The 137,948-nt window shown below is 42.0% G+C and overlaps 5 protein-coding genes across 9 annotated transcripts; 1 reads left to right on the plus strand and 4 right to left on the minus strand.

The window, feature by feature from the left end:
* Positions 1-284: 284 nt before the first annotated feature.
* On the minus strand, positions 285-20,302 carry wapla (WAPL cohesin release factor a). 2 transcript variants are annotated; one of them, XM_071896012.2, is made up of 20 exons: positions 20,030-20,302; positions 18,868-19,281; positions 17,476-18,220; positions 16,760-17,061; positions 16,206-16,336; positions 15,244-15,339; positions 14,390-14,551; positions 13,523-13,659; positions 12,243-12,354; positions 11,140-11,370; positions 9,471-9,582; positions 9,193-9,290; positions 8,814-8,890; positions 7,675-7,850; positions 7,118-7,233; positions 6,707-6,937; positions 5,718-5,931; positions 4,963-5,051; positions 4,562-4,657; positions 285-2,490 (listed from the first exon to the last, which is right to left on the minus strand). In XM_071896012.2, the coding sequence occupies exons 2-20, from the start codon at positions 19,253-19,255 to the stop codon at positions 2,425-2,427; spliced, it is 3,579 nt and encodes a 1,192-aa protein (XP_071752113.1). In that variant the 5' UTR covers positions 19,256-19,281; positions 20,030-20,302; the 3' UTR covers positions 285-2,424. The 2 variants fall into 2 exon arrangements, with proteins under 2 accessions (XP_071752113.1, XP_071752114.1); XM_071896013.2 differs by having other exon boundaries at positions 18,868-19,301.
* A 2,695-nt stretch (positions 20,303-22,997) lies between these two features.
* LOC139909073 (serine protease HTRA1A-like) lies at positions 22,998-47,421 on the minus strand. Its single transcript, XM_071896007.2, has 9 exons — positions 46,839-47,421; positions 39,133-39,232; positions 38,063-38,267; positions 27,132-27,326; positions 26,882-26,914; positions 26,668-26,782; positions 25,839-25,896; positions 25,422-25,517; positions 22,998-23,653 (listed from the first exon to the last, which is right to left on the minus strand). The coding sequence occupies exons 1-9, from the start codon at positions 47,296-47,298 to the stop codon at positions 23,485-23,487; spliced, it is 1,431 nt and encodes a 476-aa protein (XP_071752108.1). The 5' UTR covers positions 47,299-47,421; the 3' UTR covers positions 22,998-23,484.
* A 3,248-nt stretch (positions 47,422-50,669) lies between these two features.
* Positions 50,670-69,486, minus strand: LOC139909074 (pleckstrin homology domain-containing family A member 1-like). 3 transcript variants are annotated; one of them, XM_071896011.2, is made up of 13 exons: positions 69,359-69,486; positions 64,559-64,806; positions 63,597-63,653; positions 63,425-63,470; positions 60,064-60,161; positions 59,436-59,567; positions 58,531-58,671; positions 57,870-57,938; positions 57,120-57,184; positions 56,889-56,952; positions 56,565-56,654; positions 54,845-54,918; positions 52,652-53,018 (listed from the first exon to the last, which is right to left on the minus strand). In XM_071896011.2, the coding sequence occupies exons 2-13, from the start codon at positions 64,697-64,699 to the stop codon at positions 52,778-52,780; spliced, it is 1,218 nt and encodes a 405-aa protein (XP_071752112.1). In that variant the 5' UTR covers positions 64,700-64,806; positions 69,359-69,486; the 3' UTR covers positions 52,652-52,777. The 3 variants fall into 3 exon arrangements, with proteins under 3 accessions (XP_071752109.1, XP_071752112.1, XP_078144870.1); XM_078288744.1 differs by lacking the exon at positions 52,652-53,018 and adding an exon at positions 53,285-53,452; XM_071896008.2 differs by lacking the exon at positions 54,845-54,918 and having other exon boundaries at positions 50,670-53,018.
* Positions 69,487-71,695: 2,209 nt separating this feature from the next.
* On the plus strand, positions 71,696-116,588 carry phactr2 (phosphatase and actin regulator 2). 2 transcript variants are annotated; one of them, XM_078288792.1, is made up of 12 exons: positions 71,696-71,831; positions 98,542-98,727; positions 99,901-99,975; positions 102,176-102,304; positions 105,386-105,938; positions 106,575-106,756; positions 107,517-107,673; positions 108,207-108,262; positions 110,281-110,342; positions 110,813-110,950; positions 111,479-111,555; positions 111,974-116,588. In XM_078288792.1, the coding sequence occupies exons 1-12, from the start codon at positions 71,696-71,698 to the stop codon at positions 111,987-111,989; spliced, it is 1,767 nt and encodes a 588-aa protein (XP_078144918.1). In that variant the 3' UTR covers positions 111,990-116,588. The 2 variants fall into 2 exon arrangements, with proteins under 2 accessions (XP_078144918.1, XP_078144919.1); XM_078288793.1 differs by lacking the exon at positions 71,696-71,831 and adding an exon at positions 89,806-89,995.
* Positions 116,589-124,689: 8,101 nt separating this feature from the next.
* On the minus strand, positions 124,690-125,661 carry sf3b5 (splicing factor 3b, subunit 5). The gene is made up of 2 exons (XM_071896015.2): positions 125,565-125,661; positions 124,690-125,132 (listed from the first exon to the last, which is right to left on the minus strand). Exon 2 carries the CDS (start codon positions 125,102-125,104, stop codon positions 124,844-124,846), a length of 261 nt encoding a protein of 86 aa, XP_071752116.1. The 5' UTR covers positions 125,105-125,132; positions 125,565-125,661; the 3' UTR covers positions 124,690-124,843.
* Positions 125,662-137,948: the final 12,287 nt, after the last annotated feature.

A 137,948-nucleotide genomic window follows, 5' to 3' on the forward strand; every position in this document is an offset into this window, starting at 1 on the left:
CTCTCTCACTCACGTACAGACACACTATCTCTCTGAGAAAGCGTTCACTTGTAGCCTTATAGGGCTACGGAAACAAAGAGAAACACACGGTACAATACACAGTCAAGCATTCAGTGGTTGCTATACGCATGACTACCAATACCAAACTAAACATTACTTCTGTTTGGTAAAGTGTTTACCTCCCATAGCACTGAATATATAAAAGCCCAAGTTACAAGTCTGGAAATGAAAGACTGGATGCATTCCCGCTGTTCAAACAATGGAAGAAGCAGACACATGGGGAGTGTACTGAAAGTAGCAACTTTTTTTTCTTTTTGAGATACAACTATTTACATGTAACCAAAGACAATGTCCTTGAAACTGGTACAAACATTTTTTTTTTCTCTTCCTGCGGGGATTTTTTTTTTTCTTTTTCCAAATAACAACTCAGAAATATTGTATAAAATAAAAATATCAGCTTCGGGAAAAAAGTAGTCTAAGCATTTTAAATGTCCATTAACCACTATGTACAGGAGTATTTACATTCTAAAATTCCATTCAAGACCAGATTTTGCAAAGTAATTCATTTACAGTAAACACGTTAGTTATGTTCACTGCAGCCCTACAAACCAGATAAAACTAAAGTAATCTGCTTATATAGGTATGGCTGTCATTCAATCAGTGATCGTACATGAGCAGTACAAGACATTGCTGCTTTAACAGACAGATGTGTTCAAAAGGTTCAGGTGCATCAGTATCGGTAAAATGACACCACAACAGGATAAATAAATGGGAGCTTAATGAGGGTTGTCCAACACTGACACATCATGATGCAACGATAGTAAAGACGTACAGCTGCAAGTGGCTGGACATACAGAAACATGAAGCCATCAGAAAAAAACGCTCATGTCTATTAACATGAACATAAAAATTACATTTCCTATTTTTTTTTATATATGTAGCAACGGTTTGGATTAAATTTTGAGACATCACACATGGGTTTCAGCCCAAACCACAATACAGCAGGTTCTGTAATACACTATGCCCAGCCACTGAGCTGTGTCACATGGGATATATCATAATGAAACGTGATGCGAAATCTCCAGACAGAAGTGGCATGTCACATGTCGTCAGGTCAAGACATTGCATTTACAAAGGAAGCGAAAGCATTAAATTAAATACGTTAAAATCAAAATTAACTTCATTGCTAATTCAAAAGGAAACTCAATCCTCAATTTCTTGAGTAATCCATCACATCTGTTATACCAATAAGTTTAAATGCATAATTACATAATGCTGAATTAATTGAAATTTAAATACTCTAAATATACCAATATATTTCCAAATTGATAATGGGCGAGGAGAAAAAAAAAAAAAAAAAAAAAAAGCATCCAAAAATTCATATTAGCATTTCATTTCCAAGTGCCATTATCAGTCCAATAAAAAAAAAAAAAACTTGACATGTCACGCAGACCCGCTGATTTCTTTTAAACTAATTAATTAAAAGACAAACAGAAAAACTACAAAAAAAAAAACATGCCCTCAAAGGAAAACAAAAAATCTAAAAACAGACGTTGCCCATCTTGTGACTTGCTACCTTGCACACCTTACAAAGATAACGGGCACGATCAGTACAGATAAATCAAAGCTTAAACATATTCTCTTTCCCTTAATATCCATCGCAAGCCAATTGCAAACATGTAGGTAAATGGATTTATGCATTCAAATCATTCCACACAAGTTTACATAGAGACATCATTCTGACATCCATGAAAATGATTCATGTTTTTCATGTTAATCAATGATTTCACCCTTGGCTTCAATGTGGACAAGGAGAGATTAAAATGTAATGATCCATAAAATTTGATTTAGAAGTTCACACTCCCGCTAAGCATTACTGTTGCGACCATGAATCTGAACCTCGCAGTGGAGAGAAGACTCCACTTCAGAGACCAGATGTCTGTTAGGGCTCTCACCCCTCTGGGACATTAAAGAAGAGGTGCGCATTGAGTCCATCTTCAAATTTGACATTCCACAGATAGATATTTAGAGACTTGCAAGATTTGGTCTCTCATCTCGCCTCGCCTCTGCCTGATTCCCAGTTACCTGAGGATGAATCTAGTACTTATCTGACTCTGTATGTGGCATTAGTTTAACGGAACTGACTGAAGGGATCTGCATCTGTTAGCTAGCAGGGCTTTGGTTCAGGCTGTGCTCCAGAAGCTGCTGAGACTTTTTGTATTTGAGTGTGTGTGTATGTGTGTACACGCACATCAGTGTATGCCTTTATAGGTGACTAAAAATTCAGAGTGATAAGACGAAGTCAAGGGGACACTGGTGAGCCTCCAATGACCCTTTGTGGCTTCTGTCGGGATACGGGCGCCGGAATAGTCTGGAGTCCCTCTGATGTGCAGTCAGAATGTGAATTAGCTGTCTGGCTGTCTGTTAACAGTGCTCCAGGTAGTCGATGACCCGCGAGATGGACTTCTGTCCTGTGGTGCCCATTGCACACTGTGTGTGGAGAGAGAAAACAAAAACAAGAGGGTGAGTGTCCATGCTTGTATCACTACAGTTGTGAGGACCAGCTAGAGGCCCAGACCGTGAGGATTTTTGAGGACATTTTGGCTCCTGTTCACTTGACAAGGCGCCATTTATAAAACAGATTTCAGTTCCAGTCCTCAGTTCTGACAGGGTGAGTCACATTCCAAGCCGTTGTAAAATATCTGATAAATGCAAACCTGCGACCATGTAACAGCTAATTTTAATATTAATGCATGAACTACAAACAACAACTCATATCGGTACTAGACCTACACTGCTTGGCGAAAGAATAACATTTAATTATTCCTGATTAAAAACAAAGTATTTATTGAACATTTGCATTACAATGGTTATATAAAAGCAATCTGCCACAACAGACTGTGCTTTACAGTGATTTCAGAACAGCCAAGAGGTGTTGTTACCTCTTTTGGGTTAGGCTTAGGTTTGTGTTGTTGTATTGATATGTAGGTGAGTTGGAGGTTAAGGAATGGATTTAGTCTGTGGAAAGCTCTCACTAGGACAGAGGACAGTCTTCTCTTGAAGCACTTTAAAGCATTTTTTTATGTGACTTTCCGTCACGCCCTGTATACGCATTCAACGGCTGGAGAGACAGTTTAGAAGAGCAATAGTCAGACAGCCTTATCATATATATTGCTCTTTAAAGCTGCTTCAGACATTACGCACTGCTCCATCCTTTCATAACTGAAATAAACAGAAATAAAAGCTTCCATTTACTTTCACATTCCAACATTTCTTCAGTGGGGAGCTGAATGTGCATTTGAAGGGAAGGGCTGTAATTTTAAGGAAAAAATGCATTTGCAATTTTCAGACTGCAATTATATTTTAAACAAAAGGGAAAAGTGCTCTGGTGCCATCACTGTTCCTCAAAACATGTACAAAGTTTGTTCACGCTGTTGCACAAATGACCCCCTTAAATATAACGTCTCTCTGGTCAGTGCGTCCAATTAAACTCAAATATTGGCCGATGGAAACTTCGATACAATTTGCACTAAGCATTGCCTGAGCTAGGGATGGGTACTGAAATGTGTTAAGTGTTTACAAAATGTTAGGCCCTCCAGCGCCACATTTCAATACTTGTATTTTTAGTTCAATAAATATAGCACAGGAAAAATCCCTTTTATCGTTGCTCTTATCTCAGCCTATCGCTATCAGCGTTCTTGTATTCAGCTTTACTTGAGACTGGCAAAGCGACGCGCTACCTCTACACGCATGGCTATTGGCTGCATGCCAGACACACGACGCAACTGAACCCCAGTCAAAACAAGCTCTTCAGTGCGCATTTCCTGATGATATTTCCACAATGCTAGAAGAGAAGACGATAAAGATGACATATTTGATATTGTAGCAAAGCGAAATGCAACCAAATGCGACGCAATATCGAGTCCAACTCAAACACTGCCATTAATGGCAGCGCTACCTCTTTTCTATTAGCTTGCTTCAGACGTTAACAGTAGCCCGACCCTTTTCCACGTTTTGTTTTTCTTTATTTTACCCCTGTGCCATCCAAGAAAGAGCTAACCTAGAGAACATGATTGTTATTTTTCAATTAGCCACCAGCCATAAAAGCCATCCAGATCCTTTTAGGATCAGTCAGTCTAGCCTCCTGCTGTACACTGTTGGAGGGAGACTTTTCCACCTTCGTTTGACCCCGTCTCCCCAAGCATCCTTAACTCCATCATTATGCGTATTCTCAACAACAGTTTGATTCATTAGATGGTATTCTCTATTTAATTCAATAATTTACAAAGATGATACATTTACATCTTAGTAGTATTGAAAAAGTATTGTCTGGTACTGGTATTGAATTCAAGGTACCAATACAGGATTCCAATTTTTTCATGTGTCACCCTGCCCTAGCCAGAGCCGACTTGCTTTTTTTTCCCTCCCAAAAGGAAAATATAATTTCACACTCCAAAATCATTCTGGCTCAAATTCAACATTTTTTTTAATCATCTTTTATCACAGGCATGACATCATCAACATACACGCTGATGACAGAGGGAAAAACAGATATACTCACAGTGAGGTTCATGAAGTTCAAGAACTTCTTCAGCATTTCTGTCATGATGGAGAAATCCCCTTTAGGCAGGTTCTCCCTCACAGTAGTCACATTGATCTGGGGGGGGCAGAGTGGAAGGAGTAGAAACATATGAATATCCTCAAGAAGAGAAAAAACACTTGCTGGAAATTATTAGCTTTTAATTGTTTGAGTTAGGGTGGTCACACATCATAATTTTATGCCTCAAAACTATACCAGACTAACTATACACAATACAAAGGAGCAACATGATCGAGAGTAAAGAAAGCTACTATTTATGGTACTCTAGAATCAATCATGTATCGTAAGGGTCTGGTACATTTTGGTAGTATTTAACTATTTTGGTGTGTGTAGGTGTGTGTGTGTGTGTGTGTTAGTCTCACCTGGCTGCCCTGGCAGAGGCAGCCCAGCAGCAGAGCGGTGTAGGAAGCTACAATGCTGTCCTCCATATGCTTGCCTGCGTGCTGCAGAGCTACAACATACACACACAGGGGAGAAACAGAGATTCAAAATTAGTCATACTGCTTCTTTTGGAGGGGAAGGTTTCAAACTTTGGTGTTGAGAACTGCCGAACAGATACAAATTTGGTTGGAAAATTTCCCTATGAGAAGGACTTTGCCCTAGCACACCCCATCAGAAAGGCACTTTTCTTTGTAGCTATGATTTACTGCAGAATTACATAACAGTCTGTAATGTGGGTGACAAATTCAGTGAGAATTCTTACAAAAAAATCATATTGTTGCTATTTGATTGTGACACAAGGATACAGTTTTATGTAACTTTTGAGTTTTGATGCTAATGCTTAGAATTTGCCCTGCTTCAATATAATCAAAGATTTTCTCCACAGTGTGTATTGTTGTAGGCCAGAGAGTCTGCACAGCACCATTAGACTAGATCGATTACATAAATAAGATAGATAAAACAGATTAGATAGATATATCGCATGCCATTTAGAAAATAGATGTCTTAAACAGAGGGTAAAAAGGTAATAAACTTGTTCCACATATTAGACAAATAACTGTATCAATAATTTAATAATAATTTAATCAAAATTACTCGGATTATCATTTTAGCCACAACCAAACAGCTCTTACATGCACACAACACACAATTCACACACACTCACAAACTGCTTTACCTTTATTTAGGTCCAACTCCTCATCCTCCTCCTCTTTCTTCTCGTTCTTCTCGTTCTGGCTGTCGTTGTTGTTTTCGGATGCCACCCACTGGATCTCTCCCGACGTCTCCTGCCACTCTCCGCTCTGGTCCAGCGCCGGCTTGGGCGCCTCGCTGATGAGGTCGTCAGTCTTGGCCTCAGCCAGGATGGCAGCCCGCTCTCTCTCCAGGAAGAACTGGGATGTGGAGAGACACAGACAGATGTCACATCCATTCACAAACTTATCTGGAGCAGAGGAACGCAGCAGCTTTTTAATAATTCAAAGGGAGTAAAGGGATGGAGTCAACAAACAAGGTAGCCGAGGTATCCCTTCTGGCGAGGTCAGAAACCGGGCGGGTATGACAACACAGTAGAGCTGGAAACAAGACCTTTAAACCCTGACAGGCAAAGGTCATTTCAAACTTAATCACTAATGTATTCTCAACAGTTATAATCATGTTGTCAGAAAGGTGCATGCACCATCTATTGAGTCAGTTGGACAAGGAGCTGGCTTGATTATAGCAATATCAATAACAAAGTTAAAACTAGTCACAACAAGATATCATTGTCATCATCGAATTCAAGTCAGTGTTCAACTTGTAACTGTAAATGTAAAGTCTGTGCATTTATTCCAAAAGCAGAAACAGATGGATACAGCCAATGGCTGTGCAGTAGGCTATGGAGAACAGAGGATAATTTTAAATTATAGTAATGTTATTATCCATATTCATTAATTTGCCAGGGTGACAGTCAAACTTTTAATACACTGGTTCACCTGTTCAGACAGGGCCATATGTTTGAAAATTAACTTTTGCAAGCACTTATCCTTATGACTGCTCATCACTAACTGCCTCTGTTCACATTCTAACTTCAAAGGAAATAATGAAAAGCTCCCTTGCAGTCAAGAAAAAAAAAAATCTCAGTCAATCTCTGTTAAAATATTCATTAATGAGTCCTGGCACAACTCCTACCTTCACCAGGGCAGCCAGGGCACCAGAGGACTTGGGCTTATCAGCCCCGTCTCCCTGGGTCTCGGCTGGGCATGGCGGCGCCGACTCCCCCTCTGTCCCCGGTTGTGTTGGGTCAGCAGGTTGGAGCAGGCTGTCTTCCAGGCAGCTGTCGGTGACATTGTACTCCATGTCCACCAGATAGTGGCGGTTCCTGGCACTGTACTCCACAAGGTTAATTAGTAGGCCCAGGCCCTGGTGCAAAGAACAGGAGACACACACGCAAGAACACACGTACACGCACATACGGAGGCAGGCAGGCACACATACACACACAGAGCAAAGAGACATGCTGTTAGGATATCCTTTTAACTTAAGTCCCTATCACACAGCTCCCCCTAGCTGTTCCTTCTTTTTTTTTTTTGAGGTCCTTACCAGTACTCGCACGTCAAAGCGCTGCTCCTGGGGGATGTAGCGTGGCACCCGAAGGACACAGTTCAGAGCTGTTACTATCAGCTGTTCCTGCTCTCCTGTCTTGGTGCTTCCCCACTCTGCAGACAAAAAAAATGATGTTATTCACCTCTTCTCCTAGTCAACACACCTGCTTAACACCCAAGGATTTCATTGCATAGAGATACAAGGCATGGCAGGATCTTAAAAGACCCCATAAAATGGCATCTTTACTTCCTGAATTTGATTTGATTTCCAGTTAAAACAGGATGTTGGGGCGGGGCATAATGCAGTGAGGGATCATTCAAAAGTCTAAACCAACAGAATATGAGTCAGGGAGAGAAAGGCTATTTTATTTGATGGGAGGGGTGTGTGGGGGCGGGATTGCTAAAAAATCTGATGGTTTTATTGGTTAGAAACTTACATTTACGCAAACTAGTGCAGCATGAGGTCACCACCAAAGATACTGTGTTCTCCAGGAAGTAAAAGTAACGGGAGTTCATTTCATGGGGACTTTAAAGTAATCATTAATAATGACGTACCGTTGTCATGGGTAAGGTTGAGCAGCACTCCTATAATAGCCCTCATGCAGTCCTCCACAGCCTTGCCCACATTACTGAAGCTGCAGTGGGGCAGCGCCGCGCCTGTCGATGACAGGGAGCTGTTGTTCAACGCCCTGCTGTATCGCTGGATCATATCCTCACAGTACCGCAAGCCACTGGAGAAACCAAGAAAAAGAGATGGAGGAAGAGAGAAGGTAAAGAGCAAAGTGAAAGAAAAATGGGAGAAGAGGGACAGAGAGAACAAGGGTGACAGAGAGACCAGGAAGAGAAGTAGAGGAGATTGAATGATGAAGGGTAGATTGAGAGAGATAAGACAAAAAGACCAAGGGAGATTGAGATGGAGCATGAAGAGAGACAGAGAAGATTGACGAAGACAGAACAGAGATTAGATTATCATAGTAATCAGATGAGGTTTTGTTTACAGGAGGCGACATAAGGTCACTGAGCTTTATTTGACACAATCCTGACACCCAGTCAGTGCCCACCAATACAGGAATATAAACCGAGGGCTGCATACTGGCAGAAGAGACCCAGACATTGGAACATGGTGACTGCAAGGCAGCATTTCTTAGCCAGATAAACAGATTCATTACATTTTGCCACAGTAGTAACATTCTACAAACATGTCTAGGAGAAATGCTGTATATTACGTGTTTTATTCCTTTGTTAATGGTTGTATTGTTCCACCAAAGGAGAGCAGACAGCCTGTTGTTCTTGTATATTTTTACTCGTATTCAACAGCCAAGCAATATGAGTGGTCAAAGACACGTTCCAACTGTGCTGGTAATTCCCATTAAGTACAGCTTACCATTCTTTATTGGCTGCTATGCCAACTCTTGCAGTACCCAGGGAGCTAGTTACGATGTTATTTTCTACTGTTTATTCCTATGTGTGCTATACTAATTTGAAGATTTTTTTTCAATAAATAGACATGTTGGTAATTGTTTTATAAAAGCCATAATACCCCTAAGGACATTGTTTAATGTGATGGGTACAATGATGATATAATAGGTATGGGGGTAAGCTGTATAAAGAACTATTACTGCTATATTAATCTATGGCTCTGTACATTGCAGTGTCCAGTCAACGGTTATAGCTCCAAGCTGTCTGGTTCTCACCTAGCAGAGGAGACAATGAGTTGTGAGTCTTTGTAGGCGATCAGGTAACCCTGGTTCTCTGGGTTCTGTACTGTCACCTGTTGGCAGAAGAAGAGAAAGATTGACGATAAAGGAATAAAAGTCAAAGAAAGTAAGTGAAAGGAGAAAAAAGGGGGTGAAGAAAAAGAAAATGAGGAGTTCAAATACATTTGATCAAGGACACTTCAAGACAGAAAGTAACAGGACATATTGAACATTTTAAACAAAGTGTTTCATCAGATAAGGGTAAAATCCACCATCCAATTCAGTTTGCTCGGTGCTCAATTACTCTTGTCCTTGAGTGGCACTCTTGTATGACTTTGGAGAGAGAGTAAACCCAACTTGACAGCGCAGTACTTACACTCTCAAGCACTCTCAGACATCTCTCAGCCCCCCATAAGGAGGCCACCAGGTTCTCCTTGTCATCCTCTTGGCTCAGGTTCTGCACACACTCTTTCACTGTGACAACACACACACATAGGCACCTGGTTACTATGCAGCCTGACAGTTACTTAAAGGTCAATACTGTGACACACAACACTGGAAAATGATATCACTGCCCACACACACATGCAGACACTTGCAGAACTCCCACTTGTGCACTGTAACATGAGCAAGATGGCCTTCCCACACACCTACCTTTGTCTACAATATGGTCCAGGCCTCCCAGCAGCCGTAGTTCTTCTTTGAACCAGTCCCCGGCTCTCTTGGAGGTCAGAGAGAGCAGCGTCTCCATAGCCAGGTGGCCCGTCTGCAACAGAAACAACACCGTCATCATCATCATCATCATCATCAACCCCTTACAAAGACAACATGATGTACATCTGCTAATGCCCGAGGGCTCACAATAAATCAAATTGGAACTGATTTGAACATGTGCTTGAGACTGTGATTTTTTTTTAAGTCATTAATCTCTTTCACACACTACCAATTGAACAAATTTGTTAGAAAGCCATATCCACAGCTGATGTTGACTTAATAGCCAATCAGTTGTTAACCAGTCAGAAGCTAGAGAGGCAGCATGGAATAGTCAGAGTGAGAGGATAGAAGAGCACAGGAGATGCAGGCCAACAATGGGGAGGCGGTTGTTGGTAACAAATACAATGATTTGGTACAGAGAAAGAATTCAACATCAGTTGTTGGACGGTATTTTGGATTCAGGAGAATGGACGGACCACAAACTCAGCTTCTTGGCAAAAAATGTCAAGACAGTTGTAGTAACAACAGTAAGCAACACAACCAACCTGTTCCAACAACTCACACTACGCCATATAGAATTTTGAGAAGAACGCATAGTGTCCAAGTACCAAGTAAAGGTACAACACGGGTCATAATAGAATATGGTTTATGTCTAATACGGGCTGTGAGCACTCAATATTGACATGTTGCACATTTCTGCAATGTTAGGCCAAGGGCCGTGACAATATAAATGATATGAATCACATTTTGCTTTTAGAGCTTTTTCCTATTTGGCATACATACTCTGACACCCTTTCGTTTCAGAGATATCTGACATTCTAGTGTTAATGAAGCAATGCATCCGATTGTGGATGTTCAGTAGGAATATATGTTGCTGGGTTATGTGCAGTAGTGTGCTGTATTTGTGATAGATAATATTGGCCTGGTTGAGTGTGAATGGGAGCAGTGAAAACTGATCTTCTTTGTTCAATAACAAATATTGACACTGAAACTATAATTGACTACACTCTGGCCTCTTTGTAACCGAGCTATGGCTGATAACAAGTACAAGGCAACAAGTGCGGGTATGGTGCCATCTCTTCAACATGCTGAGGGAACACAAACAAACTAATGCCTTTATTGGATCAATTCATTTGAGTCCCACTAAATTGTGTCTGAAACACATAAGTGCAATTAAACAGCATGATCTCCATGGCTACAACTGTCATTATCTTCACAACAATGACCGCTCAAGGCATCATTTTTCCTGACACTGTGATGCTTTCCAGATACAAAGATAAGTATATCTGCATGCAACCATTGTATTTTTTAAAGATAACAACATGATCTCCTCTAGGTCCAGGTGCTTGTTACACTCTCCCACACAGCTTAGTAACAGGGAGAGGGGAATAGGGAGAGTGGTGCCTATGCAAGGCCAAATTAGGTTGATGTTGAATGTTTCTTTCAGTAAGATAACATATATTATAAAGCTACCTTAATGTTTATCAGGTCCGCTTGTTTAAGACAACCACTCAGAGTAGGAGTAGCACTGTAGTTTAATCTAAGATATATCCAGAGGCAGAAGCCTTTTGATTTAATATGTTAATTTTATTGTTAGAGGATAACCCACCGTGATGTTTTCCAGGTCAAGGTGCTTGTTGTGCACCGTCTCACACAGCTTCCTAATCTTCTCCTTGACCTTTGCCACCTCCTTAGCGGTGAGCTGGTCCGGTTGGGCCGAGTGGTCCTGCTCCAGCTCCAGCAGCCGGATCATTAGCTCCAGGCAGGCCCTGTCCAGGTCCATGTTAAGGCGATCCCGGCTCAGAATGTACATCAGGGCAGCCGTGCACAGAGCGAGGTTCTGAAAGAACAAGAGAGAGACTAATGGCTTTTACAAAGGGATGGAGGTACCCTAGAACTTCCATAGGTCAACGGTGTGATTCCCCCAGACTAGTAGGGAACACCTGGATGGGTAAAGTGTATCCAGGGTGACTACAGGCTTTTCACACAGCACAGGCTTAGCCTAGGGTTATCTTAACCCTGGGCTAACAGTTGGCCCAGGGTTAGCTTAACCCTTTTTCACACAAACATTTCACCCATGGCTAAATCTTAGCCTAGGGCTAATGATTCACACGTCTGAATATTATATGGTAATAAAAAACACTTTAGCCTAGGAATGCCACGCATCGTTGCTTAGCAACGTTGTGAAGGAGAAGTTTGATTTGATTGGACAACACACAAGTGACTCAAAAGTCTGGGGATAACCCGAAAGAGTCGGGGATAACCCTGCTCAGGAGCAGGGCCAGCTATCCCTGGGCTAAAGTCGAGGTTCTGCCACTTTGGAAGACCTGTGTGAAACCTTTGTTAGCCCAGGGTAAAACACAACTTAGCTCAGGGCTAAGGAAGCATTTAGCCCTGGGCTAAGTGCTGTGTGAAAAGCCCTTTTTTAAGGCCATCGCAAACAGTTGCACAACCAAGGAAATCTCTCACTAGAAATGTAGTGCACCAAGAAAAAGCTAAGACTTGTGAAACTGTATTCAAGACCTTTCAAGGCTTTTAAGACTAGAAAGAAAGAAACAAAGAAAACAACAATTAGTTAAAACTGGCAAACATTTCTACCATCTGTCCATTTTCTCTAAATTTCTAAATGTCCATTTGGTAATATTACTCAATGTTGAGGGAGATGATCTAAAGTGAGTCCAGAGAGGTACGTGACAGAAGAGTTTTACTGACCGGGTGCTGTGGAGCATCACTGAGCATCTTGAAGACCTGTGCCACCTTCCCTCTGGCCCGCAGGTGCATCCTGAAACTGGGCATGGCACACCGTGTGGCCAGGCTGATTATACTGGAGCAGTGAGGGAGGGAGGGGCAGAGAGGAAGAGGAGGGAAGGAAATAGTGTTTCAAAGTAAATACAGAAATCTTTGTCAGGTATTTTTCAGTCTCACTCCAAAAGCCAAGATGAATGAGACTATGGGGCACAGCCCTCTCTAAAATCCGTATCACCATTTGTAGATTGAGATTTTGATTCTTTACACTTTGTTCTCCCTGTCTAAAGACTGAACAATATCCTCAAGGAGGCTGGATTCCCCACTCTCCTTGCTATTAAACATTGCTACAGCTTCAGATCAAGTACTGAAACAAAGGTTGCCTCTCCTGAGCGGATCTCTTTTTTAAAGTAGGATGGCAGTATTTTTTAAACAGTCTTTCTGTTTTATTGTAGAGTAGAGAAAAACCACAGTATCTTACCACATTACCACAAAAGACAAGAGGGAAATGTACAAAAAGAAAAGGACAGAGAGGAGTAGATAGCAAAAAATAGAGGTGCACCGATAGTATCTGTAGTATCAGAATTTGTGTCAATCCAGCTCCCATGTACTGTCCCGACGCCGATACTTTAATGAGCTGCGCTTTGGCACAATAAAACACTTTTCTGGCAGGAGGAAAAATGTCTGCAGTGTAGTGATTCTTTGATCTCTGAAGCAAAGTGCCAGCTGAGTCAAATGAGGTGACTGGCACTGCTGAGAGTGGAGAGGCGAAGCACCTCCCTCCCCTTAAATGTATTCACTTAAGTACTTTGCATTACTCAAATCAATATAGGGGTTTATTCTGTACTTTTGTTTTTTTTGACTGGCTTGACACTGGAAGGCAAACCAACATGAAAACACTGAATTGTTGCAATTTGTGAAAAAGAATATTCTGCTAATTTTCTATTTTATTATTATCATCATCATCTTTTATTTGATTGCGGACTGTTACACAATTTTCCATGCATATTCTGATGAAGTGAAGCAATTGCTCCTGTAATTGTTTTATAATAGGCCAATACTAGGCGACATAAACGAATGTTAATTGAGTGGCATGTATCGGCCCATCTACTTAATGAAGTACTCATATCGGGTATGAAAAATTTGTATCGTGCACTTGTAGCAAAAAACCCTAAGTCAGAGCAGACTTGGCAAGCACCTTACAGCCTGCCACCAGGAGGCCAGCACTAAGTGGTTTGTCCTCTTACCTAAGGCATCTTGTGTTGAGTGGCTGGCTGCTCTTCAGCCCTGTTTCCAGGTATTCAAAGTCATCTGTGAACTCTTGGTTCTCTCCAAACTCCACCACGTCATTGAAGTGCTTCACATGCTGCACCACCGTGTATAGCTGGTGGAAGGGGATTGGGGTTAATCACATTTAATTGCAATGCTGTGCAATGGATCCAGAGACCCATGGACGCAGCACACGCACACAAGCACACACAGTGAGAAATGCTTTGATTGTAAAGTTCTGGTCTATTGGTTCCATTAGCAGCATTAGCTGACTGTGCCAATACCCTTCATCAATAACAGCTCAGTCTAGGGAGTCAGGGCCTGATCAGCGGTGACACTGTATGTGTGTGTGCGTGTCAACATTCCTGCTGTGTGGACTCAGCATGCCATAGGACAGGACCTGAGGTTAAGACAACACCAGTGTATGTAGCGACAGCTTAGCTGCAGCCATATTACTTTAGGGGATCTATGGCTAACTGCCTGATCTGGAGCCAAAAGGACCATCTGCAAATGACACAAGCTGTAGGAGGGCTTAAATGAAAAGCAACACTCATCATTGCTACCCCCAACCCATACTGGGATTCAAATAAACAATGGCAAGCTTAACGGCATGCTCCAATGAACACTAACCCTTTAAAACCTGTATGAAATGAATAACAGCAGCTTTGCTGGGCAGGAGAAAAGAGATTAATTCATAACAGCATGCAAACAAATGCAGTGAAAACTACACACAGATAAGCATTTAGTTGCAAAAGATTGAATGCCCCCCTCCCCTCATCGCCTGGTAGTGGTGGCTTAATCGAGTGTCTGAAAACACCACATCTCGCAGCATGCCCCGGACTCACCTCCTTGTGCTCCTTCCTGCATTTGAGTGCCGTGACGATATCCTGGTTGGGTCGCGTGGGGATGGTCTCTGACTTAATTACTTTGGGCGGCGGTGGGGGGGCTTTGAACAGGCCATCGTCTTTGTGGGAGTTGCTGTCCTTACTGCCGCTTGATAAACTGGCCTGAGGAGGAAGAGGCGGAGGAATGAGGTTCATAGAGAAGTAACAAAATCTGTTTAATGACATGTCTGGAAGATTTGCCACAGCTGAACAGTCTCTTAGGCACACAAGTCTTTAATATAGGTTGTTAACATGGATGTCAGATGAGGTAGTGTAAAGTTAACAACAACTTTTAAATCCTAGTTGCCAGACACTGATCAGCTTAGTCTTTGCGCAAACATTTCTTTCCATGCAGGAATTCTACACGGACTGTTAGCCCAGCTTAATCCTTGTCTAGGAAAATGGCTCCATGTAGACAAAAAGAAAGAAGTACAGAGTAATTAACACAGAATGGAGCACTAAGAGAGCAACAAACAATATACTGGATTGCGGACAGCAGGGAACTGGTATCTGAATGTGAATGGATAGGACTGGTAGGTTATTAGCTTTCCTATAACACCCTGTGCATAGTGCTGTTACATTTATTGGTAAAATAAATGCAAACATGTTTCACTGTCCAGAGTGTGTTGGAAAATTGTTGAAAACACCGAAAATCCATGGACATCAATTGGAACCTGACATGGTGCCCTTTTGTAGAGGTTTCTGCATAACACTGAAGGCATGTTATAAGTCTTCCATCACAACATGACCAAAAACTGAAGTGAGGTAACTTTTTCAGTATGTAATTTCTAACCACTAAGACAGCCATATCTTACCGGAGCAGTTTGAGATCGAGACAGAGGAGGCGGAGGCATCTCTTCTGGCTCGGGTTGGTTCCAGTGGCGAGCGTTATACACAGCTTTAGCAGGGGACTGGAACACAGCAAGAATTTTAAAAGAGTCAGTTTGGTAAAGCTAAACAGAAGCAACACATAGCACCAGATTCAAAGCCTTTTGGATTCAGCAGCCTTTCCCAGACTGACATGACCTCAGTGTATCCTTTACATTCATTTAGCTGCAGTGGCCCAACCATGGAAAACTAAAAATCTTGTAAACACAATAATAAACAAACAAACAACCAATCCTTGGGTGCAGAACCAAAATTCTCACCACCCCCCACCTCAACAAAAAAAAAAAAATCTAAAAAGGAAACACTGGACTTTCAGCAAGATCTCGTACATGGATCTCAATAAAACAGTCTAGCACAAAGCTAAAGCTAATGCTGTGAATAAGCACTACAAAACAAACATAAATATTGCAGAGTGCAACGATGGGAGACTGAGACAACAGCAGCCTCAGTGTGGAGCACAATAGTCCCATAGCAGTAAAAAACAAAACATTCCTTGAGAATGAAACATTGTGTGACTTATTTATATAACATGAAGACAATGTATGTAATTCTGTCAGTTGAAAACAGTAAACGCAGGGAATTAGAGGGACAGATCACAAACAACCCAAAGCCATTGCACAAGACTATCCAGCTAAAGCAGAGCACTGCAAATGAAGACGATCCACGCAAACACCACAAATCAAGGCTGAGTCATACAGATGAATATCAGCCTGACCAAGAGGTAATAATTAGAGATTACTGCTTGCTCAACACCATAGTCTGTGTAATTACAAAACAGTCTAACTGGCAATTACTCAAAGAAATTGCTAATGCCAAATAAAGGAGAAAAATGGCTTGCGGTGAATTCAGGCAGAGAAACGCACAGACAAATGCTAGATAGGTTCCCAACCTTTTTGGGTCCACTGAAGATCTTTTTGGCTCCGGTGCCAAAGTCCTTGGATTTGTCGCTTGACTTCCCTGAGCGTCCCTTCTGTCCCTCAGTGGCCCCTGGGCTGGAGTCATCAGAGAAGTCAAAAGCATCTGTTGGAGAGACCAGATTGTGGACAGCAAGGAATTAGCATCAGTATGTGAATGGACAGGACTAATTTTTAGAGTTAGCTTTTATATAACAGCCTGAGTATGGTGCTTTGACATTTGTCTGCAAAATAAAATGCATGCCGTATACTTCAAATGAGAATTATAAATGTTTCTACACTGTAACTGACCATCGGCACAATCCAGAATGTGTAGAAAATGTCCCATGAACATGGTATAATATAAAAACAAAACACTGACTTCAATTAGAATGTCATCCAATTTTTCCCAATTTCTGAAAAGATGCCAGTGTGTAGAGGTTTCTGCAGTAGACTGAAGGCATGCTACAACTCTAGATAACAATATGACCAAAAACTGAATTGAGGTAACTTAGTTTACCATGGCTCCATGGCACAGTGGCCAGCCCACCTGTATTGCTGCTGGCCTGGCTGTCCTGCGAGTCACTGGTATGAGGGCTGTCCACACCGGAGCTCAGAGCGGCTAAGGCTGCTGCCGCCTTCTTGGCCTTCTTCTTCTCTTTGGCCTGGGAGCTCTCCTCATCACTGTCACTCTCGCTCAGGTCGTCAAAGCCAAAGTACTTGATCTTGTAGCTGCTGCTGCCCGCCATGGCGCCCTCTGACCCCTCCTCGCCCCCGTGGTCCTCTTTGTCTTCAAAGCCAAAGAACTCCAGCTTGGTCTCCTTCTTGGTCTTTGTCTGGGTGGGTCTGAACCTGGGGAGACACAGAGAAGAATGTTTTTTTTTTTACCAAGTCTTAACTGAGACTGTAGGAAGGCTGCAGGAAAACCGAAACAAGGAAAACTGAAGAAATGACACATGACAGAAAACAACTGGATTTAGAAGTAGGGATCGAAACTATTGCACAACTCAGGGTACAGAGAACAGTTTGAAAGTCACAGCTGATGGAGGAAGCACAACACCAAAAAACTGATTAAGAAATAGTAACAGTTTCCTCAAAGATGATACAAAGAAAAGGACTCTGTGATGAAAATGTGAGGCACATCAGTCAATTAAGACAAGACCGAATGACTACCATCTTTTATATTTCAATTTGCATGACAATGACCTGTATGTACTGACTGTACTGTATTGAACAAGGGAAAGAGAAAACAACACTGCATCTTACCGAGTGGGTTTGGGTGGCGGAACGTCTGACTTCTTCTTCATCTGGCCTGCCTCTCCCAGGTCGGTAGGGGCAGCTGGGGTAACCAGCTCGTCCATGCTGCGATCCATGGAGTCCTGGATGGTGACGTTGCACACTGACAGACAAGAGGGGTGCAGCACTGTGTAGTCCCGTACTCTCCCCCTGCCCCTGCCCGCCGCCGGCTTGGCTGCCGGCTTGGCTGCCGGCTTGGCTGCTGTGTTAGCATTGGCAGCAGTATTACTTGCACTCGCGGCAAAGACACTGTTGGGTTTCACTTCGGCACACACTGTTTCAGGGGGCTTGCTGCTGCTATTGTCGTTTTCTGCAGATTCAGAGGAGGTTTTGTTAAACCGACCGGGCCGCCGGTATATCTTACAGTTGGAGGCCCTGAGGGTGAATGGAGAAGGGGGAATGTTATCCACTGGTTCTGCTGGAGGCTCCTGCTCTGCACTTTTCATCCCTTCAGAGGGGAGTCCATCATGGGAGTAAGAGGACTGGGAGTCTCTGCTACCTCCTGGTGCATCAGTAGAATCTTTACCATGAAGGGAGGCGTCTATACTGGGGAAAGAGGATACGGACCGCTGGGTCCCTACGGAGTTCCTATCATCAGAGGGGATTGTCTTTGAAAAGGAGGACACGGCTGCAGATTTCGGCTGGTTGCTATCTGATGTGCTTCTGTACCAGGACTGACTATTCTTTACAGCTTTGTCTTCAGATGTTTGCTTGCCTGTGAAAGGAGAAAATTTGCTGTGGTCACATCAAACAGTTGACATTGTACCTGCATGGATGCAGACAGGAACTCTACTATCAATAAAACTAATAGGCAGAGATAAAATACAAAATGACAGCTAAGCTACAGAAAGTAAATTAACTGTTGTCCCATGAAACCAGGAGAGGGCTCCTTAAAAATACTGCAGCTACATCTGATGCTGTGGTGCCTTTGAAAGTGAAAATTCAGGTTTCAACAAGTTACTCTTATCACTGAACGTACATGATCTTGTGTAATGCACATGACTTTTTAACAGAGAGAAAACAAATAGCCTAATGCAGCAACTGTAAACACTGATTTATATTTAGTCTGTCAGGAACAATCAGAAATGACATCAGTTGAAAGTGAGGCTTCTTCCATCCTCTAGTGCCAAGCACACAAGGCAGCTGGACAGGCTTAACTATTCCAGGTAAGAGTATCATTTGTTTCAACAACAAAAAACTTTGCCAGTGGTGCAAGAGACCAAATACATAACAGTATAACAGAGGCCATTTCTATGAGCAATGCTCATATCATAAGTATAGCACAGTAAGGCACAGGGAGTAGGCTATCTCATTCAAGATTTTGTAACATTATAATTATTAGTTTTGGTATTGATTACTTACTTGTGAATTTGACTGTTGAGCCTGCAGCGCCCTGTGCAGAGGCCACAACGGTGGTGGTCCCACTGCACTGGACTGAGGCTGTCTTCGTCACATCCCCCTCATCTGCTTTAGACTGGGACGCACTATGAGAGGTTACAGTCTTGGACTCATCATCACTGTCAAACCCAAATGGGTCTTCATCACTATCACTGTCCTCAAGCCTGGGCCTCTTGGGGAGCTCAGGAACTTCAGGTTTTAAGAGAGGCCTTTTGGCTCCCAATTGAGCCTTGTAGGTGGTCTCGCCCCATTTGGTGGTCAGAGTGGGCTTTTTATTGGAAAACACCTCTTCAAATTTAGAATTAGCTTCTCCTCCCTTGCGGTTGTATGTTTTACCGAATCTGGATGTCATGTTGGTTGCTTTATGTTACATATTCCCTGTGGACAGAGGAAGACAACTGTAAAAAAATAAGTTACATATTATTACTCGGAGAAGACAAACGTACCTAACTAGCGTCGTTATAATAACTACATTAACGTTACAAGTGTTAAGTTACTCAAAGCACAACTTCATCAGGATCTCTGTCTGAAGGGGAAATGCACCAACAATCTATCATTTACCACCAGATGTTATAACAACGAGGGAAGCGGTTAGTTCTTTGCGATCATGTTATCTAAATCAGATAGATTAACTCTGTTAATTAACTGTTGTTAGCTTACATTAGCTCACCAAATTAGCATAGCTATCTTGCTAGTCCCAATAGCATGGATCAGATAACATTATCAGTCATATTGGAACAACAACTTAGAAAGCTAATGTTACCTAGCTAAACTTAAATAAGACTAGAACTTCTTTTTACTAGTTAGCTAACATTGGAGGATTTCACAGTCAACGTTAGCTAACGTCGTATACGACTAGCTCCTACGCCCGTTAACTCCAGCTAGGCCTGCTCCTGCTTGTAAAGTTACTGTAAAGTTAGCCGTTAGCTACGACAATGCTAAGCTATAGCTAACGTTAGTCTTCTGTTTACATTCCACATTTGATTATATCAAATACCGGAAATCAGCTTGTGTGTATAAAATATGACGAACTCAATGTACATATAACAAGTTATAGCACTACGCAGAGATAAACTGAAAAATCTAAATACGACGCGAGTGCGAAAGAACAGCAACATACTCTTACCTTCAACTCCGATGAACAACCGCTTGTTCTAGCCAACCGGCTAGGCCTGATCTTCCACTCGCGCACAAACCAAGCGGGTAAAGTCCGTTCAATGCTGCAAAAAACAACACTAAAAACACATCACTAAGCCGAATTTGTTCTAAATACAACGCCTGGAAATAAAGAAAAGTGGTCTAAACGCATCCGCGGGTAGTATAGCCTAAATATTGTGGATAATCCGGACTTTTTTGCATTTTGTAGTGCCACTGACGGCCATTAAAATTTCCCCTCCCTCTTCGTTCCCTGCCAAGACCTTTGAGTGTCGTTCGCCGCAAGACGAGAACTGGCCAATCAGCGGCAGGGAGGCTTTCCGGTGCTGAGAGATTTCGACTGGTTGTGCCAGCAAACGTGACTATGATTGGGTAAAAAATTGAAACCAAAATAGACGATAGGGGGCACTAGAGGACCGCAATAGTTGTGAACTTGAAGTTGAGCCAAAGAGACTGATGCGTTCGAGAATGTAGTGCCATCTTCCTTCTCTCGGTCTCTCTCGTGTGTAGGTTAATTTATCGACTAATTGATTTTCAAATGAGCTTCCTTTCATAGCCTAGTAGCAATGAAATTAACCTTGAGAGCTGCAAATCTGCAAATCTCTAAATCGGTATCCTGTTAGATTGCAATTGGGCAGCTCCAGAATAACATCACAAGTTACTGTCCTGTTGTTCTGTCAGAAACATATAACAGAAAAATGTGTGTCCCATTTTAGAGTGTATTGTTTGTTGCTTCAATATGACCACTCCCTCTGCCTTCTACCCATAGGTCATAAGCCACAGTAGAACCTACTAGTGATTACTGTGGACTAAATGTTCAAACACCTGCAGCATGTCGGAAACAGTTGCATTTTAGATCACCAGTGAGTCTTGGCACTGGTCTCGGGCGCAGATGGTGTCAAATGAGTGAATACTGCATTATAAACAGCAGGGCAAAGTAGTCCCAACTGTATCAACACTGAAATGGCCATTACTCAGCCTGGACACACATCACAACCTCTCCTTCAAAGCCTGAAAGTCCTCATAAAGCTGGACGTGGGCATGGGGGACAGCTTTTTGGTAATGACTGGTGTCCAATCAGAAACAGAGGGCTGGTAATTTCCCATGGGAGCCATGTGAAAACCCGAGGGTCATAACCTTACCATGCACTGTTAATTGAGCTATTTCTGAGTGAGGCCTATTCCCCATCTTACCCAAAGAAAAGCAAATAAATCCTACTGTATAGCCATATATTTTTTAAGTATGGCCTAAGGTTGCTGTCAAGACAAGTCATACAAAGCTTCTGTTTATTTTCTGTATAATGCCATGGTGCCAACATTGATGTGTGAAACCTGTTGAAAAAAACATATTTCTATGTTTTTTAGACTATAGGATTAGTCCTACCTTGTGCTAGATCATAATAAAACATGGCCAAAGGTTTATTCTAAGGGGTCAGTTCCTTCCATAATTATGCAGCATTTCTACTAAGAGAAGCGAGAAGCAAATGCAATCCATCTTCAGCCAGTGTACAGAGTAAACATATTTTGGCATCTGCATGTAATTGGGCCAGCAAAGAGATGGTCAGTCCACTCCAAGGCGTAGGGGTGATGAGGTAATGCTGTCATGCCCTGGATGACTGATGGTTTGAGCTCAGGCACTTGGCAGCCTGGCAGTCGTGACTTCATTAACGGGCAGACCTTGGCCCTCACAGCTGAATCCAGCGCTACATACATATAAACTCCCTCCCAGAAGCTTGTGTGTGATGTTTTGTTTTGGAGGAAATTAGTCATCAAGCTGTGTCAATGTTTAGTGAAATAAAAACTTAAAATTTAGAGACTGTGAAAAACATCTTTACAACTCGAGTCAAAATTCTGTATAGGAGTTTAGTGTGAAATTATACTTAACAGGAGTTTATATGTATGGGTAAATAGAGTTGACTGCAACATTGATAGAGAGCCATAAGATGGCAGCAACACTTAGGTAGCACTTACACTGTCACCTCTGCCTCAATATGAGCTGGAAGTTGGGAGTGAACGTACACACATTTGTCAGTTAAGTACTGTATATAGTACTTAAGTGCTCACATTATATCAAAAGAAGACTAAACTAGTTTTCTGGTCCGGTAAATTCATATATAATCATGTGTGATGATACATGCCTGTGAGAGATATTTAGCATGATGGCAACATGCTTTGCTGTAATACGGCTGCCATGTGATATATGAGAATGAGAAAGAGAAGGAGATTCAAATATAAAGGATAACATATGAAAACATAGGATTGGAGACATTTATTTCCTGTGACCTTTAAACATGAATACATGATTTATTGTAAAGCTGTTAATCCTCTGTTTGCACTTGCTTGGAGTAACTGAGTTATGATGGGTTTAAAAAGTTGAGAACCTTTTGGAGAAGCTTCCTCTTTTTCATCTAAAAGTCTTCATCCAATTCATCCGAAATTTATGTACTTAATGTACTGAGACTCTGAGTGTGTTCCTGCGAGCCCCTCATCTGTGGCCACTCCATCCTGCATCAGATCCCCATTTGGCCCGCTCTCCTGTCTCTGAGGTCAGCCTGCAGGGCCCCCGGCCCAACAATCACACCAGACCACTATCAAACCCGTATGAAGGCAATAAAATCAAATCTAAACCAGATCCCAACTGGCTTTATGTCCCCCTTGTGTGTGTGCATGTATGAGAAATGGTTAAGCAAACACTGCACACGCACAAAGAAAATATTGTAATGTCAGCCTGGGTGCAGACCATCTCAGTGTGTGTGTGTGTGTGTGTGTGTGTGTATATGTGGGCGAGTGCACATGTGTGTGTGGGTGCATGTGTTTGTGTGTGGCGTGTGTGTGTAGGTCTGTGTGTGTGAGAGAGTGATAGAGACAGAAAGAAAATGAGAAAGCAAGCAAAGATAGTGTCAAAACAAAAGAATGTAAACCCTTTATTTTCTTCTCAGTACAGAACACATAATCAACAGAAACATTAAAACTACAGTACTTAAAAAAAGAAATTTAGAAAACAACAATTATACAAATCAGGTTTGCCCATAGAGTCTCTAAATTGTTTAACATCGCCATGGAAGGCCTGCTGAGCAAAAGTCTGTACTGAAAAAAAAAGACACTAAAGTAAACAAAGTAGGTAAGAACAATATGCCAATAAGCGTCTTTAATGTTCATGAGCAAACAGTAGTAGCATTGATCAAAGCGTACAAGAATAAAAGTGTAAATACACATGAATGAGAAAGTACAACTCTGCTTTAGAGTATCTGTACAGTCGTTCCTTTCAAGGCAAAGCCAGAGTTTTCCTGGATGCGTGGCGCTACTGGCCATTGGCCACAGATCCTGGGGGAGGGCGTGACATTTGAACCCCCTCCGATACCCATATAAGGTCCATTGGTGCTAAGGAAAAGTGAGCTCCAGCTCGTGTGTTGAGTTTGAGGGAGGGTCAAGGGTCGATCTCCATGGGAACGATGTTGACGATAGCGTCCTCATTTCCACGGCGCACCACTACTCTGAGTGTGGCATCCTTCTTGATGGCGGCGCTGACGTCAGTCGCCGATGAGATCCTGTGGCCGTTGATGGAGATGATGACATCATGCTCTTTCAGACCGCCACTGGAGGGGAGAAGAAGAAGAGATGATTGAACAAGGGCTTCATAAATGGCAAGGACATAAGTACATCAACAAAGGGTTTATGGGTGTTTCGTATCCCGAGTCTTATATCTTAGTAGGTTGAAATGGTATTCTGGCACGATTTCACCCACTAACACGACTTGGGCAGATAACACTGGAAAACAGGAAATCTCAAGAGGGGGACTGACGCTTTCCAGCATGTGGCCTTTGTCACTGTTTGTGACAAAGTATGTTTTACAAACCCAGATGAAGACCACATGCCGATACGTGTCGGTTTTTACTAATAAATCTTTGTTCTCAGTACAGCGAGCTGGAATTTCCTCTTTCCTTTGTGTCTTAGTGAAAAGAATAAAAAACAGCAGGTTGATTTAAAGATTGGTGCTGGGCCTATAGATGTATTATACATTAGCAATATTAAATGGCTCACAAAAGACACATTACTTACATGATAAAACAAATCAAGTGTCCCTCATGCGTTTTTAGTGTTCAATATTTAATGTCACATATTTAACTATTATTTTGCACAGGTCTGTTTACAGGTCTGTATTGTACTGATTAATAGAATTACAAACTGGAAAAGAAAAACAACATATTTATACTTTATAGAACCATCATTGGAAATTGACCACAATCATGACTGTGAATGGGAGCAGAGAGAGGGGAGAGTGGTTAGCACATAAAACACGTTGAGCAAACACACACCTACAATAAAAGACGAGTAAACCCTAAATCACACCAAGACGGAGGCGGTTACCAGAAGTGATATCAAAGTGTGACTCTCAACACAACAACTTCTTAATCACAGCCACATGCAGACACAGACCACCACACCTTCGCTTGCACCAGCCTCTTTTAACACAACTGCAGTTCCACATTCCTCTAACAGTGCTTAGCTACTGTATGCCATTTAACAGACAAACGTGACTAACGCTGACTCCTCCAATGGAGCAAAGGAGCCATCTTTCTACAGCAGGGCCAAGCAGGATTTCCCAAGACCATGGACCAACACAAAATACTAACATAAGATCAAAAGTGCAGCCCAGAAAAAAACATCTCCGTACGCAACAAAATGTAACCGGAACCACAGAAATGTCATTATGCAGAAAACGGAGTGATTTAACCAATGAGTAAGCCCCGACAAGGCCTTGTAGTAGAGACCACTCTGGGGAGAGCTGAGTGAGTAGGCGCAGGAAAACCACAGAGCAGCTAGCAACCTCCCTGCATGAGGGTTGAAGGAAATAGCTGACCTCAGCGTCTCCCAAGCCCCACTCTGCTAGAGTTGTGGTAGTGGCTGATTGGAATGGGCTGGGATTGTGGGAGGAGGGGGATATTTTAGAGGGCCAGACACTCTAGGCACGCTGGAGCGAGCCATGAATTTATGTTTTACTAAGGCAGTTGTGTAAGAGGCTTTGTGTGTGTGTGTGTGTGTGTGTGTGTGTGTGTGTGTGTGTGTGTGTGTGTATATGTGTGTAAGTGCACACATGAGAGTAAGAGGAGAGAAATAAATGAAAGAAAGAAAATGAAATGTCTATTTGCTATGTGAGTTCGCGCAGGAGAGGAGAGCCGGGCCAGTATTGTATAAATTCAATGCATGTGTATAGCGTAAAGTGCCAAAGACAATATCCCGTTGCTGAGAAAGAGTCAGAGGCAACTCGCCCTTGCGCTTCATTGAAAACCATATTGTTCCAACCAAGTTAGTTTGTACTGAGCCCACGCCTCTGGAGCCATATGAGCAGAATATTGTCCTTACGCTGCAGCTGGCGTCTTCGCGATGACTTCCATAACGTAGGCTCCAGAGGTGATGTCGGGGAAGTCACGGTGCCGAGTCTTCAGCTCTTTGGCTAGCCTAGAGGTAGAGAAGGGGGATGTAACCGATAGAAGTGCTTTGCAGGGTTGAGAATTTAGTAATCAATCAATAATTGTACCTATAAACAAGCAATTGAAGTGCTTGTTGCCATATCATATCCTAGAGAGCAGCAGTTAAGGGAACCAATCAATACTTTTTGTGATTTAGCAATAGCTTTGTATGGCACCATATAATGTTAATAATCAAGTTGTGCATGAAGTTAGTAATCAGAACTTTTGACTTCAACTTGTAATTTATCAATAAATGTAATGCTGCCATGACAATGGTGATGTACATCTTCTATGATAGTGTGTAACTTACCCTGGAGTGAGCGTCATCATCCTCACACCAATATACTTCTTCTTAGCTGCTGTCCTCCCTACAGATGGACAACAACAGAATACAAATAGAATCAGTCATTCTCTCATGTGCCAGTCCTGATTTAGATTTAAACAAGGCTATTCTGTTGGATTCAAACACATCATTCAGGGGTTACAACTGCTGTCAAAACACATAGGAATAGAGATGTCAAGTCAGTGGTAGGGTCTGTGTGTGTGTGTGTGTGTGTGTGTGTGTGTGTGTGTGTGTGCGTGCATATGTGTAGGCTACATACTCCAGAAAATGCCTTTTGTGTTTCATCATACATTTTGTGAGTCTTGTTTTCCAGCTATTTTATCATATAGACAAGTCAAATCAAGAAAGCCCCTGAAAAATAATCTCCCAGCATTTTATGACATCAAATTGGCAGCTCCAGATAAAATAGATGTGTGTGATGTTCCAAAAGACTGGGCCAGGTACAGGGGGAAAAGGCAATAAAAACACAACTAAAAAGAATAACCAGACATATTCTGGGATCTGCTCCTTTTGTAGCTTATTTGCAATGTTTAAATCCTGTTGGGTCATGCAGGGCAAAGATCCATATGGGTAGAAATGTAGGAAATACATCTCAAGAGAGCATGCAAAGATGAAGAACACATGCTCTAAAGATGGTGTCATGAATTAGATACTCTGAACTCATATATGTGATCATGGGCTCTGGGTCCAACTCTCGCAGCCCTTTTCCAGACTTTGCCTCCTACGCTTTGTCTTGATTCTGAATGAAAGCAATAAAATGAAAAAGATAATAAGCCGCGTCAGCAACAGCTCATACCTCTGGACTGCCGGTCGTAGGACTCCGCCAGGAACTGTCGGATCTTGTCTGAGGGTATGGCGAAGGAGATGCCGGCCGTCACTTTCAGCGTGTTGATCCCAATTACCTCGCCATCCTAAAACAGCAAACCGCAGCTTAGTCGAGTTCAGAATTTTAACATGTCATAGAAATGAAAAATGGCTTCTGTGTGCCAGTGAAATAAAACAATTCTTACCAGATTTACCAGAGGCCCTCCAGAGTTGCCGTACTGTGAACCAAGAACGATAAATTACTTTGTTTGTGTTTATAAGAGAGAGGTGGATAGCAAGAGAGAGGAAAAGAGAATGCAAGTGTAAGTGTAACGTGCTGATTATGCATGCATGCACATACTGTATGTATTTGAGAGTGTGTATTATGTATGTGACTGACAGACAGCACTTGTGCAGTCGTCTATGAATGTGCAATGAATTCTCACATTCACTTACATTGATGATGGCATCAGTCTGAATGTAGTCCATGTCGGAGTTGCGCAGGCCCAGCTCCTTGCCTCCTCGCTGGGTGGTGCTGACGATTCCCGTGGTAACTGTGTTCTGGAGGGAAAACGGGCTGCCGATAGCAACCACAAACTCCCCCGGCCTCAGGTCTGCCGAGTGGCCCAGCAGCAGCACGGGAAGCTTGGTCTGGACAGGTGGGAAACACAAGGGGGCCAAATTTAGGTGGAACACATCCATGAGAGGCGTTGATATTACTAGCAGAAGCCAAGTTTTATAAAAACTCTCAGCAGAGAGTGAGTCATTTTTGATTTAATGCTCTAATATTTCAACTTTCCTGGCAAACATTTTCCCAAATATGACATTTATCAGGGAGGACACCTCTTTAAGTCAGGGTTCAGGAAACAGAAGATAATACATTGTTACTACACACCATATGTTAGAGAAGGTGCCAAAATCACTGAATCATATTTAAATGGTGGACTATTCAGTCTTAAAGAAACTGATAAGCTCAATGTTGCAAAAAGTGCAATTATTCTACTAAGCCTCAAAAACTCCTCATGATGTTTTAAGAGTGGACAGTAGGAAAGTAATCGCTCCAGAACCACAACTCTTCTAAACACAACCCACTCCATGCTGCATGGCAAAGCTCCCACAGAAACACAATTACCACTTTTCCACAGCAGGGCAAAGTGAGATTTGTGCCAGCGTCAAATCAAAATGCTAATAACCGAGATCAAAAGCTTATTTGTTTGATTGAAACTGTAGCCCAGCTGACAACTCATCCCTGTTGGCAAGTGCATGCAAAAAACAACCACAGATGCTGGAAAACTGACTGGTACATGGTAAATAGTGACTAAGCTCTGGCTGGCCCCGTCAGACCGTGTAGTGGAAACCAGGCTACAGACAGAGAAAGGATATATTTATCCATCCGCAGTGACGGTTTCCGTTTCTGAGTGAAATCATCTCTGTTGGGCAGCCCGCAGCCGAAGCCCACGCACCGCCACATCACGTTGGGTCTGCGCACGGACTGCACCCGATGCCCCGACACACACCAGGCCAGCACTATCTCAGAAGAAGGACCTGTCCCGTCCACTCCTTCTGTGTATCCATTTTGTTTACTCAAGGTTATAAATAGGAGTCGGTGGAGGCTGCAAGGTAACTGAGACAGCAAGACAAGCTGCCACAGATACACACAGACAAAAGGATCTATGTGAAATATGCATACTCCCTCAAACACACACCATTCAAGTAACCTATCGTCGTATTCTCAGTCGTAAAACATGACACTTCGCTATCCATGGAAACACTGTCTGCATACACCATCTTGCTCGATGTTTATGTATTCTGCAGACGTGGACAAAATAAGCTGATATCATCTGTTCCCTAAACTACATACAGCCAAAATGGAATTTGAAAAATGAATTGTGGAAATAAATTTACGGAGCGATTTTGATTGAACAGTCTGTGGTTTAGACCTTGTTGTACACAGAGGCAATCTCAACCCTTGAGGTGAAGTTATTATTAGAAGACGACAAAGATAGTGATAGCCAGTAACTGAGGAGGGGAACCTTTTCACCCCACTTCCCACCTCACCTCACACACACGTAAAAGTACACACACACACACACACACACACACACACACACACACACACACACTCTCACTCACAAACACACACACACACACACACACACACACACACACACACACACACGTGCACATAATGGTTCAAGTCCAGGTTCTTGATTCCTGTGGGGACATTTGCACATTGTGGGAATGTTAAAAGCAAAGATGGAAAACACACAGATACACACTCACACACACTCACACACACACACACACACACACACACACACACCTGACACAGGAGTAGCAGTCTGCATAATCACCCCCCCCCCCCCCCCAACCTCACCCCCCCTCTCCCTTCACACTCCATGTGAGATAAGAGCATAACCAGATGGAGAGAGGAAGCAAGAGAAACACACAGCTGAGAGAGGACATCAGGTGGATGTGAGTCACTGCCAAGACATTCAGGACTAGGCTACTGCCAGTTATGATGGTAACAGTTAGAGATACTGGCGGTGTCATGGTTACTGCCGCTGTCGGGTAAAAACCTTGTATCTCCAAAATGTCAGCTTTTCAGGAACTAAGAAAAACATCCTTGTTTTTAGCTTGAGTGCAGTGTATTTTTGATTTTAGGGGGTTTTGAAAGGGTTTCATGAAACCCATGAATTTATGACACTTTCATAAATGTAGCGTTGTTGATCTATCTATCTATCTATCTATCTATCTATCTATCTATCTATCTATCTATCTATCTATCTATCTATCTATTTATCTATCTATCTATCTATCTAACTATCTATCTATCTATCTATCTATCTACTGTATCTATCTATCTATCTATCTACATAGTATGTGTGGTTGTGAACATGTTCTGCATACACAACATGTTCAGTGTATATTGATATATACAGTTACACATATAAACAAAAACATACGCATACTCACACACTCCCATGCACACACACGCCTACTCTTACACTCTCACACTCCCACAGACAAACACACGATCCTAGGAATGCATCAGTTCGCTGACAATCGAGGAGCGCCTAGGTGAGAAGGCAAAACAAACAGGGAACATGCCGACGGCTGTCCTTTTTAAAGACCGCTGCTCCAGATATCACTTACTAATCACGACTAGTCAGCAATCTGGAATGACTTGTGAGCCATGTGAGTCCGGCCGCTCCTCCTGACCACCCAAGTGACTCACCCTGCTATTTCAGATGAAGGTCCGGACGCACCAGAACTTCACCCAACAACACTAGCCACACTTAAGGGAAGAGGGCAAGGTGAGAGACAAACACCGCAAACCGCAGACAGAGAGCTTGAGAACGTGAGACGAATGAGTTGAACGCAGGGTTTGATATTACACTGATGCAGCAGGTCGGCCCTGATGGCTGCAGAAACCAGCCAAAGTCTCTGGTTTTCAGCATCAATTTGAACATACCTGCTCCAGTTCTGAAAATGGCTGACCCATGCATTTCTATGTGTCACAGTGGGTCATTCAAATAATCAAATTTGCATGCTTGGGTAGCCATCTACTGTCTCTACTAGTAAAATGAATCCCTCTAGAAACGGGTGCTTTTCATTCTCAGGCATTTTCTACTTTATCGTGGGAGTAATGACCTAAACTACCTCCAGTAGGAACACACATTTTAGATTTCTCTGTCCCGTTACAGAGAAACCACGTTTTCCAAGTTCTCAAGTGTTTAGATAAGAGAGAGAATTGGAGCATCAGATTTAAGGAGGGAGGAGTAAACAACTTTGTTTGCTCTCATCGCTTCAGAGACAGCATCGCTTGGCACGAGTTCAGAAACATTCCAGACTTTTTTTTTTAAATCCTTTATCACCGAGCTGATTTATGATTCAGCCTACTGTACATAGATAGATTTTGTCACAGTTAGGTCAACGGGGACAAACACGGAGCGGGAGGAAGAGGGGCCGAGAGATAGATGGACAGATAAGCAGGCGGGCGAGCAGACGGTAAGAGAGACAGATAGACTTGGAAATAGCCCCCGAGTTGCAGTAGAGATCTGCCATTGTTTAATGTTACAGCCTCGGTCGTTTGGAGGGTCGTTTAAAAGCCATTACACTAACTACCGTTTTATGACCTGAAGTCCAGGTGCAAACTCGACTGCAGTGAAGCTGTGATGGACTGTGGCTAATAGTTTCTGCGGCAGGCGCGTACATGTGCACACACACACACACACACACTCTCACATGAGAAGAGGTTGCCTTGGCATGAACCCTTAAAAACTCAAGTCTGTAAATTGAAACCCACACACCTGGCAGTCGTTGGATATACAGACAGACCATTTTAAAATACACACACACACATACATACACACCGGCTGCTTAGGTTGAGGGAACGCGTGACCTGTTCTGTATACTTACTGTAGTCACTTGAGCTCCCCTGTTTCTTTCTTACAGGGGACTTCAAAGCCGGGAACATAATTTTATAAGGTCTAAAATTCATAGGTGCAGTAAGGTATAGGGTTTTACCCGTGACGCCTGAACTTTTGCCCTTGGGGTTGTGCTAAGGCAGATAAAATAGGGCAGGATTCAGCATGCACATACTTAACATCAAGTCAGGGGATCAGAAGATCAGGCTGAGGGGTGGGAGAGATAGGACAGAATGTGTGTGTGTGTGTGTGTGTGTGTGAGTGTGGGTGTGTATATGGTGTGTAAGTGAGCCAATGACGTATTTGTGTGCGTGAGTGTGTGCGCGCGCAAACGCTTGCACATTTGGTGGACTGAAAAAACGGAGATATAGGTGGATAACAAAGATTTCACAGCGCTACACACAGTAAAAGAAATACACATGGAAAACTATATCACAGGAGCTGGTGCTAATCAAAGCCATAGTCAATAAACGTAATAGATGTTTGCTCCACTAAGCAATTCTTAGAAGTATAGGTAACATCAACATATTCCAACCACATTGGGTAAACCATATCCTTACTGACATCGGTACGGAAACCAATATGGCTTCCATATGTTGTTATGAAGGTCTTAGTCCGTCTAAGAGCAAACACATGTGTGAGTTCCGTCTGTGCGCTCCGCTCAGTGTAGTTTTACTTGGTTTGAGTCTGGAAGACTTGAGGGCATCTCAGCTCTGGCTAGACGTCGCACGGCTTTGAACAGCACAAATCACACTGATCAGAGGAGATGCGGTCTTATATGCGGGCATTTGGGCATTTGCCTCTTCCTTCCGTCTGTGTTTTCGCATGCCGAGCACAGGGAGCCTGCGCTGTAGCCTGAAGCACTGACTGTGAATTTTGTAGTTTACTTAGTATTGAACTGCATAACTGTCTACACTGTACATGCAGGGATGATAGTGTGGAGAGTAAAACCTATGATCATAATAGAAGGTCTTATACATTTCATTTATTATATGTACATTCTATATTTTATACATTTTATGTTTTATATATACATTCTTATCATTATACATTGGGGTAATTTCTACTGAATTAAATTATATTGAAATCAAACTGCTCCTCATTTTGCTGGGAACCCACTGGAACCTCCTCAAGGACCTCCGGGAGTCCCTTGATCCCAGTTTGAGAACCACTGGTTTTATCCACGGCCCTGTCTGTTTGTGCCGCACTTCACTGTAGCCTACACTTAAACGGTGGAGCGTGACACTTGCAAAATTGAGGCAGTAGATGCTAAAAAAAGGTACAAATGGCAGATGGCAAACAGGATATACTGTTAAATCAGGGGCAAGTGATGTAATCTGGAAACTGCGCAATGTGTATGTAGCCACTGATGCATTATAGCCTTGTCTATTTTTAGAGCAAAAACAATATTATCTGACCGTCAATGAATGTTTCAAATCATTTTTTTGGTTATCATGAAGCTGATCATGGCCTGGTTCATTTGAAACCTTTCAACCTCTCAAAACATGCGTCTAAGTCACGTCAGCTGACTAGCAAGCCCAAACAGTTTGGGGTTAGGCTACTGGCTGTCCAGCTGGCTTGGAAAACAACTACGTAGCTACAAACCAGGCCAAGACAAAGCGCAACAGGACCCAGCAGGGCCAAAGTGGGGAGGACGCTGAGCAGGCTTTCTTTGGCTCCGTTCCCACCACACTGCATCCTCGAGCATGGGAACCATTTTGGTTACATGAACATGGGAAGATGGAGAGAGGATGGGACAGGAGGGGAGGATGTGATTCATTTCCCCTCTGCCTGTCTCTGAAGGACGCCATGCAGCGTCTTTCCATTGGCAGTGGAGTGTGTCCTCCGTGTCGCCTGGTAGGGACCAATAAGAGGTCTTACACACACACACATACACACACACACACACACGCACACACACATACACAAACATGCATGCTTTGATTCATTTTACTATTAATTTGAATAATTGCTTGCAGTTTTGCTTCATGTCTGTCAGTGCTCCCTCTTCATCTATCAAGGGACTACAAATGAAAATAATCAATCTCTTAATTCTGAGGGAGTTTTTGCCCACTGTGCTAAAGAAATAAATAAATAAATACAGGCACGCATCGATACGTGCATGCACTCTTTCTCTCTCTCTCTCTCTCCCCCTCTCTTTCACTCACACACACACACACACACACACACAGATGCACAGACACAAACACACACACACACACACATTCCAATAATAGCCCTGTCCAAACCAGCATCAGGCAAGCTGCCCAGAGAGAATGGTCTGTCCGGCCGCATAGAGACTCTTAATACTGGGTGATGGGTAATACAGAGACAAACAGTGCCATTGTTACATGGGACCATATGGGAAACATGAGGCCTGTATTCACTGCCACATTGCAACTTGTAAAGTTGATTTCAGCATGAGGATTAAGTTAATGGTTCGTTTATTGGAGTTACATCCAACAGTTTCAGTGTGTTAGACCTCTTGGCTAATTTAATATGCTACCACTAGTTTTGAAAATATCAATTCTCCCACAATTGATGCAGTGGAATTGTTTTAAAAGCTGCAGTGTAAACAAGTTTCAGTGCATTTGAGATGAAATCCCCCTAAGAGTTGTTGCATTTATGAACCCAAGGTTACTGCACTGCGCATGACATGCAATAAAATGATCTGGAATGATTTGAACAAAATTTTGCATAGTACATCTGAGTGTTTTCAAGTCATTCCAACACATTGTGATTGCTTCCAAGACTGTGCAGGTCAATATAAGTTAATATGGGTAATTCAAAGTCATTCCAACTCAATGAGATGGCTCCCAAGTAAAAGTAAGCGCTTTCAAGTCAAGAGTGAGTCCTTCCAAGTAAAAGTGGATGCTTCCAATTCAGCGTGAGTGCTTCCAAGTGAATGTGATTGTTTCCAAGTTCGGAGTGAGAGGATGGGGTTAATGAGAGGGCTTTCAAACCTGAAGCATGATTAGTTCTATCTTTATCGTCCCACTGCCACATCACACAGCGCACTCATTAGCCTATTAGCTCACTTAGTCTTCCAGACATATGGATCCATTTTCCAGGCCTTGACCACATCTCTCTCTCTCTCTTTCTCTCTCACACACACAAACACACACATGCACACACTTTCTCCCTCTCCCTTCTCTCTGTGTCTCTCTCTCTCTCTCTTTCCCCCCATACTCTCTCTCAGGAACAAGTGAGTGCAGCACTTTTTCCCCTTCCCTTTCCCTCTGAAGTTCCAGCTGCTGCAGACAGACTAATGCCTTCCCCAGAGATGAGGGGCAGACCGCAGCCCCGGGAATCGTCTGGGCCCTGCCACCAATAAACTCCAATTTCTCATAGAGAGGAAAGAGAAAGCAGAGAGGGGAATGGGTATGCAGAGGGAAAAGTCAACTTTAAAGTCCCTCGCTCAAACACATGTGCAATTGATTATTGATTATCCCGGGCCGAGTGCTGACTTTGACAGCAGTGACCTAGTTTCTAACGCACTGTATGCTGTGAGGCATGCATTGAGACAAATAAGGAGCAGAGAGACAAATGTGGGAAATAGGGACAGAAGAAGGGCGAGGAGGGAGGGGAGGTGGGAGAGGAATACAACATTCAGGTTATGAATTTATGAATTCACATGTGGTATTCTTCTGCCATAATGTAGCCCAATCAGTGCTTGTGTACATGAAAATCTCTCTCTCACAAATCTGTCAACTAGAAAAATAAGTCTCTAATCTGAGATGCTGTAGTCAAGAATCTAAATTTGTGGACTCATATAATATTTAACTTTTAAATCCATTTGAGCTTTATATTGTAGGAGTGCTATCAATTCTAAAACTATCTTTTCTTGTCCATTTCATTCTCTATGGAGCTGTACATCAGTGCAAAAACAGATTAGGAGGCAGGAGACACTTCTTTCTTCTTCACTTCTCTTTCTGTGGTACATTAACTTCAGTGAGCTGTTTATTGAATATTTCAAAGCTGAAATTCAGAGTTATTTTTCTTTAAGTACGCAGACCAGATACCCTGTAGCTATAGGTTTTGATGACTGTATTTTCCTTCTATACTTCAAATAAAAAATGCTTACATTCGCTCTCCATGCTGCCCTTTCATTATCTCCCTAACTCACACATCCTCTAATTTCCTCTGCAATGACTCTCACTAGCCCCAATTATTACACACACACACACACACACACACACACACAAGTGCGCAGACACACAACCCAACCTTCCCTCATTAGCAGAGATGCCAGTTCCATCTGAATCATGAGGCCCTTCCCATGTGAACAGAGCTTTTCTCGGCGTTTGTCATTTAGTCATGGGATGGGAGGGCTGCTGCGACTTTGCACGATGACTTCTCTTATGCTCATTTTCAAAACAAGCAAACATGGACAAAGGTCAACCACATCTAACCACAAGGGCTACGTCAAAACTATAACCACAAAACCCCCTTCTAGCTATTCTTAGGATTCTCATGAAGTTGAATGTGTTTTCTACCAAAATGACACATGGCTATAAATCATTCTCGTCATTTGATAACAATTACTTATTTTATTGCAATCACCTGTTGTTTGCCTACCAGGATAAACACACTGGCATGCAGTGGAATGCTGTGAATAAATTTGTGGGGGAAAATCAACAAAATATGACACATTTCCTTTTCATTGCCCATATCAAATTTGGAGAAACAACGCAAAAGCGAGGACTTCTGCCATGATGCAGCATGGAGCGTGGTTGACCAGGGTGAGCAGAGATTTATAACACATGCCTCTGCTACATAAAGCGCCACACATTTCCAAATCCGCAACAGCACAAGAATCTGTCAGCGATTCAGTGAGCCTGATTTTGAGTCACACAGCACAGGCTGTCCACACTGAGCATGTCTGATGCAAACAAACACAAGGAAGACCCCCTCAAATGAAGACCGGCCTGTCATCAAGGCATGGGACGCCTTTTATTCTGGGCTGAACAAAAACAAAGCATCTCTCAATGCTCTTTTCAGCCCTTGGAGGCTCACACTGTAGGCTGAACAAAAACTGAGTGTCCCAACCTCTTTTCAGAATTGGGGTCTTTGTAGTACACCTTGTGCTGCTGTCATGAACGTCTATTCAGCCGCCCAGCCATGAGAATAAGCACCATGATGCATTCTGCACTGCTCTGACTCCTATAGTCCATAGCCCCCGGCTTTCTGCCAGGCATTCCTTCATATGACTGTTGGCTGTGATTAACGTGTAATGTGGATCGCTCCAGTCCACTAGACAGAGAAATAAAGACAGGCACACAGGGAAATGAAGAGAACAAGGGAGAAAAAGAAAAATTGCAGCAAAAATGTATGCCTTGTGCAAATTTAAAAAAAAAAGAAGTAAAATACACATTTTTGAGCTTACCTCTTTGCCATTAATGATCAGTAATGGCCTCTTTCTTGTAAATTGAGCATGGCACAGGTTTTCACCTGTCGGTAATGAGTAACTGTGAGTGTTTCTAAGAAGAATTGTGTAATGACTGACTGTTGTTGTTTCTGCAGCCTGTTGTGTCTGCCAACAGGATCTGCTGACTGCCAGACAACTGTCTTTACAAGGACCATTTGGCTCCAATTGCATTCTCACTTCACTCGCACATTGAAGAATACGTCTCTAAGTTCTAGAATCCTTTCATGCCAAAACATGTTAACTTCAACTTCTAATTTCTATTCCCCAGCTGTTTTATTGGAGAATTACACAACAGCAAGTTAATGTTGCTGTTTTGTTGCCCTGCTCCACAGTGCAGAGGGCTGGGTTTGTCGACAGTACCTTGACAAGATCATCTCATCCCCACTGAATCACAATGAAGTGAAATTGCATCTCAGTGTTGACTAGAACCACATCTGTGGTTCTCAACCTGGAGGTTGGGACGACCCAGTGAGTCGTGAGATGAATTTAGAGAGTCATTAGCTAATTTATAGAAGGTGACACACATATTTATTTCTACCAAGTTAATTTTTGAAATGATTGCTTCTCTTGCAAAGTGATTAGTGTTTGCAGTGTCTGTGACACTTCCTATAATAAACGAAGTGAAATTGCCTGAAAAGGGAAAATTAATATCATCCATTGGGGTGAAAGTTTACTATTCTGTCTGTGCCTGCATTGGTTGTGAATAGACATCCCTTCATTTTTTGGGGTCAAGATCCAAAAAGCCTGAGAGCCAGTTGGGAGAGAAAGAAGAAAGAAAGAGTTCAGTAGGAGAGAAAAGGAAATTTCTCCTCTAATATGTTTCTCTGGCCTGGAAACCAGTGTTTAAAATTCAATCTGTCTTCTGGGTGTTCAAGCACTCAGTGTCATTCTCACAAACGCTTGCATGCATGGAATCAGATATTGCTCTCTAGAGCAGGTAGAGCTACTGTGCATTAAGCCACAAACTCCTGCGAACGTAGTATTAATGCCTCGTAAAATATTCCAATCCATACAGTTTCCATTTGAAATGAATAGGCAGAATATTTATAGAAGACTCAGCAAACCCATGAAAAGTGAAAAAGAGTCAATTGCTGCATTGGCACATTATAGTTATTTTCCTTCTACTAAAAATATTTTCACTCAAAAGGGACGTCTCTAATTTTTAACTTGGGTCAAAGACATCAGCTGATTCTGGGTTGAATTCGTAGAAATTCATCTTCCATTTGACAATATGAAAACCCAAACCAACCACGATACCAAAAGTAATTTGGAGATGTGCTTTCAATCAGCAGGATGCATGAGCACGTTTCACTCCATTCTCACTAATGGATAAATCATTATATCATTATATTATACTGTATATATATTAATTATACAGTTTGTCATAGCTTGCACGACTGTGAAATATGTGTGGCTCAAGGCAATAAAACAAGGGTGTGTGATTTATTTTATGTCAAGGCACATTTAGCTAATTGACCCAAGTTTTTTCAGTTTGCTGGCCTCGCTGACTGCCTAGTGCTTTGACTGACCGGTGACTCAATCTTGATGAGGGCGATGTCCGATTTCTCGTCCACGTCTTTGATTTTGGCGTCGTAGGAGGCGCCGCTCTTTAGCTCCACCTTCACCCGGTGCTTGTTGGCCACGACGTGAGCGTTGGTCACAATCTGGCCGTCCTCCGACACCACGAAGCCCGAGCCGCTGGCCACAGCCACCTCCCGCTTAGAGTAGGTCATCCTGCAGGGGGGGAGAGGGAGGGAGGGAGGGAGGGAGGAGGAAAGAGGGGATTAGAGCACTGTTACTCACTTCACTCTTTCAACGTGTCTTTTCTGTTTCATTATCCCTGTCAGAAGACTCAAAACAAACTGAAAACACACCAAAATACTGCATGAGGTAACGGCAGTGTGAGAGTAGAAAGGCAGCGAAGAAAGGTTAGAGCATGCGAGCGGGTGAGTCCCACAGGTGAGTCGGCTTAGCATTTAAGTAGGTTCTGCGCAGGTAATGTTTTGGGAATAGGAGGAATATGTATAAAAGTTAAGTCAATTTGGCAGACAGGTATTCAAAGATGAGCCAGAAAGAGAAAGAACACAGAAATCCAGAGAGGAAGAGAAAGAAAGTAAGAGAGAGAGTGCAGCATTACCGTACACCCTAATGAAAACCCCTTTTCAAGCCAAGCTGAGACAGAAACAGGGAGAAACGGTAAGAAGCGACAGAGAGAGGATAAGAGAGCCAGTTTTGAGTGCGGGTGGTCAGGAGAGTAGAGTGAGAGAGAGAGCCATGGAAATGAAACAACTGAAGACTTTCAAAAAGGGGGTTTGCAGGCCATGATGACAGACAGGACAGAGAGGACACACGAGAAACATGAGGTATGAAAGAAGGAGGAGAATTAGACATAAAAGAGGATAAGAGACGGTGTGATGATGAAAAAGAAGAGGCACGTTGAAAGATTGAAGTGGAGAGCAAGGTGCCTGTCCGACTAGTGTGGTCTGGGTATTGCACACAGGTGGGCTGTAAATTCTGGTATGTCGCAAAGTTTGACACACACACACACACACACACACACACACACACACACACACACACACAGGTGCATGGCTCTTACTTGCGGTAGAGTTCAATGTGAACCACAGACGGAGCAATTCTCTCCACCACGTCGGCGATGAAGTTGTACTTGTGTCTTGGGCTGTCTGGGTTGTCCTGAACTGGAAATACAACACACACACACACACACACACACACACAGACGCACACACGTAGGATGTCAGACGGCTAAAAACAAACTGAAAACGCACCAAAGTACTGCATGACGTAACAGCAGTGTGAGAATAGAAAGCCAACAAATAAAACTGCTCTTTATCATAACAGACCAGGGAAAAGAAAGGATGACAGTCCATCTGCGGTTCAGACTGTCTAGGTCACACACACACACACACACACACACACACACGCACACGTATGCACACACTCATCCCTGAACTCCTAAACCTGGCCATAACCCTTGTAAATAAATACCTAACCTTTTCCCTAACCCTTACTTTAACCTAACCTTAATTATAATCCCAGGTCTCAATTTAAGCTCTAATTCTTAAATCATCCTTTTCCAATGTGAAAATTGGCACAAATACCCTCAATTCTTAAAAAGTCATAACACTTCTTATGTCAAGAACTCAAACTGGTCTTCAGAAATATAATGTGGCAAGTATACATTTTGTGTGTACTTGCCAAAATCACTGAATCACCCCTCCCACCATCCATCCATTGTGGGGTAAGTCAGGAAATGTTGACTGATTCACCAGGTAATTAAGTCCCACTCAGAAGACAGTAAAAACCCCATTTAACCCAACCTATAAATCAAGACTCCCAAGCTCTTTCTCTCTGTACTTTCCATTTTTCCATTCGTAAACCCTTATTTTGACAAGTACCTCAAACTATTTTGTCTCACAAGGGCCATTTTCATTCATTATATTCTCCTGGAGGACCCAAATTTGTGGAGCGCTTGTCAAAGGCGCCCATAAGCCCTGGGATATCATTGATTACAGTGAAGGGTTAAGGAAGAGAGAAAGACATTCCGCCTGAGGTGCAGTTAAGCTAACACAAGCGTGGAATGAGCACTGTCTTGCCGTCCTGGATGCCACTAAATTATACAGTATAAAGTCCTCAAAACATTTGTCATCCCGCAGGGGGAAAATTCTGGTATTCTGCACTCTCAGGATCACTTTCGTCTGTCTTGAAAAGTGTAGAGATGAATTATATCTAACAATCTCTATCTATCTATCTATCTATCTATCTATCTATCTATCTATCTATCTATCTATCTATCTATCTATCAACCTATCTATCTATCTATATGATTCATAACCTTATTAAACCTATTAACATATTAGGAATGGGGTTTAGTTTATGTTTAGGTTACTTTTTAAAAGTACGCAATAATAAAACACACATCAAGTAAAGTGATAGAAAGTGATGAAAGACAATGATAAAACACAAACTGAAAGACAAACCATATATTTACACAGGTGAGATTAAAAAAAGAGGCTTGTAAACAATGAATGGCCATTAATGAACTCCAAGAGGCTTACAAACAATACATGGGCAATACTGAAATAAAAAATCGAACCAGTTTTCTCCAAACCTTTACTTATTTTGTTCTGCTCAGCCTTGCCAATGTCCGAGTTGAACCTCTGAGCTTATTCCAAATCCTAACATCAAATAATTCCTTCTGATAAAATGAATACAAGTTTCTCCCCGCAGTAAGTGAGAGTAAGAGCCTGTAAGTAATGGAAAGGTTGTAGTCATTTTCCCCACGCTAGCTGCACTCTCCAGGGAGTGTGGTCAGCCCTGATAGGATTAGACAGAGAGGGCAGGCCCAGTGTCCAGAACCTGTGTTGTTTCTGGAGCGTCCGTACAGGTCATCCTCCAATAAACTGTCTCTTTCACTTCACTACAGTATGATGAGTGCTGGCTCCACACAAACACACACACACATATATGCACTCCCAAAGGCACAGCCATACAAGCGTACACATACAAAGCCATACATGCACACACACACACACACACGCACATGCAGATGTTAATTTGTTTCCGGACACACACTACTACCGCTGCGGTGCAAAAGAAACGATCGTGGACCTCGGCCAGGTGGTGACGATTCGGGGAAATGGGAAATCACAAAACAGATGTAGCGCGTTCCTCGGCTCGCCTCAGCGTTCGCAATGGCAATCCAGAGCCGGCCGGGCGATCGTTGCCCGGTTTATAGACAGTGACATATTGGTTCACACTGAGGAACTTGGACGGAGGTGAGAACGGCCGAAGTTTACAGCTGTAGAATCGAGTCGACAGCTAGACACAGTGAAAAGCAGCTGTCTCCTTAAAAAGGCCAGAAGATATTTTAATTCAACCCTCACTTCAAAGTGCTGAATGTCATCAAAATGTGTGGATGGAAAGTAGGGCCTTTCATGAGCTATCAGCTATTTCTGTTACAAAAGGATAGAGGATGACATCATGTCATAAGTGGCTATAAAGAGCAATATATATGATAAGTTGGCCAACGTGTTGCTTTTATAACATCTCTCCATCTGTCGAATTGTTGCCAAAAGTTGACTTTACGGGTTTTGCAGCTGAGAATTAGTGATTTACTTACTCACCTTAACTAAATGCGTAGAGTATATACAGTAACTGTCCTGCTACTATTCAAAGTATTAGTCATCTTCATCTAGACAAAGCTGTTATGAGACCAGCATGATAATATGTTTTGATGTTTCTATTGATTAATCTTCCTTCAAATTTAAAATGTGTGAGACACTATAGAGTTTGATAGACAGATAAACAGTGATGAATTTGGTTTAGGATGCTGTGACCCAAGAAAGACCCACAGAAACGCAGACACATATTGAGAGAGAGGGGGGAATCATGAGAAAGTGACCAGAGAGAGCACTTCTTAGACTCCCACTTTAGATAAGATACACTTTAGGATTTGGAACTCAGTAAATAAAATTAAGCATCAGTTATCAGTATTCTCATGTCAAATCGATTATTTTCTGCATTCAAGTCAGGTATTTGATGAGGGAAAATCATTCAAACAGAGGTTTTTAGGAAGCAAAGTTCATGTAAAGGCTCACACACACACACACACACACACACACACACAACCCCCACCTTACCCAAACACACATAACCCCCATACCCATCACCCCCACCCCACTCTACACACACTGACCCTCACCACAAGCCTCCTCGCCCAAGATCCCAACTCCCCCTCTTCCTCTACTCTCCCAGCATACCCGCTGGTTTACGGGCTCCTGCAGGCGGAAGCAGCCGTTCCTCATCCTCCACTGAAACTAGATCTGGCTACAGTACCTCTTCTCTTCTTCAGCTGCTCAGTAATCCAACTGCCATGCCTTGAGACTCAACACACACTATCCATAAACCACTTTGCTACTGTGGGGACAAAACCTGAAAAGGGAAAGTCATTCTTTGGTTGAACTGTTCACCGCTCTGCATATGCAGCCTGTGATGGGGGGAGGGGATGAGTAGGCATCACTTTGTTTTAAGGTTGAGAACCACTGCTGTAGTGGTGCTTGGAGAGTCACGATGATCACAGTCACTCAGCAATGTATAAGCTATTAGAAAAACCTTATAAGCCATTGATGTTGGCTCAATACAAGTTACAGATCTTCAATGACTCAATAGACATGAGAGTTATGACACTCCAGAGTAGGATCAAGAGCCATTTAGCTTTGATGAGGCCTGACTCTTCTCCGCAGTTACAAAGATATAGACAGTTTAGCATTGCTGTCATTGCCAAGACACATGAGCAACATTTTGAAGCAGCTTACTGTGCAATTCTGCAATTTACTGTAACCAACCTTATTTTTCCATTCCTGTTAAGGCAATGTTGCCCATATTGCCTCAAAAAATGTGCCCACACATCATCCCCCAATGCAGTTTGGATGTTTTTATGAAGAGTGCAGGTAGTCCTCCCTCTGTTAGTATAGAGTTGGTTGAGGAGAAGTATATAATTAAGTGAGGAGAGAGTACTAACAGCATGCTGCATAGAAAGATGTTTTGGTATTCTCTATTACAGCACCCTGTCATGACTCACCACCAGCGACATGAAAGAGTCTTTTTTCTGACACAGTAATAGTGAAGCCTTCAGACAAGTAACTATATAAGTACATTTCATCATTTTTAAACAGCTGACATCCTTGCAGTGGTATGGCCAATCCAAACCATTTGAAGTTTTATTGTTATACATCATGCCAAAATGGTGTATGAAGGTGAAAGTGATGTACAACAACTACTGTGAATGCACACAACACTCACAATGTTCCCGTCTTTAGAGGTTTGAAGACATCGCTCATTTGAAAACTTAAAACTTGCTTATACGGTTATTTATCTCAAGGCTTTCGGTGCACTGCAATTCAAAAGTTTAGTAGGTTTCATTGTGGCCCAACATTGACTAAGCTGGCACAAGTGTGATGACTTGATGGACGAGCCCACAGTGTGAATGGAAAAGAGAGCGGAGGGGGCAGAGAGGAAGTACTGTGGGCTTGGAAAGTGACATCAGGTTTGTTATGCCTTATCGGTGTGATCAGGGGATGGGAGCAATACAAACATGATGTTCCCCTGCTGTGGTCAGAATAAGAGTTAGAGGGGACACAAAAGAGCCTTTATCGGGCAGGGACTACTATGCCAGAAGCTGAAGCGGAGGTGGTCAGGCAGCAAGAGAAATGGAGAACTAATGAGTATGTGAATTATGGGCAATCATGAATCCTAGGCAGAGAGGGTGAACGGGAAGGAAAATATTTAGGGAAAGCAGACAGACACACAGAAACAGCAGCAGAGACAGAACGAGAAACAGACACGAAGACAAAAAGGACAAGAAACATGCAAAAAGATCTTAGAATATTAAGAGTGGTGCAGACAAGTCAGGGGAGAAGAATGTGCATAATCAGCACATACAAGTCACTAGGCAGACAGAGTAACAATGGGATTGTACACTCTGCAACAGTAGACCAGCAAACCCATAAAGACCAATGCCAGTCACTCACCAGCTATGAATTATATTGGGTTTTTCCATTGGATGAAAGTTTAAATGGACTATTAAAGCATATTGCACTCATCCTTATGCCAACACCTTTATTTGCTTAGATCTGCCTCTTCTGAAATTCCTCACATCAGCTTATTTCTGCAGCCCCTATATGGCATTCTGTGTCAAAAATGAGTCATTTAAGACAAATACGACCCAAAACACATGGCAAAATTTGACCTAAATTTCCTTGCCAAATCAAACAGCTTGCATAATCAACATTTTCGGAGTCCAGACGCAAAATGACATCATGCAAAGTGTAATTGCATGTGTTCTCTTAATGCGGAGCCGGGTTGCAGAGTACTGAGGGGCGCTCCGAGGGGCCGATTCTTTCTTTAGCGCGGGGCCCTCGAGTACCTCAACCCCGGTCCTGCTATCTGTCTGAGGCTGAGGCCAAGGCTGAGACATGGATATGATCACATCCTCTATGCCGGCCTCGTTACTAAACAAAGAGATACACACCTATAGACAGTCTTGTTCACCAATTGGTTCAACGGAGCCAGTCTGATATGCCAAAATGAAATGTGACTGACTCATTCCTTACACTGGAGCTATGAAAATGATCAATAGGCGCTATGGGAAATCAGTGACACCCACCTGACAAAAAACCCACCTCTAGGAAAGGCTTTGCCACCATTTTGCTGTAATCGTGGCACTTTCAGACATAGCTGCTTTTGATACAACTTAACCATTTAGATCAGTGTTTCTCAACATGGGGTCCGGGGACCACCAGGGGTCCTTGGGGGGGTTCCAGGGGGTCCCCAGCAAATTGGTGAATTGTTAAACTTCACCATTATTCCATTTACAAGAAGTGAACACAATTACAGAATGTAGAAGAAAGACTATTTTGATCATAGTTTCTCTGTTATCTCTCTACCTACAATACAGATAGTCATGGAATTCTGGACAAAATCATATCTAACAATAAAAATATTCTCAGATTTGGGTCCAAGAGACAAAACTTCATTAAATGGGGGTCCGTGGCCCTAATGTGGATTAAATTAGGGGTCCTTGATGTGAAAAAGGTTGAGAATCACTTATTTGGATAGCCTATATGCCTGACAAATGTGAAGACATAGTCTGCCTCATTGTTCTGCTGCGGACAGTGCTGGTGTCTTGCCTCACTGCTGCACACGCAGACAGTGTTTGATGTAGGTGTACACCTTGCCAAAAAATTTGGTCTACTAATTTTGTGTTTTCTCCACCGTCTCCTGCCTGTCTTAAACTGCCTTCAACAGTGAGGGAATTGTGGCTTTGAATCAGTGCCAGGCATTCCTTCATACGACTGTTAACCGTGATTCATGAGTGACAACAGAGAGAGAGAGAGAGAGAGAGAGAGAGAGAGAGAGAGAGAGAGAGAGAGAGATTCCTGGGACACAGTGAGTTTCCAAGCCTTGAGGTAAGTTATAGGTCTTTCAGGCAGCAGGTGTTGAAGTGAACTTCTCCATTCAGAACTGCACACATGGTGCCCACTTCAGATGGACATATGTAAAACACATGAATGCACACGCACATACACACACACACACACACACACACACACACACTAACATTGGAGAATGACATGATGTCTTTACCACCTGTACTTGTGTATAAGTGTGTGTGTGCAGTGCGTGCATGCATAAATGTGTGTATATCTGACCATTGATCATTCCTGAATATCCCTTGTGTCATTCTAAGACATATCACACACACACACATACAGCATTAATGATGATAAATGATACACTGATTAAATGGTACAGAATATGCATTCTTGGCTGGACTGTGCTATTTCATAGAGAAAGCAGTCTGAAGCGAAGAATGATGGTCTGTTTGTTATTCAGTTCCACTGATTATGATAACATACTTTTCACATGACCCTCTGATAAAGGACAGGTCCATGCTGAAACACTCAATCATACCAATTATTACAACTTTGGAACTCAAGTGCTCTTAATTGTCTATATCATTTTCCAAAACGGCTTTGAGAATTCAATTATGTTCTATTTAGGTTATACAGTCTTCCCCTGAGGCAGATCTTGGATTGTATTTTATAAAACAATCAAGAGGATTATGGCCATGTGACTCTATGCATACCAGAGATAATCCAAAGCTTTACATCAGGAGAGAGCAGCTCATGACTTCATTCAACCAGGCAAAACTTAGAATGGTTTTCTGATTGAGTCTAATTGTAATGCATGAATGAAGTGGCTCCGAAGAAGGGAACAACACATTTCAATAGTGGCCCTTGTTATGCTAGACACATGGGGGTTTTGTGCCGCTGAATGCAGCTGTATAACATCTGTGTGAGTTCAGCTCACAGCCGCCCGGTGCCCGGTGAGGATGCAGAGGGTCATGATCAAGAGCAATTTGTGAAGGTTCAAGGTGAAATACGGTGAAAAAAGACAATTTACGCACGTAAAGTATAGCCAATATGGACATGCTATGGCATATGACTGACCTAAAAATAGGTATAGGTATGTTTTTTTTCACTATAATTAAATCCAACGATCCCAAATAGAGAATGTATGAGAATAACTATTGTAATCACCCTCACCACCACAAATAAATACTAAATCAACAAAAAAAAATCTTCCTATAGCCTATACGGGACAAAATCCTAATCAAATGGGGGTAAGTGGCCTAATGTCTGTCTATCTGGGGGGTGCCGTCGCATGAAAACTCTAGTGAACCCCTGATGTGGCCTATACCCGGCTCAACCTGAGTGTTACCTTTTCCGCAGGCTCCCCGCTGAATGAAAAGAACAGGTGGCTGCTGCAGCTTCTGCGCCCGGTGGCTGACTCTCTTCAGCTCGCAGATATTCCGGTAGGACACCCCATCGCTCCCGCAAACGGGGTCGGCAGCTTTGCACGCGCAGGTCCCGCTCTTGCTTCTCCTCCTGACCGTGACGGAGTATCCCACCCCGCCGGAGACCGAGCACTCCAGCCCCTCTCCGCACACCGGGTCCCCGAGCTTCCCGCTGCCGCCGCAGGCTTCGCCCTCTCCCGACGCGCACACGGAGCAGCAGCGGCAGGCGTCGAGGACTTGTCCCGCCGGGCAGTCCGCCGGTAGCCGGGGACACATCGACTTGTCACACCGAGCGGGACATCCGATAACGTACCTGCTGGAGATCTGTGCATCTGCCGGTACGGACGCAAAGGCAACGGTTACGCACAGCAGGGACCAAAACATGATTCAATCTAAAAAGAAAGCTAAATGATGGACCTAAAAAAAAGTTTAATACAAAGTTTTAAAAAAGTTTTCTAAAAGTTTTCCAGTCCCTCTCTACTTGCAGTGTAATGGGATGTGAGAGCTCAGTAGTGCTGATGGGGGGAGTCGCTTCAGCTGGAGAGGCATTTAACAGAAGCCGCACTGCCACTGCGCAACATTACGCGACTTTGCGTTTTTGCTGGCACTGCATTTATAAAAGCAATACACTTTATAGACAATCACAACAAGCCTGGTGATTGGTGCCTATAATGTGACGTCCTAAACGGAAGAGCTGAGTTATTGATCTATTTCCAGCAGCCTATTTTAGTGAGAAGCGGACGGGGCGGCGGCTTGAATGAACCGTAGGCCTGTATCAAAAAATATCACAAGATAGAGCAGAATAGTCTATCTGGGAATAGAGGTAACATATATAAGCACTTTGTAACGTGTTAAGAAAAGTGCTCTATAAATAAAGTTGATTATTTTTTATTATACAGTAGGGCTATAATAAAAAGCCCTATACAAATACTATAGTATTTGCAAGTAACCATATTGCAGAAATAGTAATCGTGTTTTGTGTAATTAATAATAAATGGATCCTTTATTGATCTCCATAGGGAAATTATCCTTTCAGTTGCTTCCCTGCAGGGAGGTCAGGGAGGTCAGGGAGGTCAAGGTCATCTACAGAACAGCAGGTAGTTGCTCCTTGCTCAAGGACACTTAAGCAGGACGGATGTTTGCTGAAATGGGGCTTGAACCTGCCATAATTATTTTCAAACAAATACTAATAAAAAACACCTTGTGATGGAAAGAGCCAACCATAATGTTTTATATATTGCAGAGCGCTCCATGCATCCTGCAGGCCTATTTCCTACTTGTGTTTTTTACTGGTCCCTTTATGAATTAGTCACTCTTGGCATCAGCTCAAGCCTTATGGCTAATTAGGAAAATCAGCGGCGGAAAAAGGTTGGGCGGATTATGGGACTTCTGGAGTTAATGTGGCGCTTACACATAGCCTACATGTAAACAGTGAAAGTAATTCTAATTGAATAATTGCATCATTTCTCCATTCATTATGCTCTCCTCCCATTTCTGTGGGTTAACAGCAGCCAGCAGGCAGCCAAATAAACAACTTCTGACGGGAATATCCTAATAACTCAATCATGGCCAAGTGTAAATCTGTCAAAGTATAATCAAAACCATTTTGTCTCAGCATTGATCAGATGACTAATTGCCACTTATTTGTACCACATTCTCAATCAAAGGAGAATTTGTTTTCTCGAGACATACAGTATGTTAATCTTAAAAATGGTTTGGTCCATACATTGCCAACGTTAAGGGAGGAAATTCCAATGTTATAACTAAGTGAGACTTGGCCAGTAATAGGTGGTGTACAGGCGAACAACACATCTCTGTTAGGTTTAGCTGTCTGTGGTGAGCTATAAAAAGAGTCCAGTAAACAGTAGGCCAATGAATCAGTGTCATAAAGCGCTCCAACACAATGTGATTGATTATGGGCTCAGGGGTTATTTTAATGGCTCTTGGTTTTAATGTGGTGGCTGGATGCAAGAGACAGCTTCTCTGAGCCGCTGCTTGGGGATGGAGGGACTTGGGGGACGAGGCCCCCTGCGGCGCGCTGGAGCTTTGGCTAACACAAGCCTCTGTATCCAAGAGGCAATTAGAAAGAGGCATAAAGGGATGGAAGGGAGTCGTATTCTGTTAAAGACTGGACCGCTTTGTGCTGTAATGCGGAATAGCAAGGAGACAGGAGGAGAATGTCTTTGACCTAGAACCTCTGACTGAGTGGCAAGAAATTTTTTTTAATCAAAATGAGAAGGTACATTAATTTCTGTGGCAGTAGATTTGAGTAAACTGTCTGCACAAGTTATGGCGCCAGTATACACTCTGTTGATTGAGCTCAAAAAATGAATGAAACTGTTTAGTAGATGCAGCAGTTAACAAGACCCTCCAGCACTACCGGACCCATTACAGCATGTGATTTGCCCATGGAGGACAAGGGCATAGGCGCAACATGGTGGGAAAATATGCAGATGAAAACAACCTCATCTATAAGGAACACCCATTCTCAAACCAAGACCAATGAGCATAACCATGATCGGACAACATTGAGGTCTGTGTGATCTCTCCCCACCAGTCTGCATGTGCTGGCTCTATGGGAGGCCGCTGGGAGACCAACTGGGACTTGTGTTGTGTTTCTACGCTTGCAGCCACACCAAAGTCCCACTCCCTCCACTGAAGGCCAATAAAGAACTGAGATATACTAAGATAGATACTAAGATAGAGTGCTGAGATGTTGTTGCTCTCTCTCCTTTCTTGTCATCTGTTATCCACTTCACACCACCTTTATCATATCCCTAGTTCATACGCTGTTGACATTACTAGTGCTTTCTGTGGCCTCTATACACCACCCCCTCATTCATGTGCACACACACACACACACACACAATATACTGAATACATAGACAAAAGCCCCGAGTATGTCATAGCTCTATATCTGAGTGACTGGACAGGTATTACATAATTAGTTTTGCTCCATGACCAGCCAGCTGACCTCACTCTATAAATCCATCCACACTTATCAAGCCTGAGGCCACATTTGTAAGGAGCACCTCATAAGTACGGATGAAAGATGACTGCTTATTCACATTACTAAATCATCAGAGTCCTGGAGAAAAAAAAAGATTTTCCCATTGATGCTCATGTATTTCTGAAATTTGTAGTATATTTTTATTGGTTTGGCATGGTCTAACGGTCATAGATCATTTTCCACATATGGAGGACAATGTCAACTGTGAATTACAATAAAAAAAATGGATGCAAGGCTTTTGCAGGATGCTGACAACATAAAGAAAACTCCCATCCTGGTCAGTGCTCTGAATTCTACCATAGCATATCATGTGCTGCCTGATTCATTTGCCTTGCTTTGAGTCTTATATTTTGTGTTATCTTGTGATTGATCTTTCACTCTTTGCATTTCATATCATGTATGGATGTTTGCGCTGGCAATGGAATATATTTCCATTCTGATAAGGCATATTAGTGAAAGAACCTGTCTATTAAGCTATCTGCATGCTTTTGGAGGCAATGCAAGCATTAATTCAGAACCCTGTTTGTATTCAAAGATCATGGCATGTTGGTGAGAATGAAGTGCAGTGTGAAAATTTGCCCTTGTCACCACAAGAGGGCAGAGTGAGCCTTGCTGAGTGGAACCCACTGAAAGGAAGAGCTGTGTAATGCCAAAATGGTAAATTTCTAAAGCTCTCATTTCCCTCCACAGGTGAACAGTGTTCCCAGGAGATGAATGAGAGCAATAAATATTGAATAATAGAAAACCCGAGCACATTTTCAATGTGTTTATTTCTTTCAACTCATCCACATAATAAATAATGACAATTCAAACCAATTACACAAGACAGAAAAGGGTTGAAATAGCTTGGCTTTGTTGGGCTGAAATGAAGCAGGCACTTTTTAAACGGCTAGTTTATATTATTTTAGCAGGGCTACAGTGGATATTTTTTAAATAAGACCATGAGGCAGTTGCCTACTATTGGGTTAATCCTCACTATTTGGCAACACAGATACAAGGAACAATACCAGGAAACATCTAAAAGCATACCAAAAGAATAAACCTACAACACACTGACCCGCACACAGCTCTATCATCTCTATCTTAGTAACACACACAACACACAGAGCAGCCATGGATAAACAAAATCTTGCAACAGAAAGCCAATCTGTGGGGAATCATCATTAAAATGGTAGCATGCAATTGAAAAGTGTCTGAGCTTGAACTTTTTCTGTTAAACCATGATCCAAAATGTTAGCATGGTTCATATAATCCACTACAAACAATGGACTGCAAGTTTAGGTACTTCAGGTGCCTCTCAGAGCACGGGGCTGATCTACAATACCTGATCAGGCCGCATTGTTGTGATTTTTATATGTTTCTTGTGTACTTATTGTTTATATATAACTCTGCCATGTCATTCATTGTCATGAGCACTAGTCCACAAGGTCAAGTTTCACTGAAATGTACTTAGCAAAGTAATGCTAGGTCTGCAGTAATATTCAGAGGGTTGGATCAATGCATGTCCCGTGATAGCTTTCACAATTTTGTTTTTCTTGTGTGTTTCTACACAACAATCTCACTCTACTACCAGAGGGAGATTTGATGGTCAGCTTGCTAGAATTTAAAAACGAGTCACTTTTGTCACTAGAGACTCAAGTGTACTCTAGGTTGTAATCATGATTAACATTCGAACACTTAAAAACGCTTGAGGATACCACTGAACGATCTCATCCTCAACCCATCCACACAGTTTATAAACAATTTTAGATTTCACTGATTGAATTAAACATTAGCCAACAATTCAAAGAGACATTTTAGTCAAGGGTTTGGCAACTGAAAGATAATAAAACTGACAAAGTCATTGGTACCGTTACTGAATGTGACAGCGACCTAAAACAAGTGATACTCACTGTACACCAACTAAATGTGGCTGCAATACATCTGGTCTTACATACACACTTGGTCATACAGAACCAGTTTCACAGAAATGTGTTCACGACTAGCCCTAGACTCGCATGACCTTCCAATGATAATTTCCATTGAAATGAGGACCTGATCTCAGACTAGGCTTGACCCATAACTATGAAACTGGCTCACAATGTATTGCACAAATCCAGAGTGCTACAATTAGTGTATGAAAGGACCATACAATTTAGATTAGTACAGAGATTAGACAGGTGGTGAAAAGCCAGTCCTCAATTTGAGCACTGTTTTCAGTCATTAGGAAATAGCTTGCACCCTTAAAAGCTCCCTTATTTACTTGGCACAAAGTGGTTTAGAAAAATCCTCGGCCCCACAAATATTGTCGAGCAAATCTTTGTGTGCCTATGCAGGTTAAAATAAAGCTCTCTCATTGCATTTTAATCAGCATGAGTAAACTAATTTGTACTTTTTTTCTGACAACATCAACTCTAAGTAAATAAATAAGCCATTTTAATACAAGAGCAGGCGGGTGGAGAGGGGTGGGTGAATAGTGGGTCACCTTTGGCACACACAAGTGCAGCTCAGTGACGACCCCACTTTTTTTTCTTACACATTGACGGTGTCTCGAAGAGAGAATCTCAAAAGATTAGTTTGTGCTGTTGTACACTCTCGTCCACCATTAACTTTGGCTTGGAAACCAATGCCTGCTTTTCTAACACAAGTCCCCCATTGTGATTCCTCCTGATCTATGCAATTTCTTTGAATACCAGTCCAGATCAGTAAGTATTAAAACATCAGAGGTGAGGGCTCAGACCTGGCTGACCGGCAGGTCAGCGTCATCCAGGTCCAGGGTCGGTTCGGGCAAGAAGGGCCCAAAGCTGCTGCGCCGTCGCCACGGTGACTCCAGAGAGTCAGTGGTGGTCGTGGCGGACACGGGTGTGTCACAGGTCACTTTGCCAGGCGCGTCTCCTGCAGGGACAGGCGCGGCGGGGCATGGCTGTGGCTGGGCCGGGGCAGGAGGCTCATGAAGTGCTCGCTGTCCCATGCCAGGCTGCGAGCGTGTGCCGCACGTGACAGCAGCCCCCCACTCTGGGTAGCAGGGTGGCATGGCAGATATGGGCGAGCGAGGGACGGGGGGCCCCGCGGGACTGCGGTAGAATGTGGAAGGGGAGGAACGGCCACCGTGTTCCTGCAGCAGAGATGGTAGGAGGACACAGAGAAAACAAGACGAGTTTAGATATTGGTAAGACAGTGAATCATGTCAACTGTAGTTTATTTGTAAAGAGCAAAAGTGAGTTACAGACTCAGAGTTTAGCACCAGAACTGCAGTGTGGGGCCTGATGCAGCTGTAGTAGAGTTGGTGTTGAAGGTGGTAGGTGGTTACAGTAGGAGGCGCTGAAGAAGGTAGCATTGACAGAGTGGTGGTGGTATTAGTAGTAGTAGTAGTAGTAATAGTAGTAGTAGCAGAAGTAGTAGTAGTAGTAGAAGTAGCGGAAGTAGTAGTAGTGTCAGCAGACTATAGCTTGGTAGTGGCAACAGGTAGCAGAAGAAGAGCAGAGTGCCTTAAGAAGCAGTGGTTGGTTGCTCATTATTTCACAGCTTTTCACTGTCAGATTTCACTCTCTGAAAGACAAGATGGGGGTATGGAAGAAAGAAGAAAACAGAACAAGTAGTGAAAGCAAAAAAGGGTTAGCCATGGAGCAGTGGGTGAGATGTTGGTTAGACCAACATCCCAAATATAAAGCATCAAGATAGTCCAATACAAATAACTGTCCACGTTAAGGTGTTCTATTTTGATACAAGGGTTCTCCCAAACAGTGCCTGCGACTTTGCAGGCTTGTGAAACGTCTAATCAGTAAATCCACAAATTATCACTTTAGTAAGAGTAAGATTAGTGAATCTTAACAGTTCCCAAGCACCAACATGTGTCAAAATCCTGGGGAGAGCCCTGGATATATCAACAGATTTAGTGTGTCTGCAAATCAAAGCTGTTAAAACAAAGGTGTAACATTTAGTACACTGTGGTGTCAGACAATATGGAAACCTTCATCTTATTAATGTGTGTATGAGAAAAAGAGAGACGACATACAGGCAGCGAACAGGAGGGAAGAGGAGAGACAAGCAGGATGTCACACATCTAAGACAGGTACACAGCTGCAGCAGACTGCAGAGGTAGAGATAACAGGGCATGAAGGGGAGAGAAACAGACAAGAAAGAGTGAAAGACACACATACCAAGTCATAAAGACAGAGACAGAAACAGGAAACAGGCCTAAGATTTTCATGGTTGAGCTGGTCAGGTAGTTAGTGCAGTGGGTGTGCGTTTTGCGTGTGCATTGTACATGTACTGTATACTTGCACACCAAATGTTTCAATATGAGCATGTTACAGAGTTTAAGCACTGAGGTATCACCAATAATGACGAAGACAGGTGAAAACTATGCAAGTCAAGCTGTGAGAGTGGGAGGGAGGCAGTGACTGCAGAAGGTCTTTCCAGTGGTTATATGATCGTTATAAAGCTGTTTTCAGTCATTTGGGGAGGAGCACCTGGGAAAAAATATTTCTGAAAATGGCTCCAAGTATTTGAATGACTTAAGGTGTGCTTGATTTTAGTTGCCATGCTCCTGGCGACAGACATCACATGCAAGAGAAGCTAAATCAAGCATACCGCGTGTCTTATCAAATATGTGAATACATGTGAATATATGTGCAATGGGCCTAAACTTTGAGCTGAGCTGAAAGTGTGAAAGAAGAAAAAGAAGGAAAGCAAAGGAGGAAGAGAAGTAGATAAGAGGGGGAAGCAAGAGAAGGGGTGAAGGGAGGAGTGCTTGTTGGGTTGTCATAGCCATACATGGGGTGTGTTTGGTTCTTAGCAAAAGGAGCGTCAGATGTGCCATCAGATCCGATCCGCTCCCAAGACCTCTAAAACCAAAAACGGCCAGCCAGTGAGTGGAAAAACAGTATTAAAAAAGGTGAGCTTTTAGTTTAAAGGGGGGATTTAGAGGAGCTGACATACGTGCTGCTGCACTCCCCGATTCGGGACGTATACCTCTGTATACAGGGGTTTGACAGCCGTCTGGCCTGCCGCATCTGCAACAACACAGTGCAAAGCTGGATTAGAGCAGGGGGGCTGTCTGCCCACAGGGAGAGGAAGAGGAGGAGAGAATGTGACAAAGATAGAAAGGAAAAAAAGAAAAGGCATAGGAGAGCAAAGAAGGGGGTGAGAGAAAAACAAGAGCAAGAGTGAAAGAAAAAGACACAAAGGAAGAAAGAAAGAGGGAATGGTACAGAAACAGACTGCACAGAGGAGTAGATACTGATTCCACCCTAACCAGAAGGGACCTACTGCAGCAGAGGACACTCTTCCCTCTGCAGTCAGTACTAAGGAACTGGTTTAACCTCTCTCTCCTCACCTGCCAACGCCAACTGCCCGTGACTATGCATGTAGGACGCAGACAGAACTGATTAAGTGGTTCTTTAAAGTCAGGCCTCGGTGTATAAAACTTAAGTACTGCACTGTGCCACAGCTATTTGGCCCTGACTAAGGAAACACCACAAGCCATTCTTGATGCTAGAAAGTAGACACAGAAGAGAGTCTGGGAGGGGACAGAGCGTGCAGTAATCCCTCGCCCCGAGCTACACGGAGTGCAGAGGTAGAGCCAGGTCAGCCTCGCTCCCTCCACACGCAAGTTCAAGTCATGTGGCTGCAACGCCGACGTCAAAAGGGTCAAGTCTCAAGTTCCCATAAAGAAAGCAAAATCAGGTCAGCCTCGGATCAAGTCACGTTCTGGCCATCTTGGATGTCAGTAAGTGAATCAATGTAATGCACTTACAGTAATCTTTTGAGCTACAGATCACTTGTGTAGTCAAAATTTTAGGCAAGATCTGCCACTAACAGAAATTTGGCAAACTCTATGAGTTTATTCTTAATCACAATGTTAAATGAAGAGCTATGTGGGCTAAAGAGAACAGAAATTAACTTTCCTAATGATTTAGGCTGACTATACATACTACTGTACTATACTACTGTTCCCAAACATTCAAAGGGTAGATGTCAGGGTAAATTAATCTGAAACACACTTAACATTCAAAACAGATCACATCCAGTTCACAGTTTATTGTTGACATATCACTTTAATTTGGGCATTTGTGGCTGAGCTGTCTGCAGTGATTGCCCTAGGCTTGCTTGACAAACAGAAATATGAAAATTTCAAATGTTTAGCCCCCTCCCTTTGAAAATACAACTTTGAATGTAGATCATGAAAGTGATGTGCCCAAAGTCAAAACACATTCTGTCTGCCACAATAACTTTTTACTCCCAAAATTATTATTGCATGCTGTTTGTAATACATTTTCAAATGGAAAGTCCTGGAGGTAAACAATAATCTATCTTTGCAATGCTTGGGAGCTTGGACAAAAAATTTAAAAGAGCCATAATCAGACAGATGTGCTGCTGTGAACATTGGACTAGTTAGGCTATTGGTTGTGTAGGTGCCTGATTGGCCAAACAGTATTGTTGTTTCTTTTCTCAGCTCTAGCAGGGTTATCATACCTCGGGTCACAAGTAAGTCTCAAATTACGCACATGCAAGTCTAAGTCAAGTCTGAAGTAATTTCCCCCTTTCCTAGGTATGTCTCAAGTCATTAAATTTGTGACTCAAGTCCGACTTAAGTCTAATCATAATGACTGAGTTTGAGGTACTGTGCTGTAACTGTACTGTAGTGTGTGTTACGTACTGTGGCAGCAGACCTCCCAGGCCCCCGCTGGGCCACAATGGCCCCTGAGACGGCCTTGATCCAGCTATGCATCTCCTCTGGACTGTCCGCCTGGTGAAGAAAGAGAAAAGAGAAGGAGAGAGCAAGAGTGAGAGAGAGTGTGTGGATTGGAAATTAGAATGACACAGATGAGTGTTGGGAAGAGAAACAGACAGCGATGAAGACAAGCAGAGAGGGGTGGAAACTGCAGTGTTTAGCCTGAGCATCATGGCATGGTAACATCTGATGAGGGATGTGTGTGTGTAAAAATCTACATCCCATTTACCATGGGAAATGTCCTCTTACCTGTATATAAAAGGTCCTAGATGTAGTGACGACTTCAAACAGATTATCGCGCATCATAATGTCACTACAACAAAAGAAGAAAACAAAAAGTCAGATTATATCTTACTCATCTTAAAAAAAACAATCAGCGTAAATCAGTCACAAGGAAACGCTGTATTCCCCTGGATATTAAAAAAAAAAAGTTTTTGGAGGTTTTGTACAATAGGGTAAATGCTGAGACTTGTTAAATACCTTTGTTTGCACTCCTGGACTTTGTGAACTTCCTTCAGTGGAATCATTCTCAGAGGCTCTTTCTCCTGATGGCAAGCAAGGAAAACACAGTGTAGAACAAGCAATGAATGGACCACAGCACTGATCAATATTGAAAGATGCCAAAACTTAAAGGAATACACAGGCCCGTTTTTACAGACTACTGTCTAGTGCAAGTTAAACGTCTTTATTTGTATAGTAAAAATGCTTTTCATACAAATTTGCCAAGATGTTGCTTGATAAATGAGGCTGTCTTGCTTAGTTTATTTTTTGTTTCACAGGGATAGCAGGCAGCCAGAAATAGCAGACTGCTAATTCTCAACTTTATTCCCTGGCGGGTGTAACTTTCTTGACCTGGCTATTTGATACAGCAGACAGACAGAGAGTCTTCGTCCTCGGGCCCTGTTGATGGCCAAATAGACACATAATGCTGTCAAATAAGGGCAGATCCTGACGAGGACAGGTCATGGGACACACCATATCATCTTGAGGAGGGTCTGAGCCTGTGTGTGCGCGAGTGAGAGAGAGGCCAAGGCAGGGTAAACAAGACATGCTAGGACATGTGAAGTGGAGGCACCGAATTCCACTGACTGAAAATGAAACATGTCAGAACTTGGGAGTGTGTGTTTGGTGTTACTCTGCCTTAGACTGTGTAGGTGAATCCAATCCATGTGTATCATCAATAACAGGCATTTATTGAAGGCTTCCAAGAGTTTCATCAAACTTAATTACCAGATCTGATTTGAAGTAACTCATTGAGTTTTCTTCCAGGAGGAAATATCGTCGTTTCCAGTTTCTCATCTGGAGAAAATAGAACAAAATATGAATGTTAAGACCTTTTTGTATAATTTCCTGGCAAAAGACAATCTCTCACTGTTGACAATTTGCTACACTAACAAAAGCAGCACTCTTATTACAAGTTCCTACAGATTTCACAGAGTCTATTTATGGAGTGGGCAGTCCCCTATCTTTGAGTATTTTATGAAGAGAGACACATGAGCAGATATGGATAGGTACAACAGCATAGCATGAGTCAGAATTCAAACCTATGGAGTTGGTAGTGGTATGTACATCAGCTGAATGAGCCACCAGGACGCCCCCTGTTCCAGTAGGTTTTTCTGGAGTCCGCCTCCTTAAAGCTCAATGCTGCACATTCCCCAACAAAAGAACTACAACTTCTAAAAGTACTGACCTAGGATAGATAGGTCAGGCCACATGACCTTACACAGTTAAGTCTGACTTCAGAAGTAGATTTCATGCCAAAAGCACTCTCTATTCTTAGATGCTTTTAGAATAAGCACCCTGAATCAGAACTTTTCTAAATGGAACCTGAACCCCAAGCCTAAACCCAAACCCAAGCCAACCCAGACCAACGCAGAACCCAGGAACTCACCACAGCTCCTTGCTTGACGCAGTAGCCAGACTTGATGACAGTCTGCTCCTGAGCCGGCCTGCCCAGGAAGTACGGCAGCTGGCTGTGGGAACGCCGCAGGGCCTCACGCTCCGGTCCCTCTGCACCATCACCCCCTTCATGCTGGAGGGTGAAGCACGCCGTCACAAATACAATCCACATTCAAGTTCCAACAACATTTCAAAATACAACAAGCGCAGATTATGTCCAGTCCCACGATACATTTGCGGTTCTGCAAGCTACAGCTCTCTAGCTAAAAACAAAAAGTGTAAATATTGGCCCTAATCCATGTTAGACAGGATTGTGAACTGTGACAAATAGGTCTATAATTTGGTTGATATGCATTTTCATTCATATACAGCCCAAATAAGTAAAGAAATAGATAACAAAGGAGATTTTTCATCAGATGTTGACATGAGCAGATACAGTAGAAAGAGTAATACTTTCTGATTGAGAATATGAGAAGATGATTGTGGGAGTGGTGTTAAAACTCGCAGCTAAGGTAATAAAAGATTAATGAAGATTCATAGCCAACGTTCAATTTTCACAATAACAGAACTTTTGTTTCCTTTTATTAAGGAGATACTGTTCAATAAACAAACATGATTTGAAGAAAATATTTTCTTCGCCTATATCCTTCCATCTACTTACTGTAAATTACACTTTGTTTGATGTTCCATACCGATGTTCCATGTGTGATGATAAGTTTTGAAATGTGGCAAAATCTCTGGTTTCATTAAGTGTGTGTGTATGTTTCCCTGCAGGTGCCAAAGTCTTGCGATGCAATACCTTTTTAAACATTGTGTAAATGACTAAATAATAAGAGTGTAGGTGTGTGTATGTGCTCAAACATGTGGTGCAGTCCATGTGTGGGTCCATGTGTTTACCTGTGTCTGGGTGATGATGGGGACTCCTCCTATGATCTCTGTCTTGTAGGAGACCTGTTTCTTGGGTCCTACGCCATCCAGCAAGGGCTTCTGGTTCTCTGCATTCTGCTGGCCATCAGTCAACTTTGGCACCTATAGGAAAATACACGCACACACAAGATTGACTTAATCCACCCACATATTTTGAGACGTTGCAAAACTTTTTTATCAACACACAGAGGAACGGAAATGGAGGTTTTGTGGAATCCAGTTCCACGATGGAAAATACCCTTCTCCTCCTTAGTTTACATTCAGCCAATAACTTCTATATGTGCAGAAGTTCACAAGCCTTTAACTTCACATGCAACCACACTTTTTGCTAGCCATTTCCTTTCTGGATGGTTAAGGCTCCGTGGAAAACAATGGAAATACTCCTCTTTCCCTCAGACCGTGGTAACATTCAATATAACAATACAGCATCCTGTTAGTCATGCTCTGACTCACTCCTATCTGGTTGCTAGACAGTCCACTCATTCATTTCTACAGAAAAGAAAGAAATAATGGTTGCTCCAAGTGATAAAAATCAGAAACAAATTAGAACAGTTGAACAAGGCATGGTTTTTCCTTTGTGTATGTGTGTCTGTCTCACAGTGATCTTGGTGGCTTTATTGAGAGCGTTGACCCAGTCCACAAGGTCCTGCTGATCGTTGGCCTGCAGGAAGAACTTCCTCATTCCTGCATTGATGACTGATAGATGACAAAAAGAGCAGTGAGAATAATTGTACAGTGGGAGAAGGAAAGAAAGAAAGAAAGGCATAATCACGCCTCTAAAACTGTATTTTATCCAATACTTCATTTGATCCATTCTGTGTTTAATTTAAATACCATGGAACACATTACTAGTACTGAGATGTGCTGCGGAGTGGGTGTTGACTAAGTGGGCTGTCTGCCCGTCTGGTGTAGCAAATACGACGGGGCGTATCGAGAGCACAGCTCCATTGCCGTGGATGTTTCTAGAAGTGAACAATGACTGAGCCAAGAGCAGCCTCTCCCCCACACTACCAGCAACACACTCTCTCCAAGTGGATGACCTAGCTGGAGTCAGCATCAGCCACCTCAGTCTACACCCACCTACCCACTTCTTACCATGATGGGGGGGGGGGGGGGGGGGGGGGGCCTCAAGGCTAGCACCAACTCTCTTTTCAGCGCACATCTACACAGCCATACGAACACGAGCATACACCATTATCAATCACAAAGAAGTTTTTAGGTCAAACACTGATTAGCTATGATTCGGGATTCAGGAACTGAAAGACTTCATGTCTCCCATTCTCTCTCTAGCATAAATCCTTCAATCTACCTCCCTCTCTTCATTCTCCTCCATCTTAAACTCTGCGTGTGTCTCCTGTATTTCCCTTCTACACCATGGGAATAAATTACCTTAAAGCTTGACTGGTAAGTCGGGGGAGGCGAGCTGTAAAAAGCACTGAAAGTTCAAACTTTGTGGCACAATGGAGATCATTCTTCCTCGTGTGTGTGTGTGTGTGTGTGTGTGTTTCTCCAATTCTGGCCCAGCTCTTGGACACATGCAAGACCTCACTCTTTCTGTCTTCCCTCCCTTGTACATAATTCTCCCTGGCTGTCTCATTCAGAGGACCAATAAGAACGAATCCGCTTAGTCCAAATGTTTATTATCTTCGTAACTCTGTAATATTAAGAAAATAGAGACCAATCTGCAGCCTGAAAATTGCCTATAAAACATGACAAAACAGGGGGAAGTGTCACTATAGGTCTGGTTTGGACCAGCAGAGGCCGGAAAGGATGAGAAATTATTTTAAAATGAACATTTGTTAGGCATCACATGGTCGAATCTTTCAAACTATAAGACAATGCTTTGACATTTTATGAAATATTGAAGAAACAAGGGTTTAAAAGTGCAGTAATATTCAAATCTGAAAGAATTAAGACCTAGTTTTATATTTGCAGCATCTGGCTTAGCATTCCTTGACTAAACAGCACACTGTAGGGCTTAAATGGGTATGCTGTATGTTTGGGATGGGTCAACTTCTTGGTAGTGGTGATAATGTGGCGGTCTCAAGGGCCCTGTGAATACTAATCTGGGAGGGGGGGGGTATCAGATCTGAGTCAGAGTTACGCACTCACAAAACAATGTGTGCTGCTGAGTAACGCAGCCGGGCAGCAAAGTTCACACGACAAACAAACGCACGCATCCTGATCTCTCCAACACACATGCACACACACAGACCCATATCCATCAACCATAGACTACAATCAAGCCTCTCTTTTTTTACTGTAAAGCCATCTGGAAGCATGACAGCCATTCTCAAAGTGTTTTTTTTCCAGAAAATGCCAATTAAGATTCCTTTTAAGTCATTACATGAAGGGAGAGGGGATGCAGCAAGAATTGTAGATATCAGCAGAACATGTGGCACACCAACGGCCGTTTAAAAATATCCTCATGCTTTTCTGAATCGGGTTCCGATTAGGATGTCGGTATCCTGTTAAAACCTCAACAAAGTAACTTGTGTTACACAGTCATGGTAGTCAACTTCATATCACACACGAGTGTTTCCTGCTATTGAAGGAGACAGGGGAGGGGGAGGAGGGGGGTGGTAAACAATAATAAGGCATGGAGGTTTGTTAGGGTTGCTAGGGAATGATGGCTCATGTTTATGCAACATTCTTCGTTCCTCTAGTCTTCATCACATAGGGACAGGAGGCAAGGACAAATATCAAGACATATTACATTTATCGGGCTCCAAAAGGTGACGTTACGCCGCGTTACATTCTGCCGTGAGTCACCATCTTTAGAGGATCATGTCGTGATCATTCTGTGATCTTTATGCTTCTAGTTGACTGAGCTTACATGTGTGATTAGAGTTGTCGTGACGGTTGGGAAGTCCTGTTGTGTTAAACCCTGCCAAAGAGAACAGTGACTTTCTTGACAAACTGTTGCCAGGTGACATGATATTGGCAGATCATGGTTTTGACATTAAGGAGTGTGTGGGAATAATACATGAGGTGAAGATCTCTTGGATTCTTGGACAAGGCTGTTACTGTTTGCTGTGCCCTTACAAATATGTGTTTAGACAATCGAGAAATCAGTGGAACCAAAGATGTTAACTATATTCAGATGTTAGAACATCTGTGTGACTCCTGCAGCCACTCAGCAATGAAATACTGTCCTAACAGTGTATTTTTCATTAAATTTTTTTGAGTGTATTTAGGATCATTAGGATGATAGTATCTGAATGGCAAAACCAATCCTAAGATTGCTAAGCTTGATAAATATAAGCCCAGATCATCACCTGCCGCAGCGTCCTGCATCTTTGTGTGTTGGCTAAACAGCCAGTGTTGAGCAGGGCTTCGACTGGCTACCTGGTCAATGGAGGGGAAAGCATGTGGAGAGCAATGCTTGACCCAGGTTAGAGGGCGGACAAGGACAGCAAACATTCGTCCCTATGGTTATGGTGAGTGTAGCCAGTTTGGTCAATATGTGGTTACTCATGCCAGCGCTATTGATGTTTGAAACACACTGCTGCAAGGGGGGAATCTAAGAGGAGATCTTGCGGGCAACAGTGTCTACAGGGTTCCTACAAAGTTTTGATTTAAATGCTTTTACTCGACCTTGGTTGTTTGAATGGATTTGAAGACCTTTGTTGGTGTTCAATATGATTCATGCTGACAGCCATACTGTCCAGCCCCTATTAGCTGCATGATGTCACTCCAGAAATAAGGACTATTCTTCACAACAACAAATAGGTGACAGCTGGTCTAAACCCACAGACAAAGTATAACAAATTACAAAAAAAATGTTTTATCCATATTTAAAAAAATAAAAACAGCCAGAGAAATTGGTGAATTTGTTTTCCCTACATTTCCAGATACTTCGTATGACCCCTGTTTCTAAAAGAAACGATCAAATCCGTTTGTAATGCTCAGAAATGGAAAAACAGCAAGAGAGGTTATGACAGTGTGTGTATTCTTACCAAAGCAGAACTCTGCCTTAGGCCTCAGCTTAGTCGCATCGCTGACCTACGAGGAAAGAGGACATGGGTCACGGTTGTCAACTACCAGTTCACCGGAATAAATCAATTCTATTTATACATATTCTTATCAGGTTAGTATCAGATAAGCTGTGGTGGCAATATTTTTGCTTACCTTAGAGATGTAGGTGAGCTTGAGGGAGCCAACACAGTCTGCACCAACAGGCAGGTTCTGTGCAGAGAAGAGCAATGGGTGAGAAACAAAATTGTTGCAAAGGAAGGAAAAACATAAAAATAGCAATTCAAAATAAAAATAGTTTGTTATGGTAAGAGCCTTAGCTGTGGAAAATAGCAGAAGGTGATATAGTGGGAGAGTGAAGCAAAGTGAGTCAATATATATACTATATATATATATATATACTTTGAAGTTAACTGTCATGGAGTGCAGCCAATGTCTTGCCGTAGTTTTGAAACTAGGAGATCTGGATTCAACATCATTAAAATTTCAGTTTTTTAAATCTATAAAAAGAACAGGACTGAATAATTTAAAATATCTCCTGCCCTACATGATTTATGAATAAGTAATGTAACAGAACACTGACAAATACAGCGTCTCTACCCAGCATGATGTACAAAGGTAAGTGTTATGCTCTAATAACTGTATGCACACCTAGGGTCACAGAGCACAAAAAGATTGCCACTGTGGTCACTGCAAACATCAGTGCTTACAACTTGGACCAGAATGCTGGGATCCAAAATGCTAACATGTGCTTCCTAATTGCTATCAACTAGTCTGCATAATGCCAGTTCTCCCCTCCTTGTGAGGCTGTGCAGTGAGAACAAGGTTAGCCTGTATTTAGCTTTGTGTTCATATTGCATGCAGACAGCTTAGCTAATGTTAGCCTTCAGTTAGCCTGTAGTTGCATGTGAAGTGCTCATCCAGATTGCTAACAGCTAGCCAACCTTAGCCTCTGTTTTTAGCTGTAGGGCGCCCACGCAGCTAACTAACATTAGCTCATCTGTAGTTACCTGTGGGTTGTCTATACAGTTTGCTTAAAACTATGCCTCTGCAGTTACCTGGACGTCTTCACCAATCACATAGCTAAGAGCTAAGCTATCATCACCCTGTGTAATTACCTGTGGGTTGTCCATGAACCAGACCAAGCTGCCCTGTTGTGTGTCCAGTATGAAGTAACGACGCAGGAACTTGCCGCTGCTCTCGTTCTCCTCGATGTCCAGGAAGCCACAGATGCGGTTCTGCCGGTCCACATAAGGCATCTCGGCGCCGGGACATTCCCTGGCCCACTGAGGCCAGGACTGGAGAGGAGCAGGAGAGGAGGAGGTGGTGGTAGGCAGTGGGGGCAAACGGGAGTGGGAAGAAAATCCTGAAGGGAAGACAGAAGAAAGTGGAGAGGGGGATGTGTGAAGAGGGAGGGAGTAAATGAGGAATTTCAGTGTTCTTTGTGGTGAGCCTTGCCAGCTTCTCCCGCTCCCGCTCTCTCTCTCTCTCTCTGGTCTCTCTGCCACCTGGAGCTCGCCACACTACTGCCTGCCAGGGGATCATGTGACACAAACCACAACCCCGCCTTTATCCTTTTATATCAGCCTCACCCACTCTCTCACTCTCCTGCTCTTTCTCCCAGTCCCTCTTTCCTCTAACACTCACCGTCCTTTTTCACTCTCTCTGCTATCTCCTCCACCCACCCTTGCTGGCTTGTTTTCTTTCTCCCTCTCACACTCTTTTCTCTTGAAGTCATCTCCTCCCTCCCACTCTCTCCCTCTCTCTCATCCCATTTGGCGAGCCTCTGGCCAGCCCCTTCTATCCCCTCCCTCCACCCCTCCACAGCTGAGACCAACTTGAGCATGGTCAAAAAAAATAAAAAAATAAAACTGAGCTCAGCCATGTTCCACACAAAGCAACAACGCAAACGCCCTCAGGAGCTGTCTGGGAGGGACTGAGCAATATTTAACCTGCTGGGGGCTGACAATAACACACCTCACAAACCGACTGTGCACTGGGAATCTACAGAACAGTAAATGATTAATGTGTCTCTATGTATACATGCGTGTGTGCGCATGCATGCATCTCAATGTCAAACCTGCGTGGGTGGGCGTAGCAATACTGTGGGCATATTGTTACATTAGCCTGTTTAAGCTGCTGTCATTTTGGGCTGAGCCTGAAATATGTGAGTGAGATGGGTCTTTGGAAAGCAAAGATAAAGACTCTCTTTCTCCGGGACATTATGAGCGCTGTGTGGGCGGATGGGGGCAAAGCCGGGACAAAAGGCCTGGTTGTTGTGCATGGACTCTGGGCTGAGAGCATCACGGTTAGCCCCTGCATCTACCGAGTCATCCCATTTGACACACACAGGCATGAGAAAGGAGCAACACTGTCATGGCTGGTTACATGCATGCTAAACAAACACTGATTATCATGTGAGAGTGAGAGAAGGCTATGTAGAGTTCAGTGACTTTGTAAATGAGGTGCTTTGGACATGTGTGCGCCTATATGTACACATGCATGCTCATGCGTTTATAAGTGATGCACAACTAAATTAACTTTTCCTGGCGTAAGAGACACCTGGTGCAAAACAAAATCCAAACAAGCTAAATAAGCATCAGCTAGGTACCTCTCAATGTAGCCGGGCCAATTGGTGGCCTACTTTCACACAGCCCTGTGGAAAAAAATAGGTAGGCTAACCTAATTCACATGATGGGTGAGTCCTAAACCCAGCAAACGACTGCGAAAGCAAGCCATGACAACATGACGAAGCCCCTCAGATTGGGAGGATGCTAGACTCCATGACAGGCAACATTCAGTCTGGGCTCACAAGGGAGAAGTTACAGAGTACAAGGGCTTGCTGTGTAATGCATGAGAGAGAGATCGAGTGCGAGAGAGAGCTACAGAGAGACATGAGAGAGGGAAAGATAGATGAATAAGAAAAGAAAGAGACCAATGAAGAAATGCAAAGTGAGAACCAGAGGACAGCAGAGAGACTGTGGACCAGCAGGTTAAAGGTCAAACTCCAGAGAAGGTCAGATAAGGGTGTGCTGTACTAGCTGACCAGAAACTCTTCCTAACTCAAACATGCCTCCAGACACTCACTCACTCTTCGCATTTGAAGGAGGGCTTTGTCCGCCATCACATGGCAACCAACTGGCCACACAGGCCAGGTCATACAACACCACAAAAGGGCCAGCAGGATCAGGAGATGGTCAATGTTTCCCTTTTATGGTCTTATTCGCGGCAGCCCACTGCTATATCAAACAGGGACCCAACAGATGCATTCCCAAACTGACACGATAACATATGTTTTGTTTGTTTATGGCATGCTTGCTGGTATATTGCTTGTTAGAAGTATGTTTGCCGGTATGCTGATTTGTTAGCATGTTGATATATTGGATTGTTAGTGTTTGTTTGAGGCATGCTTACTGATATATTGTATGTTAGTGGTATGTTTGTTCTGGCTGAAAAGAAAAGGATATCAGCTGAGATCCAAATATGGAAATCTAGGCTATCTTATGACTGAGACAGGAGTTATATATCATATGATACAGCTATGGAAGTCGGAGAGGGGAGTCATACAATGTTCACTACTCTTGGTATAATTTTTTTACATTCCTAAGCTTGTTGATATAATTTGGTTTTTGAACTGCTGAGCAGGCTGTTTCAAGTCAGCAGGGTCAGTCATCCCATTTGCCTTGTTGTTGAGATCAACAGCAAGTTTATAAATGACTGGGTAACGTTGGGACCAAGGGATAAACCTAACTGTAGGCACATTGTAGTGTAGGTGACTAGACCTACGTTTGATGTTAAGGGGAGTGGTTTTGGGACGCCAGAACTTAGTGTTGTGCCTTTTGGAGGTGTCGTGAGCCTAATTCAATGAAACATCTGTGATGGGAGGCTCCCACTTGATACCCACACTCACACACAATCCCATAACATTTAGATTAGGTGGCTAATGAATGGTGCTGCCTGTCTGATGGTCTAGATTTATGACGGTGTAGCTTAATGTCCTCTACGGTCACTACTAGTAGTTAGTAGATCATTTTTATACATCTGAATTGGCTTCTGTATGGATGCTCGCCTTGAATTATGGCGCAAGGGCTTATACAACATCCTGTGTTTTGGTAAATGTTAACAGTATTTGTTGCATTGCATACATTAAATTGATTGCTTGACTCTGAATTGCTCGCCCACCCTGGCCTGTTACCACCACAAATAACTTGATGCGTGAGAAATACAAATGGTGGAGTCCAATATTTAATTCGCCAACCACCCTCACTATTTTACCAGCTAAGTTGATTTAGAAACTTCACTATGGTTGGCAGCCAAAGTGGCTGGTAGAGTTAGCCAAGCCAAAAGGTAGGCTAGAAGGTTTGGCACATGGCTGGTGTTAATTTCCCAACCTGGATGTAAGAGAGGGTGGGGGAATTGAGTTTGAGTATGATAATGTAGCCTTGGGCCAACAGAATGGTCTGCCTCCAGCTCCAAGACAACTAGTCTACCAACTAAGATGGTGGATGATGAGTGAAATGAGCCATATTGAAAGGACAATGTGATGGTCCTTGTTTTCATCGGGCCCCTGGGTATAAGAGTTTAGTTGAAGGGAGACCCTCACACTAACAAGCCCAGTCATGCTGCTGCTGCCATGAAATCTGACTTCGGACACCAACTACAAAACTCACTCTCTCTAACAACAAAAACTAGACAAGACTGGCTAGGCCATAGAGGGAAGGGAAAGTTTAGTTCTCAATTCAGAGTTACTGTATTAAGTCAACAGCTTCTGAAATGAGATTGGGGCTTTCAATCATCGATTTTCAAATTCGACAAAGGGGTTTGGCAGGCAGGAAAATCATTTATTTCCCTCACTTTTGCCAGGAGGATGCTTTTGGTAATTTGTGCTAACAAGAAGGCTTTCTAACAAGACTCCTTCTCTCGCATTGTCAATTGAACAAAAGTTAGTTGACAGCATCCTGTATGCTTCTGTGAATGAATAACTAATGTTAGTTCTTTCAAACAGCTCACAGAAATAAATCTGGCCAAACCAGAAAGGATCAATGGCAGCCTAGGTCAAAAGGCAGGAGTTCTTCAGGTCTGTCCAGTTCAGCTGAAAAGAGTCCTTTCTGGTCACTCTGGCTCTCAAAGTAGCATATAAGGCCTGCAGGTTAGGCAGGCTTTGGCCTTACACTTCAATTCCTTAGTAAGGCCTGGTCCTGTCTAATACAGAAATATGCTGGTGGGTTTTAACATTCCCAAAACTCGACAAAATGAAGATGCCTTTAGTTACTCACCGTGCAGTGTTAGCAACGTTAGCTGTGTCTTACGTTAGCAATACAAACGACTTAGCCAGTAAACTTCCACATTCTCGCACGATAGCGTACACAGACGGGGAAATCTCAATCAAATACTTTCTAAGGTTACCGTAGCTAGGTGTGTTACAATGAGTCCTCGGTGTTGTGGGTTGTCCACTGATGTAGCAATAACCTAGACGTGTTCAGGGTTAATCTTTAGTCTTCTACTATCTAGCTAACGTTTGGCATTTCGAAAACAGATTGTCACAACACGCTCAAAACATTTCAGCTAGCAGCATCAGCAACGTTGGCTTACTAGCCTTAGCTTGGAAACATAGCCCACGTTAACCAGCTAACGTTATTTTACTGCAAACCACACAACTTGTAAAACAGTTCACTAGTTACATTAGTTTATCACCTCAAACCTGCTGTTCCTGTATTGTAGCAAACGTTACAAACAAGAACACTATGCTATTGTTATCTACGTAGCTAGGCAAAGAAGTTTTGTCACACACATAGCTACCACTAGCTACTAACTGTTAGCTAAGTAAACTGTTAATTGGCAACTTTACCTGTGAGTAACATCAAAACGGTAGCTAATTGACTAACGTTAATTGAGCTCAACGATTCGGACCAGCTTACCCAAGTCTTGCCTTCTCTACTGTAATACACTGAACAGCCGTTGGTCTCGATGTTGTTGGATCTCTCCTCTGCCTCAGCCCATCTCCACTCCGATCCAAAACTGAGTGCCAGTGCGGCTGCTGCTGAGTATGAAGCAAAGATGGTCTGTGAGTGAGAAGATGAATCACTCAATGGTAAAAACTAGCCCACATTTCGGTCTGCAAAAGCGGGCGTTATTGACAGTCACGCATGCGCTCTCTTCCTGCACTTTTGCCTCACAGCCACACCTCCATCTCTGGAGAAATTCAAGCTGAACAGTTAGTTAGTTAGAAAAGGGCGGAGACGCTAGTGCTCACCTGTGTATTGTCCTATTTTTACTACTACAGCCTTAAACATACCATTGCATCCTGTTTTTCAAGCTAAGAAGCTGTAATGGCCTCATCATCATGATGTTGACAACATAGCCTACTTCTACCAAAACTGAAGTTATCATCCATTTTTATTGTTAGCATAGCTAAATTAGGAAAACTAAGGAAAATTGTTTCTACCCGGACAGATAAACAAACCAGAGGTGCTGTTTATGTGCCCCAGGTTTCCTTGCGAGAACCACACATCACTTTGTCTAAACAACCCTACAGTCTGTAGTAGCCTAAAGAGTTTCTTTAATGAAAACCCTTTTTGTACAGACCTGGTAGAAACCTTAGATATCTGCAACAGTGGGCCATATCCGGTCTATGGCCATAGCTCACAAACTTTACAGATGTTTGTGGTACCCAGAAAAAATGAGGCAGAGTGAGAGCTCTTTCCTTTTAAGGGTGAAGTCAAATCTGCTGTGTGACAAGCAAGTGTGTGTGTGTGTGTGTGTGTGTGTGTGTGTGTGTGTGTGTGTGTGTGTGTGTGTGCGCGTGTAGCGGAGTGCTGGAGGGGGTTTTGCGACATCTAGCGTTTAAAAGCCGCGGCTACTGCTTGTCTATTAATTTGCTGTTGAATAATGTTCGTTCATTCATTCATTCATTCATTCGTTCATTCATTCATTCATTAATTCAACATAGGAACTCTTCTTGCAAGCCCACCCAGTTTAACTTGTCTATTCATTTCATTACCAGATCTGTTTAATCAGGTCTGCTTAATGTTGTTTATACTTATAAACGAAAATTAAATGATTAAATGCTTTTGTTCATCGCTGATTTAAAGGTAAATTAAATTCAATATATGTATGGGATAGATTTCTATGTGGGTTAGGTTTCAGGGTTGCCTTTCAAAATGCTTTCTCTATTATTTTGCGGAAAATTGATATTTAGGCTACTGTTCATGTTTTAAATTTGTACAAAAGCCACTGGACTCATACCGGTAAGCGTTAATCCCTATAAAAGTATATTTCCAATACTCAGATTGCACCCGATAAAGAAAATAGCCTATATTATGCTTCAATACATGATTTAGCCTGCTTTATTGGTGTGGAACCGAGGACGTGTTTGGGGACTAGCCTATTGCACCACTTCCGTCCTGAAACTTGTAGATAACACTGAATACATTTACATTAATTAGAGCATCCGCATAAATATTGTCTACATTGGGCCTATATAGTATATACTGTATATACACAGTATGCAACACTTGCCTTAAAGTGCATTGTGATGCATTACAAAGGCAGAGATAAACTTTTCATCAGAATAAAAATCATTAAACAAGCATCACGAAATTGCCTTCAATTTAATATCATGCCATTAACCATATACCGTTGCCCCATAAAATATTCAACCCTCTATTTTTTGCACATTGTGTTTAATAGCCTGTAGCTGCATCAAGCTCTGAGTACTAGCCTATATAGCCTACGTTATGATGTGCTTATGATGCCTTCTAATATCTTATAAGCACCACTTCATGTAAAGTATTACCAAAAATAATAAAATTTGGTATTTGTTTGGCACACAATTAGTGAGTTTTACTTTAAGGATGGTGTTTAGGCGACCCTGTTTTTCACGGCCGCTTAACTTTTGTTTTAAAACGGGGTTAGTAGGCTAGTTATTCGGATTTTTACAATCCTGGATTAGAAAGTCAGATCACATTTCAACATAGACACATATGTCTTGTAATATATCAACAAGGCAGTGGGCGTTTGCAGGCCTACACACAGAAACATCTGCCTACTGCAAAAAAATAAAAAAAAAGTCTGAGCAAACAAAAGCAAGAGGGGCGGGGCAGCAGGCTCCTGATGATGATGATGATGATGATGATGATGATGATAAGTTTATGCTCCTCTACTTACTTGTGGCTCTGGCACTGTCAGTGTAAGCCCGGGCCTGCGACACCCGCTTTTTGAAACGGTTTCTGCTGTACTGAGGGCTGCATGCGACGATGGCAGAAGAGGGGGACTCTTACCCGGAGCTGAGGCACTTTCCTCCGCTGTGGCCCCTTCCCAGGCTCCGCTCCCACAGCGACGCCTCCGGCTTCCGCGCCAGGGTCTTGTTCAGGCTGAGGGGCGCCCGCTCAGGTAGGCCAGTGAACATCACTTTACCGAAATAAACAAATATACAAATAACGGATACATTAGAAATCCTGTCATGTAGCCTAATTATGAGGCTAGGAAAACAAACCGTCAAATAGAATCATTGAATTTATACATGGGTTAGATTAGGAAAACACACACACACAAAAAAAGTCAGTTCCTTGGACGTGTTGTAAGCTGCTGACATCAAATTTAAATTCCTGCAAAATATGTTCATCCAATTATCATCACATTAAACATCCTCAAACTGCTTCTAAGACCAAATGCGTGTATTTTTTTCTTAGTAAGACAAACTGTTTTCTAAGATAAAATGGCACATTTCTGGTATTACATGAGAATTATCAGCAGCCCCGAACTAGACAGGATCTCTCATTTAGATATGAATGCAGCAGTGGCTTCCTGCTCTGCTTTAACAAAGCAAAGGAAAACACACTCTCTCTCTCTCTCTCTCTCTCTCTCTCTCTCTCTCTCTCTCTCTCTCTCTCTCTCTCTTTCTCTCTCTCTCTCTCTCTCCCTATCCCCCCACCCTCTCTCTGCATCATGCACTGCCATCAAACACTGTTTTTTATGATAAAGGTTAAAGGCAAACTAACAGTGGCAGTCAACATTGTGACTATAGTCCATTGTATTTTGCTGCTGAACAAACCTGCCTATGTAAACCATATTTATTAAGACCTTGGTCACAGTGTTAACCAATTGTGTGTCCTCATCACCTCACTTAAATGTCACACTATCATCACTATCTAAACCCTGACAGCTGAGACCATACAGGCTCATACTTACACTGTTTCAGTGGTTAAAACCACTTCCTTCAAATGGCTTCTGCCTCTTGGCCCAGAGCTTTGTCTGCATCTCTCTGCCCCTCCAAACCACTCTCACCTACTTTTAGATATGCTGCAAGCCTACAGCATACGAAAGAGTTAATCTTTTGCATTGGCTGCTTTTCTGTAAGGGCTGCCTTGTTCTGCAGCCTGATTAATTTCTCGTATCAACACAGAGGTGCACACTGTAACACTTAGATGACAGCTTGCCGTCACTCGGTTCGCCTTTATTTGCAACAGGAAGTTTTCTGTGTTTACGTTCAAGTTGTAATGACAGGAAATGATCGTGGAGTGGCCCAGTTAGGAAGTTAGATGTCCCTAGGTGTTTCTGCCTGCTGGTCATGTCAGCTCAGTATTACTCTGGCTTACTGCAAGGTTGGATTTGGAGAGGGTTCATGGTTGAAACTGCCTTGGTTTAGGCCAGGCTTTGGCTAAAAAAATGCACACTACAAATTAAGAGGTCTTGGACTAACTTCATGTCTGTGTTCTTGTTCACTGTGTCCTCACATCACCTCTTTCCTGGCTTCTCCAAGCTGTTTTTTTAAAGTATTGATTAGGACCCAGAGGGGCCTTACTTTAGCAGGCCTCCATATGAGAAGAGAAGGAGGTGGTTTTAATGAGGCTGGATTCCACAGTCAAGACTTAATTCAAGAATTTTGGATTCTGGGTTTAAAAAGTTGAAGAAACCCTTCCAGGTTATTTTAGTTGTATTTTAGTAGTATTATAGTACTCTATTCTGTTGTGTAGTTCAGTAAACTGAACAGTTTGTAAATCAAGCACCAGAGGGAGCTAGTCCACCTTCCTGTACAGAGACCATGTGCATAAAGATGGGGGCTTACACATTTGATGACATTACTTTTTTCACAGCCATCCCACAGAGCAAATCTTCCAAAGCGTCCAAATGTGGACTGACATCTGCCCTTGCCAGTTTAGTCAGAAGAGGGTTCACATTGCAAAGTGGGACAGCCTAAGAGGATTAAATAAAATCAATACAGAAGGTTGCCATCTTTATACACCTAGGTCATTGTCCTTGTGCATTTCAGGATAGCTGGTATTGAACAGAATGAGATTGGAGTAGGGTAGCACCGGCGAAAATGAAGAATTTTCCTTCCAACAGTGTGACTTTGAAAATGTCACAAATGTTATAAAATATTTGATTTGAGATTAGTATCTAAACTACAAAAGACATGCCCAGCGTGTCTCTCTGAAAAACATGATGTGAATTATAGTGTTTTTTGACTAAAAGGGGCGTCTTGGCCTCGCTGATGGGAAAATTCCCCTGGCCTGAGGAAAAATGCCCCTAGGGGGAATATTACCCAAATTAATGCCTGAGTCAAGTCTTTTTTGTGTCCTTGCAGTTTAGACTAAATGTTTTACAAGCTCTAAGAATCATAAATGTTTCAGAAGCACCAAGACTCCCCATTTCATTCATTCATTCTTTTTTCATGCCCACTTAATCCTTCTCAGGGTTCGCAGGGGGGGGGGGGGGGGGGGGGGCTGGAGCCTGTCCCAGCATGCACTGGGCAGAAGGCAGGGAGACACATGGACAGGTTGCCAGGCCATCAAGGGGCTGACACAGAGAGACAGACACTCACATTCATACACTGGAGGAAAACACACACAAACACACAGAAAGGGCTGTGGCCAGGAATTATTCAACTGAGCCACTGTGCCGCCATTAACTGATCCACATAGAGAAATTCTCTTTTCACTCACAATGACTCAATGTGTTGCTCAAGGACACTTCAGCAGGGCGGGTGCTTGCTGACACGGGCTTGAACCTTAGTCATTTGGTTCTAACCCCTAAGCCAACCTGCCAAGAATCCTATTTATAATATTTAGTCTAATTTAATCAATACTTGTTAGAGTAATGCCTCAGTTAATGCAAGAAATTATGAAATACAGTGCCAGAAAAGTCCCTTAAAGATTTTAATCTTGAAACAAATGCATATCGTCGTGGGTGTGGGTGAAAGACCCTTTATCTCCAAAATGTCAACTTTTAAGGAACTAAGAAAAACAGCCTTGAGCTCAGCTTGATGTGTTTTTCAGTTTATCCAATGAGTTTCAAAAGGGTTTCATGGTCCCAAGAGGTCGGAGAATTTTCTCAACCCATAGAGGGGCAAGGAATCTTTCAGTTGAAGTGAAAACATGAACATCACCCAAATTGGACCTGACTTACAAGGTTTTCACATGACAACAGCGATATCTGAATGCATTTTCAATCTTTGTTCAATTTAATTTTTCACATACATACCTTATTTTTCTTTTCAAAATAATCTAAACTGAATATAACATTCTTATCTCATTGAATTTCCTTCCAGCTTCCAAGTTGCACAGGTGAATTTGAATGCTGTCAGTTTTGAAAACAGAAGGCTGAATTGAAACTATTGACAGAATTCACAGATGAAACCGTGACCTTTGAATAAGCCGGCATCTGCACTAATGAGCCCACTGGTGACAGCGATCACATCTCACCCACTTCCCACCACTAACTGAACTCTGTGGGTGGGGTGTGTCCCTCAACCAGAGGCCTTCAACCACAATGCATGGATGATACATTAGTAATTAAAGGAAAAAGATATTAAATATCACCTTATGCAATCCATTTGATCTCATAGTAGGCAGATTTGAGAAACTATAGATGACATTTTGAATTGTTAAGTTGATTTTAAAAGCATTGCATAGCCTAAATATAGCAAGAATTTCCCCCCAAATCATCACCATGTAAATACCACCAAAGTATCAGCAATTCAAACACAAAATTATATTTATAAAGGAGGAGATTTCCTCTTAAACGTGTTCAAATAAAATATGTTATCATAATATCCTCAAAACAAATGCAAATACTGCCATAGCATTTGGTGTATAATGGACGTCTGTGAGTTTGTTGCAAGCATGAATTGTGTCCTTGATTAGAATTTATGCAGTAATATTAAACTACAAGTGCAGACATACTTGAAGAACAAAAATACTTCAAAAATATTGAAACATTTTGGAAGCATCCGTGACAAGGTACATTAAAACATGTGAATCATAGCTTAATATGTTTTATGGAGATTTAATAAAGATGGACATGTTCACTATTTTTTTATTCCTCCAGCAGATATTTTGTAAGATAAAGATGTAAGAGATTAGTCATGTTTGTTTGTGATAATATGCAGTTTCTAAAGCTATGTGTGCAATGCGTATACATGTTTGCACGTGTGTGTATGCATGCACGTGTGTTTATGTGTTTGTAGAAAGAGTCTGTTTGGGATAATGTGCAGGTTTAGATCGTCTTTTCTGTCTGTCCTAAATAGCATGCTGTCCTCCTGATGGGTACTGTATTAGTCACGTAATTATACAGCCAGAGAGGTGAGAGGAGAAGCAGAGGAGAGAGGAGAAGAGAAAGGGAAGAAGAGAACTGAGGAGGAGAGAAAAGACAGCAGAGGAGGAGAAAAGAGCTGAGGAGAAAAGCGGAGAGGAGCAAGGTCAGGAACGATTAAATAGAGAGGGAGAAACACAAAAGAGATCAGTAGGGGATAAAAGGAGGAGAGGGAAGAGAACCAAAGAGGGAGACAATCTATTGGGGAAAATGCGGGAAAATGAGGAAAACACAAATAAGGGAGGAGAGGAGGTATAAATGGGGTGCGAGGACAGGATGATGAAGGAGAAGGAGGAGGAGGAGGAAGACAGATGGAAGGCTTGAAGAAGAGAGGAGGACAAGAGAGGAGTGTCAGCTTGCTGGTGCGCTCTACTCTTTGTGGCTACTCTCCTGGAAATAGCATTGATTACAGACCCTTTTAGACTGCAATAACTACTTGTTAAAATGTACTGTAGTGTGCAGAGCAGCCCTTCCTCCTCCTCTGCCCACACACAGTCTAGCCTCAGCCACACTCTGCGCCTTTTCTCTTTGTTGCTGTTGGAGGAACCACTAGTGTATCCAAAAAGTTCCATGGTTAAGGTTTTGTGCAGTAATTAGAGCCCAAGCCATAATTGCGGTATGGTGTCAACTGTTCACATGTTGTCACCCCATGAAACCTTTGTTTACATAGTGAAATCTTGAATTGAAGATATCTACATGTGTTTTGCATTTTGAGGAAGGTTGGTTTAGTTTTTAAACACTGGAGTAAAACAGAGATGTGTAAAATACATTTGTGAATCTAGTTTGCCATTTACAAGCCTAACTGCTCCGAAACTTTAAGAAAATTTAGATTTTTAGATTTAAATTAAGTGAAAAATAAAGTAAACAGCCTTATTTTCAGATTGATAATCACACATTTTGAAATGATCCCGTAATGTTTACTTGTTTTATTTACCCTTGGATCATGAAACATATTCATCAACGATGATGTACTGTAATGTCATTTTATTTTCAGCCTCTTATCTATTTTTCTTTCATTATATCCCTAATCTTAATACTATCTTCCGTCTCCAAGTATTCCATTACAGCACAAGGCTATCCTGGTAGGCAAACAACAAGTGATTGTAATTGTGATTGTGAAGGAATATCTCTTCCGCAGCACATATGCATAAAAATTAATATAAAAATCTTGATGAAATCCTGAATCTTGTTGAATCTTGATTCAACTCCAAATCTCTCTATTTCAATTATATTGTCACATTGAATGTTTTGGGGCTGCAGAACACAATACGCACTGCACGTTGAGAAAAGAGGGTTTGACTCTGTGTATTTTTAAATATCAATTGACCTTGTGTGAACTACTGGCACTGCCAATTTTTGGTGTCCTCAGTTCTGTTGTCGTTTCTACTGTGTGTGTGTGTGTGTGTGTGGGTGGGAGCCGATGAGCCAGTTGTTTTTCTTCTCTTTTATTGTGAGCTGTTTCATTGGAGAGCATCAAATGTCAAAGTCTCCCTGTCTCCGTTTCCCTCCCCTTCCCACCCAAAACGATCTGTCTACCAGTAACTCTGTGTGGTTAATGAATAAGCCTTTAACTCTATTAATATTTGCTGAAACACTTCAGCAACAAATGGGCAGGATGTTGCTATATTACACTGCACAGATTCTAATAATCCTGCTCACACATAGTACTTAGATAAATGTGTACATAAGTGTGTGTGTGTGTGTGTGTGTGTGTGTAGCGGGGGCTTCCGATGGAAATTTAATATAACTTTAAAGTGAGCGACAGTGATAGAAAGAGAGAGAAACAGAGACCTTCGTGGGGAAAGACAACAAAGAAAACACGTTGCACTTTCAGGCATGAGGATGGGAAGGGAAAGGAAAAGAGAGAGCTGAGACGAGGGAGGATGAGAAGGAATAAAAAAGGAGCACAAGTAGAGTTACTGTAAGTAGAAGAAAGGAGTGGAGTGGGGAGGAGAGGAGAGGAAAGGAGGGAAGGAGAAAGGAGCATTACTGTATACCGTATGGGATAAGAGTAGCTGCTCTTATGTAGTCAATAACCTAATGGCTGTGTGGTCATCATGTCTGTTTGGCTCTGCAGTTTACTTGTCTTTACATTGGCTTGCGCACACACACACACACACACACACACACACGCACACACACACACACACACACTGATATTGTCTCAGATTCACTGCGCTGCTTCACTCATTCGTGTCACATGTTGTACTTATTTACCAAATGAGATAGGTTAGATAAAGAACAGGATATTAAAAATCAAACATGTGTGTGTGTGCTCTCCCAGCTCGATACACACACATGTAGCAGTGTGTGTGTGAGTGTGTATGTGTGTGCGAAACACCTTGAAGAGAACACAGACCACCAATTATGATTCATCTGGTGCTACACTGTGCTGCCACATCCAGCATCAAGCCTTCATTGGCATACAGATGATATATTTACTATGTCATGGAGTGGCTCTTCACAACACTTGAGCGATCGCATGGGATTGTGAGCTCAAGTGTGTGTGAGTGTGTGTGTGTGACAGAGAGGAAGAAGGAAAGATAAAGAGAGAAAATGTCCATCTGTCTGCCTCCATCTCCCAGTCCCTCTTGTACTCTGTTTTCTTTCTTTGTCTGTTTGTGTCTCTCTTTCTGTGTGTATCTATCTCACTGTTTACTTATTTAGCTTTGTTAATATTCCTGTCTTTATGCTTTTGACCTATTGTTTTACAACCTCCATTGTTTTTACCATGGCGCCATGGTCTTCAAGAGCCAAAGTCAGGTCAGTCAGTGAGACATTTCACTCCTTTATAAATGTGTGCAAACTTAATCATGGTGCGGTAAAAAACATAAAAACATAAAACATCTTTTACAAATCAAGTCTATTCTTCATCAAGCAGTTAAAGTAAAATTTGTATTATTGTGAAAATGTAACTTTATCTATGAATCCTCACATCTAGGTTTTTGCGATTCACCAAACTCCCATATTCCTGTTCTTGGATGCAAATTAATTTTGATGACATCACACAAAAGGATAACATACTTTTAGGTTTTTAATTGATTACTGCTGCGATGAATTGTATGGTGATACAGCTATATAGATAAATCTTATGATGACTGCAAGACAACACATACTCTGTATTCTATAGGCAGTGCTTCTATGTATGTATGTAATATGCTACAAGCTATGTTTGTGATTCAGTTTCTAACTTGATGAGCAAGCTAAGTCGCCTAATATTACTGTATTCTTCAAAGAAGAGACTATAAGGCATCTGATGAATTAGGGAGCCACAGAGCTGAGATCACATTCAAATGAACTCATCTTTAGTAGGTCTGTATGTTGTTGCTTCAAATGCTCCATGGGACTGGACAGAATCTGTACTTGTTATGCCAGCGGTGAAACTATTCATGCATGCGTTGGTGAGTTGCGAGTTGCGTGAGGTTCATGCAAATTTACTGTTATACGAATTTACTGTTATACGATTATACAAATGCAATCAAAATTACACGCAATAACACGCTCTTCAATTGTTTAAACAGTTGAAAGAGAGGAGAAATCCTGTTTTACAACAGCACAATTCACACATTATTACACATTATTCATCATCAAGTTAGAAAGTAAGTAATTCAGCATATTAAATCTCTTCTTTCTTCTCTGTGGCATGATATTAACATGACCAAAGCTATGTCCACAGTTAGAGGTTAAGCTAATGCCAGCTAATGTCCACAGCCAGGTTAGCTTACTATACAGAAAATACTTATTATTTAATTGTAAAGTTAATCCACAAACCTTCAAAATACTGGATGACAGTGATTTATTATTCTTGGATGAATGTCACAAGCTGTATGCAGTCCATTGTTTTTGTTACTATCAGCTGTCACTATCAGCTGGCTGTAGTAGTACTATAACTGTCCCACAGTTGACAGTCACGTGACATGTTATCAGCATTTTGATTGGCTGTTGCGTGAACCTAGTTGCAAAAAGTTCAAATAGTTTCAGCTTGATGCAACCAGGTTGCGCACAACTTTTCAGTTAATTGCAGGTGGTGATACACAGTGCAACTCCGATGAAACTCAGCTGCATACAAACGAGTTGTGTGAAAACACGGTGCAACACCAGCATTAGACGTTCATGTGAACAATCTAATTTAGTGCTGGATTGATGGTGTTGCACTGACGTCTGCTTATTTTCTGCTGAACATGAACAACCACGATAGTCATTTGGATGCAGAATAGTGCATTTGGATAAACAAGCAAAAGTAAAAACACTGATACAAATCCACGCACCTCTGCCTAATGTGATGCAGCCGGCCAAAAGGCACTCAACTTCTTCTTCCATCAACAACTCCTCTCCTCTCCTCTCCTCTCCTCTCCTCTCCTCTCCTCTCCTCTCCTCTCCTCTAGCTGAACGCCACAAAGGGACCTCAACACAGCAGGGAGAGAGAGACACAGAGAGAGAGACAGAGAGAGAGAGAGGATATGGGGAAAAGGAAGGAAGACTGGAGTGAGCGGAGAGGGAGGAAAAACGGACAGGGAGGGAGATGGAGAGAAACAGAGGATGAGAGACAGACCGGGAGGGAGGGCAAGGGACTGAGATGGAAACAAACATTAACTTTTAATGCTCTTTATTGGAGCAAGGCGGGCAGGAGGGAGGAGGGGCGAGTGAGGAGCAGACAGAAGAGAGAGACAGAGACTGAGAGGGAGGGAGAGAAAGGAAGGGAGGGGAGAGTGATGAAGGAGAGCGAGGGAGGGAAGTAGACAGCGAGAGAAGAAGGGACAGAGAGGGAAAGGGAGGGGAGAGAGAGGAGAGAGAGAGAGAAGGGAGAGAGGGAGGTAGAGAGATAGAGTATTGGTAAAAGGGAAGGATCAACTCACACTGCTGATAATATTCTCTGGGTCAAGTCATGGAACATGCCGGTGAGTTTCCCCTTCTACAATAAGCGGTGTGTGTTTCTCTCTCTCTCTCTCTCTCTCTCTCTCTCTCTCTCTCTCCATGTTATTCAGTGTCTCTTTCACTTTTCTGTGTCTGTGTTAGTGTAACAGAAGCTACGGCAGAGACAGAGACAGTGAGATTCTTTCCACCACCCGTTCCTCTTGTTTTTGCATGCAGTCCATGTACTGCATATAGCTGGTGAGCGCTTTAAATGTAAAATGTATATAAACATCATAAATCTTCTGCCTGTATTGTCTGGATCTTGGCTGAACTATGAACCCGGCTGCTGACAGTGTTTATTATAGAGGAATTTTGTCACTGTTAGTGTTTGGGTTGGGGTCAGCTTTGTCAAGACCATTCAGTCAACCAAACAGACCTTTAGACATAAAACTGGTGTTATAATGCCTTTGTCTGTGCACATCATAGAGTAAATGACTTACTATCAGTGCCTTTGACTGTTTGCAACAACTAATTTGTATGAGCAAAGCCTCTCACTGCTGGTGAGGCATGACTTGGCTGGCTGGCTGGCTGTTTGTCAAGATGATCTCTGGCTGAGAAATGCAGAGCGGGAGCTGGTTTGTCTAGTATTCATTTGGCTTGTTTCATAATCTAAACATAAATATGCAGTATACATCAATGACAACAACATACAGTTTTACATCATTTAAAGGGGCAAGACATGAAGTTTTGAAGATACAAACAATTGCAATTATCAATACCGTTGTGTAGAACAGTATTGATAAGATGGAAACATTAATGCAGGCTATTTGATATTGCTAACAGTTTACCAGGCTTCTGAGATGCTGAGAGCTCCAGTTTTGCTGATTACACTTTTATTAAAAGGTGTGTTGGCAATGGTTTCGAAGTAATAATGATTGCCTACTTAACTTGAAATGCAATTATTGGTTTTGTAAGTCTGCCCACAGCTGCATTATGGCATTCTGATAAATGACTAAGACAAAGTACACATCATATAGTATCTTTATTATCCATAGACATCGTGTAGAGCGTAGTGTTGTGCAGCCACTCTTCAGGCCGATACTCCCAGGTGGGCCTGGCCGGCAGCCATCTTGGGTGTACCAGACCAAACGACAATAGTACGCTGGCTTATGTTCATTCTGCGCTTCCCAAGTTGGTGTCACACTCAGCTGGAGGAGTGCTGCTAGATCCCGGGCGGACAGTCATGCTATATTTGGCCCATGTTATCTGATATAGTTTAATTATGGTTAGTTTGCTGCCGTTGTCATAACATGTCACTGTGTTTAATAGGCAATATAGCTCCAGTTGGCGTGTGTTAATAAAGAAGGCCACAAACCGCTTTATGACTCCTGTTCTGATTCAGACATGGGAGGACAAAGAAGCTGTTTGGGATCAAATTTAGAAAGGATCAAATGGGTGGATGGATGGATTCATACATACAGTGCATACATACATGCATACATACATACATGCATACACACCTATGTTCTTTTCTTCATTGTTATCTTAGGTATAATTAGCCATTCATAAAGGCTTTACAGAAATAAACTTGCTTTAACCCTTTCCCATGACCTTCCCAGTATGTGTGTGTGTGTGTGTGTGTGTGTGTATACGTGTGTTTGTGTGCAGCCACATAAAGCAATATTATGGTTGTTGTGTGTTCCTGAAACAGCATTTTGCAAGGCAAAGTAGCATCTGTGTCTGAGTGTGCACATGTGCATGTGTGTGTGTGTGTGTGTGTGTGTGTGTGTGTGTGTGTGTGTGTGTGTTTGTCTGTGTCTGTGTCTGTGTGTGTGAGTGACTATGTATATGAGACTGAATGTCCATATTTGCATATGGCCATTTGACTAAAGTGATTCAGCACTGTGCACTAGAGTCTGGGTCATCTGGAGACATTGGACATATTTATCATCATTACAGTCTAATGCAGACAGAATCTTACATTCTGCTTGTTGCACATCTGCTGACCTGCAGTCTTCAGGGTTCTCAAATATCTTCAAACTAAGGACCCCAACTAGATATGCATTTGATCAAGGACCCCATCTAAAAAGAAAAATAGCTGGGCATCCTGAAAATAGCTGTTCTTAACTTTAATTATGCTACAAATGATGTGTGTAGAGAACAGCGGTGAGAGTGGAGTCTGTGGTCAGAATACCAATTCTCTTTAAATACAATAATCATAAACTAAAGCTATTCATCATTTTATGAGGGGCTTGCTCAAATAACACCTGTACAATCACTGTGCTGCTGCGGCAGTTTTTTCATGAATTATGTCTATGATGAAATGGAAACACTTCTTTTGGCCTATTTATCATGACAGATTACCACACTAATAGCGACCGATGACATCTATTTATCTACTTTTTATCTACCTAACATACCTATCTCTCTCTCTGTTATTCTCTCTCTCTCTCTCTCTCTCTCTCTCTCTCTCTCACACACACACACACACACCTATTTAATTTGCTGTGAAACTTGCCACAGGTAAAGAAGCATATTTCATGTTTGACAGCTGGATCCATCAACTCGCCACATTTTTTTTTCTTTAAAGAGAAATATCCTCATGTTTATGTAATGATGTAATGAATAGTTGATCATCTTAAGTCTATTCTTTTATCTTTGCTGTTACATCTATATCATTTGTTTACATTCATAAGATATTATGCTACTTGTTTTGGTGGTGATGGAAGATATGTGCACTTGCTTACAGTAGTTATTTGTTAACTTGCCGTTAAGTGTGTCAGCTAAATACATCAGAATTGAGAAGGGCTAGCCAGGATGCGCTGCTGCCCAAGACCCTTTGATTCCCACTCGGGTAAAACAGACCTCGTTGTGTCAGTGAGATACAGCTGGATGTTTGCCAAAGTAAGCATCATCATCATAAAAACCAGTGGCGCTGGCAGTCTGCTTTAAAACAAATGCCCATGTTGAATCTCCACAGGAGCAATAATGTCCTGACTAACAGCAGCATGACACATCCGACCAAACAAGACTGACATGCTTTGGAAAGCTGTTTTGATTGAGTGACAGGGCTTCAGCAGTACATCTGTGCAGATATGACCTTATATAGCTACAATATGAAGGTGTAGAAATGCATGCTGGCTGCCATTTGTTTATTCTCCCTCCTCTGTCCTCTCGCTCTCTCTTACACTTTCTCAGGCTCACACAAGTCTAAAACAAACACGCACATTCACAAACATGGTGATGTTGAGTTTTTCCTCATGAAACATTGTATCTGTAATCTAACATTGCTTTTATATTTTGCTGCTACCATGCCCTTAATACAGTTGCTATTATTAAAGACCCTACACTATTGTTACAATCTTTCCTCCATCTCTCTCTCCTTCTCTCTCTCTCCCTCTCTCCAGCTCTCTGGCTCTCTGGCTGGCAGGATGTCAGCTATTGATTTATACTGGCAACATTTTAGCAATGATGGCTGCTTATAATGGCTGTACCAAACAGAATACAACAAACAGGAGATCAGGTTTCAGGCAAGCTGGCTAGCATATGGGAAGAGGAAGAGAGGTGACAGTAACCACTACTGTATCACTGCAGTAAACGACTGTATAGTTAATTTTATGAGGCTAATACGCCTTGTAGTTAGAATAGTAGGGATGGATGGACGGAGAGAGGGTGGAGGGGAGGGACAAATACATGTATGAAAGGAAGGATGATGGATAAAGGTTTGATTAGGCCATACTGTCTGCCTTTCCCTGTGGGGAGTGGGAGCATGTGCAGGAACTAAATCTTCCTATATTAAATTATTGATTTTAGATTGTTACATGTGGCCAAAGCCACAAGCATCGCAGCATATCCTCAAAACAATGTCTCACCAACACAGGTCAGCAGTAAATGTCCTTCAGTCATTTTCATATGGTGGCTACACCACAACAACACCAAGGCACTCTACACAATGTGTGCAATGCTAGAACTTTAATTCATTCAAACCTTCTGGGAACTGCATGAGGTACTTCTGCAGAGTGAAAATATACTTTAAGATTCGTAGCACTGAAATATTAAAATGCAAGACCAAAACCTAGTAATGATAGGAAACACACATTCTGAAATGCTCTGCACGCTGTGAGCATGTGTAATTTAAATGCATTTAGTAGAATTCATCAACAGTTAAATTCCAACAATGATGCAGAATATATATGTTTTCACATTATTGCGTGTTTTGCTCTTCATGAATATCTGACAGACTGAGGTTTGGATTAATGAAGTTATACAGTGCTATGAAGAATCACATTGGATGTGCAATCAGACCATTTAAGCCCAGCTCTACTCAGCTCAGCATGGTTTGCTTGCATAACAGAACCTGTTCATTGCTGAGTCACACTTGAATGTTATGACAGTTTGTAGTCTGAATCATGGACTTTGTAAAGAGATATCCGGTTCCAGAATCCTGAAATAGTGCGGTTCTCCACAACACGGACAAAAAGCCACATGACCGGTGTAACTGCATACTCATGCACCAATCTTATATTTTTGGATTCGTGCAGGCAAGGAGTGTGTGGAAGTGCACATGACTGTATAGAAAATAGAACATTTGCACCTAAGGGTCTCCCACACAGTCTAAATACTGAATTGTGCTTGTACCCCTTCCCATCCCTGCCACTTTCCAACATTCATGGAAAAAAGAACTCTGAAGGTATTTGGGTATTAAACATTTCATCTAACAGTCCCGAATGCACAAAAGCATCAACATTTCAGGCACATTAGCATTAATAGGAACACTCACACACACACACACACACACACACACACACACACACACACACAGACACACTGTTGATCCATAGTCCCTCTAGTTTGGTTACAAGCACATTAGGAGACTTTACCCCGACAGAAACTTAGTTTAATAAATAAGTCAAGGGGAGGGGAGGAAGGCTCGGAAAAGTAGCACTTAAACAATTATTACCCCCTTGTTCTGCTGAGGCTACTGCTTAATATTTGATGACTCCCTTCCTCTCTCCTGGCCCTTCTCCTCCTCCGCCTCCCCTGTCTTCCCCTTTGCCGCTCCGGTCAATGAAAAGGTCACTCTCTCTCAGTTGATCTCTGTTATTTAGTATCAAACGGGACAAACAAGGATTGGGTTTCCCAAAAGTGTCACCTTGAAATACACCTTTCCTTACTGAAGCAGTGTCCTCTTGATTTACGATCCTTTCCCAAACGTCTCTGCTGGGGCTTTGTCTCCTTTGCACAGATTTAAAAGCATGGGATTGATCTGAGCTAAAGCCGGAGGGAGCTTTTCCCTGCTTATGTTTGATCGGTCAGCTGTATGGGAAGTCAGTTACATAGGAATCAATGCAGAGCAACATTTGAGTGTTTGGAGCTGAATGGTCTGCGAGTTTGTGGCAGTTCAAATCCCTTGACTGCTTCAGAAAATCTGGGTGGAAGAGGTGAACAAGAAGTACTATCTTGTCCCTTGTCCCTTCTTTTTAATTTTTATTTTGGAGACATTCTTTAGGAGTTTCTGTAGGTGGCGCTCTTTTCTTTGTCTGTTCAACCATGGTGGCTATCGCCGCTCATGCTAACTACGCAACTCTTCTTATATTTATTCCAAACAAATTTCTGTTGCTGCTGCCGGAAATGCAAAACACATCACTTCCCGGGAAAAACCTACCTGACATCAGGTGTTTAGACCAGCAAATGTAAACGCTTTCATGAACTGGGTATAGGTTTAGGGAAAGGGAGTAGCAAAACAGACGTTTATTTATATGACAATGAAAACAGCTCCTGTTAAAGAGCAGGACACTTAAACCCAAACTACTCCAGTGGAGCTGTTCAGTGCTGTGGTTGTGTGCAGCTCCTAAAGAGTGTGTGTGTGTGTGTGTGTGAGTGTGTGTATGTGTGTAACCCTCCCTCCCCTTGCTGCTTCAGGCTGTTGCTGTAAATACAAATGTGTTCTTAGTCATCTTGCTTATATAGAATAGGATGTAAAGCAGGAGCGTATAGGCCAGCTGCCTCCTCTCTATCCCGTCACAACAGCGTTTTCCATCGTCCTCATTGTCTCTTTTACACACGTGAAGCCTCCAGCAAATTGAATATGCGCAGCTGATACATCACGTTAATGAGATTACTGCCTCGTCAATGCTAACGCAGTCACTTTCCTCTGTTAACTTCCCTAAGTACTCCCATCCTCCTGTCCTGTCTTCATCCCGGTCACCCATCCACTTCACTGACTTCCTTCCTGTCTCAGTTATCCATCTTAATCCCTAATGACAGAGGCCCCACTCCCATAAGACTGTGGTTATCTTGGCAGCTCTGCAGGTGTGAATGTGTGTATTTATATAACTCTCCTTCCCATTGCAACAAGACATAGCAAGAATGTGCTGTGTCTAACTTGCCAGATTAAATAAAGGCAAGGGATGCTTGTGGTTTCTGAGATTACTTAGCTTTTTTATAGATGGAAAAAAGCTGGACAGCAGTTGTCAGAAATGGGGTTTTCACACACTAAGAATGAACAAGATTGGCCAGACAGTGACAAAACTGTCCAATCCTCTTTTGTCTCCTAGTTGAACTCAAGACAGCAGTGAATTGTAGTTCTGGAGCTAACAGTAGGGGGCAGTCTTGATCCAAATGGAAAATCACTTTTCACTTTTCCAGGCCAGGCAAGTTGAATTTGGCACTGTCACACTCTCTGTGTGTGTGTATGTGTGTGTGTGTGTGTGTGTGTGTGTGTGTGTGTGTGTGTGGCTGTTGTCTGACCGTTCAACTCTGTCACACTGGGCTCTGTGGGGTCTCAGCCAACACTCTGTTGACCGTGACAGCAGATAAAACTCTCTCTCTTCTCTCTCTTTCTCTCTCTCTCTCTCTCTCTCTCTCTCTCTCTCTCACACACACACACACACACACACACATATTGAGACTCATTCTGAGGCAGAAGCACTTGGCTTGGTTTGGCTGCAGCCTTGTCAGCCATCTCTAGTGTGAAGTGGTGTGAGCTCATATGGCTAATATCAAGCAGATATCGTTTATTTGCCCCTCTAACAAGGGATTAAATGGTCTTGCCAACAAACCTTACAGATTTCCCCCCTCCCTCCCCTTGAAGCCACTCAAAGCGTCTTCTGACAGGACGCAGGACTCCTTATCACCTCCCTTATTCAGAAGAAATCAGCTCAGAGTAGAGCTTGCTCCTTCAGGACGACCCTCATTTGGAACCACAGTTCTGCCCACGTCAGCAAATCAGACAATATCCAGACTCTGGATCCATTTATGTATTGTGCCATACTGTGGTTCAACTGGCAAGCGTTTTTGAACACCGATACGGATACTTTTAGACTGAAGTGACCAATATTTTGTGCCAATATAAATTTAAATTTGACCATTTTCATGCCAAAAAAAATCGGATTTTTATTTTTGGCATGTTGGAAAAGCCTCTGAAACAGCATTTAGACCATGTGACACTGAGGACTCCTTCACACCTGGCATTAACATGCATCATGGGTGATCGGATTGAGATCGGATAGTGATAGCAACGCATGAAGTCCAGGTGTAAATGCACTCAATACATGCTGAAGATCAGATCATCCAAACCACCTCCAGAAGTGGTCAGAGACTCACACAGTACCAAAGTAATGTGAATGCCAATGCGTCTTCAATCCACTTATAAGAGCTACGTTGACGGAAAAATTAAGTTTTGTGCACAGGTCCAACTAGGAAGCACAAGCAAAACAAACAGGCAGCAGGCCGCTCAGGCAGTAACATACTACCAAAAATGGATTGTCAGGACACTCATGGATGGGGAACAAGCAAGACAAGGCATTTAGTGTCAGTTTTAAAGGATGTAAATATTAGGCTACCAGAGGAAGTGCCGTAGGCCTACATGACAATCTGGTGAGGGAAAGAGAAATCCGATCCCAGTGTGGATGCATGAGACACATGTTAACACCAGGTGTAAATGTAATCCAACCTAAAAGATATCTGGAAACAATCCGGATAGAAGACACATGTTAATGCCAGGTGTTAAAGGGGCCTAAAACTCTCCACTGAAATCCATGAAATTCTTTTAGGTGGATCAGCAGCTCTTAAAGGAAATGTGGCACACCCCACCCTCTCAATGGTAGGGGAAACGCTGGGATACATTAGGCCTTTAAATGAAGAATTAATTTGCAAAAAAACATAATTGAAGGATTAAATGAATAAATACAATGTGCAAAGAAAATAGACCTTCATTGCAGGTTTTACAGACTGTTTTTATGTAGCTGTGGTCAGGAAGGAACCTCCATCGTTTCGGCAGTAGAAGATACGACTGACCAATATCTGATTTTCAAAAAAGGCCAGTATCGGCCTGATATATATCGGTCTAACCATATATATATAGATATACCATACTATACCTTACCTTGCCGTGACATACCATACCGCAGCTTTCACCGTAGTAGCCATCGTCCCCTCTCACCGTTCTTATTTGTGGGACTCTGTCCAGACTTGTGCAGGTCCACACACACACACACACACACACACACACACAAAGATCACACAGTTCCCATAACATATCTTGAAATTTCTTTGATTTTTATTAATATGATTGAGTATTTTGTGTCCTTTGTAAACTTTATGATTCATTTATTTTGCAAAATCCTGTCTCATCAGGTCTATTTTGCCCTCAGTGACCATGTGTGTGTGCCTCTCCTTTTTAAGTCGCTCTGTCAGCCCTCCACTTTCTTTTTTTCTTCTTCTTTTTTTGTCCAATGTAAGCCAGTCTGCGGCTGAAGGTGCTAGACCCCTCCACCCTTTGACCCCAGCAGCGCCTCTAATCTGCATAGAGGAATGAGAGGCATTCTTCAGCTGCTGGCAGGAGGAGGGAGGGGAGGAGGGAGGGTTTTGGGGGTGGGAGGGGAAGTGACTACGTAGTAGAGACCCAGTGAACCAAGTTTCCAGCAACTCAGCCATCACGGTCTGAACTTCTGAAATGAACGTAAGGATATACGGCGGGCGGGGAGAGGACTTATGCGGTGATAGTAGCAGGGCGTGATTGTGGGTTTGGGGACCCGGTCCGCCCGGTCCGCCGGAGAAGCCGAATATGGGTCAGACAGCCGTCTCCGCCGTGTCTCAGACTGCGAGCGGTGAGTGTGTGTGTATGTGTGTGTATGTGTGTGTGTATGTGCGTGCAGTCTGTCTCCCTCCCTCTCGTCGCTCGCACGCATTCCGCTATCTTTATTCAGGAAGTCTGTTAATTTTTGCTTTCAATCTTCAGTATTGTCGCACATACTTTATCGAAACTTCCACACACTAAATCAAAAACGACGTGCTCGCGCCTTCACTTAAGGCGAGTTAGATAAAGTAGCCTACTAAGTGAATTACAACATGTTCTTGCATCATTGTACTTAATACAGGCTGAGTAGCGGGTCTGTTTCTTTCTAAATCTGTCGGTAGGTATGTTGCGGTCTGGTTTTAAACCCAGTGAAATAATGTGAAAAGCAGGCTACGTTGCTACGTTGCATAACGTAACATAGTTGTTTAGATGGCTGCATTGTTGCTAATGGGCGACAATGTTTCATCTGAGTTTATGTAGTTAGCAGCCAAATTGACTCAGGTACAGACCAACTGGAGGAGAGTAGCCTAATTTTTTAACAGGGTTGTTTTTCTAGAAGAGACAGTCAAAATGGAGAGATGCACCAGAGGCCTCAGCCTATCTAGCTCAATACAGTGTGAGTGATTTGGTATCTAACCTATTAACCTACAACATCATAACCTAGTCCGTCATCTTCATTAAGGTTTCACATGAAAGTTGATATAGCTTCATCTTAGCTTGAGGTTTGAGTTGACAGTTGCAGAACAAAGTCACAAGTTTGTCTTTCATTCTGCTGACAACTAAAGTAAAAGACATGCTGGAGCTCTCACAGTGAGATAAATCTCTGGTTTGCTGTTCCTTCTGTGTTGGTTACTTAATACAACTCCCACGCCTTGGCACTCCAATAATGAGTGAATCCTTTAGATAAGTGGTTCTCAATCCCGGACCCTCGGACCCAGAACCCTGCTGGTTTTCATTCCTGACATCCTAATCTGAGATAAGGATATTGATGTTGGCCATCAGGTGCTCAAGAAATCCCACTGATTTCTTGACCAACTGAGACTGACAAGCATAAACTGCATCTGACTGTTGCTTGCTGGTGGGTTTGAGGTGGTGGACAGGTCAGTGTGTTTTTACAGTAAGAGCGTACTGCATCTTGGTGCCTGGGATGCAAGGTGAACACAGTTAACTACCTTATAGGATAGAAAACCAGCAGCACTCCCGAGGTCCAGGACAAAGAACCACTGCTTTATATGAACAACAAGTCAAAGTTAGGTTTTGAGATGAATTTCATTATCCGGTCAAAGTCTATGTAGGCGTACAGCCAGTAGCATTAGAGGTTACATAAATTCGGGTGATGTGTAACTTCACAAATTCCAAATGGTTTGGATTACAACTATGTTGGCTGTTGAAAACAATTGAGCAATAACCTTTTTTTTTTTGGATGCCTCAAATGTTAACGACATGAGCTGTTAGGCCTATGTCTTTTTCTTAAAGTTAAACTCCACAGAACAGCATAAAGCATTACACCTTAAAGAAAAATAAAGAACAGAAGAGAAGACTACAAGTTACAAACTCCACACCTTCAGCCTGCAATGGTGTAATATTTCCAGTAACTGCACAGGAGTGTGTGGGCGTACATGCAATAGTTCTGTGTTTGAGGCGGGTTTTACACTCCATCTGTAGTGCTTGGCCTGTCAGTGAGCCAAAAAATTTTAATATCTCGTGTTTGTTAATATTTATTGCGGCAAAGCTTCAAGGCAGGGAGGTGTAACATGGGACGAATGGCTCAGGATGAAAAAAACATGGAATTTTATAGAGCTGTCAACATTCAAAGTAAAACCCAAACGGATGCGTCTGTTTCGTGTCTCACTCAAGCCAACATACACAGGAACCTTGAGCTACAGTATACTAATGATCTATGTTTAATGTTGTTTGGGTGCGTTATGGGTTACATAATGACCCTTCCCTCCCATCCTTGGCCAGAAAAGCCATGTGTTGTGATGTTGAATTTGCAGAATCTGGACTGAAGCAGTAGAAAGTGATACTGTCAGTTTCTCATTGAATTATTTTTAGCGTAAACCTAATAACCCGAGGTGTTAAAGAGTTTTGACTGTATGTTTAAAGACTTGTGAGGCTGCAATCTACTGTTGATTCTTTGTCTGTCTATTGGGCTGCAAGGCCCAATGAGTTTTATGAGGTAGGCTGTACTTTCTGCAACCTATATGTATTGGAGAAAGATGGGAATGTTTCTGAGTTGGAAGAAATGATCTGAGTGTTAAAACTGCAGCTGATGCCCAGTGACGCCCTTTCTTCCCCTCTCCTCCTCCACCTCTTATTCCCTTGCTTTCGTCTTCCTCCTTTCTCCCTTTCTGCCCTCCTGTCGCCTTCCTTTCCACTTCTTCTTCTACAGTCAACCATCTGCTGCTCTCTCTCTCTCCTCTCTTCCCTTTCCACCTCTACCTCCCTTTCTCTCTTCTCCTCCTCCCTCTCTCTCCTCCTCTTTCTCCCCCTTTTATCCCTTTCCTATGCTCACTTCTTCCCTCCCTGGTGACTTCCAGGGAGGGAAGGAAGCCTCTCCCTTTCCCCTCCTCCTCAACACATGTTGTTCCTGCAAAACACACACACACACACACACACACACACTAGCTTTGTCACAATACACCACTTTTACCCCATGATCTTGTTCTAGACAGTGTATCGATTATTGAAAAAGTATAGGAAACAACTGTAACTTAATCTTCAATGTTTGCAGCAGTTCGAGGTACAGAAGCAGACTAATGGCACAGAGAGCCAAGCTGAACAGCTGTTTTACTAGCTTGGTCTGGTGATTATAGTCTTAGAAATGTGGACATTAGGGTGCATTTTTAATAGATTTTACCACCAACACAAGCTGCTGTTCTGTACGGATCACGCATTTTAATATTTTTATGATTATAGTAACAAATATTGCGCTACTTTGGTTACATTTGAACTTCATAGCCCAACTTGTCTTGGCACAACAGTTATGATTGAATGAATAAACCCTGTGTGAGATTCCTTTATTCAAATCTCTGCTGCGTGTTAACTTGTGTTTCTGATTATCCCACCCATTTCCACAGCTGTTTCATTTCCAAATCCTGACTCACCCCTCCAGCATGACATCGCCCAGTACGTGAGTCATGCGTTTTAAAATAAAACGCCTTGGTGTGAAATCCAGTGTGGAAGCATGAAGGGGAGTCAGCAGTTGTAATATGTAATAACATCCCTGAGTTAAGCTGGAGTGAATTGGAGCCGCATTATCGTGATTAGGTAGCTGTAGTCAAAATAGCATCGGGGTTGATTTGCTTTTCAAAATAATTCCATTACCTCTCTTGGATGGGTTTATCTTGCCTGGCATACGAAATTGCCCTAAAACTACAAACCTCATTCATTTTGCAGTCCTTGTGCTTTAAAGCAAGCAAATGGCCAAAGTAATGAATGGATTTCAATTTAATAATTTTGACCTAGATTTGCTCTGTGTCACACTGGGATTCAGAATTGGGGAGAAAAACTTTATTTGATTTACCTTGAATTACTACTCTATGCCTTGTATTTATTCGTAGGTTAACAGATTGAAGCCTTTTATTGCCCCCAGTCCCTTTTTTTCTGTACATCTTGAAGGCTTCTATGTAGGTATTTCTTCTAGGTATTTATGTCTGATTTCTTTTGTATATGTATATATGATTTCATATTGTTAGGCTACAGGCTGGTCTTTGTTAGTCTTTGAGGCTGAGCTATGTTGTACCCTATTGCTGTCTGTTTAGTGGTATTGGTCAAGTTAGTGCTCTCTCCTTATTCATTCCTTAATGTGAGATTTGGCACACCCAGTGTGTGTGCACTGCATAATGGGAATTCAAGCTTAGTTCAATCAGGAGAGACTAAATGAAAGATGAATGACAAGTTTTATTGCATAATAGAATTTACAGGAGAGTCTGAGACTTACAGAAAAGGCTTTGGTGATTAGATTCCATCGAGACGTTGTCTTCATGGGAAGTAACACCTTGGACACGCCAACTGCATCATTGCGTTGTGTTGCACCGCAAGTTCCATTCATTTCCAATCAAATTCTGCATTTCCCTAGCTTTATTGCGTGTTGCAGCAGTTGCGGTGCGTTTTGAGTGAAGCATGTGTTGGATTTATCCAACGTTTGCATCAAGTTCAACACATAGACCTGACCAGAAGTATCAATATTTCCATGCTGGCCGTTGGGAGCTTGTTATTAAATAATTTAAGATAATGAGCGCAAGATTTATTTATCTTTTTATTTTAAGTAGTTACATCATATTTGATTGTGTATTGTATGTCATAATATTACGGCCATATTGCAGCTTTCTAAAATCTAATGACAGCCTATTCTGTTGTCTCCTTCCCATGTTTAACTTTTGGAGGGATTACTAATATAAATAGACAAGACAGAGCTGGTTATTAGGCTGTCACATCTTTCAACAGTGAGACCAACATTGAAAAGATAAAAGTCAGTGTGGGAAAATTCTTTATTTCAAGACTTACAACTTACTTTCCTGCCTGAAATTTCTCAAAAGCTTCATTTAGGTATTCATTTCCTTCAGATATTGCTGCCTGACATGTATCAGTCTCAAGTGTTCCTCTTTTATGATGTTGATAATGTTTGATAAATGTATATGTCAGACCACAGTGTCGCACCCAAAAATGGCCCCGGGGCTAAAAAATGTCTTCCTCACGGTTTGATGTCATAACTTTTTTCATACCAATATCCGATGTTGTCTGTCCGCAAGGAAAAGAAGAGGCAAAGCAGATGATGGATGTCCAAAACGCTGTGTAATGCACTAGCAGATACCAATAATGTTGATCGATAAAGCTGCCATCTTTGTACAGCCGATTTATAAACTTTCAACTTAGCTTGTCACTCATATTATCGCTTCCCTCTTCTTCTCATCACTCTCTTTTTTTCTCTCTCTCCTCTTTCCTTAAGTTTGCAGCACTCTTTCTCACTCTTTTCTCTTCCCTCTTCTCTCTCTCTTTCTCTCTCTCCTCTGCAAGTAACAAGTCAGTCCATTGTCCCTAGTTGGTTCCCACTAGTGGTTTAATAGTTGGGGCTAATGGTGATGATAATCGCTGTTACTCATTTTCCCATCATTAGTGGCACAAAGGAACTGCTGAAATGCACCTATTGTTGTGATTTGATATCAACACAGGAACAGGAAACGAGTGTGTGTGTATGTGCACGCGTGTGTGTGTGTGTGTGTGTGTGAGAGAGAAAGAAAGAATACAATCGGTGTCTGGGGAGAGAGCGAACTGCGCTCTGCGCTGCACTGCACTCTTCCATGTCTTCCCTCTTGGTTTTTGTGCTCTTCTCCATGTTTTGTTGCTTGTAGATGCTCGATGTTTGCCATACATCCCGAGGTAGTCAGGGTCATCGGATCATAAAGTGAGCAAAATCCAATTGGGAGCGTTCAAGCCTGCTTAGATTTTGTGTCCTTGCGTGCTTGGATTGATAAGTCACAAAAGACAAGTGTGACTGTGGCATACTTAAAGCTGCACCATCCAACTTTGCATGTTGGCAACCTCAAATGGCAGCAAAGGTAACTGTTTAAAAGCTGTTTGAACTTCAATACACTAGAGATCATGCAACGCAACATCAGTAAACTGCACACATCACACTCACGTTTACCAAATTATACCAACGGATTCCAAAGGGACGAGAGACACAAAAGATCTAAAGTTGTTGAGTCCGGCTTTCTCTGGACGGAGAAAGCCGGCTCACTCAGTTTAGGAGCAAGTTTTGTATTTCACGCTTAAGTTTCGATTTATCACTTCTGTGGGCAGAGAAGTTTTCCCACCAGTGACCATACCTGACACTGGAATTTCAATTTTGGCAAATAGAACAAATCTATGGCATCTCAATTGGGGGGAATGGGACGGTCTTCTCTATTGCAGAGAGGTAAGGCGGGTGTATTTTTACAAAAAAAACGAACAAATTAACTCTTAGGCAGTACATCAAGTGCTTTAAACCTTATATCTTCAGATGTGAGGGATATACGGGATCATGTTCTTACTGCAAAAACATTTTGGCCCATCCATCATCTTGAACCCACCAGTAAGAAACAGTCAGAAGCAGTTTACGCTCGTCAGTCTCACTTGGTATCCATGGGATTTCTTGAGCACCAGATCGCCAACATCACCATGATCTAGTATTGGGCAGTGCTGGGCAGAGCCAGCCAATCAGCTGTGTTTTGGATTTTCTAAATTGAACTGAAGGTTATAGTTGTCCTCATCCAGATCCGTTCTCTGAGAAAATATGACAGATGAATTATTTTCCCATTTTGCTTATTATACCCAGAAGTTCCACTGTATTCTGTTAATTTACCTTTGAAAAAAAGCCAGAAGCACATATTCTCCAGTTAAATTTAATTAAACTTGATTTGCTTCATTGTTTCTGTTTTAGTGTTGCTACTGGGCAAATGGCTAGCTAGTTAATTAGTCCCTTTACACCATACATTTTACTGTTAAATGTACCTACTGAGTCATCCGGAACAATCCTGAGCAATTTGCTGGGTAGGTTTTCAACTTTGGTTTGTGGTGTGAAACCTGGGGCTATTTTTGCTGGTGTTGCTGCCTAAGACTCTCAAATACAACAGGGAAAACCAGCTATTTGTCTTGACTTTAGATCAACTTTTATGATGTTTTGATGTTGGTGTCTCTATTCATTGTAGTGTACAGGAACTGTGATCACCAGTTGGTCTGTAGGCAGGTTTATAGATAGATTACAGTCTCGCCTATCATCAGAAATCACAGTAAACGCATTTGGTCACATGATAGTGTGTATGTGCGTGTGTGTGTGTGTGTGTGTGATGTGTAACAGACAGAAGTTGAGACATGGTTATCAGCTCTGGCCCCTGACATGCAGCCACCAATGAAATCCATCATATGACCAATGATACACTCTCTCTCTCTCTCTCTCTCTCTCTCTCTCTCTCTCTCTCTCTCTCTCTCTCTCTCTCTCTCTCTCTCTCTCTCTCTCTCTCTCTCTCTCTCTCTCTCTCTCTCTCTCTCCATGTATCTCACAGTATTTCATACTTTATACTTTATAGGTTTCTGAGGTACTTTCCTCTGACAAAAATGTGCATGTGCTTACATGTATGTGTGTGTTTCTGTGTGTGTTTGTAGAGGAAGTGATGGCAGGCCTGCTTGTCTAAACTCAATAGAGGGAAGCTACAGACACACATATGTATACACACACACACACACACACACACACACACACACACACACACGCCTACACACACATACACACACACATGACGTATTCTTCTCAAGACAGCGTTCCAGTTCTTTCTCTAATAGGCTTAACTATAACTACTGACCTTTACTTTCACTCAGTGCACAATACTTTGAATATACCTCACTGCAGTAGGGTAGAATACAATTTTCTATACTGATACCAGCTCCAATATTTAAATTTCAAGATGACCTCCAAAGTTGTACTTTTTTGATACCTTTCTTTTGATATTTTCGGATTACATGCTAGAACAATCTTCCATCTGTTCTTTGTAGCAACAGTTACTATTCTATGTAAAATTGAACCAGTGCAAAAAATCCCATAAAATAGTATCACATGTGAAATCCCATTGTTGGAAATAAACGTCAGTATTGGAAATTGCCTCTGTGAGGTGTTGCTTCTCCATAGCCAGCACAAGGCCTGTGTGATTCAGTGGTGTTGCTGAAAAAACATTAATGCAGAGCCAGAAACTTCCAGTGCTTGAGGCTGAGGAAACACACACCTCCTCTACTTCCTCTGTACAGCGCGTGCACACAAACACACGCACGCACGCACACACACACACACACATACAGTATATATTTACGGTATATACCCCACACAAGCACATATGAAATGACAGAATCACACACTCATGTTGTGGACAGATTACATACTCACATAACACAGATTCTTGCATGCACACACACACACACACACACATTCACAGATTACATGCTTACACGATACACTCTGGTTCTCTCTCTCTCTCTCTCTCTCTCCCTCTCTCTCTCTCTATCTCTGAAACACACACACACACACAAACAGTGTCTCCACCATCTATACTCTCTGCAGTATTCCAGATTGTTCACACGACTTCTAACTTTCCAACAGGAAGAGGAGGAGTCAGGGAAGGACAGGGATCTAGCCAAGACACACACACACACACACACACTACACATACAGAAACAGAAATAATATTACTGCTTTGCTATGTGAAACAGAGTCTCCATTTCTTGTAATCAGGGATAATAACGAAACTAGTCACTGTTTTTTAGTCTAGAGCAGTGAGAAACTGCCCTCGCTTGCTTGAACTCAATCCTGACCTTGTATACCTGACGGCTAAAGCCCTGAATGATCTTCCAGATAGCAGAATACAGGAGCTTTTAGTATGTTGCTTACTTCAAATGTTCCAGAGGGATGTCACATGTGTGTCTTACCTCCCTGTGTCACAAGACATATCTGCTGCGTGTAACATGATGCGTGCTTGTGTTTGAATCTCCTATCAAGATGCCGAACTGATTGCTGATTTCTTGTGTGTGTGTGTGTGTGTCTGCTAGTTGATGGGCTGGAGAAATCATCGTCACTGGCCAGCTGCGATGTGGTGGTGGGCAGCGCCACCAATACCCAGAATGCCCCTGCATCACGGCAGCAACGGGGCAAGCTCTCGTCACTAGGGAAGCTGTTCAAACCCTGGAAGTGGAGGAAGAAGAAGACCAGCGACAAGTTCCAGGATCTTTCCAAAGGTAGGGTGTGTGTGTCTGTCTGTCTGTCTGTCTGTGTGTGTGGATGTGTGTATGAGTTTGCATGAGCAAGTTGAGTGGTTGTTGATTGACTGTCCACAAATCGAGTGTCTGCACAACATCACTGTTTTCAATTTGGGGTTTGTCATAAACATTAGGGGGGTGAACTGGAGCACAGTGCCCCGATTCCCAATAAAGCTTTAAAAGGAAAGGAGTGTAAGGTTGGTTTGCAGCTCCTTCTGATTAACTCCCGCAAACTCGGCAAAGCCACGAAAAGGCACAGAGGGGGACAAAGAAAGCCGAGGTTCTTCCTCTTCGTTATGGCAGACAGGTATCTGATCCTATCTCCATTATGTATCTGTATGTAGGTTTCATACCTGTCTGTCTGGCTAGATGGTCTCAAGTTACCGTCCAGGTGTGAAAGCAAGAAGGACATGGAGAAAAGAGAAAGAGGGAAAATGTAGAGAGAGAATGTATAAGTTACTCACACAGTATTTATCATTGCCATTTGTCAAATAGACATATGCTGTGGGAGGGAGTGTGTCAGAGAAAGAGTGTGTGGTAGCAGTAATAGTAATAGTGTGACACTTCATTGACCCCTGTAAGGAATTTCTCTCTTCGGTTGTTCCCCGTCAGGGAGGTCAAAGGTCAGGGTCAGCCATAGAGCCGGTAGGGATTCAATGTCTTGCTCAAGGACACTTGCGGACACTGGGGCTTGAACCCGGGTCCTCATGCTGAAAGGTGGTCTCCCCCTATCCATTCAGAGAGTGTGTGAAAGTGTATGTAAACGAGAGGCACACCCTGAGGCTAGAGAGATGAACATCCATCATATAATTCAGAAGAGGTGACAGTGAATGTCTAGTCCAGTACTTAAAATCACAATGAAACTGCATTTTGAGAGATTTTTTCCTGGATATTGGGCTGGGATATAACACAGGGAAGGATCATTATAGTTATAATGAGCTAAAAAGGAAAAAGAGACATTTTTTCATTTCAGTGTGACTCAGACAACTTTGAAAGCCCTAGATTGTTCCATTATTAGAGGTTCGCTTCCTGGAGTTTTATAAGTCACTGAATGATAAGTCATGGGGAAAATAATCCTAAGCACTTTTTTCTGTAGCTTCTGTTTGTATTTACATTATGTGGTACTGTGTCTAACCTCTGTTCATCTTTCAGTTCTAGAGAGGAAAATCTCAACCAGACAGACCAGGGAGGAGCTCATCAAAAAAGGAGTACTCATCCCTGACCAAGGTCTGTCTGTTTATTCATTCATTCATTTGTTCATTTGTACTTTCGCTCATCCATTCCCTTCATTCAATGCTCAATTACTTTCATTTGTATGTTCCCTCATTCACTCACTCATTCACTCTCTCTCTCTCTCTCTCTCTCTCGTCGCCATCGTTCTTTATTTGTTTCTTTCTGTATTACTTCCCCATTTGTTTAAATGTCAATTGTACCTGTTATGGTCGTATATTGATACTGATGCTTGTGTGTGTGTGTGTTCATGTGGTTTGTATGTTTGTGGGTATGTGGGGGAGTTGGTGAGTTTTTAAAGCGATTTTAGTTACTTTTTCCTCTGTTGTGCTGTGAGATCTTTAATCAAAGAACATCAAAAGCCTCACACAAACTCACTCACTCACTTTTCCACTAAATCAAACCGTTATCGCTCCCTGCTTCATTCTTTTCCGGACTTTCAACTGCCTTTACTTTCATCTCTCATCTACGTCTCGTACATTTGCTCACGCAGCAAGATCGGTTAATTCTTTCCCCCATCGTGCAGCCTTTGTTGTTATACCACGCACTCGTTAGTCTTCGCTCCACATCGTACTGCCGTGGCGTCACATAGCATGATGGCATGTCGGAGTCTAGCACACAGAGGCCAGATACCGCACAGTGTTGACAGTCCCAGTGACATTGGCTCCTGGATGGCAGCACCTCTCTGGAGCATGCTTCACTTCTCTGCACTCTGCCTGACAGATGAATCCAAACACTTCCAGTTCCACCTGCAGAAAATGCCCGACGCTGGAGGAGTGTTAATCTTTCTAGGGTCAGACCATATTTGTTTTAGCACTGAACCATGAGTTTGGCAAGTTAAAAGGCACTCAAGAGTATAGCTTGTGTCATCAGTGAGCTTTATTAAAGCCAGTCGGTAGGTTAACTGAAAGCTGGCAAACTGCTGATGTTCCACTATTTCTCAAAACATCTCCCTCTTCCCTTTCTTTGCTCCATTTCGTCTTTCCTTTCCTTCTTTCTTTCTGTCACTCTTTCATTTTTGCTTTCTTTGTTCCTTGCTTTCTTGTATTCCTGCTTGCTTTCATTGTTCTTCTTTTCGCTTTGAGCTTCTTTTTGACTAAATGTGTGTGTTTCTTTATGATTTCTGTCACTCTCTTTCCAAGTTTCTGTCTTTAGTTCAAAAATCTACTTCCTTAATTTTTATAGTTCATTCTGATGACGGCTTAATCATTTACAGGACACATTAAGAAATGCATGTGCAAAATAATTTTTCTTTCGTTTCAGGGATCACAATAAACCACTCCACAGTTTTTATTTTCTCCATCGGCCAATCGGGCGCAAGATACACATGTCAACCGCCCGGTCGATCTAACCGGTTAGGATACCTCTAGTTAAGAGCTGTAGGCATTTATCATTTAGGTGAACATTTAAATTATAAAACAAAAATGAAAGTATATTAATATTAAAAAAGATTAAAGAAACATACCAAAACACCACAATTTTGTCCATTATATAAAAACATTTATTTTTATAAAAACAAAACAAAAACTGCTGATTTTTGTGCCAAGCTGCCACATCATTTGGAAAGTCACTCACCAACCCCCGTCTCATTCTCATTCTGAGTTTGTTTAAGGCCTTCAAGAAGGCGAGAAGACTTTGTGTGCCCAACGATGTGGATGTGGGAAATTACACCATTTCCTGATATTGCAGCACACATTGTTATATTAACCCCCATGTTGGGCACATCTGTTGTGGCCTGATGACCGATGATGTTTCTGAGTTTGGTCAAGTGTGTGGGGTTTCCATTTGCTTACAAAGCAGTTTAGAAAGTAGTTTAGAAAACCATCACACAACTACAGTAAAGTGTACATGTATCCCACAGTTTGTTGGATTCTGGACGTAGGTATTTACATGCCTGGCAACACTGAAATACAAATGAACTCATTTAGTGTATTGCAACATTCACCTTTCAAGTATTGCCAATGTATTTTTCAGTAATACCAAATTCCAAACTTTAATTTCATATGTATGAGTGTCATTGTATTAATTGTTGTTTGTACTATTTTGTATGTAAGGGTTTTGGGCAAGTGAGTTAATGGTGTGGGGTTTTGACACATTGTTTTGAGAATGTAGATAGTCATTTGAGGATTTTACGCAATTGAGAAATACTGTAAAGCAGACGATTTCACTCACGTTCTCCATGTTTCCTCTCCTTCAGATGAGCCAGTCAGCAGTGAAAACCTGAACGGCCACGCCACGCCCGGAGTGACATCGGAGGAAGTGAAAGTTGACATTGAGTCACCAGATACGCCGCTGGACGAGCCCGAGGACGCCGAGGACAGAACAGGTGACTTCAGCGGTCTGGCTCTGGATCCTTTACTGTGTCTGACATGGGGCTTTTTCACACAGTAATCCACGGCTATTTGGAGTTCAGAAACCTGTAACACAGGACCAGTTGAGGCCTTGGCCCTGGGATAATTGAGGTTTTTCACTGGCGCATTATAAAGTTTACTTTATCTGAGGGCTTGTCTTGTTCTGGAGTGTGTTAACCTCAAATTTTCCAGATGAGTCCCTGCTCCCTTCCAAATTGGCTAACAGCTCTGGTATGAAAACTGGCTAATGTAGCCCAGAGTGAACTCTTGGCCTAGAGGTAAGGATGAAATACGCAGTGTGGAAAGCACTACAAAGATATTGGTTGTAGACTGGAAGATGGAGCTATTTTGGTCGTGGATGAAAGATATTTTTATCCTTAAACATAGATGTAAAAGTTCAGCGCCAAAAGATCCTCAGAGGGCAAGGAAGTAAAGGAGACTGGGAACAAAGATCGCTTCACAAAGAGGCTGCTTTTGTCTAGTTTTTATCATCATTGATCATGAAAATATTTTACGCCTAGAGCATAGAGATGTTCTGTTCCATGTATATAGATAGTACATGGGGATACTCTGCGTCTAGAATAGCATTTATCTGATTGTGTCCTGTAGAGCGCAGAAATAATCTCTGACAAATCGCTGTTCTAGTCCATAAAGATGTTCTGATGCTTGTTCATAGACATATTCTGGTTTCTGAACTTGTTCTGGATGTAGATCGTAGAGGGATTCTCATTTCTGATTCTCATTTCTGATTCAGGGAACAGAGAACAGAGAAAGATATTCATGTTCGAGGACATAGATTACTTGTTCTCCTTATAGAATAGGCATTGGAAATAATGTTATCCTAGAAAGCTGAATAAGTACTAGGTTTTATAAAATACAGAGATTTAAGATATAGTATCGAAATATGTTGCATTACTGAGGGATCTGGGACTTTTTAAGCCTCCAGCATTACCGTTTTTACACGCTAGACCTAAATGTTGCAGGGTTTTTTTTAGATATAGGCTACTTTGTGCTCTTCTCCTCGGTTGTGGAATGTGTGTGTACCAACAAGCCTGTGCGCTCGCTGACATTGAATCCTCTCTGGGATCTCTGTCTGAGTCTAATGTGTCCAAATAGATATTCCCATTATAACAGCCTGCAGCAGGCATCCACACAGCAATAACCATCTCCTAATGCTTTGCCCTACCTCAGGAGGCCAGCCGCTGCTCTTCTGTCTGATGCTGCTTAAGTGTTGTGCTGTTTTCATCTCAACCCTGTTAGCATTGAACTCCCAGCCATTTGGAGAACTCTTGAGAGATACACACAAGCATAGACACACACAAATACACACACACACACACTCTCACACAGGGTCCCGTTTGGGGGAGGTTAATGGGTACAAATTCATCTTTCAAATCCCAAGCTTGAAATGTCAGAGTAGGCAGTCACAACATTTATTTTGAACTGGCTGCCTAATATAGAGCTACAATCCCAAGGAAAAGCTGCTCAAGACCACAGGTCAATCATCCGCTCTCGTCATCAGCTCTGTCCGACTCTCTCATCCCCTCTCTCTTTCTCTCTTCTGTCTCTCTGTTTACCTGTCCGCATGCCTATTTGTGCCTCTGTTTGCACAAATATGCACCATTTTGTCTTGCATTCAATCTCTCATTTGCCTAACCTTAACCTCAAAATACATTACTTTTCCCTCCTCCTTCCTGTGCTCTGCTCAGAGAGGCGTGATACTAAACCCCTCCCCCGGGCAAACCAGGTGCGACCGCGAGAGGCTCAAGCTAAAAAACAGAACAGTGCCGCTGTGCCTGCCTCTTCCAAACCTGTAGGTGGCACTACAGGCACAGCCAGGCACAGAGACGGTGTCTCGGGGGTTAAAAAGACGGCTAAAACCGCAGGCAAGCCAGGCTCAACCACACAAGCTAAAGCTAACCCTCGGAACACTAACAACGCTAGTCGTGCGACCGGTAAGTAGGACTTAAGCCGGTTGGGACTGAAGCCTGTCTGTCTACCTACCTGTCTACCTGCCACTGTCTGCCTGCCTGCCTGCATGGGAACGCACCTGTCTCACTGTCAGAGGGCAAGGAAGACTCCAGACTCACCATCCGCCCCTCTGCATCTCTGAAACCAGGTGTTCATGTACTGTTCCACATGTGAAGTGGTAGTGCACATATCTGCTGCCCCTGACAGTTGTCAAGTGGTCACGTTCATAGAAAAGTTTCCCTGTCTCTACTTGTTGTCGTTTTCCTGTCCACAATGAAAGGGCTTCTTGTCGAATGAGTAAATGAAGGAGTATTTCCTTTAATTTCTCTTGTTTTCTGAGAAAACAGAAGTAAGTGCCTGTGCACACTTCTCCATTTGCAAACGACAGTAAAACCATGTGTAAGCATGCATATCTGTGTGTGTGTGTGTGTGTGTGTGTGAGGTCAGTGTGGCATGGCCTGCATAAAGTTCTGGGAAGCTTGTGATTTTTATTGATGGCATGATTGTAGGGAATGATTTTATCACCATTCATTTAGTGTGTGTGTGTACGTGTGTGTTCTTATTTTACCTACAGCATGGTTTAAATGCTAGTAGCTTCATTTCTGTTTGGCCTCATAGTTCTCATCCCTGTCCTCAGGCTGTGCTTTACAATGCACAATGACTTCTTTGCCGTCAGCAATATCTTTGGTATTCTATATTTGTCCCAGGCGCCAAAGGGTTTTGTAGATGTGATTAGAAATGATTACTCTAATGCAAAGATGGTTATGGCTGATAGCATGTTCTAATAGAGCAGTGTCGTGTATGTTTGTTACTGCTTTACGCTCAATTAGATAAATTGTGGACCTTTTGAATGCAGATAAAAAATACCAGATAAATATACAGGACAGAGAATTTGTAAGGCACCAGAAGTGCTAAAGCATTAGTGGTAAGAGGGAAAATATTCAGTATTTGCTGCAGTATTAACGATATAGATATAAAGAATATATTAAAGGTCTTGAGTGGTGTGGCAATAATGTATACTAATAAGTCCAATTTTAATTTTCTTATCTCCCTCTTCCTCCCTCTCCCCTCCTCCTCCTCCTCAGCCAAATCTTCCCATCCAAAGAAGACAGGAAACACAACAAAAACGGCCCCCTCCTCTGCCTCCACCCCTCGTTCCCGTGTGTCTAAGGACGGAGGAGCGGCAGTACAGACTGGCGGGGCAGAGGCAAGGACCAACCGGAAATCAGACCCTGCCACCACCTCCTCTGTACCTCATAAGGCCTCCTCAGAGACTGCTAGCCTGCCTGGGGAGTCACACTCCCGGCCCCCTTCCTCAGACACCCAGCCTGCCTCGTCCCAAGGCTCAGGCCCTGAGGCAGAGGGGAGCCAGGCTGACCCCACTCGCAAATCCGCTCCCAATGCCTCCGCTCGGGGTGAGGAGACCGGAGGGCCCGGCGGTACGGCCCCGGAGCCCACAGACCGGTCCGCTCACGTCAACACTGCTACGGAGGACACTTCCTTCACAGAGGGAGAGACGGACCGCTCATCACAGGACAAGGAACTGGGGAGGACGGGAGGGGAGGGAGGAGAGGGGGATGAGGGAGGAAAAGACAAGAAGAAAAGAGGAGAAAATTCCCCTGTGGAGAATAGCCAGAGGTAAGGATCTAGGAAGGACAAATAAGTTGGTAAAGGATTCTTTATTTTCACCTACTGTGGCTCTGCTGTGGCCAGATTTACACAAAGTCTTACTAGTGTGTTGCAGAGTAACTGAGTTCCTGGTCTGCAAGACAGTCCCTGTGGGGTCCCACTATAAAGTTAACTAACAATTATTGTAACCAAAGTTTGCTTTTTGCCGCAGTTTACCCAGAAAATTCCAAGGCAAGTGTGGTATGTGAGAAACAGATGTTAGGACTAGCAAAAATTGCAGGTTATTAATTATGAGTGTTTGCTTATTCACATATGTGTGAACAAGCAACTGACTGACTGAAAATTACAGTCCTGTTATTTTTGCATAGCAAATAAATACAAAAGTAAGTATAGTAAAAATACACTTAAAGTCCCCATGAAATTACCTCCCATTACTTGATTACTTGAATGATCCCTCTCTGCTTTATGTCCCACCCCAACATCCTGTTTCAACAGGAAATACCTCAAATTAAGAAAGTAAAGATGCACATTTCATGGGGTCTTTAAAGTCTTGCAACTCCTCTAGAAGTTCTGGTCTCATTTTCTTCTTCATCTGTCCCTGTATGAACATGAGTGCTAATGCTGTGTTGTAACTGTGTCCTCCAGGTCGGTGGAGGGTCACGCTGAGAGGCAGCAGGGCCACAGTGTGAACGTGCGGCAGCCCGAGGTGACGGTGATCCCTGATAGGCCGAGAGACAGCCAAGCCAGCGACTCGGACTCGGACGGGCCAATCCTGTACCGCGATGAGGAGGAGGAGGAAGAAGAGGAGGATGACGAGTACACAAACAGTATGGGACAAGTTTCTAACACATCACACAATAATGGAAATACACAAGAAAAGAAAAGTAAATATTGTCACCCACATAACGCATACAGACATTTTGGAGACGCTCCTCATTACGTTCTAATCATTAAAATCCCATTTCTGAGTTTGCATTTTTTGTGTTTGGCAGTTAACAAAGAAAATATAATTTCTACCAAAAGGATTATTTTTCTACATGTGATACGAAGTTCCAAATACATTGATACGGATGGCAGGAACAAGCAGCTCTAGGTGTTTGTTTACATTTCACACAGTGATTCATGCACTTTTGTGTGTGGAGTTAGTAACACATAGATTACATAGCGTTATGTATTATAATGTAATATTATGTGTAACATGAGGGTAAAACGAGCTGTGAGATGTAGTTTAATCAGTACATCCTCAGTTTACAGCTGCAGTTATCTTAAGTACCATTGTACTGTAGCATGGGGATTGATTATCATGCAACTTGAATGCAGTAATATTATCAGTAGCATAAAGAAAACCATGTCGCATTGACAGCTTACTCTGCTAAGTGTCAGTGAAACGACTGAATTGAACACAATGGCTTGTTTTATTTTTTTTCCTGCTGTCTCTAATGCTAAACGCCAATCATCCAGATGCCATGTTGTGTTTCAGATCTCATCACTATTGTCTTCAGGCTCACAGCAGCTGGTCTCCCTACAGGTTGTTCCAAGGCCTCCAGAAGCCTGTTGCTAGTTTTCCCTTGTGTGTCTTTGTTCCAGGCTCTCTGGCTAGTAAGATCCGCCGGCGAGACACCCTGAACATCAAGCTGGGGAACCGGCCCAGCAAGAGAGAGCTGGAGGAGAAAAACATTCTGCCGCGGAGCTCCGAGACGGAGAGGCACGAGCTGCGCCAGCAGATAGGCTGCAAACTAGTCAGGTATACACACACACACAGACACTCACACACACACAGACACACCGCTGATTAGATTCAGCTGAACTGTGGGGTAGGGCTGGGTGATATTGACAAAATCAAATATCACAGTATTTTAGACGGAATACCTCGATATCAATAATGTGATGATATTTTGGGGATGAGTATTCGTGCTTTCATAAAATATTTACACACAAGAAAATTTTGAAAATTAGTAATGATCATTAGTCATCAGTAATGTGTTATCAGTAATAAGTAATGTGTATATGATGAGCAGGTAAAGCCAATCATTGTTCATTTTACTTGGCCAGAACAGGCTAATAGGTTCAGAAAATGTTATCACTTTACTGTAACGCAGCCTTTAAGACCAGGAAGAAGTAACATTTAAGTTATTTCACAATATTATGATAACCAAAATCCCAGACGATATCTAGTCTCATATCACAATATTGATATTATACGATATATCACCCAGCCCTACTGCTGGTAGAATATATGTGACACAGTTGTTTCATTTACCTTCATTGTCCTTCCAGGCGCCTGAGCCAAAGACCCACCACTGAGGAGCTGGAGCAGAGGAACATCCTCAAACGTGAGTTACTGAAATACACTGCTACCTCCACACAACATAAACACTGAGGGTGATTATAGTTCACAAAACTGGCACAAAAAACAGCTCAAATACATTGATTCTGAATTTGTTTTTTGTGTATAAAACAAGCACGTTAATTAACCAAGGCTGTATGGCTGTATAATGCCTCCAGAGAGCATGATAGCCAGTGCATCAACACCTGTCCATAGTCAGTAATTACAAGAACAATATTACTTGTCAATCAAAACTAAAGTTTTATATTTGAGTGATAAATCCTGGTTCCTGGTGTGGCCAGGCTGACTGGTATTGTGGTGTTCGGACTGTCCGGTTTTACTGTCACTGCCACTTTCAGATGGTCAGATATAACCTTGTGTGTCATAAATTGGACGGATATTTAGTTAGTATTTATCGGCCGGACTAATGTGGTCAATCCCAGTGAGGTCTACTCATTTTACAGGCTGGGCAGAGGTTGCCTCAATGTTGCGCTGACACAGAGTCCTTGTTGCCTGTTTTTGTTGCCCTTTTCTCCTCGCTTTGGTTACAGAACACCAGAATGATATCAACTCAAATAGTATGGACAGAGGCTGCTTTGTGCACACTGCAAGCACATACACCCATTATAAAACAAACAAACAAAATTTGCTTTTCTGAAGATGAAATATCCTCCATCAAATAGCCAATTAAATTTGCATGGTGCTGTGCCCCCACACAGACCTAAATCATTCTGCTGGAGGGTTTCTAGCTGGCTTGTCTTGTCAGCTTTCCATTTCAGAGACTGACTGGTGGCGTTGCTGCTGCAGTTGCCTCTAAACTCTTTGAAGTGGCTTGTTGCATTGGGTATTAAATTTGAATCAGTCATTTTGCTCTAGGCCTAGCTGAACGAATTCATGTTGCTTTTCCCCCTACTTAGGACTAAGTAAGCATGCAATATTTGTTGCTTTATGCTAAGTAGAAAATAATAGCAAACAGTCCACACATACCATTCTGCCTCCAACAGACACAACAAAACAAAATATAATCGAATAAGTAGATGGTAACACAATTACAATGCAACCACAACAGCCATCCCACAATTAAAATATGGTTCTAACACAACTCAATTACAACAGTGTAACATAACAAAAAATAAACTTTATGACCTGAACTAAAGCACAACTCTAATGGGAACACACTACAACCATTACACTACCATGAAAGAGCTGACTGGTCTACTGATTGGACATAAAGAACAGAATATGTAGCAATTTAAACATCGTAGTTACAATTACGATGCACATACGGTACCTATGTTTCATTTGTATCCAGATTTTTTGAATAAGTTGACCTGGAATTTCAGTGTATTTCATTCATCTAAAGAGTTTGAATGATCTCCATTGTCAAGTGGTTTATTGTTGAGGCTGTGTGAAGTATCACAGCACCACAATGTAACACAGATAGACAATAGAACCTCAATACAGTCATAACACAGATAAAACAAAACCAGCGTCCCATGTGTACAGGAAGCGGCCCGAGACGACCGGCGACCATGCTGGTGTTTGAATTTTCATTTAGGAAAAATACACACACACACACAGAAAGAAAAAAACACGTGTTCACAGTTGTTCTGGTTATGGGAAAGAAGAGTTATTTGATTGGTTGTGGTGCTATGAAACACAGATGGCTTATGGGTAAATCTCTGGAGGGACCACGAGAGGTCAAGGGTCAGTCAGCATCCCAGGGCCCAGTCACCCACCCACACACACACACACACACACACACACACACATATGCACACACAAAAACATTACAAGAATAGAATGTATTACAGAATTGACTCATTTATCATTTAATCTATGGACGAAAAAGAACCTAAACCAGTTTCAGTGTTGTTTTTGTTTATGTGACGCCGATAGCATTGCTACATACCCATGAACACACTCTCATATGTTGAATCTCATCATGTGCAATTTAATATAGAAGCAGCAGCGTGTTGTAGGTGCAGCAGATGTTAAATGACTCTGTTGGTTCTCTGCCTGCAGAAAAGAATGAAGTAGAGGAGCAAGAAGCCAAGCAAGAGATTAAAAGGAGACTCTCTAGAAAGGTACTGTAAACACCCAAGCACACACACACACACAGAAAAGAAAGTGAAAGAGCGAGTCTATATTTAGCTGCAAATATGGAACCTGTTCATGTTCTGTTATACTCCGCACTGTGACTCATGTTAGTGAGAAGGTGCTGTTTGTGGTGAAATCGCCCCATCTAGTGGACACAGATGGGACTGAAGAACTGCACATTAGTCTCCTGTCAGTGGAGATTAGGAGTCACACTTTGTCTATGTCTGTCTCTCTAGCTCTTGGGAGAAAAGTTGACATTTACCTCCGTGCAAATGCAAAAATAAATCAATATAGGCTACAAAAGGAACATAAAACATTTGCACATACAGTAGGTATTTATTTTAGACAGTAATATTAACAAGAAATCGAGGAAAACTGGGGAAGAATGTTGTCAACATGGATGCAAATATCAAGGTTTTGGTATAGATAATCAGCTTATCTCTCTCTCTGGCTGCAGCTGAGTGTGAGGCCTACAGTGGCAGAGCTCGTCGCTCGGAGGATCCTGCGTTTTAACGAGTATGTGGAGGTAACAGACGCCAAGGATTATGACCGGCGGGCGGACAAACCCTGGACACGGCTCACCCCCGCTGACAAGGTACCTGACCCTGCACATCCTGTCACATTTAGCTTTAACATCGTTAGTAATCGTAAAATGTCACTTTTAGGTTGATTCTTTTTGCTGTTGCTTTTTAAGCCAGTAAGCAACTCACAAATGGCATGGTTCCTGCATTAGACAGTCGGGCTGACAAATAAAATATATAGATATTGACAAAAAAAATTGTGTCACCATTCTTTTGCTGAATATTACTTCTTGCAATACCAGTGGACACAGCGTTTTTGACATAATTTCCTTTTCAACACTTTTCCTCTCAGAGAAAAACTGCAGCCCATTTCGATTTGGAAATTGTAGCAGCCATTGTAGCAATTTTGATACTTTACCAGTTTATTGTGGGGAAAACTGTGATCTCCAGTCCATGTATTTTCAGGACAGTATTTATTTTATTTTCTTATAAAGGGGTTTGGGTTAGGGTAAGGGTTGAGTAGTTAAGGAATTAATGTCAACCTGTGTGTGTGTGTGTGTGTGTGTGTGTGTGTGTGTGTATGTGTGCACTCTGCCCCTCAGGCTGCTATCCGTAAGGAGCTGAATGAGTTTAAGAGCCGAGAGATGGAGGTTCATGAAGACAGCAAACAGTTCACCAGGTACTGACTGTGCGGTCGATCGCCTCCACCATTAGTCCGGTTCCAATGATCCGTCACACTCCATTAGTAATTTATTATCACCTTAAATACTGCAGTTTATTTGTTCAGATTGATCAATATTAATATTATTCTAGCCCCCAAGCCCATGTCCACTAACCACATAAAAGGCATGACATACACCTAGTCGACTCCAGTTTATTAGTCCCCAGCCATTGATTGCCAATAAAGTCCTGGTTCAGTCTCTCATATGTTATTAGATATAGACGACATGGCTGTATATTGTATCCCAGTGCAGAGAGAATGTATTGGATGTGATTACTTGTAGCAAGCATAACATAGTGTCTAATATATTATTGTGATGTTATTTACGAACCGTGTGTGTGTGTGTGTGTGTGTGTGTGTGTGTGTGTGTTTTCAGATTCCATCGGCCCTAAGCAGCCCTCAGTGCCAGCTGGACTTCAGCAGCACAAGCTCTCCAATCCACAGCTTCCAGCAGTCTCCCAGCTCTCCAAACCCCAAACCTGCGGTGCACAGTTCACCTCACTTTGCTTTGGGACCCCCTAGCCCCCAATCATATGTATTTATGTCTATGGTGACAGCTTACAGGTGTGTATAAGGCCTGGGGGCATCCATGGACACCAGTGAAATATTTGCACATGTCTACGGTCAGAACTAGAGCTGTGTATAAGGCTCCGGTCAGAACCATTTATTTATTTGAGAGGATATGGCCTGTACCTGTTGATAGGTGTTTTCGTTCACTCTTCTACATCAGGCCTTGCAAAGAGAGGCGCCAGGGAGAAAGAAATGAGTGGAAATTGCCTTTTTAGATATGGATGTGGCCTAAATCTTCAGAGTGGCTGGGTAGTAAAGCCTATGAGTGAAACCTGGCTACCTGCCGAGGTTTAACTTGTTGTCATGAACCGTGGACAGCGCTTGTAAAGAACGGCTGCCAACCCTGTGGCCATATATCGACATCCTCCCAGAAGTGAAGGGTGATTGGATGGCTGCGTGATGATGATGTCAGTGCCTAGCTCATGGATGAGAGAGGAGGAGAGACATTCAGATGTGCCTCTCTTGATTTGTATCTCAAATACTGCAGTTCATTTGTAGACATATTTAAAAGTTATTGCCACTAGAGGGCATTATATCATAAGAATTATAGAATGAAAGAACGAAGAAGTGTATACAGATTAAGAGTAACCTGTTATTGTTATATTTGTACTGCTGAAGCTGTGGGCACCTGAGGCTTTAAAGGTGGAGTGCAATGGAAATCACCCTATAGCCGATCACTTGGCACAGAGTGTATGATACATGATGCTCATGTGCCGTATGATATGTTCTGTGTTAGGTTTGTGATTTGCCTATCTGTCGATCTCTGAGTTTTATCCAGTGAGTTACTAAAGGCAAAAACCTCTGGTCTCGCAGCCCTGGACTTTCTGTTTAGAGGATCTGCTGTGCAAGCTTTGAAGAGTAGCAGTGTCTGTCGAACATCTGAATTCAATTTTTCTTTCCCACCTTAGGCACTTAGCTGACGCTCCCAATCCAAAGTGACTTGTAATAAGTGCAAACAGAAGAACTGAACATTCAATCACACACTGGTCTTCTCAATTCTAAGTCATTCTGGTTTGAAAGGCCTCGCTCGAAAGGTGGCACTGTGGGGGGATTTGGTCAGCAGAGCTAAATCACTTCTGACAGGCACTTCATATAGAGGTTTTATGAATACAAGACAAGAAAATCAGGAGTTCTTCTATCAAGGGGATCAATCGGCCTCTTGAGGACGTGGAGAAGTCCTTTATTTTCAAGTTCATTGAACATTCTCTGCAGTGCAGTAGTAAAACCTTCCTGTGGCTTCACTCATTGTAGCAGCTCATTGTAAGGAGAGAGAGACTAACAAGTGGCCCCTTTACACCTTGACTTAACATGTGCCTTGAATCCAGATATGAATCATCTGCATTTTACTGACATTTGCATTAAAAGTGTCTCCTTAGTATCCACACAGAATTAGATTGCTCTTTCCCTACTTAAATGTAGACTTGTGCCATGAGCCTGATAACGTTCTCTCACATGTAATGCAAAATTATGAAATTTGTATGTCTTTTAATAATCTAGCAGGCATGAGGGAGATTGTAAGGCAGCATGCACTATTTCTTTGCCTCACCAATTAGCATGCCACAGCCATTAGCTGCTCCTCTATTTCACTGCTGTTAGCCATTAATTTTATTGTTTTTTCCCTTCCTTTTCTGCAGTGTGTGTGTGATACAGTCACACAATTGTATTGTGTGTTAGAGCTTTGCACAATGTTTGGGCCTAGATTATTGATACTTCGTAAATCTGAACTGCACTTATGAGCATTTACTTCTGTTTATGCATTCAGTGTGCGTAGATTGGAAATGTTTAATTTACACTTTGTTAGCAATTTGGCAGAGATGGGTTGGCTTACTCTTCATCTTTATTGCATCTCGGGTGTATTTATACCCAGGATTTTATGCAGTTAAGCTCTGTGTGGATAAAATCAGAATACCCATGACACATGTTGATACAAAGTGTAAAGGGGACCATTGCTAATGATTTTTTCTACATGAATGCCAAGTTGTTTGGCTGAGCTGTTAGAAAGGGAAGCTATCTGAAAATCTGAATCTTATACAACAAGCTGGAGGGGACAAAAGAGCTAAATATGGCCGCCCTGTTGCTGTGGATGTTCATAAACAATTTAAATAAAGACTAAGCCCTCAGTATTGTTTTCCTACCACACCTTGACCAGAGGGGAGACATTGCCTGACAGGTGATTGGTATAAAACCACCTTGCTGACGTCCAAAAGGCTTTGGTCCTGAAGAAGGCCTCCAACCGCCATGACACTCCCTGTTCTTACAAATAGTAACTGAAAAGGACAGATTTACTCTCTCCACTCATGAATGTCCAGAGGTTGTAACAAGAATCGGTGTACAACGATGGAAAAGAACCAACAGTATTCCTTCATGTTAATGTCTATGTTGTTATATATTGATTATTTTGTACAGAATGTATATCGAGCATGTGCATACATCGAAATCAATTTTACTGCCAATGACATGATACGTTATTACTTTGATGTGAATGTTTTAAGCTCTGATTTTAGTTGTATGATTTTTTTTTTATTGTCCCCAGATATTGATGGTGGAATGTGCTGTATGTAAGTGCTGTTTGTACACATTATATCAAGTACAGGGAAATCTACAGGCAGACTCGGCTTAACCATGGACTACACGTTATACAGATGGTGATAAATCTCTATTCTGGTGTATTCTTTCCTACTCTACTGTATTCCATCTCCATTGAAACAGATGTCAGGATGTATGCAGCAGGTTTTATGAGTGCAGAGGAAGCCTATCATGGATGGTGACGACATTTACAGTAGATGCAGTTCAATAATCCCTTCCGGACTCACCCACACTAGAGAAACTGAACTGGGTCCAATTCTTTTGAAATTCTCACGTAACTGTGATGTGCACACGTAAGCGGTTAATGCAACAACAATCCAGCTACGTTTGGTATGTAATCCAATTGCATCCGATATGTAAACATAGTCAGAGTGTGTTAAGTGGCAGGCTGTGTAGGATTAGCTCCTGTACAGGTGAACAGGCTGCACTTCAACAGCAAATATTAGTATTATTGGTAAGGACTTTGAACAAGAGCCACATTTACACAGAAACAAATTAAAATTCTCACCTTGTCGTAGTACAGATTTGATTTTCTCATGCCTGTGTAAACACAGATGCTTGGAATAAGATATTTTTCTCTTTAAACAAGATAGGTTAAAGTAGATAAACATTGACAAGCTTCAGAAATCTTTTTTTGCTTGTGTAAATCCAGCTAAGGACTTGTGCAAAATGTCATTTTCAGGTGATATTCTGTTTTATAGGCTTTAATATTTAAACTGCTAAGGGGAATCCTGGACTGGATTGTCAATAGAAATGTAGGTTTTGTCTGTGAAACTGGTCCTTAATTACACATTTTAGTCCAGGTCCATTTGGTTTAGCCTGGATCTAGAGTAAGCAGTCCAAAGTGTGTAAGAGCCTAGAAGGTTCATATTTAGCCATAACCAGTCAGTATTATTCTAAACCAGGGGTACAAATCCAGTAAATAACCTTTTATCCATGAAATCCATTTCATCTTCCATGAAACTGTGAAATAGACTCATGAAACCCCCTCAGAGTGGGAACCAATGGAGGGTTAAAAGTTGCTGTGTATCCCACAATTCCTTGCATTATTGCTGAAGGCGTCTTCTGCATGTGACCAGAATTGCGGCCACGACTGACTGGGAGTCAACTAGCCTGATACAGAAAATCTGACATTAAAGTATAAACGTTTACAACTCCTTTCATGAATATCAGCTACTAAACTGACAAGTATTTCACTAAAATTCAGGTTATTGTTAAAAGCTTTCACAGCCACTTTGACTGTTTGACTTTGTTGCTGTAATTTGCGATATTAATCTCCCATTTCGGAGCTTTCCACCAGTTCCATGAAAACGTTGGCATTTGAAAGCATCTGCTGTTGTGACAGTGCTTGAGCGTTCCTTAGTCAATTAGTCAAATCCCAATTATCTGGCTGTTCAAGCAGCCATTATCAAACTGCTGCTGTTGAATGAAAACCTTTTATCTTCAACATGTAATCTTTCTCTCGCCCGTGTGAAATTCAAAATATGTCTTGTGTTTCGGTCGGGCTTCATGAGCATTAGAGTGAAACCTGCTCAACCTGTAATCTACTGTGTAAACCTTCAGTTGTAAGTGAAAATGTGAAAGTCATCGAAATTGTTTCCACACAACAGCAGCAAAATGCTCAGAGCAGCTGAACATATTTTCTGCTTGTATGTGACACAGGACCGCACACTCAACACTGACTCCCAACACCTTGATGTATGTTATAGAAGCCTTCTGAGATTTCTCTTTGTAATTTCTCTTCATAGGATGGAGATCATGTATCCTAAAAACAGCCCCTGTTAGGTCCAAACTGTGTATGTTGCTTTTGTATATAAAGAGTCATTGGAAAAACATCTATTTTGTCAGCCTGTTTTTTTTTTTTTTCATCAGTAAGAGGCCTGAAAGGCTAATGCCACCGCTCCTAATTCACCGCTTAGTGACATAAAATAGAGAGAGCAAGAAGCCCCATTAGAGTTATTATTTTTAAAGACATTACATCATTCCTTGCAGATTTCCTGAACTAATTACAGGATTATGTCATCGCAGCCAAGTTTTAAAGATCGTTGTCGAGGGTACAAGGACAACGGCAAGGCGTTTCCTCCCTGTCCCTGATCTCATATGTATATGGTGTATACCTATATGTGGGGAGAACTGTGACTGACTCAAGACTGTAGAAGTTATAGCGCCAATTAAGCCGTCCGACAAGGTATTAGAAGAAAGTTCTCAGTCAGCTTTTCTCATCACCTTCCGCGTTATCCTGATCTTGAAAACTTCATCAATCTAAACAAGTGCTGCGTATGCTATAATGCACAGCAGTTAACTTTGACAAATAAAAAATAACAGCCTATTTGGTTGCAGCGACTCTGTAATAGCTGCATCCCTCACAAGGAGATGACATTCAAATGCGTCTTTACTCTGCGATGTGCAAAGACAATCTGACAAACCCAAGGCTGAGAGGTGAAACACATTGCTCTGCTTTTCCATCAAGCTATATTGGAAATTTCCAGATGAATGAGAATTCTGTGTACTGTCTGACTGAGTGTGTGTGTGTGTGTGTGTGTTGCAGAGGTATCTGAGCCTTTGTGTGTATTTGTTTTCTATGTGAGGTCTCTGCCTTTGCATGACCATTAAAGTATCGAATTTCAGCCCTAGTCAGCCTCATCCAAAGTACCAGCCTGCCAGCTTTTAAAGAGGATGTGGGCGTAATGGAGTTGGTGCTGGAAAACAGAGAGAAAGAGTACAGAGAGATAGAGAGAGAGGGAGAAAGAGAGACGGAGCCGTTAGGGAAATGAGAAGGAACGAGAGATGGGGAGAGAAAAGGGACAAGTGGAGTCGGAAAGAGACGGAAACGGAGGGATGGAGGAACAGATATTGTGAATCACCGATTTTATGCCAAACTTAGAGCCTCTGATTACGTGCTGACAGTAGAATTGATTTCACGTCACAGATGTGCCAAGTAAAGCCTGGCCTTGTTCGACAGAAAGAGTGTAAATTGAATTTTGATTTGCCAGTGACACACGCTGACTTGTCAACTTAGCAGCTACAACTTGAAATGCTGTAGGTGTTCATTTGTTTGGTATTTATTATTGTGACAGCGTGGCGGTAACCTGTTTTTTACAGCAAAGGAGACAAGCAAGATAATTGAAGCAGCTGGTACTCCTGTCTAAACGATGCCCTTCTGGGGCAAAGTGATCATAAACCTCCTGTCTGTCTTTTCTCTCTCTCTCTCTCTCTCTCTCTCTCTCTCTCTCTCTCTCTCTCTCTCTCTCTCTCAATTCAATTCAATTCAATTCAAGGTGCTTTATTGGCATGACAGTTCACAAACAAACAATATTGCCAAAGCATGTAACAAGAGATTGATCATCAATTAAATTATTGAATAACAAAAAAATAAATAAATAATTTTAAAAAAAAATTAAGTAACAGAAAAATAATTCCATCCCCTCCTATTTATTATTACCTTCCATTCACTACACTCCACTACACTAAGCTCCCTAAATCCTCAGCCTTACCTTAAACTTTACTCTAACCTTCACACCCGAACTCTAAACCTGATCTGTAACTCTAAATTGAGCAAAACTTAGTTTTAAAACAAATACACACACACACACACACACACACACACACACACACACACACACACACACACACACACACACACACACACACACACACCCCAAGTTAATGAGGCTTCTCAGGCAGGATAGGAAGGCAGTTTTGTGCCTGGCACGCTGCCTGGAGGTCTCTGCTCTATTACTGGTCCACCACTCAATCGGAAGAGGGGGGGATATTAATCCCAACTTTAATACCCCCAGACATTAATAAAAAATGTGATCTAGAGAAACTCTTTATTCCGCCCTATCATATTGTTCTTATTACAGTCAATCCACAGTGCCTCCTCAAATGACTTGCACTCTTGGCAAAAATGAGTCAGAAAGGCCATAAAAGTTTAACAATGCAGAAAATATACATTTATAACATTTCTGAGCAGACTGCTGCAATTCAGCTATTTTCTGTGCTCTGAAATTTTTAGGAAATTATGTTCTTTTATAGAAAAGGTCAATGTCCAGTAAAAAAAATAAAAATATTCCCAATGTGAGATAACCTTTATTTCAAAAATGATGACTGGTACAATTATTGGCCCACTTGGTTGCAAATGTAGTTTAAATCATCTTTGTTAGTTGAAGGTTATGTTAAATTATATAGAACTGCTTCCAGCGTGCCTCATTAAAGCCGTAAGACCAGATGCTCAGTCGAGTATCTCTTCTCATATTCTCAGCTAAGGTCCCCAATGATTTTTCCCCATTGCTTTTCCTATCTTCTGAATGAATGAATGACTGACTGACTGAATGAATGAATGAATGAACAAATGAACGAATGAACGAATGAACGAATGAATGAATGACCACACTGAATGAAAATCAAACAAACCGTGCTGTTTTGAGTATGAGCTCCACTATTCTGCAAGCAAATTCAGTTTGCATTTGGTTAAGAGAAAATGCCCAGCAGGTACTCATCCATTCTACACATAAAATATTTATGTATTTTTCGCCGCCTTATTCTGACTTGGCCATCTCTCTGCGGAGGGATTACTTCTCTGTTTTATCAAGAGCGTTTCCACTCCACTGCTAAAGCCTGTCTGAGCTCTAACAATGAGTAAAAAATCGGAGAAGAGAGGAGGTGATAAGGTTCGGATGAGAGGAGAGCAGCGGAGGAGAGGAGGGGCGAAGAAGAGGAGACAATAGAGGGTAGTGAAGGAGAAGAATGGAGACGAGGAAGGAGATAGATGGATAAAACAGGTGGGTAGCAGTGAAGGGCAAAGATAATTGGATTGTGGGAGCGGTTCATATTTGACGAGAGTGAAAGTGTCTCCCAGACCTTTTCACCGTTTGGTCGGGCTCCTGTGTAATCAGAAGAGAGCAGATATGGACACCGCCCAGACGAGACGCTCGCATCGGCATCAACACACAAAGGCCAAGTGGTTAATAACAGGTGACATTCTCTCTGTAAGGCCAAGCACACGCACACACACACACACACACACAGAGACATCGATGCCAATGCGTTTTTCATTCTAACCACAGCTTTTAAGTGCGGGTGAGAAAAACAAAATTGATTGAATAGACCATCAAGACACTGCTGGCTCCTGAATGGTCACACAGATGAAGTGAGTGGAGGTGAGATAATGAGACTTGATCAACACAATAGCCGCTGGTTCTGTAGCAGTTTGGCTGGGGGATGTTCAAGCAGGCCGAGGAGCTTTACCCTCCAACTGATGCAGAGTGCAAAGCAGACAGAGACTGAGCACATTTCAACTGCTCCACCTGCATCTGAACTTCATTTTTCTTTAGGTTTCCTCTTGAGCACCTTCAGAGATTAGAAAAACCAAATGAAGTGAAGTGAGGAAAACTTGGTTCTGGTTATGTGAGAAGATTATTATTTGTGCAATAATAGCTATTTGTGTTATTGTTCTGTGTAATACTGTATTGATCCGGTATGAGAATTCTCTCCAAACAATACTTGGTCTATTGAAAACTTCATACAGACAAAATCTACATACTGGACTTTGCTCTATGCTGCAGTTATTTTTTATATATGACCAATTTTTTATTGATTCATATACATGACTTGGGCCGCTAGCATTCCCATTCCCCATTCCCCCTCTCAGGCCTCTTCAAAACAAAAACAAAGTAATGAAGGGGGGTATAATAGTGCAAAGTGTTTCATATACATGCACATATATACACATATACATACACATACACATATATACACACACACACACATACATACACATACTTATACATACATACACATATACATACATACATACACATACATATATATATATACACATATACACATACACACATATATACATATACATACATACATATATATATACATACACATATACATACACACACATATACACATACACGCACACCCACTGCACACGTATATACATATACAGCCCACATACAAGTACATATACAGTACACATGTACGCATATACACACATACACACATATACACATACACGCACACCCACACGCACTGCACACGTATATACATATACATATACAGCCCACATACAAGCATATACAGTACACATGTACGCATATACATACACATACATACGCATGCATACATACATGCAATACAATACAGTATAATATACTTTACACCCCACTAGTATTATATATGCCGTTTGACTAATTCGGCTGCATCTGTAAGTGCTTCAACTGTTTCCCTTTTTGCACCATTTACACTTGCAGTTATTTTTTAGCAACAGGAATTTTATGAGGCAGCATGAGCTGTAAAAAATGCAAAGATGTTTCAACAGTTAATGTACAGTATATAGTAAAATATGAATTGTTGTATTAGACGGCAACATCCATATTCCTGCCACTTCTGTGTGATTCTGTATGCAGAGGCGTCTCTAAGAATTATGGGAGAAGGGGAATCTGGATCTCCCTCCTTCTCCCCCTCCAACTCAAACACACCTACACACATTCATTTACTGATCAATTATCAGACACTTTCCTAATTGAAGTGATGGGTTTTGAGCCCCCTACACTGATAGCGCTAATCAGCTGTCATAACCAAACTTTCAGCAGCAGTCCTCTGTTCAAAATCTGTTTGGGAGGACATATTTGTTTTAGTCTGCACAGAAAGTTCTAGCTAAATTTGTATTCCTGTTTGTTCCAGTTTGTCTCATATAACACAAGAACTGCTGTATCATACTTCTGCAAGTTTTATTTGTTTGCAGTTTTGTAGATTTCAACAAAACATTCATGACTGAATAGAAACTGCACTTTTTCTTTAAAATTATGAAAGGACAATTTAAAAATGTAAAAAAAAAAAAAAAAAAGGTCATTTCATGTCCCTAATTGTTGACAGAGAGAGCGAGAGAGAGAGACGGAGAGAGAAATCTAGATTGGCAGAGAGATAAATGGCTTTAGAGTGTTTGTGTGTTGGCAGGCAGGCCGGAAATTTATGGTCACTGTGCCCCAGAAGGCTATCTTTTAGATAGGAGTACCAGCTGCTTCAATTACATTGCTTTTCCATTTTATCAGCACTCTGCCGTCCCCTAACAAAAAAGTGAACGCATATATAAAACTGCAGCTGCAAAGTTTACAAATCAGCTTCACTGACAAATCAGTTACCTTTCAATTAAAATCAAGTGGCAATAATATGATCAAACCTTAAGATGGACATTGTTGGTGTGGGAGACTGAGCAGACAACCTTTAAGTCATTGTTCAGCTAATCATCTAATCACATTTCAATAAACAATACCCAACATCATGTTTTTAATGCAATCTAGATTTTCTACAGAGTGAGTGTTGTGCCTTACATTTTCGTTCCCTTTACCTCGACTCAGCTCAGTTAATCTCAATAAACAATACAACACAATCAGAAATGTTTACACCCCCCCACCCCCACCCCCCCCCCACCCCCCCCTCGTTGGAGGAGAGATTGTAAAAGACCTGTACAGTATATGCTCCTCTCAGCATGCTGCACATACAGATGGAGTGTTGCAGCCGTAGTCGAGAGCATATATATAGATTCAGAGTACACCCACCTACCAGCCTTATTACCATTGAAATAGTGAGGATGGTGAGTCCACCTCTAAAGCAGTGCCCCTTCAATTACTCACTGATACACAGAAGGGTATATTGAATTTGAGTAGATATTTTTCTTTTGACCTTTTGTCCACACTCCCACTCACACTTGGGTCTCGGTGATGTCTCACCGCGGCTCTTTTGCATGCGCTGCATGGTGGAGCCTCTCTGGGATTCTCTGGCTCACCCACTGGCTCATAGAAACTGCAAATGAAACATGATAAACAAAAACACTAGCTGGAAACCAGGCAGCAGACGTCTGTTCGTGTGCACACGCGTGTTGCAGAGAGAACAAGACAAGCGGGTTTATGTGAGAGAGTGTGTGTGTGTGTGTGTGTGTGAGAGAGAATGTGCACTGAGCGGCCTCACGCTGCTTTCACGCCTGACTTGGCAGCGGTGTATCCATGGCTCTCACAGCGAGGACAGATGGCAAGGACTTACCCAGTGAGAAACACTCCAACACACACAGAATCTGTCTCTCGCTTCCACACACACTCACGACGCACAACACAAGAACTTCCTTGGCACCCACGGATTAATCTCTCAATCCAACAATGACTCATACATAACATCCTCTCCCACCAAGTGTGTGTGTGTATTTTTGTGCGTATTTGGCCAGCAGTATATATACTGATATATTACCTGGAGTCAGCAACTCAAACTGCAGCGCCTACTGCTCTTGTATTGACTGTGGCTTTAAAAATCTATCCTTCTCTAACAGCCCCGGGGCAATTTACATAATAAAAACATTTATCATGGCATATTAAACTACCTGAATCTCCTCATCAAAGGAACTGTTAGGTTCAAATTTATTATGCGAATCATTTCCTTCACCTGTAGCCTGAAATCTGTTTGATGAGTCAGACTGGCAGTGTTTAACCTGTGTCATGGTGAACTCTGACATCACTCCAAAAGTTATTTTACGCTCTTGAATGTTGCCATAATTTCCTTTTGAGGATACATAAATGAAACATACCAGACCATGAAATTTTGCTTCTATCAGCCATGAAAATCTGATCGGACACACACCCTAACTCTTCATTTTACTTCCCTTGACTGAATTCAGCTTTGACTTGAGAGTGATTCACACACTGTCAATGTTTCTCTGCTCTGTACACAGTTCAATACTTATCAAACACTTGGCTATAAAATGTACCCACTATAAACTGTGTCTGACTCTACCTGACAGAGAACAGTGAGGCACAGCAAATCAGGCTGATTTGTGTGTGTCTGTGTGGGCGGACAGTTGGGCACAGGTGCGTGTGTACTTGAATATGGTGTACATGTCTAAGAGACTGTGTAGGCGTACTAGACAAAGAGCTTGTCTAATCGGCAAGGCCAAAGAAATGAGATTCACTCTTGTTTAGCCGGGACATGAAGGGCGCAGACAGCAGAGAGAAGAATGGTTCATACTGAGTCTGACGCACTCTGGTGTTCAGGCCTGTAAGCCTCAGGCCTTACTGTGTCTCTGCCTGTATTCTAGGTTGTTCATCATGTTCTGGCTTCCATTTTACATTTCCACACACTGACTATGGATTTCATCTTAAAAGCAAACACTATTTTGTTGATAAGTTTATTGTGAAATATGAATCTAATAAACAGTACAAAAATGGAACTGAACGCATTCCTTCCTAGCATGTAGCATCACATGACCTTTTATCAACACAAGCTTATGCTACTGAGTCTTAACTTATGAAATAAAAACATGCAGGCCTGATAGAGCCACCTACTCTGGACTGCACATTGCTACAGAATAAGTCTAATAATTTGTCTAATTCTTGTAGAATTGAAGAAATCAAATCAAAATCTAGTTTGGATACAGACTTTTTTGAAGAAACCATAACATAGTAATGAATGAGTAGGTGCCTATGGGTCAATCCAACAGCGTCCACAAACAAGCAGAAATCAAAATAATATGTAGATGTGATCATAGAAGTGGCATGGGCAATGTGGAGAAAGAGGAATTTGAATTTGACTCAAGAGCAGGAATTTCAATCAAGGATAAGGCTACACCAGTTATCAAAATGAGAAATAAAATGTATGACAGAAAAAAACTCAAGGCAATACAATTCACAAGACAGAAAAAGCTTCCCATCCTCTTCTAATGTAGCCATTACCACCACATTGTTGTTATCTTGTCTGGTGAAGGTTTCAGTCTTGATCAAGGCTGCTTGGATTGCTTAAAACCCTCGTTTTACTTTTTCAGAACCTCAGTGGCAAATTTACCTGAAGGAGGCCTTTAGAAAGTTGCGAGGAGCAAGAAACAGTGTTTTAGGTGGTCCAAATGATGTTCTGGATCTAGGTATCTTCCGTTTTTATATGGCTGTGATATGGCTGAACTCTGAAGGTCTGGTCTGCATTGAAACATTAGGGGAAAAGTAGAAACATGGCAACTGTCTGTCAGAAATCAAGTTGGGTGTCCAAAAAACGCTGGGGGAAAAAAACAAACTGTAAAAACATACACATCCCAAAATAATCTCATCTAGGCATCATCAGGTTTGTCTGCCGGCGGCCCACATGGTTGCAGCATCTTCTCCATCAGATTGAAGCGGACACGCGCCTTGCTCTCGTTCTCAGCGATGGAGAAGTAGTTGAGAAGGTCGAAATGTCCCATGTAGGAGCAGTAAGAGTCTCTGTGCTGGTTGACCAGCCATTCCCACTTGCTGGTGTCGGCATGGCCTGTCCCAATGTACTTGGACTGGAGATGCTCCAGCTGACTGTGGATGTTGTATCTGTCTGTCATTCTCACTGAGGTGGGAATCCCAGAGGCTCTGGCCAAAGATGGAGAAAAAAGTCAGAATCTAACATCATTTCATGCAGAGGCTGGTAGGAATCCCTTCTAGGTGCACCAATAAAATACTAAGTTACATCAATCATTTAATTTATGAACCATGGAAACCAATATAATTGTAAGAATAACAAGTTATCTAGCAGTTACCTCGTTGGCTTACTGTTTTAATTCAATGCTTTCATACTGGTAAAATTGCTTGGGTAATAAAGCAAAAGCCAAAAAGTAATAGATTCCTTGCTATTTGGACAGAATTAGCATGCTAGCGTTAGCTCCAATAGCTTTCTGGCTAACAGTAGGTTAGCAAGCTAGTTAATGTAAGCACAATTTAGTATTTTCTTCAACGGTAAGTTCTGTTCTTTTAAACATCTTTGTCTCACACAGTATAAAGCCTTCAAATACAACAGATACTTACTCGATACGAAGTAAAGAGTTTCAAAACGAGGCTTGAAGACGAAAATTGTGTGCAGGTCCGTCAGCAGGACAAAGCAAAGATAACTTCCGGTATGTGCCACCTACAGTATAAACCGGGGGAAACAAGTCTGCAGCCTGAGTTCTCGTTCTCGTTCTCGTTCTCGTTCTCTCTCTCTCTCTCTCTCTCTCTCTCTCTCTCTCTCTCTCTCTCTCTCTCTCTGTTCAATTATATTACATTCCAATCAATTAAATTCAACGTGCTTTATTAGCATGACATCTTAGAACAATATTGACAATCAGTGTGTGCGTGTGTGCCAGTCTGTTGTCACAGCCTGTACCTGACCGAGAGAGTAGCTTGTGGCACAAAAATAAATAAATAAATACAAAAATCATCATAATTTGCAAACGCGCATGCTGTTTAATTTCATGCTGAACTCTGCTATAAAAAGTAGCCTATATGAAAAACAAGGTATACAGACCAGTTCATAGTTAATGTATGTATATTGTTAGTTCATAATAGTTAGTTCATAATTAGTTAATGTATGTAAATACATTATGTAATAAAACACATAGTTGACTAATCTGACGTTTAAAGGAAAATTGCCTGGACTGTACAGCACACTATGACATGATTACAATTACAGTAGGCACAGTGAGGTGTCCTGACCAAGATTAATTGTTAAGTTTATAATACTACTTTTCTCCCAAAGATGTGACATATCTGGGCACCTGCATGGCAACAGGTTCTCTGCCTGTCAGAAATACCTTCTGACACCCTGAGCCAACAACTGTGCCGCAAATTAATTTTAATACAGAACATGCGGCGACCAAAGGTCACATCAGGATGGCATTTGGTCAGCTCAAGTCACGCTTCAACTGCTTGAGTCATCTCAGGGCGGCTCCAAACACCTGTGATATTGTTATCGCCGGTACAGCGCTGCAGTGCACAGTGAAGCAACAGATCCACCACCAGAACCTGTGGAAGAAATCCACATAAGCCACATGTTTCCAGACCACCAGGATGCCACTGCCAACCATTTTCTTTAAGTTTACAAGCTACATAGTAATTTGTGTGTGTGTGTGTGTGTGTGTGTGTGTGTGTGTGTGTGTGTGTGTGTGTGTGACATGGCAACACTGTTCAATTATATTTGTGGACATTTGCATTGAAAAGAACTTCCATTCGTGTCAGTCACCAATTAACTCTGTAGATCAAAATGGAAAAATTAATTGGGGAAACATGGAGGAATTTAATTAAATGTCTTTCTCACATTGTGCCCGTTGCTTTTTTGAAAGTAAACACACACTTTCCACTTTCTTCTAGCTTTTGCCTTTTTAGCATCTTGTACTCCATCCCCTGTTCAACTCCTGTTTTTGGGCCTCTATTTCCTGAAGCAGGCCTCTCTTATATATTGTTTTAACATCTGCTCCCTGTAAGACGGACATTTCTTTATAAGGTAATGAGTTGCTATGAGCATTGCTGCAAAACAAGAGACATGTACACCTATTGCATAAAAGCCCTGGACATACACAATTCTTTGAAGAAGTGGTTGGGGATGAGTCTTGGTTTTCCTCCTATAATCATGCCAATAATTTCGGACCGCAAATCATAACTAATGGCAATTAGCCGAAGCATTTTCTTAGAATTGTGCAATTATAGGCCTACCTCTGCTGGCATCGCGGTGCAAGCAGACACAGTTTCATCATCATCATGATGAATCATCTCCTCCTGCAATGCACAGATAATTTCTGCCAGAATTTACACAGTGCTTTTCAACACATTGAGGAACAAATTAAACTCATTTGACAAGTTAAGAGCCAACTCATATGAGCGCGGCAGCTGGAGACGGACACCGACTGTCCTGTTACTGTAAATATCTGTCATTCAGTTATGGGAAATGCGTTAGGCCTATTGTTAAATGTTTGGGAATTGATTGAACCACCAGTTAAATTGGCCGTCATTTTTTTCTTATTTGCCATGTTAGAGATGTATATTTTACAGTGTGCTGTTCATGTAAAATAGATAATTAGTAGGGCAGGTCTACTTAGCAGTCATAACTATATTCAGTCAGGAACACTCTCGTGATGAAGATAACACCATAATTGCATAATTGGCTCTACAGTTGGCAGTCTCCAGGTTGCTCCCTGTATGAATCCAAGCAGCATGCTAAAGATGCAGCGGGGAGCGCAATCAACCCCCCCAGACTAACAGAACAGAACCCAGCAGACACAGAATATACATAATGCAAGAGGCAAGAAGATGCCATTGTAAGTATATTGACTAATAAGAAGAGGTGGAGGGAGAAAGCAGTCAGTAGCAGCGTGTGGCAGGTAGGAGCCGCAGGGAAGGAGGAGGAGCTGGCAGCTTAAACACATCGCCTTGTTTGAAGTGTCAAACATGATTGGTGTCGTTTGGATCAGCCGAGTCGATCAGTGTCCTGTCTGAACTAACGCAAGCTTCATTTTTATATTTCACTTTGTCCTGATTCGTCATAACAGAATGACAGTGGAGTAATAATAATAAAAATACACTTTATTTATATAGCACTTTTCGAAACACAGTTACAAAGTGCTTTACAGTCAAAATAAAAAGAAAGTCCAAAGACAATAATAACTACTAAAAGAGAAAAAGTAAAATAACAACAATAAGATGGAACAATAAAAGGCAAAAACAAAAAAAAACAAAAAAAACAAAAAAAAAAACATAAAAACACCAGAAACAGCAAATCATGAAACAGGGCAAAACAGTATAAAAAAAATTAAAAAAAAAGAGTAAGCAGGGCTGTAGAGTATCTAAAAAGAAGTCCTTGCATATTCACAATAGTACAATAACATGTCTGTGTGTGGGTACTGATCTACATTCTGTTATACAAATTCAATTACAATACAGACAAATAGGCTAAGGAATGCATTGTAACTTTATGCGCTTGGCAAGTGATTATCAGGCTGCATCTGCTTTGTTAATACTATATTGCCTTTTTTGGCAATAACGTATGAGCTGTAGCTCCGAGGCTGTGAAGGACACAGCGTCTTCTTTTGTCGCTTTCTCTACCATTGAATGCTACACATTTCTCTACTTGGTCTGCATTCAAATCTGTGGAGTGCACACGTCACCCAGTCGCCTATAAGCCTGGCATCAGTTACCTTGATTTAAGCAGAAAGCGATGTAGGAAACTGCTTTCGTGAAATGGGATTTATCTGCCTTGGTGAAACGGACCTAATCACGTTAACATGGTGCTAACTGAAGTGAGGCTTATTTTGGTAAGCACGGCTTTTGTTAGCCACGTTTGTGAAATACGCCCCAGATTTATCATTTTTGCCATAATTGTGCAACCCTACATGTGTAGAGCATATAGCACTAATGATGTGTTCACATTACGGGCTACAAAAGCTATAAAACGGACTGGCGTACCAAGCTACACTGTCGCCAACTAATAATGTCATACTGTCATAGACTTCCTTCCCTCTACTCCGATTGGTTCGTGCTTCACTGCGTCATCAGAGCGTGGAAAAAAGCATTTGTAGCTTTGTGTCTACCTGTTGCTTTGTAGCCCGTCATCTGAATGTGCCATAACACTGCCAGAGTAAGGAGCTCATTCCCACTGAGGCCAGCCATGCTGAAAGCTCGGCATTATTGCCATTATATAAGATTACTGCATTCAGGTTCACTTTGATGTTTCAAATTCCTGTTCATTACTATTGATTATCTCTGTATTCTACTTCCCCCGCTTTGTGGCATGTACCTGACGGGAATAATGTATATTTGGTATGTATGATAAGATGAATATGAATTAGAGAAGCTTATATTATCACACTGTAGCGTGGAGATCTATAGGGATAGAGAGTGTGTTTCTGACCTTGAGAATGAGGTCAAAGCCGTGTGACGGCATTCTCTGCTGGCAAACACCATGGGACGCATTTCCTTTGATTAGAGCGCCTGGAGATTTGTGTATGCCTTGATTTTGTTTTATTAATTTCTTCATTGTGAACAAATTGCTCTTGGCAGGCCTATAGCACAAGTGTTGAGTCTTTGCGGGTAAACAGGACAAATAAGGAGTTCGATGTTGTTTGAGGAAAAACACTGGACTGTAATCTTAATCAATTGTCTTGAGAGAAGCTGCAGAATAACAACAGCATACTTGTTGTGAAATTGACATCAGAATATAGTGAATATAGTTCACAGTTTTATGCATATTCTTACATCCATATTGAGGCTTGAAATAGAAGTATGAGATGTGCTGTTTGTTCAGCCTGTTACATTTAAATGCCACTCCTCTCCACTGTCAGTGTGTGCGTCCGTCTCATATACTGAGTTGGAGCAGTGTTACCATAGTAATGTAAGGTAAATGGGGTGGCTGATCACGACCATTGTTAACTGGAGAGGTCTCCATTATACTCCACTCTGTAGCTCTTACTATAATTTTCAGTATATGCAGATACCAAGGGCTAGATTTTAACTACTGCCTAATACCATGTGCAGATTTTACTGAACCAATATATTGTATACATCAATGAGTGTGTGTCAATGGACAAAAATAACTGAGACTTCCCTAACTAAAGAGAATTAAAGTAGATTTATAATACATTTTAAAAGGATATTATACAAATATCACAGATTAAACTATAAGTCCCTATAAAGTTGTATGTTTTTGCTTTGTCCCAGCAGCTACTGACCTTTTATAGCTTTCTAACATGCTATTTTGTGTCTTGTGCTTTGTTTTGTCTGCATCCTGTATTACATTATTTTGCGATTGATTGTTGATCAGATCTAGGTAGGCTCGTTCTCTATAAATTTGACTAGACTTGACTCAACCATCAGAGAAAAAAAGCAAAGTACGATAACGTCACTGTAAACTCACTTTGAGTAGCACAATCACACTATATCACACTATATAATAATACAGTATGATATAATATATAATATTAAAGTGATTTTTCATCAGGGATAAATCTTTTTTCTCCATTAGAGAGACCTAACATTATATGTGTGACAAAGGCAGAGAATGACTATTGATTTTGTATATTGAACACATGGCTCATGGTGTGTTTTTTTTTTAGTACTGGAGAATTTTTTTTTTTTTTAGCCAGGTTATGGTCAATATCCAGTACCAGTGTCTGTATAAGTGCAGCTCTGCCTATATAGAACATCTAAATATATAGACTTGCATAGTGGTCAGTGAAACAGGAAGAAAAGGATGCAAGGTTGTTTACTGCAGTGAAGGGACACTCAGCCCACCTTTATAAGTGTGTGTGTGTGTGTGAGTGCGTGCGCGTGTGTGTGTGTGTGTGTGTGCGTGCATGCGTGCGTGCGTGCGTGCGTGCGTGCGTGCATGCGTGTGTGTGAGAGAAAGAGAGATTGGTTGACTACATATCCTTTCTCCCCAGTATTTTGTCCTTGCTATCTGCCGGGCAACTAGATGAATGTGATTTTATCTCACTTTTGCAGAGCTACACCTATGGTAAAATAATAGACACAGGGGCAAGATAACCAAACTTTGATAGTGTATCTTTCAGTGACCATATATGGGCATTGCATAGCAAAGCACTAGCAGCAGGGCACTAGCAGAGGGCTAGGGTAATGAAATGCGGTGGATGGATGCGAATATTGCCTGACTGGATTTCTGCTGCACACAGTCTTGCTGAATGATAGCCTTATAAAAATGTAGTCAGCAATATTCCCAGTGATTTAAACAAACTGCTTAATATGGAGCCATTCCCAAGTCCCGAGCACCAGGCATCAGAAGCAGATAGCGGGAGGAGGTAAAACCAAACAACGCCCTGTAGGGTTGTTACTGCAACCAGGCACGCTGACAAACTGAGGCGGCTTATTGGTTGGCTGACAAACTGATTTGCCGGCTGGCTGGTTGACTGGCTGTCAAAGTGATTAGCTGTCTGGCAGCTTTAAAGGATTCAATGTTAATGGGCTGGCCTGTGCATTTGCTGACTGATGCTCAGCTGGACTGGCTGGCTGGTTTGTTTGTCTGGCTGACTTCTTGCCTGGTCGTTTGGAAGAATTCCCCCCTCCTACGCTCCCGTCTCCCCACCAAACCTCTGACTGCTTCTCGCAGAAATGCAGCGTCCATCTCTCACAGCCCTGATGCGCTCTGTACCTCAGCAGCAAAATGCAATGTTCCCCCTAGTTAGATGATTAGAGCTGGCCAGCTATTCATCTAGGTGTGAAATGGCCCGAGGCAACACTGCACTGTGACAGAGCAGAGTTGCTGGGGAATGAAAGCCTAGAGGACTTAAATGGGATTTGGTGGAGCTGTAAACACACACACAGTCTCTCTGTCTCTCTCTGTGTTTGGAGTTTCATAAAGGATTTATGTTTATTTGCTGTTAAAATGTCATTAGTTTCTCAATTTCCCACATGCTATGATCAGTCAAGAGCCACTTTACTTGAGGCTTCGGTTTGACCAGAGCAAAGCCACTTTGTGAAATGGAACAGATAGTGGTGCAGGTAGCAGCTCGACGGCTATCTCACTGCAGCCTCTAGACTGGAACAGCAATTTGAGGAGCAGATAGCCTAAGCACTTTTTTACCGCTTTCTCAAGTAAACGGGAACCTCACTGCCTATAACTACACATACTGTATGCTGAATAGCTTTCTTTTCTTGGCCATGACTATTGCAGATATAGGTATTTTCTCATTTTATTTATTCTTAAAATGGTATTTTTATTTAATAGCGTGCAGAGGAGAGTGACAGAAAAAAATAGGATAGCATGCAACAATGGTTCTTAACCAGTTTGAACTCACAACATTGCAAGTAAAAAGTATGCACCAGTATATGGATGCATATGGATTCTTTCAATAGCCCAACCTACTGTTGCTGCCCTCTGAAATGCCTCTAAAACAGCATTTAGATTATATGATTATACTCAAACCTTTTGAAATACATGAATGCAAAATGTACATCTTTAACTGTCTACAATATCATATGTACACACTGTATGTGCAGATACATACAGGTCAAACATATGTGCCGAATAAGTGTCTAGACATCTAAGCATGCGTTGTAAAAAACGATTTACCTTATCAAATATGTCCAATTCCTATATATAAATAACATGTACAGAATGTGCAGATTTGCATGTACATTATTAGCTGTTCACAGTATCAAAAACACCTTGTGGAGGAGCCATATGTACAGAAAAACAGCCATACTGCCACCTTTCTGCATCCTCTTTCACAATATAAAGTTCTTTAATCTTTTTATACAGACCCACATTTTTCCCCGAAAGACAAATGTTTGGCGGGTGGACTATGAGGCAATTAAACTTAGTTTTGGTTGATTAGCCCTCCATACTGACTGGGTGGCCTCATGACATCACGTCTGCGAGGGAGGCCTGTTTCTGCAGGGAAAGGGCACATTCAATGCCCTCGATAATAATTGTCTTGACAGGAGTAATCATGCTGCCAACTCCAATCCAATATTGCCTGCCTCCTAGACAGTCCTGTACCTGACATGGCAGAAAGGAAGGCATACACAGACATGTATGTGCGCGAACACACCCACTCATGCGCGTACACACACACACACACACACACACTCTGAAACTGTGCTGATGTGTGCATATAACAACATTTACTCACAAGTCAACACATTTGGATTCATGCGCATGCACACACGCATGAACACATGTGCAAACACACACACACTGAATCCACGGTGACCTCACAGATTCTCTGGGTGGGTTGATAATGTTCACACATGACATTTTGACTACATTTGTATTCATTGTAGATGAAATCTGAAGTGTGATTCTGCAGCAAAGGGGTGAACTTTTCCTTTGTAGCAGCCTCTATAATTCATTTAATTTTATGCGATGGAAGGATGAAAGATTATTTCACTACAGCGAGGGCACACTCAGCCCAGTGTGATGAAATAAAGTGGTGTGTGCATGTGTGTGTATATCTGGGAGTGTGTAAGCGTTCCTTATTGCCATCTTAATCCACAACCACAGACACACACACACACACACACACACATACTGTCCACTACACACTTGGTTAATTTCCCTTAGGTACAAAGAAACATGTTGAGCCAGTAGAGGGACAAAGGCAGAGAGAGAATGGAGAGAAAATAAAGGAGAGGGAAAGAAACTGTGAGAAGGGGCAGTGAATGTTAGTGTATATGAGATTACCTGAATGGAGTAATTGCCTCTCTGAGGGTGGTACGGTTCCCCAGATGGGTCATATTGAGCCTGGCAGCGATACACACAGCTGATGCCAGAGCCTTCAGCCTCAGACACGGAGATCAACTGATGCCCCAATAATTCCCAAACCTTCTCAATTGCATGTTTAATATGCACATTTTTTGCCTAGTACGGAAGCCGAGAACAGCCATGCTTGCAATTATTTTTTTGCATGCATAGATGGTGTCTTGACAACTGTAGCAACTGATTTAAGCTGAAAATGTCAGATCAAGGAGTACCCATTATTGATCAACGCATCTGACTGTACTTCAATCAAGGTCTAACACAGGCAGAAATTGCATTGTGTCTTGTTTTCTCGAGATAACGAGACAAATTAGCCCATTATCTCGAGAAAACGAGCTTTGTTATCTCGAGATAACGGCATTAAACAAATAATTGCAAGCACGGCCATTCTTGGCTTCCGTAGCCTAGCAAATGTGCAGCCACTGAACAGATTTTAGCCTGATATCGCTTGGTAATAAAATTTAGTTCCAGGACGTAACAAGTGGAACACTGGTTTGGGAAAAAGACTCTGGATACTGATGGTTGCTGCACTGAAACACATTTCAGATACCAGAGTTTCATTGGGTTGGCTGTATTTTTGGAATGTGTGTGAAGAAGAGAGAAATGTAATTAAATTTCTAATTCTGTGCTTGTAATACCGATGTTGATACCCAGCGGTTGGCTGTAATGCCAAGTCCCTCTGCAGCACTGAAAATCAGATATCAATTTTAAAAATGGGAGAGAGGCATGCCCATTCATTTTATTGCATATCTCTTTTCCAGTGCAGATCACTTTGAAGAGTTATTACTGTACATATTGAACAAAAGATTAGATGTAGATTTTGGAAAAATTCTGCTACCTGAAATTTATGTCAGAATGCAGATAATTTTATCTTCAAAAACGTAACTATATGGAAGCCGAGAACGGCCGTGCTTGCAATTTTTTTTTTTTAATGCCATTATCTCGAGATCACGAGTTAATTATCTCGTTATCTCGAGAAACCGAGCTTTGTTATCTAGAGATAACGAGATAATCAACCCGTTATCACGTGAAAACAAAACGTTGTTTCCTCTTATTACTTATAATGTTTATCAGAGATCAGGAGTGCCATGCCAGCATGCATAGATGGCGTCTTGACAACTGTAGCAACTGATTTAAGCTGAAAATGTCAGATCAAGGAGTACCCATTATTGATCAACGCATCAGACTGTACTTCAATCAAGGTCTAACACAGGCAGAAATTGCATTGCGTCTTGTTTTCTCGTGATAACAAGATAAATTAACCCGTTATCTCGAGAAAACGAGCTTTGTTATCTCGAGATAATGAAATAATTGATAATTGATCTTGAGATAACGGCATTAAAAAATAATTGCAAGCACGGCCGTTCTCGGCTTCCGTATAACTATCTTCGTAAGCAAAAGTCTTAAGTAGACTCATAACTTTAGCCAATATTGTGCTCATTATGAAAGTGGTAGATAAAATGCTGGATATCTTATTTTGGAAAACTCTGAAACTCTTCTTTTCCTCATAATTAATTTTTACTTGTATCCTGTGTAAAAAGGAGTGTAGCTATGTGCAAAAATAGCTGTGGTGTGTTAGAGGCTGAGCATGGGAGAAGTCGGATGCACCAGTCTGTAAAGAAAGGACGGACCACAATGCAGATGATGCTTTATTCAGATGCGAGAGAAAATGCATTCAGAGAGATATTAGATTTACATTTTATTCCACTGACATTGCACTAATAGTAAAACTATGTGAATGTGTTACTGAGTGTCATCCACACAGCTGTAATTATCCTCTGTACAATTAAAGTATAGAAAAAATGCAGATTGTTACCAGACCCAAAATAATTTCAAATACTGCAATAACATAATCTGACTCAAGTTCTCCACATGAATAAATTATGGAAATCATTAAAGAGTTTGATGGTGCCTCACATTGATAGATCATGGACAGCATTACTGATGATACTGACTTTATGCAAAAATAAATCTCACTTTCACAATATGGTGCTTGGAGACTATATTGCAGGCTGTATATTCACTGGAAAGCAATAGCAAAACTATCATTTGCTGGCAACCACATTTTACATTTTGGAGACAGTTGATATTTTACAACTCCATTGAGTAGCCAACAAGTTTTAAAAAGTGTCACTTTTTTGTGGTAGCTGGTGGATAAACAGCTAGTTTCAAGGCCTGAAACGAACATAATGGATAGTAATCTATATTCTTTCATAAAGCGATCGAAAGGTTTGATACTACAAATAGACTGATTGTATGTACAGTATCAAATTATCACATCAAGTTTCAGTCCGTATTTGAAAAAACAAACAGGTGAAACAGACTCAGAACCTTATAAGCATACACTCCTCATACATTTTTTAATTCGGATTTCATGATTTTGACTTTTTTTAAGGTGTATTGTTTTCATGTTCATATAGACCTCTTGAGCTGACAAGGCAGATTCGATATAATAAAAGTCGTACTTAGAAGCAGAATGATTAGTTGGTCCAGCATCATCATCAAAAAGCATTTCCTGATTTCATGATTTGATGTTTAGAAAAAAAAAAAAGCAACAGTATACTTACAGTATTATACATAATATATGAATACAATCATGTTCATCTTTACACATCTTTTCAAATAAAAAAAATACCAGCACACAGCATAGTGAGCAGAGCTACAATAAAGGCAACTGGCAAATTCAACATAGAGCACAATACATAAGCACAAGTGATTATAAAGATTACAATAGATATACAATCCTGAATGCTTGGCTCTCTTGCTAAATGCTTAAGAGGAGAAGTGATTCCATATGAACCTATACCTAACTTAATGGCTACTTTAGCTTCAGTTAATCATACACTCATAGTATGTTAGCACTGTACGACAATTATGTCACGCTCTGTGCGCTGCGCAAACAGGCTGATGTGTCTTCTTTGCTGGTTTTGTGGATCCACAGTTCAACACAAGGATCCAGTGTGATATAAACAACTTTCTGGATTTCCTTCCATACATTCAGAAGTCTGTCGAACTCAACGGAGAGAGAGAAGAGACAGCACTGTATGTTCAGTTACTGATAAGTCCAGCAAGAGGGAAAAAAAGAGAAGAGAAGAGAAGAGAAGAGAAGAGAAGAGAAGAGAAGAGAAGAGAAGAGAAGAGAAGAGAAGAGAAGAGAAGAGAAGAGAAGAGAAGCCGAACAGAGACAGGGCGAGGAAACCGAAGGGGGGGAGAGCTGATGAGAGGAGAGAGGAAGGTTGTATAGCAACACAGTCAACCTTTCCCAAGTGCCCAAAGACAGCTTAGTCTCATGCGGCTCAATCAGCGGAGCATGGCGTTAATGCCTCTAAGGTATCAAGGGTTTGACCCCTGCTGGGTCCATGCTGACGACGGAGGAGCGCCACAGTCGGTGCTGTGAATGGCTTTGGATTCAACTTGCTTTGTGTGCTAAAGACGGTAGGAGTATTTGAGCATTCAGGGGTCAGTGCAGAAATCCAGAAATCAATAACACAGTCAAAAATCTGATTAGCTCCCGTACAGTCCAGTAACCCCCATGAATCCAAATTGCCTTCAGCGTGCCCTTGTACAAGCCAGAATACTTTTCGGGTATAGTCAGGAAAAGGAAAAGTGAGGAAGAAAAGTGAAAGGACGGCCTTCTGCAGTAACTTCCATGTGACAGAAAGCCCTCTGCAAACAAAGACACTGAATGCACGTTTTTTTCCAACCCTAGAGAGTCAGGAATAGGCTTAGGGTCGGGACAGGACGCTTGGATCACTGAGGCGGTTCTATACAGAGCGAGAAAGAAAGAATTAAATAAGAATTAGAAAGAATTAGTGGCTCCTTTAGGCCGTCCTGCTCACTTAGCTGCGCATGCCGCACATCCGCAGCTGCATGGGCTTCAATCCCAGTTCATTCTACGCGGATGCCTCTCATTTTGCTGTCTCTGTTTAGCGTATATTCTCACAAACCACTACGATGACTACTACTACTTCTAATAATAATAATAATTGAACACTAGGCCGCACAGTCCCCTTAGAAATGATTCAGTAAAGCAGAACGTGCACTTGTAAGACGGGAGTAGTAGCAAAAGCACGATTCGGTGCAGCCAGTTCTTCTGTAAGCAGGCCATGGTACGGGAGTGATGCTTGATTCTCTGTTTTGACCAGCAGAAACCAGAGAGAGAGGCCGTT

Source organism: Centroberyx gerrardi, chromosome 15 (genome assembly GCF_048128805.1).
Source record: "Centroberyx gerrardi isolate f3 chromosome 15, fCenGer3.hap1.cur.20231027, whole genome shotgun sequence".
NCBI classification, from domain to species: domain Eukaryota; kingdom Metazoa; phylum Chordata; class Actinopteri; order Beryciformes; family Berycidae; genus Centroberyx; species Centroberyx gerrardi.

Excerpts from the sequence above, each read along its gene's own strand:
- wapla (XM_071896012.2), bottom strand. The coding sequence starts at position 19,255 with ATGACATCCAGATTCGGTAAAACATACAACCGCAAGGGAGGAGAAGCT. Across the intron at positions 15,340-16,205 it reads TCTTCAGTGGACCCAAAAAG|TCCCCTGCTAAAGCTGTGTA; the intron begins GTTGGGAACCTA and ends GCTGTGTTCCAG. Across the intron at positions 4,658-4,962 it reads GCCTCTGCCAGGGCAGCCAG|ATCAATGTGACTACTGTGAG; the intron begins GTGAGACTAACA and ends TGCCCCCCCCAG.
- LOC139909073 (XM_071896007.2), bottom strand. The coding sequence starts at position 47,298 with ATGTTTTGGTCCCTGCTGTGCGTAACCGTTGCCTTTGCGTCCGTACCG. Across the intron at positions 39,233-46,838 it reads GCGGGGAGCCTGCGGAAAAG|TTCAGGACAACCCAGACAGC; the intron begins GTAACACTCAGG and ends TTGTATTTCCAG. Across the intron at positions 38,268-39,132 it reads CACATTGAACTCTACCGCAA|GATGACCTACTCTAAGCGGG; the intron begins GTAAGAGCCATG and ends CCCCCCCTGCAG.
- LOC139909074 (XM_071896008.2), bottom strand. The coding sequence starts at position 64,699 with ATGCCTTATGTGGACCGGCAGAACCGCATCTGTGGCTTCCTGGACATC. Across the intron at positions 59,568-60,063 it reads ATAAAGCCACCAAGATCACT|GTGCCAAAGTTGACTGATGG; the intron begins GTGAGACAGACA and ends ATTTTCCTATAG. Across the intron at positions 58,672-59,435 it reads CCATCATCACCCAGACACAG|CATGAAGGGGGTGATGGTGC; the intron begins GTAAACACATGG and ends TTCACCCTCCAG.
- phactr2 (XM_078288792.1), top strand. The coding sequence starts at position 71,696 with ATGGCAGAAGAGGGGGACTCTTACCCGGAGCTGAGGCACTTTCCTCCG. Across the intron at positions 102,305-105,385 it reads GGACGCCGAGGACAGAACAG|CCAAATCTTCCCATCCAAAG; the intron begins GTGACTTCAGCG and ends CCTCCTCCTCAG. Across the intron at positions 105,939-106,574 it reads CCTGTGGAGAATAGCCAGAG|GTCGGTGGAGGGTCACGCTG; the intron begins GTAAGGATCTAG and ends TGTGTCCTCCAG.
- sf3b5 (XM_071896015.2), bottom strand. The coding sequence starts at position 125,104 with ATGACAGACAGATACAACATCCACAGTCAGCTGGAGCATCTCCAGTCC.